Genomic DNA, 144,179 nt, shown 5'->3' with positions numbered 1-144,179 from the left:
TAAAAATGGACCAGGTCTGAATGTCAGGCAGAAAATATAATTCAAGGGAACTGCCTCCCCTGTAGTTCTAACTTTTCATTGGCTCATTTCCAGCACTGAGGAGTAAATCAAAGCAAAAAGCTGATATATTGGGATTTCCCTTTCCTGTCAAACAGAGGAGTCCCTTTGCTCCCCCTGTGATTTTTGGCTTGGGTATTTGTCATTTTGGTAAGATTCTCCTTTGTTCTGATGTTGCTGTACAGAAATTTGACATTTTGTTTTTATTCCCACGGATGAATTGTCACCCGAAATTCCTATACCTACCCAGGTTCCCAGAACATGGTCACAGTACCCAGACTCTGAGTTCAAACTGGTGTTCTCCATATAACGATCTTGGCTTTCTCTCCAGATAATAAAAGGTCTAGATGTCTGTAAAGAGAGGAGCAACAGCAGCTGTAGGACAGGATGGGATCATCTCAGGTTACCAAGTCCTCCTGTGATTCTCTTCACCACTAGTTCCAAAGTATAAATGTTTCCAGTTCCTATGCATTTTGAAAGTTTCTTTATTGAAATCCTGTTCTCATCTTTTTCCACTCATAGCTTGCGTGTTTGAATTTTTTTTTCATCCAAAGTGTTTGAACATTATTTATTTACTTTGCATATGAGAAAATTTGTGGCTCTTTCTTCCTTCCTTGCTTTTGCCATCTTTGAGGTTTTTTGGTCTTTTAAAAAAGCCTTTACTTTAGTTTTGTGGAGTTTTGAGAAGGAGCACATTGGTACATATTTTTAGTCTGCTTCCTTAACCCAGAAATCACCAAATCCTATTTCTCTTCCCTCTGGCTTATTTTTAAATTATACTTCCTACATAAATAACCCAGTAACTCATGATTTGCTTTACTTGATCATTATATTCTTTGTTCATCTGCAGATATTATGTCGTACCTGATTATATATTTATTTTTCTACATGTCTTCCTAGTTGTTGCTATTATCACCTCCACCAACTGGAAATTTCATGAATGCAGGGTATATGCAAACTTCTTTATTTTTTAAACTTAAAACACGTGTAGCAGTGTTTTCATAAATAAATGACACTCATGGATATTTATTATTATTTATATGAATATTAACAATAAAAGGAGCTAAGTTTTATACTGTCAGATTATAAATATTAAAAATCATGGGGCGCCTGGGTGGCTTGTTGGTTAAGCGTCCGACTTCAGCTCAGGTCATGATCTCACGGTCTGTGAGTTCGAGCCCCGCGTAGGGCTCTGGGCTGACAGCTCAGAGACTGGAGCCTGTTTCAGATTCTGTGTCTCCCTCTCTCTCTGCCCCTCCCCTGTTCATGCTCTGTCTCTCTCTGTCTCAAAAATAAATTAAAATGTTAAAAAAATAAAAAAAAATATTTAAAAAAAATCAATTAAGGAAATTTAGCAAGTAAGTATATTATAATGCTTAGATTATTCATTTTCATTAATGTAATTTAGAACACTATATTAAGGTTCTTGATATTTTACAAAGATAATCTTTTCCCATGATATTACAGAGCAAAATACTATTCCCAATTTCTTAAAGTGTCCTCTAATAAATTGGCTGATTTAGTTTTGCTATCTCATTGCAACCTTCAATAATATGTGACAAATTCAAAATAGAGAAAAATAATTATAGATCATTAACAAATTTGCTCAACAACAGTTAAATTTGCTTTGGTAGGGCCACCTGGATGGCTCAGTTGGTAAAGCTTTCAATTCTTGGTTTTGACTCAGATCATAATCCCAGGGTTTTAGGATCAAGCCCTGCATTGGGTTCCTTGTTGAGTATGAATCCTGCTTGGGATTCTCTCTCTCCCCTCTGTCTGTCCCTCCCCCACTCATGCTCTCTCTCCCAACAAAAAAAAAATTAAAAAAGGATTTTTCTAAGTATGATGTTATTTAAAAATTTTAAAAAGAAATTAAAATTAATGTGTTGAGATTTTAATATGTACAAAGCTCACACATATTATATTCAAGAATCTTTTAGAGGTAAAAGCACCTGTATATTAGGATATATGTCCAATCATATGCATATTCATTGCAAAATATTTTTAACTGAAAATTAAAAACACATAATATCTATCAACAATAGTGTCAATGTGGTGATGATTTAAAATGTATGGTACACTATTTAGCATCTCTAATAATATATAACTAATAGTTTTCAGAATTTATCTATTATCTATCTGCCTATGTAAAGTGATGATTTAGAGTTATGATTTTAAAAAGGAAGGTATATCATTAGTATTCATATTTGTATAGTCCAATTGTTTGTTGAGAAAAACTAATTTTACCATGGAAATTTGGAAAACAAAGTTAAAATATTTTATTTTCTCAAAAAAAACCAAAGATCTTTTTTTTTAATGTTTATTTATTTTTGAGAGACAGAGACAGAGACAGAGCGTGAGCAGGGGAGGGGAAGATAGAGAAGGAGAGACAGAATCCAAAGCAGACTCCAAGCTCTGAGCTGTCAGCACAGAGCCTGACCCTGGGGATGGGGGGAGGGAGGGAGGGCTCAGTGCAGGGCTAGAACTCACAAACCACAAGACTGACCTGAGCCAAAGTCGAATGCTCAACTGACTGAGCCACCCAGGCACCCAGAAAGATCTTAGAAGTAGCTTAATGATGGTTTTCAGTGGGAAACCATGTTACACAGATGGTGAAATTACACTTTTGAAAAGGATTAAATAAATTGGATCTCATTTCTCTAGAATACTTTTACTTTGTATTCATTAAAATATAAATCATTATTTACTCTCTTTCATATATAGAACTGAAACAAACATCTTTGGTCAGGAGAAAGATACTTCTGTGCTACCATTCTTCATGAAATCAGATCACATTTGATGAAGATCTGTGTTCCATAGGTATCACTAAACCATATTCTCATGTGAAGACACTGAACATTGGGTTTGCTAGGATACTTAATGTATCAAGAAAACCCTTTATCTACACTGTTTTATGAGACACAGACTCCATCACTCTCACATAATGACAGAAAATCACTGAAACAAAAATGCTTACTATCCTGCAATAGCAATAAAAAGCACATTTACCTTGAACCAATTCATCCTTTATCTTGTAACCTTAAGGATGTAAAGGGGAGATAAATTGAGACTACAAGACTTTTCAGCCTAAGTTATTGGTTCAGTATTATCCACTGGTATAATTTCAAATCAGCAAGAAGACAAAAAGGGGATTTTAACTCTATTATTCATCATTTCAGCATTGTTTTTTTAGAATTTCCATTGTAAGACCAAATAAAAAAAAAATATGTGGTATGCTATATGCCACATTCATTGGCATTTATTTTAATCTGAACACAAAGCATAAATTAATTATTTTCTTCAATCTAAAGAGGAAATGCAAGTGTTAATTCAAAACAAATCAAAACATGAAGATAATAGTTGCATAAGAATTAATGTAATTTTTATAGTAAGTTTACTGTTTTCTGACCACATTGTTAAATTTTAACTCAGAACATCATCACAGTATTTCCATAGGCTAATAATGGATTGAAATTGGCTTACATCACAGTGGCCAAATTCTTTTGACTCAGTTCTAGCTGTAATATGGAAACCAAAGCTCCTTTACATGTAATATTTTGAAGTGTTACCAGTCAGTTGACATATAAATGTATATCTTTTTACTCCAGGTAAAATTGTAAAAATTACTTACCGAGATAACTATTAACTGTATGATTAAAATGTTAAGAACTTTCAAATAGCTAAATAAATAAGAAAATGAATAGACAGTTACTATGAATAGTTAGTGTAGTTAGCTAAACACAACTAAGAAGAAAGTACCCTCTTATAATTTATGTTTCCCTGAAGGAAGAGAAAGATGCCAGGATTGGCTGCAGATACTTTGTATGGGTCATGACTGTACGAACCAGGACTGAGGATGAAGGGAGAAGGAAGTAGGTAAAGGAAAATGCAATTCAAAAGTTGTTACTGGAATTGCTGCTACATTAATGGCAGCTCACTAGTACCAGGTCTTTTACCACTCCAAATCATGCAATGAAAGGTGAACAGCTGAAGCATTAATCCATAACTCTGTTGGGTGTTTTCTCCCATTCATTAATGTTAAATACCTTTTAGTTCCGATAAGCATTTGTAGCTGGACATATTCCTGTGATTTCAATGAAGTCCCTGAGACAGAAATTAGAACTTCATTCCTTTAAGCTAAGAGATATGTATATCATTTACAGAATAGTGCTTTTTTTAAATTGTTTGCATGATGTATCTTTTACCATCCTTTTACTTTCAAACTATTACATTTAAAATGAATTTCTTAGAGCTTCTGGATGGCTCAGTCAGTTGAGTGTCCATCTCTTGGTTTTGACTCAGGTCATGGTCTCGTGGTTTCGTGGGTTCAAGCCCCACATCAGGCTCTGTGCTGACAGTTTGGAGCCTGCTTGGGACATTCTCTCTCTCTCTCTCTCTGCCCCACCCCACTCACACTGTCTCTGTCTTTGACTCTCTCATATAAAACTTTAATTTAAAAAAAATAAAATAAAATGAATTTCTTATAAGTTGTATATAGTTGGATCACGTTTTTCAATCTACCAATCTGTCTTTCAATAGTTGTTTAAAACCATATACATTTATTGATAGATACAATTATTGACAGGTTATATCTGAATCTGCCATTTTATTTTGTTTTATTTTGTATTCTCTTTGATTTTTTAGTTCTTTGCTTTCTTTATTCTAAATTAAAGAGGGTTGCTTGAACATTTTTTAAACTTTCATTTTAATATACCTATAGGGATTATGTATGTATTGTTTTATAACTTTCATTAGTTACTTCTATGTATTCTATTATACATACATAACTTATCACAGTCTACTGGTATTCACGTTTTATCAGTTTGAGAAAAGTATAGAAACCTTATCTCATTTATGTCCCTTTAATTTCCCACATTTATGGTATGATTGTCTTAAAAAATTTCCTCTCCATATATTTAAACCCATATCAGACAATGTTATAATTTTGCCTATCAAACATAATTGGGAAAACCCAATAGGAGAAAGAAAATGTGTTGCATTTAGTGACATTTTTACTTTTTATATTGTTCTTTCTTCTATCCTGATGCTCTAAGCTTCTTATTATTTCCTTTAGTTTCATAGAAATTTGGGGCCGTTATATTTCCAACTTTTTTTTTTTTTTTTTTTTTTTTTTTTTTTTTTATTTTTGGGACAGAGAGAGACAGAGCATGAACGGGGGAGGGGCAGAGAGAGAGGGAGACACAGAATCGGAAACAGGCTCCAGGCTCCGAGCCATCGGCCCAGAGCCTGATGCGGGGCTCGAACTCACGGACCGCGAGATCGTGACCTGGCTGAAGTCGGACGCTTAACCGACTGCGCCACCCAGGCGCCCCGGGGCCGTTATATTTGAATAGGTCTATTGTTGACTAATTCTCTTAGTTTTCCTCATCTAATAATGCATTGAGTTTCTTTTCATTCTGGAAGAATATTTTTATTCTTGAAAGGTATAAAGTGTATAAAGTTCTTGGTTAAGGGCCACCTTCTCCTCCCCCCCCCCCCCACCGGGTTTTGTTTGTCTGTTTGTTTTTATTTGTTTCGTTTTCCAACAGTGAAAATATTTTGTGGCATGTTTGGCCTCTTTTGTGTCTGATAAGAAATCCACTGTTATGTAAATTGTTTTCCCCACAGAGTTAAAATTTGATTTCTCTATGCTTTCAAGATGTTTTATCTTTAGTTTTCAGAAGCTTGATTATGATGTGTATGGGTGTCAATTTCTTTAGGTTTATCCTACATAGAGTTTCCTCAACTATTTATATCTGTAGATTTATAGCTTTTGTCAAAATTAGGTAGGTGATTCAGTCATTATTTTTTTCAATACTTTTTCAGCACCATCCTTTTCCCTCTCTCTTCAGAATTCCAATTAACACTGATACTAGATCTTTGCTTATAGTCCAATAGGTCCCAGGGCTCTGCTCATATTTCTTCAATATATTTTCTCTATGTTGTTCACATTTTATTATTTCTATTTTTCTACTTCAAATGCATGGATTCTTTCCTCTGCCCTCACTATCCTGTTGGTAAGTCTGCTTATTGAGATTTTAATTTTAGTTATTAAATTTTTAATTCTAAAATTCACATTTGTTTTTCAAAAGGGTATACTGAAAATATAACATTAGAAATCCATATGGTGTTTGAAATGTTCTTTCCCTTGATTGTATCAATGCCTCAATGCTATATTCTGGTTGTAAAATTGTAATATATAGTTTTAAGATGTAATTACTGAAAATATAACATTAGAAATCCTTATGGTGTTTGGAATGTTCTTTCCCTTGATTGTATCAATGCCTCAATGCCATATTCTGGTTGTAAAATTGTAATATATAGTTTTAAGATGTAATTACAGGGTGGAACTGAGTAAAGAGTTCGGGCCAAGCCACGTAATTCTTGTTTGTGGTCTAATGGATTTGCAGATAGATGCACAGTCATTTGAAGGCTTGAAGAAGGACTGGAAGATTCACTCACATAGCTGGCAAACTGGTATTGATTTTGTCTAGCGTCTAGTTTCTCTCTATTTGCACCTCTCAGGATATTTGTGTGTTTGTTTGTTTGTTTTAACTGAATGGTGGTTGACATTCTCCAGGACAAGTAATCCAAGAGACCAAGATGGAAATGATAATGTATTTTATGATGTAGTCTAAGAGGTCATTCTTCATTACTGCTTCATTAACTGATTCATTATACAGGGACAGCCCTGTATTTTGCAGAAGACTATGTAAGTGCATGAATATATCATTAGCCCAGGACCATTCAGGCCTGTGTAGAAATCAGCTAATGAAAATATGGTAATTTCACTAAAAATACCATATAATTTTATATCTATAATAAAATATGTTTTAAAGCTTAATTGCAATGAGTCTTTACCTTCAAAATTTAGATTTCAAAAAAACAAAAACTAGTATAAATCAGAGGATGCAGTTTGTGAAATCATATTTCTGGTAACAAAAATAATTAATACATATATAATAACATGTGACTGACACAAAAGAGTTGTGCAGGTTTCTTAATTTATACTAGGAAATTCACTAACAATAATGAATATGCATAAATTCCACATTCCAAAAACATATTATTGAATGTCTAATATGTTCTACACTCTGAATTACATCACTTTCAGGAAAAAAAAGGACAAAGTTTTATTTCTTTGTTAAAATGATTGGTTATGAACAAGCATACAAAATTATAACATGCAAAATAGAATCCCACCTCCATATCATTGTTGACCCCATCTAGATTTTATGTTGCTGATTACAGAATAGATATTATTTCCATGAAATTATCATATATCCATATACAAATAAAATAGAAAAATAACATATGCAATGCTAAATACCCAAGAAAATTTATTACATGAGGATTATTCTTTTAAAATGATGACTTTTAGACAGATATCATATAGTTTCACTCTTATGTGGATCCTGAGAAACTTAACAGAAACCCATGGGGGAGGGGAAGGAAAAAAAAAAAAAGAGGTTAGAGTGGAAGAGAGCCAAAAGCATAAGAGACTCTTAAAAACAGAACAAACTGAGGGTTGATGGGGGGTGGGAGGGAGGGGAGGGTGGGTGATGGGTATTGAGGAGGGCACCTTTTGGGATGAGCACTGGGTGTTGTATGGAAACCAATTTGACAATAAAAATACACTGGAAAAAAATAAAAATAAAAATTCATCCACACACACAAAAGAATGACTTTTATATCATGGCTTTAAACATAATAGAGATTATGTTTTCCATAACATCTGGTCCCAGATATCTCAAAAATCCACTAGGATATGGTTATGAAAATATCATTCAGATTTTTATTCTGTGTTCTCTTGTTTAGCAAAAATGTTTATTTAAAAATGTGTGTGGCCAAATATTATAAGAGTACCTAGTTTGGAAATTTAAAAAATAATCACAATATAATGTTGTTGATGAAATCCACATTATTATTCAGTACTGAATTACAGAGAAATTTATATTCAAAGTTTCAGGTGACAATAGCACACTTAAATAGTAATGGCTGTGGCAAAGACTCATAATTATGTAACTGGTGTATAAAGACTATTTTATTAAGTTCTTCCTTTAGCAATAATCTATGCAGAGCCTCCTCTAGGGAGGACCAGCTTCTATTCTGAAAGTTTAAGTTTAATTGTTAATTATCATATACAATCCTCTGTAATAATGCTAATTAGTTTCTCAGTGGCTGTACAACTATCCTCAGAATTGTCACCTTGCCAGTCGACAAGAAAGACTATGATATTTTTAATGTTCTATGAGTGCATTACTGCAGAAGACATAGTGAAGACAAAGACTGTTGAATGGCAATTGGTAATTTGGAACCAGACGATCTTTTCACTTCTGCTCCATTAAAATCCTCAATACTGTTTAATTAAAATTAAATTTAATAAAAATTTTGGAAATGCCTCTTTAAAAATCATTCAGTAGTCTATTATAATTTTGTATTATATTACACTTTATTATTTAACTGCTTACTTTTCACATTTGTTTTATTTTTGTAAATTTTTATTTTAATCACCCAGTGAGCATCACAAGTACACTTCTTAATCCCCATCACTTATCACCCATTCCCCTATTCACCTGGTAGCCATTATTTTTTTTCTCTATAGTTAAGAGTCTGTTTCTTGGTTCATCTCTCTATTTTTCTTTTGCTCATTTGTTTAGTTTCTTATATTTCACATTTGAGTGAAATCATATGATATTTGTCTCTGACTTATTTTGTTTCGCTTTATACTCTCCAGATCAATCCATGTCAATTGCAAATGGCAAGATATCATTCTTTTTTATGGTTGAATAATATTCATATATATGTATGTATACACACATTATATATATATATATATATATATATATATAATCTTCTTAATCCATTCATCTATTGATGGACACTTGGGTTGTTTCCATAATTTGGCTATTATAGATAATGCTGTAATAAACATGGGATGTATGGATCTCTTTGAATTAGTTATTTTGTATTTTGGGGGTAAATACTCAGTAGTGCAATTCCTGGATCGTAGGGTGATACTATTTTTAACTTGTTTTGATAAATCTTCATACTGTTTTCCACAGTGGCTAAGTCAGTTTGTATTGTGTGCAGGAGTGTTACTTTTTCTCCACATCCTCACCAACACTCTTTTCTTGTGTTTTTGTTTTTAGCCATTCTGACAGGGGTGAAATGATATCCCATTGGAATTTTGATTTGCATTTCCCTAATGATGAGTGATGCTGAGTATCTTTTCATGTGTCTGTTGGCCATCTGTATGTCTTCTTTAGAGAAATGTCTATTAATGTCTTCTGCTTATTTTTAATTGGATTATTTGTTTTTTGGATGTTGAGTTTTATAAGTTAGGTATTTTGGATACTAACTCTTTATCAAATATGCCATTTGCAAATATCTTCTCCCATTCTGTAGGTTGCTTTTTAGTTTTGTTGATTGTTTCTTTCACTGTGCAGAAGCTTTTATTTTGATAGTACAGACAGCTTATTTTTGCTTAGTTTCCCTTGTCTCAGGGGACTTATCTAGAAAAAAAAAATTGCTCTAGCTGATACCAGAGAAATTACTGCCTGTGCTCACTCTTAGGACTTTTATGGTTATAGGGCTCATATTTAGGTCTTTTATTCTTTGAGCTGTATGTGTATGGTTTAAGAAGGTGATCCAGTTTCATTCTTTTGTGTATTGCTCTCCAGTTTTCCTAACCATTTGTTGAAGAAACTGTCTTTTTCACATTGGATATTCTTTCTGCTTTGTCAAAGATTAATTGACCGTACAACTGTAGGCTTATTTCTGGATTTTCTATTATTTTCTATTGATCTATATTCCTATTTTTGTGCCAGTCATACTGTTTTGATCACTACAGCTTTGTGATATAAATTGAAATCCAGAATTGTGATGCCTCCAGTTTTGCCTTTTTCTTTTTCAAGATTGCTTTGGCTATTCAGAGTACTCTGTGGTTCTATACAATTTTAGGATTGTTTATTGTAGTTCTGGCATTCTGTGAAAAATGCCAGTGGCATTTTGATACGGATTCCATTAAATGTGTAGATTTCTTTGGGTAGTATAAACATTTTAACAGTATTTGTTCCTCCAATCTATGAGCATGGAATGTCTTTCCATTTCTTTTGTCACCTTCAAATTCTTTTATCAGTGTTTTATAGTTTTCAGAGTACAGGTCTTTCAGCTCTTGTTTAGGTTTATTCCAAGGTACCTTATTATTTTGAGTGCAGTTGTAAATGGGACTGTTTTCTTAATTTTTCTTTCTGCTGCTTCACTATTGGTATATAGAAATGCAACAGATTTCTTTACATTGATTTTGTATCCCTTAACTTTACTAAATTGTTCATAAGTTCTAGCAGCTTTTCTTCTCTTTTCTTTTTCTTTTTTTGGCAGTCTTTCAAGTTTTCTATATATATAGTATTATGTTATATATGAATAATGAAAATTTTACTTCTTTCTTACCAGTGTGGATGGCTTCTATTTCTTTTTCTTGTCTGATTTCTTAGGGTAGAACTTCCAGTACTATTTTTAATAAAAGTGGTGAAAGTGGACTTCCTTGTCTTATTCCTGACCTTAGGGAAAGGGCTCTCAGTTTTTCACCATTGAGGATGAAGTTAGCACTGGGTTTTTCACATATGGCCTTTATCATGTGGAAGTATGTTCCCTCTAAAATGACTTTGTTGTAGGTTTTGATTATGATAGATGTTACACTTTGTCAAATGTTTGTCCTGCATCTATCGAAATGGTCATATGGTTCTTATCTTTTCTCTTACTGATGTGATATATCACGCTGATTGATTTGAGAATACTGTACCACCCTAGCAACCCAGGAATAAATCACACTTGATCGTGGTGAATGATTTTTTAAATGTATTGTTGGATTTGTTTTTGTTTTTGTTTTTGGTATTTTGTTGATAGTTTTTGCATTTATGTTCATCAGAGATATTGGTGTGTAGCTCTCCCTGTCTTTATCTCGTTTTGGTCAGGGTAATGCTGGCTTCATAGAATGAATTTGGAAGTTTTTCTTCCTTTTCTATTATTTGGAATAGTTTGAAAATAATAGGTCTTCACTCTTTTTTTTTAATATTTGATAGAATTCACCTGTGAAACCATCTGATCCTGGATTTTTGTTGGTTGGGAGTTGTGTGATTACTGGTTAAATTTCCTTGCTGGTTATCAGTATGTTCAAATATTCTATTTCTTCCTGTTTAATTTTTGGTAGTTTTTATGTTTCTGGGAATTTATCCCTTTCTTCCAGGGATAGGGAATGTCCAGTGTGCTAGCATATGGTTTTTCATAATATTCTCTTATAATTTTTTATATTTCTGTAGTGTTGGTTATTTCTCCTCTCTCATTTGTGATTCTATTTCTTTGAGTCCTTTCTCTTCTTGATAAGACTGTCTAGATGTTTATCAGTTTTATTGATTTTTTTTATTTTTTTTTTTTATTTAAAAAAAATTTTTTTTTTAACGTTTATTTATTTTTGAGACAGAGAGAGACAGAGCATGAACAGGGGAGGGGCAGAGAGAGAGGGAGACACAGAATCTGAAACAGGCTCCAGGCTCTGAGCTGTCAGCACAGAGCCCGACGCGGGGCTCGAACTCACGGACCGTGAAATCGTGACCTGAGCCGAAGTCGGACGCTTAACCGACCGAGCCACCCAGGCGCCCCTTATTGATTTTTTTTAAACAAGCAATTCCTTGTGTGATTTATCTGTTCTTTTGTATATTAGTTTCTGTATCATTTACTTCTGCTCTAATTCTTATTATTTCTATCCTCCTGCTGGTTTTAGGGGTTTTGTTGTTGTTGTTGTTCTTTTTCTAGCTCCTTTAGGTACACTGTTAGATTTTTTACTTGAGAATTTTCTTGCTTCTTGCATTTGGCCTCTATTGTTATAAACTTCCACTTACAACTGTTTTTGCTGCATCCCCAAACCATTGTTTTCATTTTCACTTATTTCCAAGTACTTTTTTATTTCTTCTTTTATTTTGTACTTGACCTATCCATTGTTTAGTAGCATGCTATTTAACCTCCAAGCATTTGTGATCTTTCCAGAATTTTTCTTTTGGTTGACTTCTAGTTTCATAATGTGTTCAGAAAAGATGCATAGTAGGGGTGCCTGGGTGGCTCAGTCAGCTAAGCATCTGACTTCGGCTCAGGTCACGATCTCACCACTCATGAGTTGGAGCTCTGCATCAGGTTCTGTGCTGACAGCTTGGAGCCTGGAACCTGCTTCGGATTCTGTATCTCCCTCTCTCTCTGCCCTTCCCCTACTTGCATTCTCTCTCTCTCTCTCTCTCTCTCTCTCTCAAATAAACGTTAAAAAAATTAACGAAATAAAATAAAATAAAATAAAATAAAATAAAATATGCATAGTATGACTTCAATCTTTTTTAATTTGTTGAGGTTTGTTTTGTGGCCTAATATGTGATCTATTCTGAATAATGTTCCCTATGCACTTGAAAAGAACATGTATTCTGATACTTTAGGATGGAATTTTCTAAATATACATGTGAAATCCATTTGGTCAAGTGCATTATTCAAAGCCATTGTTTTTTTGTTGGTTTTCTGTTTATATGATCTGTCCATTGATGTAGTAGGGTGATATAATCCCCTACTATTATTTGTATTATTATCAATTAGTTCCTTAATGTTCCGTATTAATTGTTTTACGTGTTTTGGTATTCTCAGGTTGGGTGCATAAATATTTACAATTGTTGTATCTTATTTTTCGATTGCCCTTTTGTTATTGTTCACCACGTGAACAAAGGCCTTGCAAAACTCCTGGGCCAAGAGACACAGTGTCAGCAAGTGTCAGCAAGGGTTTGGGCAGGTCTTCTGGGAGATGGAGCCCACCAAGTTGGGACTGAGTCAAACATTACTGGGAAGGGCAAATCCACCAGAGCATAGGGGGTGAGGTGTGGTGGGACTTGATGTAAGCAATTTAGGTGGCAAGTGCCCATGCCATGCTGGCTTTAACAGGTGGTTCTGCATTTATACTGAAGTTAGACGGGGAAAATGGTGCCTACCAGTTCCTTTCTTCCTGGAGGGGTCTCTCTGTGATTGACACCTCTCTGGGACATGCTTTTAGATGAGCAGCTAACCTCCCCATCACCAGATTGCTGTTTCAATGCTATGTCTTCAGTATGTTTGCCCTGCCTTTTCTCCAAGAGCAGCCTCAATACCTTCTGAGCTTTTTCACAGCCAAGCACTCTGATCTTTAAGACTCCAGACTTGGGGCACCTGGGTGTCTCAGTTGGTTAAGCATCTCTTGATTTTGGCTCAGTTCATAATCTCTGGGTTTCTGAGACAAAGCCCTGCATCAGGCTCCATACTGACAGTTCAGAGCCTGCTGGGGATTCTATCTCCCTCTTTCTATGGCCCTACTCTGTTTGCACATGCACTCTCTCTCTCAAAATAAACAAATATACTTTAAAAAAAAAAAAAACTATAAAACTCCAGACCTTAAGCCCTGCTGGTTTCAAGAATTTGAAATCAGACTGCTCCCAAGCCAATTGCTATGGGGATTCCTCTTCACTGTGTGGGCACCTCTGTGTGTTAGTCTGTCTCTTGTCCTTCTCTGTGACTGTAGCTCCCTCCCCACAGCTGCCGTGATAGGTTCTATCCCAAACCATATCTCTGCATTTCTCACCTTCTTCAATCTGGTCTCTTCCCTACTTTTAGTTGTGGAGTTTGTTCTGCCAGTCTTCAGGTGAATTTCTGGGATATTTAGGATGATTTCAAAGCTATCTAGTTGTATTCATATGACAAGATGAGCCTATGGTCCTCCTACTCTGCTGCCACCTTCCCTCCAAACTCCTTACTTTTCACATTTTAAACATGGCTTGCATTTATTTTTCAAGAAATTTACCTTAGAAGAAAAAGTCTAAGCCTAATATTTTTATATACTTTTATATAATGTGAATATAAAAATGTTTATTGTTTATTAGAAATAATATATTTAAAATTATGATAAATTATTTTTTAATTATACATTAAGTCACAAGAAAGTTAAGGGCAAGTTACATAGACATCTAAACTGATGTAACTTTCAGAATTTATGTTTTTAATAATTTTATGCTTAGCCTAGAACTATAATTCAAACACAATATAATATTGATTAGGATGATAATGAATAATTGAATTAAATGATGATAAAGAACCAAATAAATGTCCAGGTGCTAGATACTGCACTATTAAACTGAAATCTAATTCGCTTGGACTTTGTTGGGACACAAATAATGGGCTAGATATGTAGTAATCCTGTACATTCTAGGCCAAAGAGGTGAGCCTGAAGTTAAATGACAATGTGGTTCAATTAAAAAATTTCCCCGCTTTCAATTCTACCATCCATATGTCCTGGAATCAATTAGGAATAGAGAGAGACACTCCAGCTATGATAATTTAATTTATAGTTCAGCTACCACTGGACACCTAATGTTTGCTAAGTATGGACACTATCTGTTTCTTTTCATATAAGCATACGAACATCTATTTAAGTGGTAAATTGAGGATAGTCCAAAAAATTTAGAAGTATTAAAGCTGGGATATAATATAGTCAGATTGTTTTAATTTACAATAGACAAAATTGGAAACTCCATTTGTGTCAAAATTTCATGAGATATGGCCCATTGTTGATAGATATACAGCTGGAAATCTCCTAAATTATGTTCTCCTATATTTCATAAATCCAAATCCTTTCCTAAAAATGATCTTCATTAGGGTACCATTTAAACTTACTAAAATTCACCAACTTCTTTAGGGTTGACAAATATATACTTCATACTATATGACAAATATAATACTTCTATAACCTTAGAACGTTCTCTCATGTACCCTGACAGTTAATTTGCCATCTACCAACCAGGGGCATCCATTGATCTGCTTATTGTAATAATATTTTTACATTATGTATATTCTACAGTATAAATTCTTTTTGTTTAACTTCTCTTGCTTGTCATAGAGATTTATCCACACTGATATTATTGTATGTACGGATTTATATTTTTGTTATTTTTGGAAAGCATTTAGCCATTATTTATTTTAATTTTTTGCCTCCTCAGTTTACAATACGAGAGCCTGTATGATATTGCCACATAAGTCACTGAAGCTCTTGTGTTTTCAAACTTACTTCTGTGCTCTCTTTTCAAGTTTACTCTTATTTTCATTTGGCGTGTTCTAATATGTTATTCATTTCAACTACTGTGTTTTTTGCAAATATTTTATTTTTCTTCTCCAGAATTTCAATTTGCTTAATTTTTTTTAAATTAAAAAACTTATTTAAAAAATAAGTTTTTTAATGCTTATTTATGAGAGAGAGAGACAGAGAGAGAGACAGAGCACGAGCAAGGAAGAGCCAGAGAGACAGGGAGACACAGAATCTGAAGCAGGCTCTAGGTTCTGAGCTGTCAGCACAGAGCCCGACGCAGGGCTCAAACCCATGAACGACGAGATCATGACCTGAGCGGGAAGTCGGACACTCAACTGACTGAGCCACCTAGGAGTCCCCCAATTTGATTTTTAATAAATTTTCTTTATCAAAGCCAGTTTTTCTAATTTATATTAAATATATAAAGAATATTTATAATATCTGCTTTAATATCCTTGTCTTTTATTTATATCATTGCTTCATTTTTAGGTTTCTAATGATTTTTCTTTTTTATTTTTTTCTTGATCATGGGTCATATCCTGTTGCTTTGTGTACCTGATAGTTCTGTATTGGATGCCAGGAATTGTCAATTTTATATTGTTCAGATGCTAAATTTTGTTTCATTCCTTCAAACAACATCAGACATACAATACAAAGTCATTTGAATGCTTTTTTGCATGCTTGGCTTTTAGGTTTTATTACAGTGAAGTCTTAGAATTCTTAGCTTAAAGTTTTAGCTTAAAGGTATTTTAGTCCCACTACTAAGCTTAGACACATTTGAGGGTATATACCTAACGCCCTTTGTATTACAAACTCTCTCTGTTTGAACTGTGAAAGCACAGCCTCTTAAAAGACCTGTGAAAATCTAGGAATTATTTGGCTTACTACTTTCCTTTGGTTTTATCCCTGGTCTCAGGTAGTTTCCCCTTACACGTGCCCAGATGCATGCATCCACCTTGGCATTTCTGATGCTAATCTTTTTCTTCTTTCATTTATTGTCACTGTCCCTGCGTGTTGCGTGGAATCTACAGCTAGATGCTAAGCTTGAGCAGAGAGATCACATTTGTTTTCTTTTTTTAATAGATTATTGCCATGTACTGTGTGTTGTCTAATATGTGACAACATTGATTCATATTTTTCCCTGCTTAAGAAAAAAAATTAAGGCAAGAGTTTAAATCTTATCTCATTTATTCCATTATGGCTGGAAGTAGAAATCAAGTTGATATTAGGAATCTATTTATTTTCTAATTGCATAGTTCAACAATTCAAAAACAATATGTATAATTGTTATGCATCTAGTATCTTATCAATTTATGAAATGTGATATTTTGGGTTACAGCATTCTTAGTGAACTTAATCTGATTTCTAAAAATCAGCATGTTCTTTAAAAAAGGATTTAAATGAGGCTGTTTTAAACTTTTCTCAGATCTTGCTGGATAGTAAACATTATCTTTACTAATTTTTAATTTGATAAATTCACATGATTTTGTCTTTTAAAAGATAGAATTGCAGTTGCTTACTATTGTTTGTATCACTATTATTTTCAGCAAATATCTAAAAATTAATTGGATAGTGTGCCAATTTTATTTATATTTCCATTCATTATCTAGTAGGAATATTTTCTGCAGGGAACTGTATTAAATTCATATTTAATATGAGTATTTAATTCATATGTATGAATATTCAATTCATATGCATTAGTCATATGTTCTATTTAATCTTGTTATCTGATTTGTACTTAATATATTTCATAGTATTACTTGTTTTACCATATATAGGTCAATAATTATTTTTCTAATGTTTATTTATGTTTGAGAGAGAGACACAGAGAAAGTATGAGCAAGGGAGGGGCAGAGACAAAGGGGAACAGAGGATTGGAAATGGGCTCTATGCTGACAGCAGCAGGTCAGATGCAGAGCTCGAACTCAAGAACCTGTGAGATCATGACCTGAGCCAATCTTTTACAAACTGAGCCACCCAGGTGCCCCATAGATGCTCTATGAGAGCAAACACAGAATCAACACAATCAAGAGCAAGGTGCTCTTGAGAGCAAACACAGAACCAACACAAACAATGCATAATTCCCTATTCTCAATGTTGTATGCTGCTATAATACCTTTTCCTAAAAGAGGTAATTTCTTTTTTAAAAAAATTATTTTTCTATGAACATATACTTTTTAAAATTTTAATTAAAAAGTTTTTTTAAATTTACATCTAAGTTAGTTAGCATATAGTGCAACAATGATTTCAGGGGTAGATTCCTTAATGCCCCTTACCCATTTAGCCCATCCCCCCTCCCACAACCCCTCCAGTAACCCTCTGTTTGTTCTCCATATTTAAAAGTCTCTTATGTTTTGTCCCCCTCACTGTTTTTATATTATTTTTGCTTCCCTTCCCTTGTTCATCTGTTCTGTGTCTTAAAGTCCTCATATGAGTGAAGTCATATGATATTTGTCTTTCTCTGACTGATTTCACTTAACATAATATCCTCTAGTTCCATCCACGTAGTTGCAAATGGCAAGATTCCATTCTGATTGTTGAGTAACACTCCACTATATATATATATCACATCTTCTTTATCATTCATCCAATTTTAGACTACAGATGCAGAGGCTTATTTATTTTACTATTAAGGTCACAATATATCACATTCACAGATTCAGGTAAAACCCTTTATGATTTTAATTTTTTTTTCCATTTCATTGTTTCCCTTTTTCTTTTAAATGTTTACTTTTTTATTTTTGAGAGAGGGACAGAGCACAAGCAGGGGAAGGGTGGAGAGAGAGACACAGACTCTGAAGCAAGTACCAGGTCCTGAGCTGTCAGAGCAGACCCCAATGCAGGGCTCAGACCCACGAACCATGAAATCATGACCTGGGCCAAAGTTGGACGTTCAACCAACTGAGCCACCCAGGCACTTCATTCTGATTTCCTTTTATTTTCACTCTACCCCTCCAGGGCTTCCATAGACACTTACTCTGACATCTCTGACAAAGTTCCTTAAGTATGCATTTGTCTATGCTAAATACATTAATGGTATTTTTGTTTCATAATTTTACTTTTGCATATTTGGTATTGTGTATTACATTTAAAGATATTTCTATGTTTCTCTATGGACATATATGATATTTTACTGGATGCTGACTATTCCTTAGTAATGGTCACTATGTTACCACTTTGCTAACATAAATAACATGGGACACTGCATATGTATACCTTTTTGGACCAGGATTGGCTCATCAGGTTAAAGGGCACATCATAATTAGCTTAATTAAATATTTCAAAATTGTTTTCCAGATTGACTGTTCCAATTTACTAACTTTCTAAGAGTTTGCTGTCTTCCTAAAAATTCTATATTTGTTAAGTGTTCATATCCAAAGCAACATTTTGATAATGTTTACAACTGTCTATATTTTGTTTGATGGAATTATATATACCGATTTAATTTGCCTTCTGTATTACAGTGATTTGGACCATCTCTAAGTTGCTGCAGTTATTTCAGAGTTCATCTTCTGTGGTGTGAATATACTATTGAATTTCCTGAACTATCCAATTAGAATTCTATTCAATTTATTCATTCAGTTTTCATTTCTACGGTCAATATTTTTATTTAGTAATTCTTCAATCCTATTGTTATTACTTCGTTTCCAATTTTATAGCATCATTCTGGGTTTAAAATATGATTATGCATTTCTGTTCAATTGGTTTCCTCCATTTTTGTTTCATTGGTATATGTTGTTTTATTTATTTTACCACTTTCATTTTATGTCCTCCCTAATTGTCTTCTAAGTTTTACCATGTGAACTCATCTTGATTTGCTTAATATCCTCCTTCCTGTAGCTATAGGTAGAGATAAAAATCTTAGTAAGACCCTAAAATGTGTTCTTCACATTAGTGGAGGAGGGGTGTAAATTTAAGATTTTAATATGAGTCCCACCATTCCAAGTGAACCCTTCCTTGGATTACTTCCAAATCACTGCATCAAAGACCTTGTTCTTAATTTTAAGTGCTGCTATCCTTTTAATAATTCCCCATATCCTGGGTAGGGTAACTGAATTTAGAGACCTACAGTATAGCCATCCTCAAACTCTTGTTTTTTCAGCCTAGTAATAGTCCAGCATCCCCTTAATATTACCTTACCTATTCACTTTATGGGGTTGCTGCCTTCTTGATATGAATGGATCTGGCAAGATTCTAGGATTATGAGATCTGGGCCAGTGGTGCATAATAATGAAATCATTTTTTATTTATATATTGTGCTATCTCTTAGAGGGTTTAGGGTAGCATGAACATCCCCAGTGACTTGAAAGTGTGAGTACAATCTGGGACAGATGTTCAGCTCTAACCTCATAATGACTCTGTCATACCTTTAGCTTTGGGCTATCAGAGTCACACATTAGACAGAAGGGAAACAATCCAGACTTTTCTTCCCCTGAATATTCCTAACAATCTGATCTCCTAGTCCTCTGCAGTTGTAAGGTTCCATTTCTTCCAACAACTGTTATTCTGTTTCCCATTATTTGGATCTGAATTTCATCAGAGTTCAAATAGTTGTTTTGTTTTGTTTTGTTTTTTCTCATTTCTAGGTTTTTAGTCAGCAATTGGAACGATTAGCTAGTTCCTATTTGCTATTTCTCTTATTGCACTAAACATTTCCATTCTAAATTAACCAATAAATAACTTAAAACTTTGGCCTTTACCAGCCAATGCTAAGAATTAAATAATAGTCTTAAAAATATAAATCAGGTATACCTGATGGGCCACTACATTGGTCATTAATTTTATTTTCTTCCACTCAAACTCAGGAACTGATGGGCCTTGGAGTTATTATATACTGTCAGGTCATGCTTAAATTTTCTCAGAGATAAATTTCTCACATAGTTCTTGTCTTTTGATTAAATGTGTAGGGCTAAACTTTTATACTTTTCCTTAAGTTCTCTTTTATTTCCCTTGAAAATTGTATTTTACTCAGCACAATATTTTTATTTCAAGTCAACTAGAATGATTTTTTATGGAATATGTTTACATTCTCTCTCTTTAAAAAAATGCCTCAGGGGCGCCTGGGTGGCTCAGCTGGTTAAGCGTCCAACTTCAGCTCAGGTCACTATCTCACGGTTCGTGAGTTTGAACCCCGCGTCGGGCTCTGGGCTGATGGCTCAGAGCCTGGAGCCTGCTTCCAATTCTGTGTCTCCCTCTCTCTCTGCCCCTCCCCTGTTCGTGCTCTGTCTCTCTCTGTCCCCAAAATAAATAAACGTTAAAAATTTTTTTTTAATAAAAAAAAATAAAATAAAATAAAAATTTAAAAACGCCTCATATCTGTTATACAATTTACATGGTTAAGAAATCATTTTTTTATTTTTTAAATTTCTTTCATTTTTACCTTTTTTATTTATTTTAGAGAGAGAGAGAGAGAGTAAGAGCATGTGTAGGAGGGGGTAGAGGGAGAGGGAGAGAATCTTATTTTTTTTTAAGTTTTATTTATTTTTGAGAGAGAGTGGGCACATGAGCAGGAGAGGAGCAGAGAGAGAGGGAGAGAGAGAATCCCAGGCTGGTTCCAATCTGTCAGAGCAGAGCCTGATGTAGGGCTCAAAGTCACAAACTGTGAGATCATGACCTGACTAAGATCAAGAGTTGGATGCCTAACTGACAGAGCCACCCAGGAACCCCAAGAGAGGGAATCTTAAGCAGGTTCCATGGCCAGAATGGAGCTTGTCATGGGGCTCAATCCCACAACCCTGGGGTCATGACCCGAGATGAAATCAAGAGTTTGACGCTCAACCCACTGAGCCACCCCGGCGCCCTGGTTAAAAAGTCTTTTTAATTTCCTTCAATATCTTTGTCTTATTTTTACTCTAAGTTTGCATTCCCTTCTGGCTTGAGAGAATTTTTTATTTAAAAAAAAATTATATTCCATTCAGTAGATTCCATTCAATTGATTCAGTAGGTTAAAGTTACACTTGAGCAACTGACCTATTTCATGGATTTCAAGGAGCAAGGACAATGGAGCATAAGTTATATGTTTGATTCATGGTCCTAAAGGAATATGAGCATCTAGAGTAATCAGTTGGATATAATTTGGCTGGAACAAGGAATAGTTATGATTATACTTCAGTCAGTAAAACAACTAAAATAATGTTACAATAAGTACCATGTGATTTAACATTAGCATGTAAAAAATAAACCTTCTGGCTGATAGAAGGTCAATCAGTGCATTGTAATTCCCAAAAATATATGCAATTTTTACTCTTCACTCAATGTGGAGAATAAGAAAGATTATGGTACAGCTTTAGTTTGTTTCTTTCTGTGAAGAGTTGTCTGCCAAGGATAATGTGTCAAAGGTAGTGAAGATCAAAATATATGTCTAAAAGCAGAAAATTCAAAGAAATGAGATTTAGCACAGGAAAGGAAAAAGTCATGTAAATATAATGCCTGTTTTCAAATATATGAAACATTATTTGGTAACAATAACCTGTATTTCCTCAGTAAAAACAGTCTAAATATATTAAAAAAATATAAGAAAATTAGACAGGATCCCAGAAAAGAGCAACCAAATCAGGAATTCAATCATATAAATGGGATAACAAGGGATGACATGTTTAGAAATCAGGCACAGAAACTTCAATATGGAATGGATAACGGGTCTGTTGCCCAAAAGCTACTTCTGACTAGGGAAAACAACAACAACAACAACAACAACAACAACAACAACACAGGTATAAATCTAGAGGTCAGTCATGTGGCATTGTTTTCAGCAAGTCAAAATTTGAAAGGTTTAGATCAATTTGGGTCATCACAAAGGAAAAAATAATCTATGACATGTTGGTCACGATTATATGAAAAGAGACATAAGATCAATGTAAAAGAATGCTTTTTTTTTCCTCTCCATTGGAACAGTCAGAAAATTACATGGATGTCTTTGGAGTCTGTGAATTCTTCCTGCCTAACTGAAGGAGGAGAAAAGGAGAACTAGAGTTTCAGTAATACTTTGCTTTGTATCTACACTGCCTTAAGAACTAGAGGGGAGAGAGCCTGCAGTAGGAACTTCCGTGAATCCACTTCTTTGAAAAAGAGGTAAGGAAAATGACAGGAATTTGAAAACGTGTTGATTTTAAGTAAAATTTAGTAAAAATACATTGTATTTGGTAAATGTATTAGTATTTAGTAAATGTATTTTTTTTTAAAGTTTTTAATGTTTATTTATTTTTGAGACAGAGAGAGACAGAGCATGAATGGGGGAGGGTCAGAGAGATAGGGAGACACAGAATCTGAAGCAGCTCCAGGCTCCGAGCTGTCAGCACAGAGTCCTACACGGGGCTCGAACTCACAGACCATGAGATCGTGACCTGAGCCCAAGTTGGAAGCTCAACCGACTGAGCCACCCAGGCGCCCTGGTGTTTAGTAAATTTATTAGTACATATACTAAACACAACGTATTTAGTAAAAAATACATTGATTTAGTAAAAATACATTGCAGAATTTCAGTATCTTTGTAGCTGTAGTAATCTGATGACTCTACCACACTCAAGGTTACTTTTCCAAATTAGTTTGGGCTCCTGTGTGACACTTTTATTCCAATTGACTAACCTGCAATCATCCTTCCTGATGTCAAGAGCTGTAGGCAGCCTATTAAACCTGGCCTCACAAATCCTTAAATTAATTCACTGAAGCAATTTTCATTGCAGTCCACTTTAACTTCATATCTCATTGCCATACCAATACATTATCATAATCAGAAATATACAATCTTTGAACACTTAAACTGCAATATGCTAAGTAGTTTAATATTAATCCATTCTCATCTAAGCCCCTTAACTTATTTCCCTTTCTATGCTTACTTCTTCAATGCTTTTAGTGGACTACACCATATATAAAAATATGTATAATGTAAATTAACAATTTAAAGAGTAATAATATGAAAACTCAAGCACACAAGAACAAGTGTGTATGTATGTGAGTAATCAGTATTTTATGCATACATGTATAGCATTTTGTATTTAAAAAGTGTATTTTGTACACTTAATATAGAGTAATATGTAAATAGAAATAAAATATATAATGTGTATATATATATGTATGTGTGTTTGTGTATGTATGTTTATATATATGTATATGTACATGTACATACACACATATGTGTATCTCCAACATTCTGGAAAAAACTTATACTTTACCTAATCACATAACTTTCTCCACTGATAATTGCTAATTTACACAGTACTTTCTATATTCCAAGCTCTATTCTAGACCTAAAAGGAAAGAAAAAATAATCAGTAGAAAAACTGAAGAAATACTTTGCCTTTGTTGATCTTACATTCAAATGTGTACCTTTCAGAGCATGGGAAGCATACAACAGTTACACAAGAACACTGTTTCCTAAATGTCAATAAATACTATGCAGAAAATAAAGCTAACAGTGCCATAAAGATGGCTGACTGGGAAGGACTTGTAATTTTAAATGTATTATTCAGAGACATTTCACTGAATGTGAAATGTACACTTCCACTTTTCATTCATTAGTCAGAGAGAAAAACTTGCCCACTCAGTTAACAAAAAGACTACGAAGAAAAGTATTTGTAATATAAAATGCTAAACACTAAATTAAATACAATAGAATAGATTATTTGCCTATAGGATATAAAAATTGAAATTGAAAGAGAGACAACACAAAATAATTTGCTGTAAATTGGTATTTGACCCAACCAAACATTCCCATGTGCTCTGTTTATACTTATCCTATTTAATTATCTGGTTTTTAGTTTCGCTTAATGGGATGTTACAAATGATTTTTAGGGACAGAACCTAGTATCATTTCTGAAATGTAGCAAAGAATAAAAAGAAGTTACTAAATCGATAGACAAACAGATGAACAAATTTATATTAGTGATATATGAAACTAGGGTTTTGAGGAATCTTCCTCACATTTCATTTTGAAATCGTGAAATAATGAAAAGTTGTTCCTTTTGAATTCTGTGTATATGTGAAAGAGAAAACATCAAAACTATTTTTTTTATTTTCTCTAGACTTCAATTCTGGAAAAAGAAAAAAAACAAGTCTACCCCTTACACATGTGTCATGTAAATTCTTAAGTGGATTATTAAAGTAGGTTAATAATTTCTATTTAGAACTCAAACTTTCTTTAGCTACAGTCAAACACCTTTGAGTCTTCAGGAGTTTTAGATGAAGATATCTGCCACAATTCACCACCAAAAAAAAAAAAAAAAAGGTAAAGAAAAAGAGGATAACTGACTGGCTTTGACTTGTGAGTGGAAATTGCTCTGACCACTCAGTGACACAGAATGCAATTGCTGAAATATTAACAATAAGAAAGGCAGCTGGGAAAATTACTAGAGTGGACAGTCACAAAATGCTTTTCCAGTCCATTAGACCACAGCATATTCAGCTAGATTTTAACAGATGTTCTGAGATTCCTGTAAAATATTAAAATGTTCTTTAATTCAATCATAGCATTCCAACTGAGGAAACAGCCGGATTTATTGCACCTTTTTAAGCTAATACCAAAGATCCATTGAAGAAGTAGTGAAAGCACAAGGAAGCTCAGGGCAGCTCAGCCCCTTTGGCTCCAGGCCAGAGCCTACTAGCTTGCCACTTGGAGTTATTGCGATGCAAATGCCTGGAAGCCAGGCACTCACTGAATCTGAATTAATACTGAAGGAGAGAGGGGAAGCAACAACAACAACAACAGCAAACAAAAACATAAGCAGAATCACTGTGTGGAAAAAAAAAAATCTTCACATGTGCAATGGCATTTTGAGCCTATAGTAAGAATCTAAATTGATTCATCCGGCAGAACTAAAGAAAAACAGGGCATATCAAATCTACCTGGAGGGATTCTTGAGGTGATGCTGACTTGAAAAATGTCTGAAAGAATAAAAGGAATATTTATTTCTCCTTTACTTCAAATAGCTCATATAACAGACTTTTTAAAACATTAAGAGTGCTAAAAAGTCTATTGGTGGGATATATCTCAAAATACAAGAACTATGCAAATGAAAATGGAAACATCAATGATTTCAAAGGAAACTTGATTACTGTATTCCAAGTAAATCAAAATATAATTTTTTATAAATTGTATTGACCTGGTTTAACTTTATATCCCAGGAGAAAATATTTAATTATTTGTGTTTTTAAAATTGTAAGAATATGTGTTCTAAACTTTATGGATGTGATAAAATGAAACTCCTGCAAATTTATAAATCTTATTCCTCACTTTTTGACTAAATACTCAAAATAATATCACAAAATTAAAATATTTGAAAAGCTTTATTAAAAACATTCTCAGTGAAAGAGAATATCTATTGTCAAAAAATGATGCTGAATAAATTCTAGACATTTTTTATGTATAGATCTTCATACTTTCCTTTGTGCCATTTGTATATAAACAATGTGTTAGACATTAGTGCCGTTCACCAAAATTTCTGGATCATCACTTCATCAAAACATATGATAGTGTTTCTCTGTCCTTTTAAAGTTAGGAATCGACCTGTGACTTGTTTTGGCCAATGGTATAGTAGTTTAGATGGGAGACAATTCTGGACAGAAGCATCAATAGCCTTAGCAAAGCACTATTTTTTTTTTTTTAACATTTATTTATTTTTGAGACAGAGAGAGACAGAGCATGAACGGGGGAGGGGCAGAGAGAGAGGGAGACACAGAATCGGAAACAGGCTCCAGGCTCTGAGCCATCAGTCCAGAGCCTGACGCGGGGCTCGAACTCACGGACCGCGAGATCATGACCTGAGCCGAAGTCGGATGCTTAACCAACTGAGGCCACCCAGGCGCCCCAGCAAAGAACTATTTATCTTGTCCCTTTCTCCTGCCTTGGTGATCTTTGAAGCATCGTCAAGATGAAAATGGGAATTGGTTTATGTCCCCTCATAAGGCTAATATTGAATAAAGCAACTCGTTTTGGAAAAATGGGTGTGAATATGTAATAACTTGTTTTACTAAGTCACTGAAATGTGGAAGCAGTTTGCTAACTCAGTGAAAGTAACCCCATCCTGATATGGAACAGAAATAGGTGGTAACAGAAGGAGATGCTGGTGTTATAGATAAGTACAATGTGGGACATATTCTAAAAGTCCTACAGTGAGCAAAATGGGAGAAATTGTTATTGCAGCATGAAAAAATAGTGATTCAAGCAATACAGTGACAAAGAAACATATAGCTATTATCTTGGGTGCTATCTATAATCAAAAAATAAACATAAATTCAAATAAGTTTTAAGGAAAGTTATACTGATCAGTCTGTATTAATGAAGAGGTTAAGAATTTTTGAGATTTGAAGCTGCCTAGGGCCCCCCATAATCTAGTGGCAGGAAACAGGATCAATATGGCTTTTTCCTTATCAAGATACTAAGGCCAAAACTATAAGTGAAGGATATCACAGTAAGTGGAAACAGTGATTCTGGAGAATAATAGACATGTGAGCTTCTTTCAGAAAGCAGAACTAAGTTTTTATCAAGCGTCCCTCTTCTCTCATGAAGACACAAAGCATCATTCAGAGATTCTGGACTCTGAGTTCAGTCTCAAAACTGAATAGAAAATTTGTCTTACTTGGGAAATTTGTGGGTAAATTGTTTACAGGGAAAGCAGATTAATGAGTGTTCACCAGCCTAGATCTTGGACTGACTACTATGAACAGAGGCTCTTGCTAATATATACACAGCAGTAGTGTGAATAATATGCCCTTAGTTATGTTACATTACTGTAATGTTGGAGTTTCTTTATTTAATCCTAGTAAATTTACAAATCTAGCCTTTAGTATGTGATATAGAACAAATATTTTTTTAGTTTTCTACTTAAGAAATAAAATAATAATAAAGAATTGTGCTCTATACAAATGGTTATTGTATAAATGGGCTAATGACCAAAGCTAAAGCATAAAATATAATATTGGGCACTTTAAATTGACCCTTTAGTTCTACTCATTAATTCTTGTAACAAATTGCATTATACAGTTTTCTCTCTTTCACTATAGATCGGGACAAAACGAGTGCACAATATAGTTAATAATAGAATACATCATAAAAAAATGCAAAGTGCTATTGAGAGTATGAGGGGCTCTGGTTCTAACACCATAACAAAGTAGCTAATCTGAAATTCCTCTTTCAAGAACCTAAAATCTGGGGGTTAAGTAACCAAGCAGTCTTTAAATATCCAGGTTAGTTTGCAAGAAAATAAGTACAAGCTTCAAATGCATAATTTTATGATGTGGCACTTAGGAGAGTTTGCCCATCTTATTAACAAAAAAAGCTTGTATTGAATACCTATGTGTGCCAGGGGTGGGGATGCAAGGCAAGACATAAAGCCTTGGGACAATCTATTATAGGGAATTGTGTAACAAGGGTGGGAATTATAAGAAATAATAACAAAATATGTATCCCTCAATTAAGAAGTCGTCTAGAGAAAGGAAACTTGCCTGTCTGCCTTGATTCCATGGGAGAAAACAAGAAATCATGACTAAGCAGGCATGTCTATTCAGAACCTTGTAATGAAGCAATTAACGTACAAAGTAGTTATATCCTAGTGATACACTAGATGTTGCAAGTGATGAATTTGACAGCAGAAGCTGTCACAAATGCACTTAAGTAAAATGTTAAGCATCTCATGATACAAGAATCCATCTGTCAGCCTGACAAATACATACATACATAGGTGTTGGGTATTAAGGAGGGCACTTGTGATGAGAACCAGATGTTATATGTTAGGGATGAATCATTAAATTCTATACTTAAAACTAATATCACACTGTATGTTAACTAACTTAAATTAAATAAAAACTTGGAAAAAAACTTTACATACATATGTAAAAATAAACAAAATAAAGGAAACAAAGTACACAGGTTTAGACATCCAAGAAATAAAGTATGTATTTCTAAAATATTTAAATTAATTTAAAAACTAGAATATAAACAAAAAAAAGTACCTCAGTAAATAAATAAGTAAATAAATAAATAAATAAAAATAAATAAATAATATGGATTTGAAAAAGACCAAATCAAAATTAAATGTGCAATAGTGCACTAAATAGCAAATCAGGTATAATTCAATAGAGAATTGGTCAAATGCAGAAACCTCACAGAAACATTATGAAATAGTATAAGAAAATATTATGAGAAATGTAGTATGTAATAGAAGTTCCATCAAAAGAATGAGTAAAACCATCTTTAAACTGAGCTAAGCATATTCTAGATATAATGAAAGCATGTATTTTCAGATTCAGGAAGCACAGTTAAGTATGAGCATCTTAAAAATAAACTAGCACCTAGACATCCTCATAATTAAATTACAGAAACACAAATGGAATAAAAGACCAAATGGTATGCAAGTAAAAAAATAATAATAATACATATTATCTCCAAAGAATGACAGCTTGGCTGACAACTTTCTTGAACAAGCAAAATAAGCAGCTAAAATACAATAAAAAAATCTCTTAAAATTCCTGGAAGATAATCAATGCTATCTCACATTTCTATATAAATATCAACTCTAATTAAGAGGAAATTAATACCAAAATAGAAGGTTTAGCACTGACAGAATCTTATTTTAAGAACTAGCAAGAAGTGTGGAGGCAGAGAAAGAAAAGACAGCATACAGAACTACTAAGTAATAAATGCTCCCTTTACAAGTAACAGTTGAGGGGTGTATGAATAAAAGATCAGATTAGTCAGGTGGAAAGACAATGAGGAATAGAGAAGGCATGAAAAAAATCATATTTCAGATATACGAAAGGTTTATCCTGAGGTTGAGAAATGGGATCATAGGGCAGACCTAGAGGATATATGTAGATTCAGGATCAAGAGCAACATAGCAGCCATATTACAATGTCTTACATGTTGTTCAGGAAGGTGTACTATTATTAACCAGGTGAAGGACAGGTAGGAAAAGCTCTTAAATAGAATTCTGACATCCAGGTTGTTAACAAAATATAATATTACAGCAGGTACTGTAGCAATTTTATGGATAGATTGTAAGGGGAAGCAAATACCCATGCAAAGGAAACTTTCAAAAAAAAAAAAAATCCTGATCAAGAATAATGGAAGTGGGCATGAAAACTTTATAAAGTTGAAAAAGTAAAGTTCTGTGAATCAATTTGTAAAGAAAAAAAAGGAGGAAAATATAATGTCATTCATTTGGCTTGAGTGTCTGAGAGGATATTAATCAAATTTATTGTGGTAGGAATTAACCAAAAGGAAAAACAATGTGGGATGGTTGAATAGGAATGGGGAAAATGCTTTACTGTTTTAAGGGGTGAGCATATAAAAAGAAATGATATGATCCCTGTGTTTTGCGGTAAAAATGACAAGCACCAAATGTATATATCATAGAGCATAAAAGGCTAATTGTTTTATGCAAAAAGCGCAATGACAGCAAGAGTCTGAATAACAGTAATTTGACAAAGTAAAGCCTCATTAGGTTTGTATTCTTATTAAAACCACTGAGAGGGGTGCCTGGGTGGCGCAGTCGGTTAAGCGTCCGACTTCAGCCAGGTCACGATCTCGCGGTCCGTGAGTTCGAGCCCCGCGTCAGGCTCTGGGCTGATGGCTCGGAGCCTGGAGCCTGTTTCCGATTCTGTGTCTCCCTCTCTCTCTGCCCCTCCCCCGTTCATGCTCTGTCTCTCTCTGTCCCAAAAATAAATAAAAAACGTTGGAAAAAAAAAATTTAAAAAAAAAAAAAAAAAAAACCACTGAGAGCTCAAAGTTTCCTTTTCTGCTATACATACATACAATCTTGGCAAAATCTAAACATAGTAATGATATTTTTTTATGTTTTTATTTTTAACATTTTAATGATGGCATGATATAAGATAGAATATTTCATATAAAGAAAACAATCAAATAATTAAAAATTATTTTCTTCTCTACAGATGTCCTGTGACAAATATAGCTTTAAATTTTTTTATTTAGCATCATTTCAAATAATTCACTCACACAGAAACCACCAAGGAAAATGATTTAGGGTTTTGGAGGCTGTGTATACACCTTGGTTACCACTTCTTTGCAAAGTTTAGCAGTACTAATTCCATGTTCTAGGCAGTGACAACAGAAATGAAACTCTTTGAGTCTCTTATCTTCCTAAAATGTAATCTCTATCTTACATGCACTGAGGGATGCTCAAGTGTAATGGAGGTCTCTCGGGACCTGTTGGGACTTAATTTGGCTGAGCTCACTTTTACTGAGGTATACTGACTGCTAAGCAACAAACAAACAAACAAAATGGTGGGCCATGTCCAAAATAAAAAAAAAAAAAAAAAACTGGGAGAAAAGCATCTCTTTGTAGGGAAATTGACACATATATAAGCTAGTAAGTATCAGCTCTAAAAGGAGATGCTAGTGTGATTTCCCTCCTCCCACTGTTAATGTTGCCTAATACATACTTAGGTTTCCTACTTAAGAATGGAGCATAGTCAAATGGGAGCTACCTAACCCAGACCTTCCCTAATGCCTGATTGACAGAGGGATCCCAAAGGGCAGTCCCTTGCCTCAAGGTGGGAAAAATGTTACAATTTGTGTTCCAGAATTTGTATGTTTCTATAGCTAAAAACACATTCTTGTTCAACTTTCTTCTTGTATCCTTTCTTGCTTTTTCAATTCCCCTTCTCCTGAAAGCATTCCGCAAATAATATTTGAACGAGAACCCCTGCCTCAGGATCTACTTCTAGAAAATAACTGACTTAACATAGTTTTTTCCCCCCTCTAAAGTGAGCAGTCTTATTTAACATTATCACATTTAAATAAAATCCTTCTAGTCAAATAGGACAGCTTCCTGGGTTAAAGCTCTTTGGGTTTTCTCATTCACTTCCTTACATAAGCAATTATATTTCTCCAGACTGCTGTCATTTCCTTTAGGACTGAATAGACATTGGTGCACATGCTTCAGAGCTATGGCAATGTCTGAATATCTCTGAGAGAGCAAATATTTCAGGGAAGTAACATCTATGCACCAACTCAAGTAACCCCAAATTTATATATACAATTATTCATCTGAAGCTAAGGAAGTCTTTCGGTATATCCCGTGCAGTGAAAGATTGAGTGTTAACTATCGCATTTTTTTGTGTGTTTAGAAGAAACATCTCTTGAGTTAATTTTATGACTGTAATAAAATCCATTATGTTTTAGAAACCTAAGTATTAGTCAATAATGTAAAAATAGCATTTGACAATATCCAACACCTATCCATAATAAAAAACTGTCAGTAAACTCTTTTCTCAACTTGATAAATAATATTTCTAAAAACCTTCAGCTAATACCAAATGTAATTGTGAAAACTTGAAGCTTTCCCACTAAAATCAGGAAGAAGGCAAAAATGTTCCCTCTTACCCCTGCTTTTCAACATCATATTAGAAGTCCTAGCTAATATAGTAAGAAAGATTTGGGAAGGAAGAAATACAACAGTATTTCTAGATAACATAATGCTCAGTGTGTAAAATCCAAAAGAATCTACAAAAAATCTCCTGGAACTAATTGATTATAACAAGGTTGCAGGATACAAGGCTAATCCAAAAAGTTAATTGCTTTCCTATATATCAGCAGTAAGCTGGTGGAATTTGAAATGAAAAACACAATACCATTTACATTAATAGCCTAAAAAACCAAAGCACTTAGGTATAAATCTAACAACATTTGGGCATAATTTATATGAGAAAAAAGATATAACTTTAATAAAAGAGATCAAAGAAGAACTATATAAATGAAGAGGTATTGCACATTCATGTATAGAAAGATTTAATGCTGTCAATATGTCAGTCCTTTCAGCTTGATGTATTAATTCAATGCAATTCCAATAAAAATCTCAGCAAGTTATTTTGAGGATATAAAAAAAAATGATTCTAAAGTTTACATGGAGAGGCAAAAAACCAGAGTATCCAAAACAATACTAAAGAACAAAGTTGGAGGGCTGACAATGCCCAACTTCAGGTTATACTATAAATACACAGTAATCAAGACCAAGTGGTACTGGCAAAAGAATAGACAAAAAGATCAATAGAACATAATAGAGAGCCCAGAAATAGGTCCACATCAATAGGGTCAACTGATCTTTGACAAAGCAACATACAGTGGATCAAAGATCATCTTTTCAACAAAAGTCACTGAAACAACTCGACATCTACATGCAAAGAAAAAAAAAAAGAAAGGAAAGGAAAGGAAGAAAGAAAGAAACAAACAAACTAGACACAGACTTAACATCCTTCATAAAATTAACTCCAAATCAATCAATAGACCTAAATGAAAAATATCAAACTATAAAAGTCCTAGAAGATAACAAAGGAGAAAACCTGGATGACATTGGGTATATAACATTAAAGACATAATCCATGAAAGAAACAATTGATAAGCTGGAATTTATTAAAATTAAAACCTCTAGTCTACAAAAGAAAATATCAAGAGATTTGGGAGACAAGCTAAAGACTAGAAGAAAATATTTGTAAGAGACAAATCTTATAAAGGACTGTTATTCAAAATATACAGTGAACACATAAAACACCACAAAAAGAAAACAACCTGATTAAAAGTGGACCAAAGACCTTAACAGACACTTACCAAAGAAGATATAGAGATGGTAAATAAGTATATGAAAAGATATTCCACATCATATACTACCAAGAAATATAAATTAAAATAACTATGAAATAACCTATTAGAATGGCCAAAATCCAAAATAATGACAATATCAAATGCTGGCAAGGATGTAGAACAACAGGAACTCTCATTCATTAGTAACAGGAAAACAAAATGGTATAGCCACTTTGGAAAACTGTTTGGAGGTTTCCTACCAAACTAAACATACTCTTACCATAAGATCCATCTATTGATCTCTTGATATTTACCCAAAGAATTAAAAACTTATGCTCACACAAGAACATCAAGATGTCCTTCAGTAGGTGAGTAGATAAGCTGTGGTATATCCAGACAATGGAATATTATCCAGAATTAAAAAGAAATGAGCTATCAAGCCTTGAAGTGATATGTAGAAAACTTAAATGCACATTAGTGATTGGGAGAAGCTTATGTAGAAAGGCTACATACTGTATGATTCCAACTATGTAACACATAGAGACAATAAAAAGATCAGTGATTGCTAGGGACTGGGTGGGGTTTAAGAGGTAAATAGCTGTGGTGCAGAAAAATTTTACAGCAATGAAATTACTCTGTATGATATTGTAATAAAAAATGTTGAAAAAAATATATAGCTCCATATCTATATCCATAGCCTGTACCAAACCCAGAGGTAGTCTGAAGTGATAACAATGTATCAATGTAGATTCGTTAATTGTAACAAATGTACTACACTGGTGGGGGGATGTTGATAATGGAGAAGACTATGCGTGTAAGGGCAGGGGATATGTGGGAAAACTCTATAACTTCCTTTTAATTTTATAATGAACCTAAAACTACTTTAAAAATAAAGTTTATTAAAATAAATAGGAAGAGAATATATATAAACAGGAGGCTAATCTTGGTTTATTATAAAATTTAGATTTGCGGAAGGCATAAAAAATATATTAAACTATTTAAAATGATCAGTGTAGTAATATGGCAGCAAAGAGAAAGTGGTTATCACAGAAAACCAATATGTGTTAAATGCAGATAATATATTGAATGAACTGTAGAGTGAAACTTGTTATTAAATTAGCATAGTGGAGATCACTGGGCTTCTTTCTACTGTATGATAAACTCAAGGATCTGGCCTGGATTCAATACATTTCAATAGAAGAAAAAGAAAGACTACATGAGTAGAGCATTCTTTTTGATGATGTACTACAACATAGAAGCACAGAAAAGGATACAGTGGTAACTGGAGAGAGATGTTGAGTTAAAAGTGACATTTGTTCATTTGTTTTGTGTGATATATAATACAGTGTTTCCTAATGTTGATATGAATTGCTGTTCAGGAAGAAAGGGAAACTTGAAAATGGGAATTTTTTGTATAGATGCACCAGTGGGATTCAATGCACATGTGGAGAGCCTAACCTTGGATGGAAACATTTATGATTCATCCACTGTAGTAGGGAAAAAGATAGAAAAAAGAAGTTTAATGAATTTGGCACTGGGTAGATGTGGGAAAGTTCTTGATTGCTTGAATTAGCTCACTGGTAAAAGAATCAAAATTGTCAACTGATTTATGACTGGGAAGTAGATTTGGAGAATTAGTTTCACAGAAAAGTAGAAAAATGAATTCATAGGACAAGTATAGGAGTGCCCATTTGAGAGTTACATCGGTTAAAAAAAGGTGTGTGTGTGTGTGTGTGTGTGTGTGTGCCCCCAGTTATATCTACATGCTGCTTTACAGAGGAGAATGTTTAATTCAAGTGTAGTTGTAGTCCACATACCCCAGTTTGAAGAGTTTAATCAAGAGAGAGAGAGCAAACTGGAGGATATATGCAAGGGTATAATTAAACACGTGGACAATTGGGTCTAGGACCTCTCTGCAGAGAAGTGAGGATGTGAGAGGTTGATGAAAAGTGAAAAAGTCAGTAGTTTGTAGGTCATGGAAAAGTCTATAAAGATTTTAGAGTCAAGGTATTTGAATGATTAAACTATAAAAAGAGAAGGTGACAGGGAGATAACTGAAATCGAGATTCAGCAGGTGGTTCTATTGTTGTTAATTAAAAATCTAGGTATGACAATTAGAATGTCTGAGGTAAGATAGAAGAAAAGTTCGTTAGAAGACAGAAAGTCAAGGGTTGCCTATGTGGCTCAGTCAGTTGAGCATCTGACTTTGGCTCAGGTCATGATCTCATAGCTTATGAGTTTGAGCCCTGCATCAGGCTCTGTGCTGACAGATCAGCCTGGAGTCTGCTTTGGATTTTGTGCCCCCCTATTATTTATCTATTAATATATTTACCTATTTAACATTGAATGATCATAAATGATAAAATATACAATTGGTGAAATACAATGAAATGCACTAAAATCCTCACTGAATGAAGAGAAATATGAAGGAAGTAGATGACTGCAATAGGGATAGATCACGTTATATTACGTGAAGGCATAGAGATCAACGTGTTGGGTCATTTTAAGTGCCCAGATATTAAGGAATTTGGGGACGTTGAGGTGTTTGTGGGAACTCAGATAACCTAGAATGTAGGGCATAATGAGTCTAACTCTCTTGCTAAATTAGAGACTTAGTCATGTTGATCATGTTCATATGGGTAACACTGCCCTTTATAGTTTCCTTTATGGCAGTGGCTCTTAGGCAGAACATTTAAGTGGAAGTAAAGGAAAGTGTAAGTCTCAGCAGGAACATAAGGAGTTCTCTGGGTCTTAGTTCAACCATGCTATCTTACTATATGAAGGAAGGCAAGAAATGAAGAGGCTTAGAGTAAATGCTAGAACTTGAATGAAAGCAATGACAACTCATGCCACCCCATCAATTATTTAACAGAACAAAGCGTAATGACAAGTCTTTCTTAAGCTAGTATTATATATGACATGGTGTTATGTCATGGCTGCGTGTTATTTTCATTAATATTTTTGAATGTAAAAATAACCTTGAATACTCACTGATCCATTATTTCAGAGATATCCCGATGGTATAGACATGTCGTCCTTTGGGGGAACCAAACAACTAAAAATGCAAAACAAAAATTTCAAAATTATTGAACATTCATAAATGAAGGATTGAACTTATCAAATATCTCTCATTGCCTAGGAAAGTATTTTTTTGCACTAACTTTTTACTCTTCTCAATCACCTGGGCAATTTTTAAAACAAGTATGTATTCCTTTTACTTCTTTTTTTTTCAGAAACTCAAAATTTTATGATTATTACTTTAGTATAAATAAATCAAAGAAGTTTGTATTTATCTAGTAAGAATTCAGATTTTTTTTTTAAAGTGGTTGAAAAGTTTCAATATTTAGGAAAAGAGAAATGTGTGGAAGGATATCAAATGGAAAAGCAATAGAAGTTGGACCAAATTTAAAATTTATCTGAAAGCCATTCAAATGAAATGTTTTACAAATAATTGATTTGGAAATACTACAGCAAACTGTTCTTGGTAGAATAAAAACAGTTACTAGCTCGGCCAAGCTAGGAATGTGACAGGTTAATTTATTTTCAAATAGTATAGCTTTTCTTTCCCAGTTCCTCTTGTAAACAAGAGTAGGGATGCGTGAAAATTTTATAGAGCATGAAATAGAAGATAAAGGATATTTTTGAGGATATGAGTCTAAATAAAATTTCAATTTAAGTGAAATAGTATTAAAATAATTATTTATTAAATTAGCATCATAGTTTTTGCTACATAAATAACTTATAAAAGAGAAGGATTTAATATGACTGGTGAAAGTGCAACAAGGGTCAAGTAAGTATGAAACAATATTATAAGAAAAATGAATAGAACCATGTGTTCCTGTTTAAAATATTTTTGATTCTATACCTTTTCATAAACATTGCAGTATTGGGGTATAGGAACCAAGCATACTCACTGTATCTTAATTCAATTTAGGGGGTTCACTTCAGTTATTTTTTTAAATGTTTATTTATTTATTTTGAGAGAGAGAGAGAGAGAGCGCGTAAGCCCTGGAGGAGCAGAGAGAGATGGTGAAAGAGAATCCAAGCAGGCTCCACACTGTCATCATAGAGCCTGACACAGGGCTTGAACACATGAACGATGCGATCAGGGCCTGAGCTGAAATCAAGAGTCGCACCCATAACTGACTGAGCCACCTAAGCACCCTATCAGCTATTCTGAATATAGGAAAGTTGATTGGCCAAGAAAATAAGTTTGTTACCAAACAGTTATTTTTACTCTTTTTTAAATATTACATCATAAAAAGTATGTAAAATACCTTATAGTACATACATAAAGTACATAAAAATACTTTACTGTTACTAGAATAAAAAAAAAAAAATCCAGAAACTGAAAAATAAAACCTTTGGTTACTGTGTAGATTAGTTTCATAAAATATAGGGGTAATTTAGTTTCAAAAAAACATTTGAGAGGCTGGCCTTATAGTTTTAAAACTCCATGTACTGGGGAGTTTAGGGGCTTTAGAAACAACACACACGTGCATACACGCACATACTTCTTGGGTAGAATTTTATACTATACAGCATGTATCACTAATGCATTTATTATTACATGGGCTTTATTAGTACAAACATACCAAATTATAACTTGGGAGACTTGGGTCCTATTTCCTACTCTTGCTAGTTCAGTTATAACCTTGAACTGACCATTACCCTTTGAATATTCTTTTCTATAGCAGAGATAATAACGATGCCCTCATCACATGCATATTGTGATAACTTGAGCTTGGGAATTGTCTACAGTATAAAAATACCACACAATATTTTAGTAATTATGAAAGGCAATAGAAGTTCCAAAAGAAGGCCTTTGCCTTCTCCTGAATCGCCAGCATTCCTCTGGAAGGCTTTATTAAATGCCAAGACTTTAGGCATTTAAGTTTTATGTAAGCTTTGTGGTAACCACAAAGCAATAACCTATCATCGATACGCACAAGGTCTGTATGGAGTTGTTTTGGGTTCCCGTCCTAACTTAAAGAGAAACATTTACAATATCTGGAGTCCTTAATATCCTGCAAATGGAGGAGGATGTCCTCAAATTCCTTGCAGCAGACATCCACTTACGTAGCACCAACCTTGACTCCGAAAGAGAACAATAATCTACAAAAGTAAATGTAAAGGCGTCTATATTTTAAGTCTGAAGAGAACCTGAGAGCAGCTCACGGTGGCAACTGGTGCCATCGCTGTCGCTGAAAACTGGGCTGATGTTAGTGTCACATTCTCAAGAAATACTTGCCAGCGAGGTGAGCTGGAGTTTGCTGCTCCCACTCGAGCCAGTCGTATCATTTGGCCGCTTCACTTCTGGAAACTTCAGTAACCAGTTCCAGGGAGCCTCCTGTGCTGCGACTTTTGATGGTTACATATCTAAGGGCTGACCGCTATCCTCTCAGAGAGGCTTCTTACGTTAATCTGCCTATCACTGTTCTGGGTAACAGGGACTCTCCTCTGCATTATTTGAACAGAGCTCTCCTGCGCAACAAGGGAGCTCCCCAGGCGGGTCTGTTGTGATGGATGCCACCTCGGAAGTTGTGCACATGCGCAACACCGTCTCCCGTGAGCACCCACGGGAGGTCACGCCTTCTCTTTCGTTCGCCAGAAATTCTGAGAAGATTGCAAAAGGAAAAGCAGGACCCAGGTGATGGGGCTGTGACAAAGGAGGAATTTCAGGGTAAGTGGACTGCTTCAGCTCCCGAGTTTACTGCAACTAAATCTGTTACACAGAGTTTTTAAAACAGATGTTTGTCTGTTTGTTTTTATTTTTATAATTTTTTTTAATGTTTATTTATTTTTGAGACAGAGAGAGACAGAGCATGAACGGGGGAGGGTCAGAGAGAGAGAGGGAGACACAGAATCCGAAACAGGCTCCAGGCTCTGAGCTGTCAGCACAGAGCCCGACGCGGGGCTCGAACTCACGAACCGCGAGATCATGACCTGAGCCGAAGTCGGATGCTTAACCGACTGAGCCACCCAGGCGCCCCATGTTTTTGTTTATTTTTAAAGTTGGCTTCACGCCTAGCTCCCGGCTTAAACTCACGACCCTGAGATCAAGACCTGAGCTGAGGTAAAGAGTCAGTTAGAGGCTTAAATGACTAAGCCTCCTTTCGCCCCCACAGACTTTAAAGACTTTTTTTCTGGGGGTTGGAGGGGGTAATTTTTTTATTTTGAGAGAGAGAGAGAGAGAGAGGTGGGGAGGGCCAGAGAGAGAGAGAGGGAGAGAAACCTAAGCAAACTCTGTACTGGTAGGTAGCACGGAGCTCAACATGGGGCTCCAGCTCCGGAACCGTGAGATCATGACCTGACCCAAGCCAAGAGTCAGACGCCTAAGGGACTGAGTCACCCAGGTGCCACCCCTCACCCGCAGCCAGACTTTTAAACAGAAAGGAGAAAAAAGGTTGCTAGAAAATACTTTCTAAAAAAAACCCACAAACAAAACCTGTTTCCTTGATAGGTATAGTGCTGTGCAACTCGTCAAATGCCAGCCATGTTGGCTTTCACAGCGTGGCATTTTGGGGTCTCATCCCTCAAATAAGTCTTACAAATTGGGTCACTAGATGTGTGGTTCAAACATTTTGCTTCCAGGAAGAAGCTGGGAGTTGGGACCTCCCTACCGGTTTTATGACACTGTGTCCAGGTGGAGTTTGTGGTAAACCTTTCCTACCTGTTGCCAAGTGGTATGTTCGCACTTGCCTGATGTGAAGGGCTCATTCATCTAGTTCCTGGATTTCAGATTGCTCCCTGTGTAGCTGTACATTCAGTTTATTCTTGGAGTAGAGGGGAAGTTCAAGAGTCTTTGATGTCACCCTCTTGGTCCCTCCCTCTTACTCTTTTTTTAAAAATAGATAATTCATCAATCCTGGATTTTATGTCCAAGATTTTATTTTATTCTTAAAAATATTTTTAAGTGATCTCTAAACCCAACATGGGGCTCAAATTTACAACCCCGAGATAAGAGTTGCATGCTGTATCAACTGAGCCAGCTAAGCGCCCCTCCAAGATTTGAGATGTTGGCTTATTTGTGAAAATATTTTGCTGGCCAAGGGCACCTGGGTGGCTCAGTCAATTGAGCTTCGTCTTTGGCTCAGCTCATGATCTCCCTGTTCATGAGTTAAAGCCCCTGACAGCTCAGAGCCTGGAGCCTGCTTTGCATTCTGTGTCTCCCTCTTTCTCTCTGCCCTTCCCCTGCTCGTGTTCTGTCTCTCTCAAAAATACGTAAAAACATTAAAAAAAATATGCTGGCCAATAAACAGACATCTGGCAAACCTGTCATTCTTGGATCCCCTTAGATCTCTTAGAATAAAATCTGCTTGGAAAAGTAATACTAAGTCTAAAGGTTGCAGGAATAATAAACATTTTGTTCAGGGTGTGATCTTCTGTCCTAGGACTACAGTTACTTTTTGGTGTTATATTTTGTCCTTGATAATTAAGATTCCTTAAAAGTTCATAACTTCCTTGCTTAGCAAGCTCTTATCTACAAATCATTTTAGACCATTCTCCTTTTTCATAATTTCCAAGGATAAAAGATCAAAGATGTGAGCTAAGTAAGCATTTGATGCATAAAAGTAGTTAACTTCTTAGATATAAAGTAGAAACATATTACTTATAATCAGTCAAGTAGCAAGTCACCTGAAAAGTGATGCTTGAACTCAAATACCTCACTGACCCCCAAGAAATTCAAGTTTTTCATACTTCTTACGGTTTTTAAAAATAATGTCAATCATACTTTATATTAGAAATTGCTGTTTTAAGCTTCCACATGGGTGCAAGGTGATGAAGAAATAAGGAAGACTGCTAATTTGAAATTTTCTCCAAAAAACCTTACATATACTTAAGTGCACTTAAGAGAAAATCCAAGCATCCATCAAATTCTTTATTATCCTGAAAAGGGAAATATAGAACTAGAACTCCTTGAGGAATTAAGTAACCTTCCAAGACTTGGCAAGAGTACCAAAATGTTAAAAAAAAAAAAAAAATAGAACTGGGATGGTCTACTGGAAATCAAAACAAAATATACACATACTGACTTTAAAGTTAAGAAAACCTGTGGTAAATATCTACTTTGAAATTAAATAGCTGTATACTTATCTTCATTTTTTTGAAACTTTATTTTTTATTAGTGAATTGAGTAAAATAGCAAACAAATCAAATAATTATTCTATTAATTTATATTACATTATTGAAACAATCATCATCCTTTAGGATAACTCATTTGTAAAACTTTATTGTTGAAGAAATCTTGACTGAGATAAATATGCTATTTCAGGTCATTCTATTGACTTTTAAAGCCTGAAGGAAAGCATATTGTAAGAATTTGTGTGTGTGTGTGTGTGTGCGCGCGTGCATGTATGAAGTTGCTTACTAATATTTCACTTAACTGCAAGTTTTGGAACTTAACATCATTCAGTTAGTATATAAATAGATCGGATTGTTTCATTACATGTATTATTCATGTTCAAAACAATTACATATGTATTGATACCAAGCTAAGTATCATCTTCATTTTACAGAGGAGAAAACAGTGGCTCAGAGATTCAAGCTTAATATCCTGCTTTTCATAAAGTCAAAATAGCACCAAAACAGAACTCAAAGAACACTGGACTGAACTCCAAAAAAAACCATACAACTCTTCCCAGACCATTACCTATTCACACAGCAGACTTGATAAGAAGAAAAAAATGACACACTATCAAATTTCCATTTATGTAAGTATGAGATTTAACTACTTCAGACGTAAAGAAATTTGAGTAAGAAAATATAGTTCTTTTTTCTTATAAAGCATTTAAAAAAAACTTCATTGTTCACAGTGCTTGAATTTAAATTTGATGTGGACTCTTGACTTTTGTTCACTGAAGCATTTCCTATTAGCATTCTAATTACATCAAACACACATACTGGAACTGTTATTCTGTGCTTATTATTTCTATATAGACTTCATTGAAAATTAAGCTCTAACTTACGTTATCTCAGTGGAGTTCCAGAACATGACATTTAGTACTTGAGAAATCAAAGTTGCATTATTTTTTTTATGTTGTAACCATAGCAGTTATATGTATGCTTCTTGTTTTTCAAGCCTGAAATTAACTACTTGAAATGTGCATTTTAACTATATGATAAGCATTGAGTTCCAAAAAAGAGTTTGCTTCAGTGAAGAATAACTAAGCTATGGGCATTGCTTTCAATCTTTAATAAAATGCAGATTACCCATTAAAAAGCAAAGCCTTCATTTCATAAATTGAATAGAAAGATGATTAACTGGTTAAAGTAGGTCACTTTGAAAAGTCAAATATAAGTATCTCTCTAGAGGGCTTGTAGTGTTTTTATTTAATTTTGAATAGAAAATATTTTCACTTATTTTAAACATTGAGTGTTTTGTTTTCTTCCCTTAAAACTAGAATTGACTGGTATGAATATTTCAACATAAAGTCTTTATTTAAAAATAAATTCTGAAATTTTTATTAATTTTAGATAAACACATCTTCAGTATCCATTGAGATTAAAATTCTTACAGAAGATATTTATTCTTCTACTTTGCTAGCAACTCAACCTTATGATAAATAGTATGGTCTAATAGTCACTCTTGAAATAAGATAAAAGTCTAGTGAAATATGTTAAATGTTAAAAGGAAAAGAAATAAAGGCCAACCTAAAAGTCTGTATCTAGTGAAATTATCATTTAAATAATGAGTAAATATTAAGACAAATAAAAATTGAGGACATTATTTCCCAGTAGACCTGTCTTAAAAGAAATTTTAAAAGAAGTTCTTTATAGAAAAGGAAAATGATATAGTTCAGAAATATGGGTCTATGTAAAGAAAACAGTAGTGTTATAAAGGGAATATTATAGGTAAAATAAAATATTTTATTTTCTTCTTTTTAATTTATCAGCTAAAATTTTATTTAAAATAATGTATTAGGTGGTTATAGTGTGTCGATAAAGTAAATGACAGATATGTTAGACAGGTGGGAAAATTTGGGAATATTCTGTTATAAGGTGTGTGCACTACACATCAAGTGGTACAGTGCAATATGAAGGAAGATTTACATTAATTGTAAATTATATTTCCAACTCTCAAGCAAACACTAACAACAAAAAAGGAAGTATAATTAACATGCTGAGAGAATAGAAAATGAAGTCATGAAAAACTATACTTCCAGCTGTTCAGAATTTGTTGTCTATTGTTTGTTTTGTTTTGTATTATTGCCAGCTCTTTTTTGCGGTGTTCAACAAATGAGGACAGTTTTATTCATTATTTTATATCTTTGTGCATTTTTAAAAAATTTTATTTGACTAGCTAGACCCTTCTAGTACTATGTTGAATAGAGGTTGTTAAGAAGAGGTATCATGGTCTTTTTCCCAATGTGGGGAGGAGAGATACTCACTTATTATTAACTATGACGTTAGCTGTAGGTGTTTTGTAACTGTCTATTACTAGTTTGAGAAAATTCAATTTTGTTGGTAGTTTCCTAAACGCTTATAACAGGAATGGATGTTGCATTTTGTCAAATGCTTTTCCTGCATTTATTGATATTATCATGTGTAAATTTTAGATTTGTTTGCTTGTTTTGTCTTTCCTATCCTAGTATATGTAGAAGTAGGTAATGTTATTTATGTTCATTGATTTATGGTTTTTAAAATACCAAATTTTCCTTAGATAAACCCCACTTGGTCATGGTGTATAAAGGTTTCTATGTTTACAGATTCAGTTTGTTAATATTAAAAAAAATTGTGTGTATATTCATGAAAGATATTTTTCTGTGGTTTTCTTTTTTTTTCTTCCTTCCTTCCTTCCTTCCTTCCTTCCTTCCTTCCTTCCTTCCTTCCTTCCTTCCTTCCTTCCTTCCTCTTTCTTTCTTTCTTTCTTTCTTTCTTTCTTTCTTTCTTTCTTTCTTTCTTTCTTTCTTTCTTTCTTTCTTTCTTCTTTCTTTCTTTCTTTCTATGTCTTCATCCTATATCCATGTTGGGGTAATATAAAGAGTTGGAAAGTTAGGGTAGGATTAGGATATCTTTACCTTAGGTGTTTGATAAAGTTAACTCAGTTTCATTTATGGGAAGATTTTTTAATTAGTTCACCTTTACTACATGATCTATTTACAAATTTGATTGATTCTTAATTCAATTTTGGTGATTTTTGTCTTTCTAGGAATTTGTTGATTTCATCTCATTTGTCTTATTCTGTAGCATACAGCTATTCGTAATATTTCTTTATAATTATTTTAACATCTTAGGATCTATAGAGGTGCTCTCTTTAATTTCTATAAATTGAATTGTAATGACCATCTACACTGAATATGTTTCCCTTACACTGCTATTAGAAAAATTCATAATGAGTGCATGATATGAAAAGGAGATGCTTTTAATACCATACAGAGAAGTTCTTTATCTTCATGTAATTCAAGGGAGATTTCTATTTTTAAAATTTTATCTCACTGTTTATATTTCTGAAGGTATACTAATAACCTATTTACTCATTCAGTTACACTTAACCTTTCATTCTGCTTTAAAATAAATTAGGTAAATGATACAGAAAAAATTAGAAAAAACAACTCTGATATTTAAGAGTATCTCACTACAGGGTACCTGGGGGGCTCAGTCATTAAGCATTTGACTTCAGCTCAGGTCATGATCTCACAGTTCTTGAGTTCAAGTCCCACATCAGGTGTGCTTGGGCCCTGCTTCAGGTGAACATGCTTATCACTTCAGATGAGCCCCAGTTCTCTCTTCCTTTCCCTCTCTTTCTCTCTCCCTCTGCCAATCCTGGGATTCTGTCTCTCTTTCTCTGCCCTCACTCAATTGCACACACTCTCTCTCAAAAAAAAAAATTTTTCTTACTACATAAAGGATTCTTAGAATTTTAGCAGCCATCTTAATTTTAATGGCAATTCACACTTCAACCCTAACATTGTCCTACTATCCCGTATGTTATATGTAATGTATAGCATATGACATATTCTCATATGTGGCATAAGATAATGTTTCTTGGGGTGCCTGGGTGGCTCAGTAGGTTAAGTGTCCAACTCTTGGTTTTGGCTCAGCGCATGTTATTACAGTTCTTGAGTTCAAGCCCCACATCGGGCTCTGTGCTGATAGGATGGAGCCTGCTTGGAATTCTCTCTCTCTGACCCTCCATGCCTTCTCTCTCATAAATAAAAATAAATAAATAAATAAATAAATAAATAAATAAATAAATAAATAAATAAAATAAATGATTAAAACTAAAAAAAAAAGATAATGTTTCTCAAACTGCAGATTTTTAAGAACCATGGGGTCTGCACAAATTCTGACTCAGCTCCTATCAGTAATTTCAGGTAATTCTGATGTAGTGGTCTTAAATACTCTTAGTGAACACTGTTCTAAGAGGACCGTATAACACTGATATCTGTGCAGATTAGTATAGTTTCTTTTTATTATTGTTCCAAGTAAAAACTATGTGTTAACCCATACTTTGTACAGTCAAGCAAATGTTTGATAAATACCACTTGGCATAACATCAAAATCTGGTTGAATTTAATTTTTATCTTCCTATTTGTTATGCAGTTTATTGTTTTATAATTCTTGAAAAAATACTGAATTTTATAGAAAAATAGAGAAGTTTCCAATGTAATCTGATCTTTAAAAGTCTGTAGTGGTATAGCACAGTTTTCAAGATAAAAAGGCATACCTGGCTTGTATGCATTTTTCTTCATGTGTAAACTTTATTGACTGACATACCCCCCCCACAGACCTCAAAGCAGACTTTGTTTCATTCCATCTTTGGACTGTGTTATTACACAAATACGTGTTTCAAACTTAAATTGTCATTTGTGTAAGTTAATATTCAAAATGCTGTTTTTGTTTGGTGTATTTGCAGCTTGATTGTTGATCAAGAAATAGAAAATAAATTTCTAATAACATTTTTCACTAAAAATTAATTTCAGAAGTAATGATTAAGACTGTAATGTGATTTCTATAAAAATGATGACTCAACATTTCAAAATTGTGAAATACATGTCAAAACAAAATATTGTTTTAAAAAACAAAACTGCCAAACCACTTGATACCACTGATAGATATGATAGAATCATGTCTCCAAATAAATGTATGTCCTAATTCCTAGGATTTATGAATGTTACTTTACATAGTAGAAGAGACTTTGCAGATTTGATTAATTTAATGGGATTATGTGGGTGTGTCCTGTGACATCATTAAGATTCATAGAAGTGGAAGAAGAGATAGGCAAGTGAGAGAGACAGGGAACTGTGACCACAAAAGAATGGTCAGAGAGATGCAATGGTGTTGATTTTGAAGATAGAGAGGCTGCAAGTGAGGGATCAAGCTGCCTATGGAAGCTGGCAAAAAAAAAAAAAAAAAAAAAAAAAAGAAAAGAAAAAAAGGATTTTATTTTAAAGCCTCCAGGGATAAAGGCAGTCCTGCAAACAGCCTGCTTTTACTGATTTTAAGCCAGAGAGACTTACATCAGATTTCTAGCCTATACAACTACAAGATAATTAATGTGTGTGTATTAAGCAACTACGTTTATGGTAATTTATTACACCAGCAGTGGAGGATTAAATAACATGAGGAAATATTGTAAACATGAACCACTAGTGAGTGACCTATAGACCAAACTTTGCAGAACACTGGAAAGGTCTTAAATTTTGACAGCAATCAGAACCATTAGAGACGGTCATTTTAGCAAGGTCTAATGAAATAGAAGTAGGACAATCATTAAAATTAAAAAATACTTGAGTTCATCCACTCAAGTCGACAAAAACATCATGCTTTTATTTACCGTCATCATTACTGCAGTGTAAGCAAAAGTAAGCCTTACTTACAAGCTGGGTTAATGTATCTATTAAACCTGATTTTAAGTGATTTTTATTAGTGATGCATTCTAATCAGAATATTAAAAGCTTATATGACTTCAGATATAAATATGTGTGAACCAAGAAGTCCACAGCTGATTGTGGGGTTATTATTTTTAAAGCATTATAAAACTTGTGAAATGTTTTTACTGTACAGAAAATCTTATTGCTAGATATTATTTTTTGATGACTAATGTATGCAAGTACTCTTCAGATATTACTTAATTTAATCATTGCAAAAGTCCTGTGATATAAATTATATTATTCCCATTTTAAATAGAATCTGAGATAAAATGCTTTACTTAAGTTTCAAAATTCACCTTTGCTAAGCTTCAGAGTTGTAATAAAATCTAGATGAAGCCTACACCTCTGTCCTAAATTAATATACTATATGCAAACCCCAACCCCATTTTCCATGTTGAATCACTTTATTATTTTCTTCCTCCTGCACACTCCTTTTTGACTGTACAGGTGTGGTTAAATATTGTCTTTTGTTTTAATGAATTTAAATATTTAATAACTTTATGTATTGATTTTTAACATCAAATTTTCATTTCCTGAATGGGTATGCTTCTACAAAATAAAACTAGAGTTGGGCCATAGTGAGGATAAGAAGACATAAAACAAGTTTAATTACAACTAAAGAAATTTTAACAGATATTGACGCACACCTTTGTACATCGTGGATATTCTTTTAATAGAAAAATACTCCAAATGTCATGGGAGTGTTCTTACTTAATGTGGTATAAACATCACTGAAGTACGTTTAAAACAGATAATTTCCCATATCTTCCATTGGGTGGCAGCATAGGGTCACTATTTGAATCTCCATTTGCACTTTTAAGTAGCCAACCTAAATGGTAAAAACACAAGAACATAGAATATTTTAGAAACATTTTCTGGGGGGTGTAAAATATCTTTCTTCATGAGGAGTATTATAACAAAAGCTCATTGTTATTTATGACTGTAAATTATATTTAAGTTTAGGGAAGATAAAATTCAAAATTTGTGGTTAGTTACCCTTCAAATTATAACTTTTCCCAGAATCATCTTCAGCATATAATAATTTTCTTTGAGAGAATATTATTACTGTTTAATAAATTATTACTATTTAATAAATTTTTTAATGTTTATTTATTTATTTTTGAGAGAGACTGAGTGCAAGCGGGGGAGGGGCAGAGAGAGGGAGACACAAATCCTGATATGGGGCTCAAACTCACGAACTGTGAGCTCAGAACCTTACAAGGGGCTCATGTTCGGTGAGGTCATGACCTGAGCTGAAGTCAGACGCTTAACCGACTGAGCCACCCAGATGTCCCTACTGTTTAATAAAAAATAAAATATGCTCTAGAAATCTGTCTTAATTAATTAGTGAGACATAGATTATTTATTGAATATAATTCTAAAAACTATATGAACATTTAAAGAATTTAAAGAATGAAACATGGCATTAGAACTCTCTCTAGAATGTCTATTTCTGTGCAGCATAAGGGCAAAGAAAATATTCCTATCATCCAAACTGGCTGTTCTCTGTTTTCTAACTTAATGTCATCACTGTCCAACTGAGTTTATCAATCCAGTAAAGTCAATTTTTTCAAGCTGGCCATCTCATTTTACCTTATTCCATGCATCAACTCTTATTCTGTCTTACCAATTTACCACTTAAATATTTATGGGATCTGTCCAATCCTCTCAATTCCCATCATTTCCCTGGTCTGAGCCACCATTCACAAGCCTTATAAAATACCTACCAGACTCAAGATCCACGGTTACTAGGTATCAGCGTGAGAAAAATCTCTTAGACACAAATTGCAATATACCATAACTTTTTAATATTCATTTTAAGGTTTCTCCTTCCTCCGATATGTATAATACAACAAATGAAGAGAAACCCATTAGGTGGTTGAGATTAAGTATTAAATAAAAGAGAAATTATCTTTCAAATATGGAGTTTGAATATTTCAGAGAAAATAAATAGAAAATAAATAACATTAAAATCATGACTTGAGGGGTGTCTGGGTGGCTCAGTCAGTTAAGCATCCTACTTCACTCAGGTCATGACATCACCACTCATGAGCCCCGTGTAAGGCTCTGTGCTGACAGCTCAGAGCCTGGAGCCTGCTTCCAATTCTGTGTCTCCTTCTCTCTCTGTTCCTCCCCTGTTTGTGCGCTCTCTCTCTCTCTCTCTCTCTCTGTCTCTCTCTCTGTTTCAAAAATAAACATTAAAAAAAATTAAAAAATAAAATCGTGATTTGAAAAAATTGTGTTTTGATAGTGTTAGAAAAATACAGGATATAATGGGAACATAAAATAAAAGGATATGACCACAGAAATTTTCCCTCAGAAATGACATTTGTTTTTAGGTAGATGATAAGATCAAGGTGGAAGAGAAGAAAGAATGAGAAAGTAGAGTGTTTGGAGAACATGGAACTGTCTGGGGGTTCTCTGTTCTCCCATACACACTGAGGAGATTCTAGACTGTATTTGAACAGAGATAGGAGCATAAAAGATAAACATGGAGGTAAGTGAATAGTGATTTTTAAGGCCTGATTCAATCTCCTTAATCATTACTGGTTGAACCAATTTTCTGTTTCTTCATGATTCAGTCTTAGTAGGTTGTATGTTTCCAGGAATTTGTCTATTTCATCAGGGTTACCAATTTGTTGGCATATAGTTGTTCATGATAGTCTCCTATGAGCCTTTGTATTTCTGTGACATCAGTTGTAATATCTCCTCTTGCATTTATGCTTTTTATTTGAGTTCTTTCTAGTGTCATATAAAAATATGAAAATTCCTGATATTTTCTATTTTAATCTCCTTTCCATATACAGCGAGGTCCATGATCTAGACTTCACTGGTCAAGCACACCTACCATAGACTTGAGTTAGTGTCTAATAATATGAGGAATCAAGGACTGCAATAGGACATCAATAGTTATATCTAGGTCCTGTAACTGCAGTTATTAGAGTTGTAGCTGTTTGTAGTGACAGCATCAGCACTCATTGTGGATTCAGTGATGCAATCTGTATTGTCTGTTTCAGTAGAAATGAGAAGGAAAATAATTTAAACACAAGAGAACACCAAAGTGTAGCATGCAGTGGCAATACCTAACCCGTACCTCTTGGACCTTTTATATGCTCCAGGTGATTTCCACCAGGTAGTATCTATATCCCTGACACTGAAGGTCCTTTTTTCTTGGGTTTTGGAAAGGCTAGCTTTCTACACAGTGCTGGCAGCAGGCTGGACATGCCAAGTGATTATAGCACCCTGGAGCAGCACTCAACCAATGATGCTTATCCCATGAGTAGAATAAATAAGATGGAAATGTGCATTTGCACTCTTTCCCAGAATTTTCCCAGAAGATTAAGCCTGAATAGCATTTTATGGTAGCTGGCTTAATACCACACTCGTTATTGATAATTATTCCTTGTCTTATCAATCTCCTACTTCTTGAATAATTTAATTTTACAACTAAAGGATTTCACTTGAAAGACTCTGAGTCTTGTTCTTAGTTAATGCAAATGGAGACACTTGTGATGTTATATCAAAGGGTATACCTTAAGGAAAAACATGGCCATTTTATACAGGTAGGACCAGCAAAGACTCAGATCCCCTAAAAATGAAGATATGGGTTACTTTACAGGGCAGGAACTCTTAACACTTAAGTTGCTTGCTGAAATTACCAGACACATGATATGATTAATGAAGTAGAGGATTTGTCAAAACCAACTGTGATTTGTTGACACGTTAAAAAATGGGTACTCTAGCATCTACCCATGTTCCCTTACTTGCTCTGGCATATGTATGTGTGTACAATGTAAATAATTTCCTTTCATTATATATTTCTTTTTTTCTGTTATTGATAAAGGGTGTGTGTAATTGGCAATATCAAAATGAGAATTTTGACAGAATAAAATTTTAATGCATATGATTGATTGTGGTCTTAAATTTGTATGCCATAGTTCATGATAATTTGGTTTAAGCTTTTTGATGGGAATGTTTAAATGTATTTGATTGTATAAAATATAGTTATATTATGTTGGGAAAATGGATAATTTGGGGGGGTTACTTTAGAAATGAAGATAAGGGAAGAGATAATTATACTGATATTGGACAACCAAAGGTGTTGTTGTTGAAGGTTTTTATAATTACTTTTTGTTCCTCAGTAAATTAATGCCATATATATGTTTGAAGAATCTTTTATGCTACAAAGAAGTCCCTGCTTTAAACAGCAGAATTTGATATTTTCAGATTCTTGCTTTCCAAATCTATCTTGTAGGTAGTATGTGCACTTACTTGGAAACCAGACCGATCAATCCCATGCACCTATTCCGGACACTGAGGCAAAACCAAATAAAATAAAGAGCAGTGTCACGTGGGATTTATGGTGAGGTTCATGGAATCAGTAGAATCCATATCCAGTTTATGGGATTAGCAGTGACAACAGGTTCATATGGGGGCATCTTGGGTCAAGAGAATGATGAGGTCAGCATAGTCTACAGTGTCTGTGCCTGGTAGCAGTGGCAGTGAGATTTTCACTAACCAGTCCTTTACTTGACTGAGATTACTCTTCTGGACTATCAGGTATTCAAGCCAACTTCTCTTGTCTTCCTGGAGGTCCTGTGAGCTGTCCAATAAACCCTTAGGTAACACCGTTACTCACTTATATTTAGCAGGCAGAATTCTGTTTCATTTAACAAGTAATTCTCAATTAGGACAATTTTTCATTATCATGAGCTTAATCTGCTACTTCACTCAAAGGATAGTTGTATTTTACAGGAAATCCATTGAAAAGGTGGTCAAATATAATAACATATCCTGATTTCTAATGAAACTCTAACATTTGCTTACGTGACAGAATTCAGAAATATTTTCGCCACAGTTCAATTCCCAGTTTCTTCAAACCACATTACGCAGACAGTAGTCTTCAATGGCTACATATAAATGTTTTTATAGGTACTGAAAAAATATATATATTATAACTGGTGTATATATATATATATATATATTATAACATAACAATAATATAGGTAATATATAGATATTAACAGATACAGATAACCAATTTTTTTCTAATGTTAAAGTTCTATCAAAAGTATTTGCATTTTGGGGCGCCTGGGTGGCGCAGTCGGTTAAGCGTCCGACTTCAGCCAGGTCACGATCTCACGGTCCGTGAGTTCGAGCCCCGCGTCGGGCTCTGGGCTGATGGCTCAGAGCCTGGAGCCTGTTTCCGATTCTGTGTCTCCCTCTCTCTCTGCCCCTCCCCCGTTCATGCTCTGTCTCTCTCTGTCCGCAAAATAAATAAAAAAAAAAAACGTTGAAAAAAAAATTTAAAAAAAAAAAAAAAAAAAAAAAAAAAAAGTATTTGCATTTATTAGTTTTTCAGACGAAAATACAAATTAACAATCCTCCATGTTTATATTCTATTATTTTATATATTACACAAGCCTAAAATAGCTGAAATATTAATAATAATCATCTAGATTTTCAAAAGTAATTCAACAACTGGAATTTTCAATTGCTACGCTATGTGAAAAACTACAGTTCTAGATGTTGCCTTTTTTTTTTTTTTAGAATGAGTTGACAAGGCCAACTTGTCATCTGTCAAATAGCAATAGAAATTTAGGAGGAAGTGAGTAAGGTTTTCATTTTAATATGAATTTATTGTTTTAGGACAACTCTGTTTTTGCCTGACTGTTCACCCCACCAGTACCCTGTCAGAATTATCTATCTGAAGCCAAAACAAGGGGGTTGGGGGGAGATGTGAAACTAACATATAATATACATAACATATAGTTTTTATTAGATAATTTTGAAACAGTTCAAATTATATCTCTCTTAGTAAGCGTGGTTTACCCATATTGAAAATTGATATTGTAGCCATCAGTTTTCCTTCTTCTATCTTTACCTCAAATATTGATATTGATGAAATTAGTCTCTACTGAATCTTAAAGAGAGCTTCCACAACTTTCTCTGATTTGAAAGTGTGTGAAAATGGTCTCAGGATAATCTAGGTGAGAACAGACATTTTTACACAATCCACATATCCTGGAGCACTTTAGATTCAGGCCGTTCTAGACAAAAATCTATTGGTATTTTTTATCTTTATCTATACCCTTCATAATGGGAAGAATAAAAATGTTTCTATTATAACTTTTTAAGTCAGTTCCCATAGATCTATCCCATTTACTGATACTTTACAAAAATTATTTTGGTTTTGACTGGAGTACTTACCTTTCCTCAGCAGAGAAGGATCTCTGTACTACTATTCATATTTATGTTTTGCTGTGTTTCATGAATATCTTTTTTCAAAAACCATAACTTAGAGAAACAGTTTGTTTATTAGAAATTCATCTTTAGGGGCGCCTGGGTGGCTCAGTCAGTTAAGCATCCAACTCTTGATTTTGGCTCAGGTCATTATCTCATGGTTCATGAGATCGAGCCCCGTGAAGGGCTCTTGGCTGACATTGTGGAGCCTGCTTGGGATTCTCTGTCTCCCTCTCTCCCTGCCCCTCCATCGCTCACATTCTCTCTCTCTTTCTCTCTAATAAATAAATAAATTTGAAAAAAAAATGCATCTTTAAAAATCATATCCACGTCTTAACAATGTATCACATGAAATTTTCAAGCTATTGAAAATTAAACATTTAAATATATAATCAAGTATACTAATTGATGACAGATCCATGGGGTTATGCTTTTAAAAATCATAAATATAAAATAATCAAATATAAACATGTTAAATAAGATGCTTATTTTCAAAGCGTATTACATTATGCTATTCTGTTCTTTCATCAAACCACCTAATGTTTATATGGTATGTTCCTCATTTCATGCCATGCATGGTAATTGAAAAGAGGTTAAGTAACTTGTCCTAAGTCACAGGAGTAATGAAAGGAGTGAGAGCCTAATTACTGAATTTTTTTATTCATATTTGCATTTCTTGGCCATTTTGTCAGTGAGTCCAACATAGTGCATTAAACCTGAGTTTAGATATCAAGCTTCATGTTATTAAAAGTTTAGTGAATCTATTAGAGCTCTAAATAATAAAAACTATTGGGGTTATGTACATGTATATACACATATTATTCATTTCTAAGTAAAATTCCAAACAAAATTAAAAATAATACAGTGGTAAATCTCAAAACCAGAGAAGAAAAAATAGAGAAAAGGTAAGAAAAAGGAAAGAAAAATTCTTACTCAGGGAAAAATTGACACAGATATACTTAATTAATCAACAAATAGCTAATCATTGGATTAAAAGTCAGTAGAAAACAGTTATTTGTATTTCACTCGTGGATATGTATTTTATAACCATTAGCTTCTGAAATCATTTATAGCATTCTGTGTTTTAAATCTGGTAGGCCAAAAGTGACACGAAACAAAGCATTCTTGCTGCCTCCTAACCAAAGGATTTGCCACCTTTTATGGATGCTGCTGTATAATTAAAGGCTCCTAATATTTTGGTTACTAATATGTACTCACACCAAATGCTGGTGAGGATGTGGAACTGCGGGAACTCTCGTTCATTGCTGGTGGAATGTAAAATGGCATAGACACTTTGCAAGACAATGGCAGTTTCTTACAAAGCTAAATATATTCTTCACGTTCAATCCAGCAGTTGTGCCCCATGGCAGTTACTAAAATGAGTTGAAAACATATGTATGCTAAAATATGCACACAAATATTTATGTCAATTTCATTCATAATTACCAAAATTTGTAACCATTGAAGATGTCCTTCAGGAAGTGAGTGGATAAACAAACTGCAGCACACCTATACAAAGGAATGTTCTTCAGTGATAAAAAGAAATGAGCTCCAAAAGCACAGAAACACCTGTAGGAACCTTAAATGCATATCTCTTAGTATAAAAAGCCAGTATGAAAATGCTCTATGTTGTATAATTCTATCTATATGGCATTCTGGAATAGGCAACACTTTAGAGACAGTAAAAACATCGGTGGTTGGGAGGTTCTGTGAGGAAGGTATGATGAATAGATGGGGCAAAGGGGAATTTTAGGACAATGAAACTTTTTCGTATAATACTGTAATGGTGAATATATGTCATTAGTCATTTGCCAAAACACATAGAATGTACAAAACAAAGAGTAAACCAAAGGTAACCTATGGATTTTATTTAATGATAATCAAGTCAGTCACACAAAAAAAATGAAATCTTCTTATTTGTGACAAGGATGGACTTTGAGGGCATAATGCTAAAGTGAAGTGAGTCAGGGAAAGGTAAATACTATATGATCTCACTTATACGTGGAATCTGTAAACAACACAAACAGCAAACAAAAATATAAGTTCATGGATGCAGAGAACAGAGTTGCTAGTTGCCAGCAGTAGGGACTGGATGGCAGGGTAGGAAAAATGGATGAAGGGGAGCAAAAGGTTCAAATTTCCAATTATAAAATAAATAATTCATGGGGATGGAACGTACAGCATGGTAACTATAGTTAATGATGCTAAGAGAGTTGATTTTAAAAGTTCTTAATCACAATAATTTGTTTTGTTACTATTTAAGGTGATGGATGTTAACCATACTTATTGTGGTGATTATTTTACAGTGTGTACAGATATCAAATCATTATGCTGTACACCTGAACCTAATATAATATTGTATGTCAATTATACTTCGATTTTTAAAAAATGCTAAAATTTTAAAAAATAATGTATCAAAATTGGTTTATTAATCAAAACAAATGTACTACATGAAGGAAAGTTATGATAACAGGGGAAATTCTGAATGGGGAGGAGCATGTATATGGGAACTCATGGTACTCCTCATTGATTTTTTTCTGTAAATTTGTAAGTGACCTAAAACATAACCTCTGTGAAGTAAAAAATAACATAATATAGTACTCTGTTGAATATAGTACCAAATACATATAATTGAAATTGTAGGCTGGATGCAGTGTCATTTTCTGGCTATCTCTAATCTCTGCATAAAGCTAAAAGGCAAGGTTTAATTAAATATTTAAGTTAGTGTGAAATCTTATCAAATTAGTACTTAAACATATTTTAAGACCTCAAAAGGCACTAACAGGTATTAGGAAGGGAAAAAAGCATTTGTCTGTCCCAAATCTAGTTGTTCCTGAGACTAATACACCAGAAACAGCAACTCTCCAGTCACTTAGTATTTAACTCTATAATTGTAAATACAATTTTATTTTGCTATTTAAAAAAAATAATGTTTATTTATTTTTGAGAGAGAGAGACAGAGTGTGATGTGGGGAGGGACAGAGAAAGAGAGAGAGAGACAGAGAGAGAGAGAGAGAGAGACAGAGAGAGAGAGAGAGCGAGAGAGAGAGAGAGAGAGTCAGTCTGAAGCAGGCTCCAGGCTCTGAGCTGTCAGCACAGAGCCCAACGCAGGGCTCAAACTCACTAACTGCGAGATCATGACCTCAACCAAAGTCAGATGCTTAACTGACTGAGCCACTCGGGCACCCGAATCTTGCTATTTTTTTTAATTTAAAAAGTAAGCACTACGTATTTTCATATCATAGAAAATAATGGTTTATCTTTTTAACACTTTTTAGCATTTCAAACAAATAGGCACATATGTGCGCCTGCACAGATATACACAATACTCTTTCCCAATCATTTCATGAAATTGTTATTTATTTTCACATTTACAAATACATAATAGTTGGCAGAATTAATTCTTTATAGTTACATCTCCTTTTTTTTCTTTTTTTTAAGTTAATTTTAATTTCCAAACTTACTTATGTATTTCTCCACTTGCTTAATTTATTAGGTAACAGATTGTTTTCTTCTAAAATTCTAAAATAATGTCAATACATATAAATATGTTTAAATATAAAATCATCTAGATGTTTTATTTCTTGGAGTTATCTTTCATAGATAAGGTAACTTAGATTTAGCAAATAAAAATAAAAGATACTCAGTTGAACTTGTATGTCAAATGAGTAGCGATTTTTCAGTATAAATATGTCCAATGAATTATTTGGGACATTTTATACTAAAAAAGTAGTTTATCTGAAATTGAAATCTCACTGGAATCCTCTGTTATTTATCAACTGTACCCCCTGGGTGTTTTTGTTTACCTGCTTTGATATGAACTTTTTGTTACTGGTACTGCTCACTTAAGTGGTATCTTTCAATTTTGTTTTACTGTCTTCTTGATGATTATTTATGTGTCTTTTGTCATGAACTCTCTAACTTCTGCATTCAATATTTTCATTTTTCATGATTTCATTGAAAACATCCTCTGGTAGTTCCATGGCATGGCAAATGGGAGTCATTTCTGACAGTGCATATTTAATCTGTATTTGATTAATAGTTTGGCCATATACAGAGTTCTAACTGTATATGTTCTCTCTCTCTCTCTCTTTCTCTCTCTCTCTCTCTCTCTCTCTCTCTCACACACACACACACACACACACACACACACACACACACACACACACATCCCCTATAGAATTTTAATGTTTTCAATATAGCTTCCAGTTCTTCTGTTGAAAATTTCTTTACCATTCTGATATTTGATCATTTATTGAACTTGGTTCCCGAGTTTTTTTTCTTTTAAATGTTTTAGAAATGTCTCTTAATACCTAATAAATTTTGTGTCAATGTTTCTTGATGAGAGTATGCTTTATTCATTGTGTCTGGCCCTCAGTCTGAAAACTAGAGGGAAATAAAATCCACGTTAGTGAATGACCACAATCAAGAGAGAAATTGTATAGTATAAAATCTGATTACATGAAATTAAAAATTGGGATAATTATGGAGAAATAATGGAATTTATTTTAAAATATAGAATAAGGGGCCAAAAAGTGTGTGCAGAATAATCCTGGGCCTATTTGTATAAGGGCTGGGAGAAAAAAAAAGAAAGAAACTCTGCCACATAATAAAAATTTAGAGGTATCATTCACTGTCTTTGGGGGAGACTTGGGAATGTTCAGAAATGAGGTTAATGATTTAGGAATGTTTTTGATAATGAATGTTGAATTCTAGATTGTATATTGGAAGAATTTTCAAAGTTAGGGAGCATAATATATGAGGAAATAAAATCTATGCAGAGAAGGAGACAATGATGAGGAATAATTGCAAATGGGAGATGTGTTGAGACCTGGAATTCTGGGACCTGTAGGGGTGATTTACATAAACAGGGATAATGAATATAATGATATTAGACATGATGTCCTTAAGAATTTTAATAGTGACAACACTATTATTTTCTGTATTTTCTTTTGTCTTATATTTTGTTTATGTCAATAAAAATGTACTATTATAATGGAGAAAAAAGCAACTTTTACTAAATTATTGTCTGTAATACATAAAAATATATACCTGTTTATTTTTATTTTTAAATTTTTTTTACATTTTTCTTACATATTTTCCCTCAAGATAAAAATTGTACCAGGCACGGTATCCCTGGGTGCCCTTTAGGGAGGCATTGGAATTTTAAAAAGTTAGTAAAATAATCTCAGCTTATTTTCAATGGTCTTAGAATTGTGTAAGTGAGAACTTTAAATAAAACGCAAAACTTGTCAGTAATGAATAATGTGTCTTATTTTATATCGCAGACTGCATGAATTTACTAGAGTCAAAAGTAAAAAAAATAAAGCTCAAGGGTATGTTAATATAGAAAGGCTATGTCTCCAAATACGTATTGAAGATATTTTTCTGCATGCCTTTCCTAGAAATAGACTCATAATTCAAAATACTAGTGGTATGGATATCCCAGGTTCCTTCTTTTGTGTTGCAATAAGAGATCACACAAATGAACTTTCTAGGAAAGTATATCTGGATCTACATTCCTAGGTGTGGTGATAGGCTAATGGAAAGGCTATTTTAATATGAGAAACACAACTTTCTCCTTCTTTAGGTCACCTATAAAAACAGAACAAAATATACATTCATAATCCCCAACTGTCTAAATTACCATACAGATAAAAGGATTTTAGTGGCTGGTTTTTGGCACCCTCTCTCATGATGAAAGTGGCAGACAATAGATACCAAAGTCATGATTTCTCTTGACTGTGACAAGACTTCTTTAGTGCCCAATTTTAAAGCTTATGTTTGTCTGCCAAAGGTTAGTAAAAAGTAGAATCAGATATGTAGTTATAAGCCAAATAAAAAGATTGAATATCTCAGCTTGTGAATGGAGACTGTCTAGATATATGGTTTTATTCACATCAATTTTTAGTACAAGGAGGTTGTTTGTTTCTACTTCATTATCCCCAAAATAAAATCCCTGACATCACCAGAGGGGACATATTCTGGCAGTACCAGTACATTTCTCTATATTGCTTAAATATCTCCTGAGATCTGTTTGTCATGTAAATCATTCCTTGTTCTGCATCATTGCTACCCTTCTTTATTACTTCCTGAGGTCTTGTACCTGACTTCATGTTTCTAACCATGACAAATAGAGGCACATGATCCTCTCTTAAGTTCCTGAAACATTAAAACTATCAGTGTTCCACAGACCAGCGCAAGGACACTCTTTCTGCTCTTTCCTCTCTTCGAGGGTCAATCACCATTGCAGAAAGCAACTAGCCTAACTTCTATTGTGCATGTACTTATAAACACATACCCCTTGTGCAGTCCAGCTTCCATCACACCTAAGGAGATCCTCCTATGCAGCACCTCTGTGCAGTATAAACTGAATGTATTTTAACTTACTGTTTTAGATTTTGCCAAGAACAATAATTAGAAACTTCCCCTATTTATCTATGTTTAAACTATGCACAAAAATGTACCATACCAAAGAGAATGCCCTAAGCAGAAATTGTGATTTCTACCTTAAAATAACAGTTTGATTGCTTCAAAATTTAGTATCCAGAGCTTTTATAGGAATACACTTATTCATAAATATTTTGCAAAGAAATGAGGACAGGCTGTGTTACAAAACTCTGTCCGGATGATATTTTAAATGGTGGCCAGTATATAATTTTCTCTTATTCACAAGGATTTAAACATAAATAATGCAATTTATTTATGTGGTCACTGGCCCTTTCTGAGCAGAATCTCCTAATATGAACTTCTTTTGAGCTTCTTTCCATGTTTCTTTGAGCTGTGATTTGGGAAACAGACTTTCTATTCTATTTTGCCTGTCCTATGTCCTATAACCAAATTGTTTGTTTTCTTTTTTCTTTTTACCTCATTTTTACCTTCTATTTTTATTTTAGCCTTTCTAAATGCAGGAAGAATTTTAATTCAAAGATGGGAAGAATTTTTTTTTTCCTACTAAGTTACTGGCTGTGGATCAGCAAAAGCGTCAATTTAGTATATTTAGTAATTCCTAACCTGGAGCATAACTTAGTGTTGAGCTGCTTGACTTTGCACTGTCAGAATTAAACATTCATGAATTTTATTAGAGAAAAATCCTGAAATGTCCTATGAGAGAAAATGGGCAGGAGGCTGGTATAGCTGGAAGATCCACTATGCTGCCATGCAAATTTGATTCCAGATGATGGAGGGAGACTAGGAATGTGTGTGAAAGACTCCTAGAATGTTTTTCAGCCTTAGAAATGTTGGGCACAGTGACTGGAGAGTTCTGGAGCCAAATTGGGCAATCCAATGAGTCCTATCTTCCAGGAATAGGCCAGCTTTAGGATCCTTGCCATTCTCAGTCATTAGCTGGGAGCAGATAGTGAAAACCTTGGCTTCGATGTAAACACAGTTGATGAATTTCAGTGCACAGAAGCTAGGGCTCTTGGTCAATTGTGCTCCCATTCTCATGCCCACCAGAGTATACCTCTTGTGCTAAACAGATCAGCTTCTCCACATAGGATCAGGGTAGCTCTTTGGTAGTTTTCTGTAGCCTGTTTTTTTTTAAAGGAAAAATTTAGAAAAGTGTTACTGCTATGAATTTTGGCACCCATTGATGCAATTGATCTTGAAATTACAACTGATATCCTCCCCAAACACCATCATCCATTCTAAACCCCTCCCACTCTCAGTTATCTCTTCAGAGTCATGCTGGCTTACTTAGTAGTATGACCCAAAACTTCATTCCAGATGGGCCTGATCCCTTGATAATCTTAACTTCCTTCTCAGCTCAAGGTTTCTGCATTTGTCTATTCACAGTTAAAATGGGGCATGGGAATACAGATGGAACAGAGGTTATCCAAGTAGATCATCGGGGTTCTATACATCTTCCTCCCTACTCTATTGTCTAAGAACAGAATTCTTTCTCCTACTCATCAAGGTCAATTACATCTGACATTATAGTTCTTTGTGCTTGACTTGCAATCCCCAAGTACATGGATTCTGAAGTGACCTGCTGGTGGGCATAACTGATAGTTAAATTTTACCCTTCTGTCCCCTACCCAGTGCTACTCTGTGTGGGATTCCAAGCCTCTGGATTAAGTATTGTTAGTTTCTGTGTTGTTGTCCTGGCCAAAGCTTTGTGTGTAACAAAAGCAAACCAGTATCTGGAGTAAATATCTATCACTCTGAGGAAAAAAAAAAATCTGGTCTTCCAGGATCCCACTTTGGAATTCTCCTAGAAGTAAAGGCAAATGAAATTAAATGTAATTAAGTGTGCAAGAATTTTATTAGGGGAAATACCCATGAGAAAAGTATGGGGTAAGATCTGGGAGCTGGAACAATCAAGGAGAACCATTGAATTGCAGTGCAGGTCTGATCCCAGTAAAAGAGAGGGGGAAAGAAGGTCGGTGGAAGCTTTACAGACAGTAACAATTTACAGGAAGCTCATCCAGGCTGTGGAGTTCCTAATTCAAAGATGACTGTCATTAGAGTCCCATGTCACCCAGAACAGGTCTGCCTTTTTATCTATATCTTACTTAGTCACTGGTTGGGAGGAGACTGTGGAAAAGCATAGCCTTTAAGCACACATGGAAACGCATTTCAGAGCATAGCACCTAGGGCTTCTGGTCAATTATCCTCTCATAGTTGGAAAATCAGACAGTATGTTCTCATCACTGATGTACTTCTTATTCATTAAGTTGATAGTTCATGATAGTTGGTCAATACTTAATAGCTAAATAATACAATTGATTTAGTTAAAATTGTTACAAAGGTCATTTGAATTTATCTCTTTAGAATTGCCTTTAAAGTCCAGTTATGAAATGCAAAAGAAATCTACACTTGATTGCATTATAACTTATCCTTTTTAGTTAAAAAGTATTATTAAGTCCTGATACAACTTTTTTGCCAGAGTGTTTTTAAAACATTGTTGTTATTTCAAAACAATGTATTCACCTGCAAAAAAGGTAAATTAGTCCTACTGTTTTCATAAAATTTCTCTGATTTTGAAAAATGTTTTTCATAACATAAGTAACATAAAAAATGTTACTTAACATGTAATGGGTTTGTTATTGTAATTTTTAAATGAATAATTAAACACTTAAAATTTTAAGAATAATTTATTCACAAAGGATGATACATTCTTATCATTGAAGATCAAATTTATGTGTAAACTATGTGTATAGAAATATAAATGCTACGCATAGATGAACTCTATGTTAAAATGGCAAGAAATCAACACAAGGAGTAAGATATGATGTTCATGTAATTCTATAAATATTATTTTAATAAACTGATATTTCAGTGTTTAATATGTAAAACAAGCCAGAGTATATTTTGTGAACAAACACGTTAAATTTGTTATGACAACTGGGGCACCTGGGTAGCTTAGTTGGTTAAGTGTCCGACTCTTTTTTTTTTTTTTTTTTTTATTTATTTATTTATTTATTTATTTTTTAATATATGAAATTTACTGTCAGATTGGTTTCCATACAACACCCAGTGCTCATCCCAAAAGGTGCCCTCCTCAATACCCATCACCCACCCTGCCCTCCCTCCCACCCCCCATCAACCCTCAGTTTGTTCTCAGTTTTTAACAGTCTCTTATGCTTTGGCTCTCTCCCACTCTAACCTCTTTTTTTTTTTTTTTTCCCTTCCCCTCCCCCATGGGTTTCTGTTACGTTTCTCAGGATCCACATAAGAGTGAAACCATATGGTATCTGTCTTTCTCTGTATGGCTTATTTCACTTAGCATCACACTCTCCAGTTCCATCCACGTTGCTACAAAAGGCCATATTTTATTTTTTCTCATTGCCACGTAGTATTCCATTGTGTATATAAACCACAATTTCTTTATCCATTCATCAGTTGATGGACATTTAGGCTCTTTCCATAATTTGGCTATTGTTGAGAGTGCTGCTATAAACATTGGGGTACAAGTGCCCCTATGCATCAGTACTCCTGTATCCCTTGGATAAATTCCTAGCAGTGCTATTGCTGGGTCATAGGGTAGGTCTATTTTTAATTTTCTGAGGAACCTCCACACTGCTTTCCAGAGCGGCTGCACCGATTTGCATTCCCACCAACAGTGCAAGAGGGTTCCCGTCTCTCCACATCCTCTCCAGCATCTATAGTCTCCTGATTTCTTCATTTTGGCCACTCTGACTGGCGTGAGGTGGTATCTGAGTGTGGTTTTGATTTGTATTTCCCTGATGAGGAGCGACGTTGAACATCTTTTCATGTGCCTGTTGGCCATCCGGATGTCTTCTTTAGAGAAGTGTCTATTCATGTTTTCTGCCCATTTCTTCACTGGGTTATTTGTTTTTCGGGTGTGGAGTTTGATGAGCTCTTTATAGATTTTGGATACTAGCCCTTTGTCCGATGTGTCATTTGCAAATATCTTTTCCCATTCCGTTGGTTGCCTTTTAGTTTTGTTGGTTGTTTCCTTTGCTGTGCAGAAGCTTTTTATCTTCATAAGGTCCCAGTAATTCACTTTTGCTTTTAATTCCCTTGCCTTTGGGGATGTGCCGAGTAAGAGATTGCTACGGCTGAGGTCAGAGAGGTCTTTTCCTGCTTTCTCCTCTAAGGTTTTGATGGTTTCCTGTCTCACATTCAGGTCCTTTATCCATTTTGAGTTTATTTTTGTGAATGGTGTGAGAAAGTGGTCTAGTTTCAACCTTCTGCATGTTGCTGTCCAGTTCTCCCAGCACCATTTGTTAAAGAGACTGTCTTTTTTCCATTGGATGTTCTTTCCTGCTTTGTCAAAAATGAGTTGGCCATACGTTTGTGGGTCTAGTTCTGGGGTTTCTATTCTATTCCATTGGTCTATGTGTCTGTTTTTATGCCAATACCATGCTGTCTTGATGATGACAGCTTTGTAGTAGAGGCTAAAGTCTGGGATTGTGATGCCTCCTGCTTTGGTCTTCTTCTTCAAAATTACTTTGGCTATTCGGGGCCTTTTGTGGTTCCATATGAATTTTAGGATTGCTTGTTCTAGTTTCAAGAAGAATGCTGGTGCAATTTTGATTGGGATTGCATTGAATGTGTAGATAGCTTTGGGTAGTATTGACATTTTGACAATATTTATTCTTCCAATCCATGAGCAGGGAATGTCTTTCCATTTCTTTATATCTTCTTCAATTACCTGCATAAGCTTTCTATAGTTTTCAGCATACAGATCTTTTACATCTTTGGTTAGATTTATTCCTAGGTATTTTATGCTTCTTGGTGCAATTGTGAATGGGATCAGTTTCTTTATTTGTCTTTCTGTTGCTTCATTGTTAGTGTATAAGAATGCAACTGATTTCTGTATATTGATTTTGTATCCGGCAACTTTGCTGAATTCATGTATCAGTTCTAGCAGACTTTTGGTGGAGTCTATCGGATTTTCCATGTATAATATCATGTCATCTGCAAAAAGCGAAAGCTTGACTTCATCTTTGCCAATTTGGATGCCTTTGATTTCCTTTTGTTGTCTGATTGCTGATGCTAGAACTTCCAGCACTATATTAAACAACAGCGGTGAGAGTGGGCATCCCTGTCGTGTTCCTGATCTCAGGGAAAAAGCTCTCAGTTTTTCCCCATTGAGGATGATGTTAGCTGTGGGCTTTTCATAAATGGCTTTTATGACCTTTAAGTATGTTCCTTCTATCCCGACTTTCTCAAGGGTTTTTATTAAGAAAGGGTGCTGGATTTTGTCAAAGGCCTTTTCTGCATCGATTGACAGGATCATATGGTTCTTCTCTTTTTTTTTGTTAATGTGATGTATCACGTTGATCGATTTGCGAATGTTGAACCAGCCCTGCATCCCAGGAATGAATCCCACTTGATCATGGTGAATAATTCTTTTTATATGCTGTTGAATTCGATTTGCTAGTATCTTATTGAGAATTTTTGCATCCATATTCATCAGGGATATTGGCCTGTAGTTCTCTTTTTTTACTGGGTCTCTGTCTGGTTTAGGAATCAAAGTAATACTGGCTTCATAGAATGAGTCTGGAAGTTTTCCTTCCCTTTCTATTTCTTGGAATAGCTTGAGAAGGATAGGTATTATCTCTGCTTTAAACGTCTGGTAGAACTCCCCTGGGAAGCCATCTGGTCCTGGACTCTTATTTGTTGGGAGATTTTTGATAACCGATTCAATTTCTTCACTGGTTATGGGTCTGTTCAAGCTTTCTATTTCCTCCTGATTGAGTTTTGGAAGAGTGTGGGTGTTTAGGAATTTGTCCATTTCTTCCAGGTTGTCCAATTTGTTGGCATATAATTTTTCATAGTATTCCCTGATAATTGTTTGTATCTCTGAGGGATTGGTTGTAATCATTCCATTTTCATTCATGATTTTATCTATTTGGGTCATCTCCCTTTTCTTTTTGAGAAGGCTGGCTAGAGGTTTGTCAATTTTGTTTATTTTTTCAAAAAACCAACTCTTGGTTTCGTTGATCTGCTCTACAGTTTTTTTAGATTCTATATTGTTTATTTCTGCTCTGATCTTTATGATTTCTCTTCTTCTGCTGGGTTTAGGCTGCCTTTGCTGTTCTGCTTCTATTTCCTTTAGGTGTTCTGTTAGATTTTGTATTTGGGATTTTTCTTGTTTCTTGAGATAGGCCTGGATTGCGATGTATTTTCCTCTCAGGACTGCCTTCGCTGCGTCCCAAAGAGTTTGGATTGTTGTATTTTCATTTTCGTTTGTTTCCATATATTTTTTAATTTCTTCTCTAATTGCCTGGTTGACCCACTCATTCGTTAGTAGGGTGTTCTTTAACCTCCATGCTTTTGGAGGTTTTCCAGACTTTTTCCTGTGGTTGATTTCAAGCTTCATAGCATTGTGGTCTGAAAGTATGCATGGTATAATTTCAATTCTTGTAAACTTATGAAGGGCTGTTTTGTGACCCAGTATATGATCTATCTTGGAGAATGTTCCATGTACACTCGAGAAGAAAGTATATTCTGTTGCTTTGGGATGCAGAGTTCTAAATATATCTGTCAAGTCCATCTGATCCAATGTATCATTCAGGGCCCTTGTTTCTTTATTGACTGTGTGTCTAGATGATCTATCCATTTCTGTAAGTGGGGTGTTAAAGTCCCCTGCAATGACCACATTCTTATCAATAAGGTAGCTTATGTTTATGAGTAACTGTTTTATATATCTGGGGGCTCCGGTATTTGGCGCATAGACATTTATAATTGTTAGCTCTTCCTGATGGATAGACCCTGTAATTATTATATAATGCCCTTCTTCATCTCTTGTTACAGCCTTTAATTTAAAGTCTAGTTTGTCTGATATAAGTATGGCTACTCCAGCTTTCTTTTGGCTTCCAGTAGCATGATAAATAGTTCTCCATCCCCTCACTCTCAATCTAAAGGTGTCCTCAGATCTCAAATGAGTCTCTTGTAGACAGCAAATAGATGGGTCTTGTTTTTTTATCCATTCTGATACCCTATGTCTTTTGGTTGGCGCATTTAATCCATTTACATTCAGTGTTATTATAGAAAGATACGGGTTTAGAGTCATTGTGATGTCTGTATGTTTTATGCTTGTAGTGATGTTTCTGGTACTTTGTTTCACAGGATCCCCCTTAGGATCTCTTGTAGGGCTGGTTTCGTGGTGACAAATTCCTTCAGTTTTTGTTTGTTTGGGAAGACCTTTATCTCTCCTTCTATTCTAAATGACAGACTTGCTGGATAAAGGATTCTCGGCTGCATATTTTTTCTGTTTAGCACACTGAAGATATCGTGCCAAGCCTTTCTGGCCTGCCAAGTTTCAAAGGAGAGATCAGTCACGAGTCTTATAGGTCTCCCTTTATATGTGAGGGCACGTTTATCCCTTGCTGCTTTCAGAATTTTCTCTTTATCCTTGTATTTTGCCAGTTTCACTATGATATGTCGTGCAGAAGATCGATTCAAGTTACGTCTGAAGGGAGTTCTCTGTGCCTCTTGGATTTCAATGCCTTTTTCCTTCCCCAGTTCAGGGAAGTTCTCAGCTATAATTTCTTCAAGTACCCCTTCAGCACCTTTCCCTCTCTCTTCCTCCTCTGGGATACCAATTATGCGTATACTATTTCTTTTTAGTGTATCACTTAGTTCTCTAATTTTCCCCTCATACTCCTGGATTTTTTTATCTCTCTTTCTTTCAACTTCCTCTTTCTCCATAACTTTATCTTCTAGTTCACCTATTCTCTCCTCTGCCTCTTCAATCCGAGCCGTGGTGGTTTCCATTTTGTTTTGCATTTCGTTTAAAGCATTTTTCAGCTCCTCGTGACTGTTCCTTAGTCCCTTGATCTCTGTAGCAAGAGATTCTCTGCTGTCCTGTATACTGTTTTCAAGCCCAGCGATTAATTTTATGACTATTATTCTAAATTCACTTTCTGTTATATTATTTAAATCCTTTTTGATCAGTTCATTAGCTGTTGTTATTTCCTGGAGATTCTTCTGAGGGGAATTCTTCCGTTTGGTCATTTTGGATAGTCCCTGGAGTGGTGAGGACCTGCAGGGCACTTCCCCCGTGCTGTGGTGTATAACTGGAGTTGGTGGGTGGGGCCGCAGTCAGACCTGATGTCTGCCCCCAGCCCACCGCTGGGGCCACAGTCAGACTGGTGAGTGCCTTCTCTTCCCCTCTCCTAGGGGCGGGATTCACTGTGGGGTGGCGTAGCCCGTCTGGGCTACTTGCACACTGCCAGGCTTGTGGTGCTGGGGATCTGGCCTATTAGCTGGGGTGGGTAGGCAAGGTGCACGGGGGCGGGAGGGGCAGGCTTAGCTCGCTTCTCCTTAGGTGATCCACTTCAGGAGGGGCCCTGTGGCAGCCGGAGGGAGTCAGATCCGCTGCCGGAGGTTTGGCTCCGCAGAAGCACAGAGTTGGGTGTTTGCGCGGAGCGAGCAAGTTCCCTGGCAGGAACTGGTTCTCTTTGGGATTTTGGCTGGGGGATGGGCGGGGGAGATGGCGCTGGCGAGCGCCTTTGTTCCCCGCCAAGCTGAGCTCTGCCGTCCGTCCGGGGGCTCAGCAGCTCTCCCTCTCTTTGTCCTCCAGCCTTCCCGCTTTCTGAGCAGAGCTGTTAACTTATGACCTCCCAGACGCTAAGTCGCACTTGCTGTCGGAACACAGTCCGTCCGGCCCCTCCGCTTTTGCCAGCCCGACTCGGGGGCTCTGCTTGGCCGGCGAGCCGCCCCTCCGCCCCGGCTCCCTCCCGCCAGTCCGTGGAGCGCGCACCGCCTCGCCGCCCTTCCTACCCTCTTCCGTGGGCCTCTCGTCTGCGCTTGGCTCCGGAGACTCCGTTCTGCTAATCCTCTGGCGGTTTTCTGGGTTCTTTAGGCAGGTGTAGGTGGAATCTAAGTGATTAGCAGGACGCGCGGTGAGCCCAGCGTCCTCCTATGCCGCCATCTTCCGGAACTCCCCCCAAGTGTCCGACTCTTGATCGCAGCTCAGTCTTATTAGGATCATGAGTTCAAGCCCCACATTTTTTTTTATTTAAAAAATAATAAAAAATGAATTACAATGTAAAAAAATGACAATTTAGTATCAAAAATAAATAAATTTATTACAACAACTTTCATAAACTTTCAGCCTGCATTTTATAAAAAAAAAATACCATCAAATAATATCATGAAAAGTTATTAGGGACATTCTTTGAAGAAAAGAAAATTGAAGTTGGGATGCCTGGGTGGCTCAGCTGGTTGACCAACTCTTTTGTTTTTAATGTTTGTTTATTTATTTTGAGAGAGAGAGACAGAAGGCAAGCAGAGGAGAGGCAGAGAGAGAGGGAGACAGAATATCAAGCAAGTTCTGCACTGCCGGCATGAACCCCCACACGGGGCACCAACTGTAAGATCATGACTAGAGTCAATATCAAGAGTCAGATGTTTATCTGACTGAGCTATACAGGTGCCCCCAGCATCCAACTCTTGATCTCAGCTCAGGTCATGATCTCAGGATTGTGGGGTCAAGCCTTGTGTCAGGCTCTGTGCTGACAGCCTGACAGCTAGACCTGCTTGAGGTTCTCTCTCTCCCTCTCTCTCTTTGCCCCTCTCCTATGTGGGAAGACTTTCTCTCTCCCTTTCTCTCAAAATAAATAAATTAAAAAATTGAAGTACATTTGTGGATACCCTGATTACTCTCCTCTTACAGAGAGGAGTTACAGACTTTTGAATAGTTTTGAGAGACAACACATACTACATGTATCATTTTACTTTCATATATTCTAGTTGACTTATTTTAGGTTGTATTTTCTTAATTTTGAAGGAATACCCACTTAAATAATAAATGCTTGCATAGGATTGCTTGTATGTTTGAGTAGAAGATCATTTTCCTGGTTGTATAAACATTAATATAAAAAAACATACATTTACAAATGTGATATATATAAATGTGTGTGATATAACATTTTATTTATTCTTTAGGAAATTTCTTGGAGAAAATTAAATGTATAACTAGTGCACAAGGACTAATCTCTAATATTTGCAAAGTTGTTTTGCATCATATTCAATATATTACACATTCCCCTCAAATTTCACTAGATGGTGCTATGTATTAAATATAATAAATTTTATGTTCAGTAAAGGATAGTTCATTTTAATGAACTATCTTTTATTATCATTTTATTATATTTATGACTATTAAACAGGAAACTGGCATTAGATGACTCTGTTTTTAATGGCATTTATGGACCTCATTTATGGAGAGACATAATTGGAACAGGTGATGAGAAGGCAAAATGAAAAAGTGCAGAAGTCTTCCCCCTAACATGACTATTGAGGCTGTTTAATGGTGTGTGAGAGCTTATCCAATTTGTCATGGTTCACACTCACCTTCTGTGTTTTCATATCTCTATTTTTGATGGATAATTGAGTTATAATTTATAAATTCCATATAAATCTTCTAGAATGTGCAGTAATTATTGATGTACACTAATTGACCATTCAGAGTGGATCTGATGAGCCATAAAAAAATGCAGGCAATTTCTTTTAAATTACATATCACAGGTGTTATCAGGCAAAACTTATTGAGATCTCTGTCAAAGAGGTCAAACGGAACTCTGAAAATGACAGAAACATAATAGTTACCTTGTAAAAATAAGTAAGTACATTTTAAGCCTGTGTCAGTAAACCATTCTTTTCTGATATATCCAAATTAGAAAACTTCTAGGATGCTGGCTAATATGACATTGCATAGCAAAAAATTTAATTACTGTACTCAGTATTTAAACACCATTATTAAATGAGATGCAATATCCCCTAAAAAGAAAAAAAGGCAAATGTTTATAATTGGTATGGAAGAAAATCAGGCCTTTTAGATCAAAGAGGATCTTGTTTTTGTTGTTGTTCTTGTTTTGTTTTGTTTTAATTTTCCTTAGGATTTAGCTGTAGAAGTTATTTTAAAAATAATGTATGAAGGAAAATGGCTTTGTCCTTTATTTTACACTTTTTATGATTCACTGACCATAAACTTTTCCCTCTTTCCTAAGATTGCTCTGTTCTTCCTGGACCTGCCAACCGCCCTGAACTAATGTGCTATCATCTTTCTGTGTTCACACTGAGTCCACTGCACACTGGCCCAATTTTGGAGAGTTCTAGAATCATACCAGTGTCATATGTACTTTTATTCATTTGTACCAGTTGTTCTTTCTGCCCAGGAAACTTTTACTTCAAATAACTCCATAACTTTGCTATTTATTATCTGTCATATCCTACTAGAATTTAAGCTTCAGAAGAGGAAGACCTTTTGTGTCTTGTCCAAATACATATTTCCTGAACCCAGGATATACAGAGAACTGAATAGTAATTTGTGTTTGAAAGAATCAATATATTAGCTGAAACCAAAGGATGTTGGTCCATATGTATTTTAATTATAGCAAGTGAGTTCAAATGAGGAAACACTGTTGAAAGTGCATTTGTGTCTGCATATAGAGTGTCGTTTTTGTTTTTGTTTTTCCAAGCAGGTTTTGAGAAGAATTTTTTTTTCTTTGGAACCAGGATATTGAACTACTCTTTCATACTCATCTGGGTGTCAATAGAAGCCTTACTTTAATAACCTTTTTTTAGAGATGTGTGTGTGTGTGTGTGTGTGTGTGTGCATGTGTGTATGTGCGTGAGAGACATTACAAGTTTTAATTTCATATTTTTAAAAAATTACATAACTTCACAATCTTCTGTGGGTTTTTTAGAGTATGTTTTATTTTTTTTTTTATTTTTTTTTTTTTTACATTTTTTATTTATTTTTGGGACAGAGAGAGACAGAGCATGAACGGGGGAGGGGCAGAGAGAGAGGGAGACACAGAATCGGAAACAGGCTCCAGGCTCCGAGCCATCAGCCCAGAGCCTGACGCGGGGCTCGAACTCACGGACCGCGAGATCGTGACCTGGCTGAAGTCGGACGCTTAACCGACTGCGCCACCCAGGCGCCCCTAGAGTATGTTTTATTCTTATTACGACTAACTTTTTTTAAGCACATCTAGTTTAAACTATGGTATCTACAGACAGAGATAATTTTTTTTAATTTAGATTAAGTTGTTTTCGTATGAGTACTGCTATTGATGATAGGGCATAAGATGTCTTTTTAAAAGTATAAATAGACAAAGGATTATGAGAATGCCAGTATCTGAATGGGAAATACCACATTTCTTGGGTCTACCGATTTAGGTGTGATTATAATCATGAATATAAATGCACTCTAATTCACATCTAACCTGATTAGAGCTGAATAAACTTTCAGAAGCTAATCAATCAAGTGAAGTGTAAAACAACTGTATGTGTAGGTCATTACCCTTAACAGGTTTTGGATATAATACGTGATTGCACTTCTTTTTTTTTTTTCCTAAAATGAAATTGTTAATGCATGAGCTGTTGTCAGTCCACTTATCAGTAGTTAGTTCTACTTGAAGTGTCTGCTACATGTCCTTTTGCAAATGACATTGATAAATTTGACCTCTGATTAGAGTAGTTATAATCCTGTTGTATATATACATAACTTACCAAATAACATCCTGACCTTGGGAAGGTTCTCATTCTTCTCAGTGTTCACCAGTGATAACATATTTTGAAATCACCCTTTGGAATTGTTAAGTAATTTCAATTTCTGCCTTGAGTCTTCACTGCTACAATTCATTCTGGCCCTATTGATAGTATGGAGAATGTTGCTGACATTACTGTTACTAACATAGAGAAAGTATTGACATTACAGTTGTTGTTTTTTTTATAGTCTATCTCTATATGAACAGCTATAACATCTCCACCTATGCATCTCCAGCTATAGCTATCTCTACATGAATATCTCCAGCTCTAGGTATCTCTACATGAACAGCTATAACATCTCCACCTACTATCATTGATATCAAAATAATCATTGAAACCTCCTTACTTATCAGAATCAGGTCCCCAGAGAAGGAAGGATATTCTTCCTTGTCACTAATATTTCCTTACCGGCCTTTTTTTTTGGATGTAGGAAAGTACATTTTTACCATGCGATAATCAGTAACAAAATGGTATACAGTGTATGTAGGTATACATATATACGTGTATATATGAGTATATTATATATATATATATATATATATATATATATATATATATATTTCTCAAATATTTAGAAATTAAACAAAATATTTCTAAATAACTCATAGGTCAAAGAGAAAGTCTCAAGAGAAATAGAAGATATTTTTAGATAAATGAAAATGCAATATATGAAAAATTTCTTCAATGCTTAAACAGAAACTTATAACATTAAATGTGTTTATTAGACTGTAAGGCAAATCTGAAATAGATCTAAGGTACATCTTAGGAAAATAGATAAAAAAGAATAAGTTGAGCTCATACCTCACAGAATAAAAGAAAGCAAGAGAAAAGTAGTGAAACAATATTTGGTTCTTTGAAAAAAGTATTAAACCTTTAGCAAAATTCACCACAGAATAACCCCCAAACACAAATTACTCATATCAGGAATGAAAGAGAGAATATCCCTGCATACTACATAGAAACTAGAGGATAATAAGTAAATGCTCTGAAAAACTCTATGATTGCAAAGTTGGTAATTTAAATGAAAAAGAGAAAGCCCTTGAAATTCTCATACTACCAAAATATACTCAGGAAGAAATATATAACATGATAATATAATATCAACTTGAATTCTCAGCCAAAATCTTCCAATAAAGAAAGATGCCCAGGGGCGCCTGGGTGGCTCAGTCGGTTAAGCGTCTGACTTCGGCTCAGGTCACGATCTCGCGGTATGTGAGTTCGAGCCCCGCGTCGGGCTCTATGCTGACTGCTCAGAGCCTGGAGCCTGTTTCAGATTCTGTGTCTCCCTCTCTCTCTGACCCTCCCTCACTCATGCTCTGTCTCTCTCTGTCTCAGAAATGAATAAATGTTAAAAAAAAAAAATTAAAAAAAAAAAAGATGCCCAGAAAGTTTCACTGTTAAATTTTATAAATATTTAAGGATTAAATAATATCATTTATTAATCTTTAAAAAACGAGGAGAGGAGGAAATATTTTCCAACTCATTTTATGCAATCAGCATTTCTTGATACCTAAACCCAACAAATTGTATGTAAACCACAAAACAATGTTCTTTATGAGTAGAGTTGCACAAGTTCTTTGTAACAATAAAATAACACACACACACACACACACACACACACACATACGCAAGGCATCTTAGATAGGTAGAGTATATGTAAGTTATGAAAGAGCAATTCAATATATAAAATTCATTGTAATTCACTGTATTTACAAAAGACAGAATAGTCATGTGATCACTTTAACAGATTTAGAAAAGCTTTTGCCCAACATCTGATCATAAGAAACTCTTAGCACATTAAGAATAGAGGGTAAATTCTTTAACCTGGTAATGCAAATTTGCAAAAACCCTACAGATAACATCATTATAAATAGTGAAAGGCTGAAACAGTTTCCCTGAGAAATCAGGAGCAAGGCAAACATGTCTAGTCTCACCCATCCATAGACCATTACACTGGAAGTCGCAGTCATTGTAGTAAGTAAAGAAAAAAAAAACACAGATTAGAAAGTGAAAATTTTTCTAATATTTGTTTATGTTAAAATTCCAATGAGAGCAACACAAAATATTCTAGACATAAAGTGATTTCAGCAAGATTTCTGGATACAAGGTCAATATATAGCTATCAATTGTATTTCTAATTACTGGCAATGAACAATTCTAAAATTTATATGAAAAGGCAAAAGAACTAGAATAGCGAAAGTAATTTTAAAAAGAATAAAACCCTCATGATTGATTTCTGTCTTATACACATTTTATCTCAAAAGTTAATAGAGGATACCAGTTAACTCATGCTTAATAAAAGCTTTTCCGGACCTTTGGTAAATAATTACAAAAATAGTTTAAAATGATTAAATAGTTTGCCTTCATATTTTGTTATTGTTATGATTTATTTTGAGAATCAGTCTGAACTTAAAACATAACAAATAACAGAGCACACATGGATATATTTATCTATCATGGGAAAATAATCATGAGAAGATTAAAAAATATATACTATTTTAAGATTCTGAAGTTCTCATTTCAGTAAAGATCAAGTAATCCAGGAATAGAAGAGATCTAGTTATCAATGTTGTCCAATAGATTTATTTACCTTAGCTAAGGATGATAATTATTGATTATATGATGCAAAATGGCAGGTTGTTATAAAAGATTTATAAATCATCCCTAGAAACAAAGAATTTGCAGGGATCTTAATAATTTCTTACAATTCCCTTGCATATTTATTCCAAAGATAAAGCAGTCAAGCCCGAACCATTCCGTCCTGAGCCCCACTTTTGCTCATCAACACATACCACAAAATTACATATCACGGAGCCCCAGTGGCTAATGCTATATCTTAGTCTCCAACCCAGAAGCCATAAATTAAATTGCAACTTTCAAAAGGGCAAGCAAATAGTCAATGTATATATTACAAATACCATGCATTTAGTACTTCCTGTTTGTTTTTTTTTAATACACTGCTGATCTAATACATTGTTATAAACATCTCTGAGGGGCGCCTGGGTGGCTCAGTTGGTTGAGAGACCGACTTCGGCTCAGGTCATGATCTCATGGTTTGTGAGTTCGAGCCCCGCGTTGGGCTCTGTGCTGACAGCTCAGAGCCTGGAGCCTGCCTCTGATTCTGTGTCTCGCTCTCTCTCTGCCCCTCCCTCACTCATGCTCTGTCTCTCCCTGTCTCAGAAATAAATAAACATTAAAAAATAAAAAAAATAAAAAAAAAATAAACATCTCTGAAAACATCTTGTTCTGTTTTGGAAAAACTGGACAAAACTGAAATTTTCCTAAAATGCTAGATATAAAATGAATAGATTTATAACAGAAGTGCTTTCAGAACTTTCATAAAAGTCCAGGGATATGGTGCAAAATAAAAATTTCTTCATTTAAATATGAATAATAATTGCCTGGGAAGAATATGTTAATGACATTATTTGTTAATATGGATGTTAATGCAAAATTCTCAATCTCAAATTCAAATGGCATTGTGGTATAATGATATGCCAGGTGGTGTTCCATAATAAATACCTAGATTTATCATCATTTTTTATCACAAAACAACAAATGTCAATTTACTTTTTTTGTTTCCCTTTTGGTTATCAGTTTCTTGAAATAGGGACTGTGTCTTTACATATTTGGTGCCTAGCTGTTATTATATATCTCGCATAAAATGGATAATAAATAATATGAGAAGAGCCATCATAGGTAGACATTCACAACTTCCGTTGGAAAGTGAATAATTTCAAGAAAATGTAACTGGCACAATGTGCGTAATTTAACTGAGTTTAGTAACTTAGACTTATTGGATTGAAGTTCTTCTAGTTGCTCTTATCTGAGTATCTGATATTTTTGATACTTATTTCCTCATTTGAATTCAAATATTCCTGAGCACCAATATGTTAACTATGTAATACTGGACTTACATTATCAGAGTAGAAATGACTGCTCTTAAAAAAGTAAAACTGAACTTGGTAATGCAAGAGGGTTAAGGAGAGTTGTCTATTACTCACAAAAATGTACTTGGCTCACTTTTTTTTTTCCTGAAGTGTTGATTAAATTATAAATTTATGAAGATTGGCATAAAGCCATTTCTGACTTTTTATAAATGGCTGAACTCATATTTTTCTTTCTAGTTCTGTCATTGGTATAAAGCAAGATAATTTCCATTACTTTTATTAACTCCTAGTGTCCTGACTCACAGTGACATCCATTCAGCATATATGATGAAGGTTTAAAAATAGTTTAAGGGGCCCCTGGGTGGCTTAGTGGTTGAGCTTCCGACTCTGGATTTCTGCTTAGGTCATGATCTCCATGATCATGAGATCAAACACTGTGGCCAGCTCCACATTTAAGATTCTATCCCTCTCTCCCTCTACTCCCTCTCCCCCACTTGCACTCTTTGTCTCTCTTTCAAAAAATAATATATATATTTATATTATATATTTTAAAGTAGTTTAATATTCTAGATTATAATCTTAAAATTATAGAAGGCAAGACCATCAAATTTAGTCAGTTGATACTTGCTGTGCCCTCTTGACATTAATTTGTCTTAATGGATAAAACAGTTCTATGTTTATGTTAACTTATAAAATCTACAATGAATGCGTTTGAAACAGTTTTAGTGATTTGTATGTTATTTTGCAGTCTTTTTCTCTATTTTAAAAGTCAGTCACTATTACCAGTTAGGAAGATCATTAAAAAAAGCCATTTGGCATTAGAGAAATTAACACACACACACACACACACACACACACACACACACACAGAGTTTTATTCTATGGTAGCCATCTTTATTAGGAAGTGACATTTCTAACAAAATTAAAACTTTGTACATATGTAAACAAAAATCATTGATGCTGCATCTGAGTTATTTAATGGATTTAATGGCATGTTGTTAAGGTACATCTACATGAAAGAATTGTTTCTAATTTCAAATGGATTGTAAAAACTAGAGTTTTCTGCATGAATTGCTTATTCCTCTTTAGATTTTGTTAATTGGGTCTGAGCAAGTGTTGAGAGACTTGACCCATAGGACTAAAATCTTATTCTTCAAATCTTCCCAACTTTAAAAATGGTTGAGATTCATCAGTTATTATTATTTTTCAATCAATGGAGTTACACTGAGGTTTATTGTTCATTACCACAGAAAATTGGAATTACAGTGGTCTCTGATAACCTTTATTGTGGTAACAAAAGTATAGAAATAAATTCTAAGAAGAACAAACTGAGAAGTTGAATAATAGTATTAATCAACTACTTGATCCCACCCATTTAGAAGTGAGGGCACACAAATGTCTGATAAACAGCTGAAGAGACACTCAGAAAAGTGCTTTCCCTTGTCAGTGTCGGTTACAAAGCAAACATAAGAACCACTTGTAATTGGTGAATTACAATTTTAAAAAGTTTGATTTTAAAAGCTTCTTGAATATATGGTATGTGAGTCACCACTTGCATGACTTTATGGTTGAAGGTTCTGTATACAGCAGCCTGAAAACATACTTACTCAATGAATCATCAGTGGATGGTAGGGATGGCTTATAAATCTATCCCATTCACATTACAGAAAGATAAATCACACTGAGGTTTATAGGCTTATAAACTATTGTATCACATACTTCTTATTCTAAAAGCTTTTTGTTGACATCACTCCTACAAAATATGCCATGCCAGCTATTCTCTTTTATCAGTTGGAGTGAGCACCATTGCTTTTCTGTGGAATTTACTTTTAATAGAATACCTTACCTCTGATTGCAATAACAGTTATTATTTTTTTGGTTAAAGAAACAATTGATTTGTTCTTAAAATCTTGACAAAATAATATACTGCTGCTGATGAGCTGGCAGGTTGCTTTTTAATTATTTACCATTTAAACTACAACTTTCACCTAAATTTGGGTTAGTTTTGTAATACAAGGTAAGTAAAAGAAAGACAAAAAGGTTAGTTGATGGGCAGTAATGCCAGGGTCTAAAATGAGTAACAAAGCTTTTTAGAGATCACCCTGACAGACTTCAAAGATATTGTATTCTTAAGTACTTATTATGTAGATGACTGTAATTTGTGTGGAATTAAGTTTAAAGAAATTGAAAGTTACTGACATTATGTTTATAGAATTTTCTAGGATTTTAGAAAATGTTAGGAAATTACAAATTTCTCTTCTTAATGCTTGCTTAGGTTTGTTTATCAGAAAAAAAAACAAAAAAAAAAACAGAAGCAAAGAAAGCCATGAGGTCCCTTTATCCGAATATATTCATGCCTTTATTTCATCTGTGTATATTGCATACTTGCCCAACTGAAATTCAAAATGTCACCAATGTATCCAGTAATTAAAGTAATCTAACCTGAAAGGAATAACAAGTTTATGTCTTTTTGATATAGATAGTAAAGGAAAAGGAGCAAAGTCCTTGCTCATCCTCCAAAAGTGATTCCAGTTTGTTAAGACACTATTTTAAGATCTCCACAGCCTGGAATGAAAGAGATCCCTGGGAAATTATATTGAAAATAAATAAGTAAATTGTGGTTGAAAGACTTAAGTCAAGATATTTTATAATTAATATTATTAAACTCATGTTTAACTGAGCAATGTAACTGAAAATATTTATTATCAATAAAATTTTTAAAAATTAAAAAAATAAGTTCTTGATGAAAATCTATATAATCGTTACCAATTTATTTTTTTTTTTAATTTTTTTTTCAACGTTTTTTATTTATTTTTGGGACAGAGAGAGACAGAGCATGAACGGGGGAGGGGCAGAGAGAGAGGGAGACACAGAATTGGAAACAGGCTCCAGGCTCCGAGCCATCGGCCCAGAGCCTGACGCGGGGCTCGAACTCACGGACCATGAGATCGTGACCTGGCTGAAGTCGGACGCTTAACCGACTGCGCCACCCAGGCGCCCCTAATCGTTACCAATTTAATGAAAAATAAAGACAGAATCTCTTAAGGTCTTTAGAATGATAGAAGTACTAAATATATGTATGTTTTTATTTGTTTTCTTGGTCTTTCTTAAAACCATCTCTTTAAAAAATAGCTTTATTAAGATTATTCACATATCATAAAATTCACCCTTTAAAAGTGAACAAGTACATGTTTCTTAGTATATTCGTAGAGTAGGTATCACCACTACTTAGTTGTAGAAAATTTCATCACACCTAAATGAAACTCTGTACACATTAGCAGTCACATCCCTTCCTTCCTTCCCAGCACTGGCAACCACCAATCTATTTTCTATCTTTATGAATTTGACAACCGGTGCATATCATATAAATGGGATCATAAAATATGTGGTCTTGTATCTGGCTTCTGCCACTGAGCATAAAGTTTTCAATTTTCATACATGTTGTGGTATGTATCAGTACTTTATTATTTTTATTACCAAACCATATCTCATTGTACGAATGAACAACATTTCATTTACCCATTCATTTAATGAAAGATATTTGAATTATTTCCACATTTTGGCTATTAGGAATAAAGCTGCCATGATCATTTATATACATTTTTCCTGGATATATATGTTCTTTTTTTAAACTTTAAAAAAGTTTATTTAGCTATTTAGAGAGAGAGAGACAGAACAAGAGCAACGGAGAGGCAAAGAGAGGGAGAGAGAGAATCCCAAGCAGGCTCCACACTGGCAGTGCAGAGCCCAATGTTTGAGAATATGACCTGAGCTGAAACCAAGAGTCAGACGCTCAATTGACTGAGCCACCAAGGCACCCCTGGAGATATATATTCTTATTACTCTTGGTTATGTAACAAGGAATAGGATTACTGGATCATATGATAATTCTGTTTAGCATTTTGAAGAACTGCCTAACACTATTCCAAAGTAGTTACAGCTATGTAGTAAGCTTTGAAATAGGGCAATGTGATTTTTTTTCAAGATTTTTTTGGGGGGTGGGCTAATCTGGATCCCTTGCATTTCCATTTAGTTTTAGGAATGTGATTTTCAACTTCTACAAAAGAAAATTGTATAGCTAAGTTTTTCATAAGGATCATATTGAATCTGTAGATCAATTTGTGGAACGTTGCCATCTTAACAATGTTAGTCTTCTGTTCCATGAATACAGGTAGTCTTTGCATTTATTTTTAAATTTTTTTCCAGCAGTGTTTTACAGCTTTCTGTGTAAAAGTCTTGCACTATTGTTAATTTTTGTAACAAGTTTATTATTTTTAGTTACTGTAAATTGAATTATTACTTGATTTCTTTGCTTAGTATATAGAAATAAAATTTATTTTTATGTTGATTTTTTCTCCTGTAACTTGCTGAACAAGTTTGTTAGTTCTTATAGTTTTAGTGGGTTCCTAAGATTTTCTGTATACAAGATTACATCATCTTTGAATACAGCTAGTTTTACTTTTACCTTTCCAGTCTGGGTGCTTTATGTTTATATATATTTATTCTCAAATTGACCCCAGGTACAACCTCTAGTGTAATGTTACATAAAAATGATGATAGGGGAATTCTTGTTTTCTTTCTAATTGCAGCGTATTTCCTTCATCTTAAGTGACCAATGACTAGCCAAAATAATATGCAGTTTCAGAATCAAGTGTTGTAACTATTTACCTTTATCAAAAAATAGATTGTTGGGCAAATGATTTGCACACATATACTTTATTAATTTTACTTGTCTACACATTACTTGAGGAAATTAGAAGTATATATTATGTTTAAATTAATTATTTCTGTGAACAGAACACTCAAAATGTAATAAAATTTGTATGCTATTATTAATAGTGAATGGCAATGTTTGCCACTAATCCCATTGATTGTTTTGTAAATCAATTTTAATTATCTAGAAAGATACTGGAAAGGTAGAGTACAGCTCTACATTTTCATAGCATTTATATTTTAAGAAAAAAACTGAAAGTATTAAAACTTATATGAGTACACAAAGTTATGACTTCACAAAATTTACGAAGGTAAAAAATTTGCATAAATAGATAACTCAACAAAGATCAACCAATATTTACTTCCAAACCTTTACACATATATTCTTTTATTTAGTAGCTGATATCCAATGAAAACAGAATCATTTATTACAGGAAAATTTTTATCATTAACATCTGTTGTTATTTATTTCATTTGGTGAAAATATATTTTATTTTACTTTTTAGATGTCTATTTATTATTGAGAGACAGAGGGAGACAGAGCATGAGCATGGGAGGGACACAGAGAGGGAAGACACAGAATCTGAAGCAGGCTCCAGGCTCTGAGCTGTCAGCACAGAGCCCGACGTGGGGCTCGAACTCAAAAACTGCGAGATCATGACCTGAGCCGAAGTCAGATGCTTAACTGACTGAGCTACCCAGGCGCCCCTGGTAAAAATATATTTTAGAATCCATTTACATTTACTACTTTTACAATCTGTCTTCGTACTACAGATTATACATTTTGTCCTTGGTTGAAATGAAGAGCAATTGATACAGTTCTGTAATGTATTTATTATAAGTGAGACATGTTCTCAATTCAGGATCTTTGGAAAAATACAAAGTATTCATTCTAACTCCACAGATACTTCATTAGAAGTTCAAGAATATGAGTGAGATCATAGGAGTATTACAATAAGTATCAAGTACACTGATTTAAACCTATATAGTCTCTGCCTCATGTTGAGGTTTCCTTGCTTTTTTAGTATCATTTAGAATCATCAGGGGCATACTTTGAATGTATTCAAAACTTCCTTAGGAATAATGTTGTTTGTTCAACCCAGACTGCTCACAGTTCCTTAAATTCTTGCTCTCACCATTGCTCTAAAATTATTTTGTTCATTTTAACTTGCTGACAAGATCTGGTCTTGTTTGTTTGTTTTCCCCATTTGTTTAAAAACCACTGTCTATGTGATCCCTTATGATATAGCTATTATAGGCATTCACAATTCTTTCCACATCAGGTGGTCTCCCAACTTTCTTGGTAGCTGTGTCTGGACTCATTCTAAGTACCATACTTTGCATTTGGAACCAGGGTTCCCTCCAAAGTTTAACTCTTTATAATTGTTGGCTCCTAACGAATTACGGATTTACTATCAGAGGCATATTTTTCATTCTACATATAAATTCTGGTCCATATGTTACCCAAAAGTGTACAAGGCATGTTAATACTTCAGAACAATTGTGATGTTATAATTCACATTCTTCTTAGGCCATAGTTGATACTATGGCTATCTGGATAAAGGAGAGATGGAAGTTGCTAATTCCATATAATAGGCGTATGTGCATGGTAGCTGTAGGTCTGGCTGGCATACAAATATCTCAGTTTGACTGTATTAAATTGTGTTTTTAATCATATTGTGACTAATCAGAAGAGGGCTCCTGGGTGGCTCAGTCACTTAAGCGTCTGACTTCGGCTCAGGTCATGATCTCATAGCTAGTGAGTTTGAGCCCCACCATGGGCTCTGTGCTGATAGCTCGGAGCCTGGAGCCTGCTTCCAATTCTTGCCTCCCTCTCTACCTCTCCCCCGTTCTCACTCTCTCTCTCTCAAAAATAAGTAAACATTAAATAATTTATTAAAAAAAACTAATCAGAAGATATTAAAAAGGAAAAAATCATTAACCTTAATGTTCACCTATATTTACTCTGAGAATATACCAGTATTTATTTAATAACTAACTTTTTGAAATTTTCATTGCTTTTAATATCGCTAAAGGAAATAATAAGTTATTCTTGTATAAAAAATTTAGAACATAAATGTACCTAGGATTGATTTCTATTAATGAAATTATTGGGTCCCAATGTATGAGGGACAAATAGATTGTCAGAAAGCTTTAAATACTGGTGTACTTCCAGAAATCCCTCATCACATTCTTGCTAACATTTGATGAGTGAAAATCATATGTTATATTATTATATCATTTTATGGTTACCGTTTGCATATGGATATTTTATTTTTTAATGTATTGACTATTAGTGTTTCTTCTATGATCCAGCTTTTCTTCTCATTGCATGTTGTACTAAATCTCTCTATTCTTTTCTACATTCTACTAGAGTTTCTCAAACCTACAATCACAGATTTTGTTTTCTATATTATAGGAATAAAATTATGTTCTGCTGCTCTTCCAGTATAAATTTTAATTTTGGCATTATGTCTAGGGCTTCACAGCAGTTCTTCAAAATTTCATCCCTCTGCTGCTTCTTGTCAGCCTCTTTCCTTAATGTTCTCTGTCCCAATTTCTCAGGAGGCACTGGCCTTTGTGTCCTGCTGAAGATGCCAAATCATTTCATGTCATTTATAAAATGAAATACTGAGAGTGAAGCTTTTGCTGTAATTATTCAATATATTTCTACATTCGCTTTTTTCTAAAGATTTTTTTTGTGATCAATTCAGTTTCTTCAGCTTATTGATTCTATAGCACTTTGGCATATTTGATCATATGAGCATCTTTGTGCATTATCATCACTTTATTATTCTTTTTTTTCTCACAAGATATTCTAAGTTACTTTTGTTGACTGTTCTTCCCATATGCACCTCTGAATACTGAGGCTTCCCAGGACCGAGGCTTTACACCCACTGTTTACCTATATCTACATTAATTAGCTTCATAATTATATGCAAGGCTTTGTGTTAAATGTCATTTATACTGATATTTTCTACATTTGTATTTCTAAACCAAATTTTTCTATTTTACTTGTATATTAGGTCTATTAGGATTCCCTAAAAAGAGTTTGAGAATAGAATTTACATGCAAGAAAGTAGGTAAAATGTTAGTTTGTGAACATAATTCATTCTGGAAACATGCCTGTAAACCAAAGCACTTGTATATCAAAGAGAATTTCCTCATGAGAAATAGTGCACTCAGAGGAGTCATTACACAAACCAAAATATTCAAGTAAAATGATTACAATGCTGTAATATAATACAAAATAATAAAGAAAATATAAAATATAAAGAAAAATAAATCAACCTGCACTTACCTTTCAAAACTTTCATGGCTAGTGTGAGGGAGACAAGAGAGAGGAGGATATAGGATGACTTTCACTATTACTAATGGAATGATTGCTATCTGTTGGCTCAATGGAATCTTTTTCTGCATGGGGGCCATTGTATACACTTGCACAGATATTGACTACAGTACAGTGTTGATAAACTCTTGTCATATACTGTATTGAATGTAACTGGAAATAAGGAGCAGAGGAAAGGGTCTATATCTGCAGGCAGCCTGACCTAGAATGAAGCAAAGCATTCCTAAGCTTACTCTTGTATGGAAAAGCAAAGGACTGTCCATAGGTGCTTTGAAGTGACAAAAATACACTAATGGCTATTGTGGGCACCTTCCAGCCTTCTGAAAAATCACTGATTTCTGCCAAACACTGTGGTCTGAGACTGAGCATCCAAGCATGGGAGACAATCACTTATAATCCTGTAAAGAGACAGACGGGAGGGGGGGGGGCGGGGGGGAGGGGGGGGAGAAGAATCATTGGCTCATTTGTGATCATGTGACATTCGGCATTACATACTACTTGTATTGCAAGACATTACTCATTAATCAAGTGAAAATTTATTAAAAATGTTTTCTCGTCTTGCAGAACAATTGCAGAACAAGTTACTCACAATCCAAGATTTTACTGTATTGTCATGGGTAATGTAAAAGAGCCTAAGGAAACAGAATAGGAAACAGAAGAAGCCCAATGAAGACTTGCTTTCAGATATAAGTCTAGCCCCATGGTGATGATGTACATTGAACCATGAGGACAAGAATATTGCCTTTTGTTCTTCACTTGCTATTGCCCTGGAAGAAGCTGTTTAATGTGAGGTGTTGACAATGGCCCAAATGCAATGTATGCGCAGGTATAGGCAGCAGCACAGGCAGTGTATGTGGCAGTTGGGTGAGTGATAGCACTAAAGCAGTCAATGGGAACCTAAGACAGTTGGGAGGTGCATCAACAGTGTTTGCCCCAATGTCAAACTGCCTACTTTGTATCTTTGCTTTAGTATCCAGGAGCCATCTAACTAAACCAATTTTAAAATAAAGGTTTGTTTCTCCTCATACACACTTCTAGACTCATGATTGACCACTTCTCTAACTATTAAGCGACACAGTCTTTTATTTGGTTACCTAAACCAAAAACCTAGGAGACTTCTTTTATTAGTTCGTTTTGCTCATATCCTGTATTCAGGCTTATTGTAAGACCTGTCAGTGCATATTCAAAAATTTTCCTGGGGCGCCTGGGTGGCGCAGTCGGTTAAGCGTCCGACTTCAGCCAGGTCACGATCTCGCCGGTCCGTGAGTTCGAGCCCCGCGTCAGGCTCTGGGCTGATGGCTCGGAGCCTGGAGCCTGTTTCCGATTCTGTGTCTCCCTCTCTCTCTGCCCCTCCCCCGTTCATGCTCTGTCTCTCTCTGTCCCAAAAATAAATAAACAAAAAACGTTGAAAAAAAAATTCCTAATTGTCATAATATTTTATGACCTGATGGAGGTGAGGCGAGGCATTCTAAAAATACGTAATTTTTCTGTCATTCATGCAACTATATTGTCATCTGCCTGTTATATATTACAGAGCAATTAGACAAGGAGCAAAAAAGTGGAAAAAATTCAAAGCAGACTACTAAAATGAGAATAAATGTTTGTTAGGTGGGCTAACTTGATGACTATATCTAAGTATTTTCATGTTCTTGCTTAGAGACACGAAATCTCTTTTGTATATCAAAGAAAATACTAACTTAGTTACTTAAGGGAATGTATTTCTTACCAATTGTGATAAATAAGCTCTGTCCAAATTTAAGGTCTCTGTTGCATCTTTCTCCTAGTTGAGTCATCTTAGTGATCTGACAAAGAGTTCTGAGGGGAAAGGTTTCCAATCCAAGTCTGTAGTTTTTGTTGATTTAGTCCTATGTCTGCATCATATTTAATGTTTTCAGTTGCTACAAGTCAAAGGTTACTTGTCAGACTTTAAAATACTTGAATGTATTTTCACAGTTCTGTCTGTATTTAAGTGAAATTGTGCAGGTCCTCCTGACTTGTTTTAATTCTTTATGTGAATCTCATTGCTGGAACACCAAAGGAAGCTGAGACTTATTATGCAGTGAACCAAAATACTACACAATAAAATAAAGGGGTGTGTGCTTACACATGTGTATAGATATTTGAAAGAATCATAATCACAGCACAAATTAAAGCAATCATAAATTCAGATATATCATTCATAAACTTATTTAATATGGTAATATAATATATTAGCTCTTAAACACATATATTCATTTAGGTCACAAACAGACATTCAGCTGATCTTATCCTTGGCTGTAAGTCTTACTTTCTTTGGAAGTAGGACATCATAACAATTTTTACTTCCCTAGGACTTTTTCTCAGTTGGATGTTTCAAAGTAGCCTATTTATTTTTAATGATTTGATACTCTGTCTTCAATGCCTTTTACAAGGTTAAGTTACTTTTACTTTTATATTACTAAAAATACTGTTCAACCTAAAGTACTAAAGTCTCAAAAGCTACACATATAAGCAGAATTAATGACTGGAAGACTGTGTTCTTCATTTAGTCTATCCAAAATGCAGAGTGCTGCTTAGCTTTTAAACGTTGTAACTACTGTGGCTATCATGGGGTCTCTGCACATATTTGCTGCTTGGTAGATCTCAGCAGGATAATAAAATGTATGCTCTTTGTTAGAAACTAAGATTTTTAAAGCCTTTAACACAAAGACCTAATGATGAATACTTTTTCCAGTCTCTGCGGTTGGTGAAATTCTGTTTTAAAGGGAAAATATTAAAAAAAAGGCCAATATTGCACAAGTAAAAAATCTACTTCCAAGCCACATTTTGTCAAATAAACATACTGAACAATTAGTTATATAAGTTATTATTTCTACTTGAGATACCAAAAATAGCGTGAAAGGAATATCTTGGCTTGCCTCATTTTACACAGAGACCCAGTATGGAAATTTAACTAAAAAAATAAACTGTCATTACAATCTACTTTTCTTTATTTTCAGAAATGTAAATGTTAAGGTGTCATAAATTATTAAAAGAAACAAATTTCTAAAAAAAATATGACAATATATTTTATTTTTGTTACTTTTAGAAACAAAATATTGTAAGTATGACTAAACTTTATTCAAGTTCAAAAGGCATTCAGTGTCTTGTGCCTGACCTTATTCCTTTAATCTAATTTCTTATATTTTTACTTACATACAGGACAAACATCTACCTACCATATAGAACATTGCATATATGTCATTTTATGTGAATTATGAAAAATATATACATTATCTGCTTATTCCTTTTATTTTTCGCTTATAAATACATTTTATGGTCTAATTTAACTTTAATATAAGTTTTAACTGTAAAGTACTCAAATTTGTGATTAGATACCTATTAGCTAGTGACAAATTGCTCTGAAGATCATAATATCAATTTACCCTCTCAGAATCAGTTAAAGGAAATAAATTTATCCTTATTCTTGCCAACATTTGAATCTATCATTCTACTTTATTTTTCCCAACATTGTGGTTTGAAATAATGGCTTTAATTGCTTTACTTTATAGTTATCTGGTAGCTTGTAAGATTGAGCTCCTTTTCAGTATCTTTAATTGCTATAAATATTTTGGGTTCTGTGACTGCCTAATTTCTGTTCGTGGACTTTGTTCTAAAACTTACAGGTTGTCTTTTCTTTATATATGTTGGATACTACATGTTTTCTATTATGTTGAGTTGTTCTCTCCATCTATTGTTTGAATCTGTTGCTTGGGTAAGTACATTGTCAGAACCCTGTGTTCTGGGGCACGAGGGTGGCTCAGGTGGTTAAGCATCTGACTCTTGGTATCAGCTTTGGTCATGATCTCGTGGATCGTGAGTTTGAGCTCCATGTTGGGCTCTCTTGTGACAGTGCAGAGCCTGCTTGAGATTCTCTCTTTCTCCTTTTCTCTGCCCCTCCTCTGCTCTTGTTCTCTCTCTCTCTCTCTCTCTCTCTCTCTCTCCTTCAAATTAAATAAATAAACCTTAAAAAAAAAAGAATCCAGTGTTCTAAAATCAATCATGAGAAATGCTTTAATTTTAAATAAATTAATTATAAACACAAAGGGGATGGTAGATTGCACCAGTATAGAGAAAGTATGTGACTTCAGTAGATTACTTCTGTATCTATTACTTCTTAAGGGTCAAATACCTTCTTGGAAGGATAATGATTTGCATTGATCAGTTTTACACATACCAGGCAAGAATATGTATTGTTTTGGTAAAACAAATAGTAGCAAACTTCCTATAAGATTTTAGATTTTACTTTCACTATTTATTAAAATCCTGTTTTCATGTAAGGTAGAAATGAAAAGAAAGAAAACATTGTTAGAAAACAATTATAGGAAAAAGTCTTCTTATTCTGAGATAGAATTTTCCAGGTTATAATTTTCAAGCAAGGTTAACTTTATTCTGCTACCATCCTGTTTTATTTTCAAAGAGATACATAACCTCTCTCATCAAACAGTAACATTTCCTCCTGTATTTTTGTTATAATTTGATTAGGTAAAATTGCCTACAGTAAAAGTCACCCTTTTTAATGTGCAGTTATGTGAGATTCGAACAACACAGAGTTGTGTAACTGCAACCACAGTCAAGATATAGCATACTATCCCAAATTCCCTCATACCCACTTGTAAACAAGCATTGTCCTCACTTGATCTCCTGGAAACACATGGTCTGACCTGTCAGTACAACTTTCACCTAATCCACGATGGTCATTAAAATAGGTTCAGACAGTATGTAGACTTTTGGGTCTGTCTTCATTCCCTTAGTATTATGAATGTGAAATTAATCTATGCTGATGCCTGTGTAGGTAGTTTTCTGACTTTTAAATGTGGAGTAGTATTTCATTGTATGGATCTGCCCTTCATTGTTTACCAGTTCAACGAAGGAAAGTTTGGGTGGGTTTCAGTTTCTGGCAGGTCTGAATAAAGTTGTTATAAATATTCACACGGGATATTTGATTGAATACAATATTCACATCTTTGGGTAAATACCAAAAGTGTTTGCTGGCAATTGCTCTGTCTTATGGTAAGTGCACATTAGCTTTATTAGAAACAGTGGAATTGTCTTCCATACTAGCTGTTGCCTCTGCAACAGAAATTTATGAGAAATATATGAGAGTTTTGCTTTCTGTACTCCCTGATCAACACCTAATAATGGCAAGAGTGGGATCTTAGCCATTCTAGGAAGTGTTTAGAGGTACATCACTGTGGTTTTAAATTGGTTTCACTAGGGACTAATGATATTAAGCATCTTTCCATGGTCTAATTTGCCTTTGTTTTCATAATGAAGTTTAAAATCTTTTTAAAATCTTCTGCTGATTTTTTGAGTTGCTTGTATATTTAGTGAGTTTTGAGAGTTCTTTATACATTCTGGATGCAAGTCTTTTATTAGTTATCTATTTTGAAAATATCTTATAATTGCCTTTTGTTTACTGTTTTATTCTTCTTACAGTGTCATTTGGCAAGCAGAAGTTTTCAATTTGATAAGGCCCAATTTATCATATTTATCTTTTGTAAATTGTGTTTTTGGAAAATTTTGCATATCCTAAAGAATAATTTTCCTATTTAAAAAAATATTTTTGTAAAAATTATAGGTAAATAGTCACATATACTTGTTTGTTTTTATGGTAGAACAATTATATTGAGCTCTAGCTTTTTTTCACCACATGAATGTTCAGTTGTTCCAGCCCACGCTATCTCAGAAGGGATAAAAGTCTCAAATCAGAGATCTGAACACCAGATTTTTACACAACTAATAAATTAATACCAGAGAGATACTTTATATGTGTGTGTGTGTGTGTGTGTGTGTGTATAAAATTGGCAGAGTTTGTGCTCATGAGCATATAGGATGTGTCTTTGTGTCCGTGTGTTGTGTGTGTGTGTGTGTGTGTGTGTGTGTGTTTTGAAGGTGATGTCAATGATTAATAAACACATATTGAGCTCACTCTAATTAAGCTTTCTTGAAAATATTTGAATTTTGGTGAATTTTTCTTTTAGATGAAACATTTACTTACAACTGTATTTTTAAATGTTTTTAGATTTGCTCTTTCCAATGAGAAAAGAATGGAAAGTATAACATGTACACTATAGAAATTATGTAATCACGTTTAATATGTTGACTAAACATATTTCCGAATCCTTAAGTATGACTTCATACTCTTTATGTATGCTCTCATCTATACTGTTTTCTAATGTCATTATTTTTGACAAATATATCTATATATTACAGTTTATATATTTTGAGAGAAGAAAAGAGCATGTGAATGGGGAGGTGCAGAGAAAGAAGGAGAGAGAAAAAATTCCAAACAGGCTCTGCCCCATCAGCGCAGAACCTGATGTGGAGCTTGAACCCTCTAACTGTGAGATCACAACCGAGCAGAAATCAAGAGTTAGAGGCTGAATTAACTAAGCCACGCAGGCGCCCCTTGACAAGTATTATTTGTCATTCTTTAGAAGTAATAAGAATTATGGATATAGTACATTATTGATACAGTTCACCTTAATTTTGTTGAAAAACAGTCATAGTAGGAATCCATTTATAAAGCAGGTGTAGAGTGAATCCAAAGTAGAATTCTAGTGATCGTCTATTTATTTACTGCCTACATTTTCTTCATAGGCTCATTAAAAATGAGAATTGTAAGTAATATAAAACTATGAGAAGTTGTGGATACATGCTCTTAGATGTAAGAGAAAAGTTGGCAAGCTTGAATACATAGTTTTTTTTAAAGTAGGTTCATTACTCAATAGAATGTGAGATAAAAGGAAAAACAAATATTCTTGTGGTAGTATGTTCCAATGTGCCTTCCTAAATACCTATGCTGTTAAAAAGTTAAAAGTGTTCTATTTTCTGTTAAATTGAAAGGAAAGTCTCAGTGCTTTTGTCTGTAAGGGCGATAATATTTGGATGTTAAACATTTTACTTCTGTTTCTAACATAACAACAAATATAAAATATTAAGAAATAAAAATGTCCCAATGTTCCATAGCATGATAAAAATAGATTCTGCCTTAGAATATGCCCATAGTGCTGCCCATGTGAATAGCCTAGGTCTCATTTATGTGACATATGGTGACCTAACTCTCTCTTTAATTTTTTTTTCTAATTTACTGCTAATGAAGAATATTATAGTAAATAGTCATTTTATTAGTTATCTTATATTCAGCAATCTACACCTGTGCCAGTCATTTTAAACATGATCGATGTGATAGAAGTAGCTCATTTCATCACAGAATGGCATTTTCACTTGCTTTGACACTTCATTGTGGCAGTCATCTCCAAACATAAGGTCACAGCTGTTCTGTGACATTTTTACACAATGGAAAATCAGCCTGTTCCATAGAGAAATAAAAAAGAAATTTAATAACCTGACATTTGAAAGTAGAAAAAAAAGCATTTCAAATACAGGTAATTTTACATGGATCTTATGTGAAAACAACATCAGCGTTAAAGAAATAAAGAATATTTTCTTAGGCCAATTATAATACACAGACCTAACAAGGGCATCATTGTGAGTCATTTTTCCAGTGAGCAAGACTGACAAGCTTATGAAACCTTTTCAGCAACTTGTATCCATGCAAACCTCTTCAGTTTTTATTGCATATGGAAAATTTCTGTTTATTTATAGTTTAATATAACTTTTTATAACTTTTTGTGTATATATTTATTTTGATGTAGAACTGCCATACATAAGTACATCTCTATCTTAAAATTACACAGTTTAATTGCAATACAATGTAATGAATATTATTACATTATTGGAAGTGCTTCTGTCCTCTCTTTTCAGCCCATGAATTTATCTATTCTAACACCACTGTCAGAGTGTTTTAATAATTTGAACTATTAATCTCAATTTCTATCTTACCTATGGTATACTTGCTAAATTTATTTTTATTATTATTGAGATTTTGAGAATTGGCTTAATAAAGACTAAGCTGTAAGTCTGTATAATTGGACTTCTCATATTGAATATTGATATTATTTCATCCTTTGTGAAAATATCTCTACCTTAGAAACTGTAGTTCTAAGGCTATTACTTTTGATCTAACTTGAACATCCATTCAACTGTCAAGTATGGCTTACAATAAAGGAATATTAATGACCATAATTAATCAATATTTTGAGCTTTGGTTTTTAAAACTTTAAGTTTTATGCATATTTGACTCCTGGTTCTATAAAACAGTTGAAAGCAGTGAGTCTTCTTTGTCTCATTATTTGAACATGCCCCAAATTCTATAAATACAATTCTTGCATTATTTCATCTGTCTCAATGTCTTTAAAAGCCTTATCTATGCTGCTGACTTGAATTTGTAGCTCTTCTTCCCATCACAATAACCTGAGATATCTATATCTATATCTGTATCTGTATCTGTATCTATATCTATCTATATAGATATCTATCTATATCTGTGTATCTATCTATATATATAATGTGGATCTCACGTTTAAAAATAAACTATCAAAATTGAAGCACATGTGTGTGTGTGTGTGTGTGTGTGTGTGTGTGTATATATATATATATCAGGTTATTATATATATAATGGGGTGGGATATATATATATATATATATATATATATATATATCCCACTAAACCCATGCCCTACCATCAAGTTACTTCCCTCTGTGCATCACATCAGCAGTTCTCACACAGAGATAGAGGAGTTTTCTTGATTCCTCTCATTACCTTCCATGTTCCCACAACCAATCAGCAGCAAATTGTTTACTTACAACTATAATATTTTGTCTAAGTCCATATTTCTTACTACCTTAGTCTTAACTATTTGCTCAGACTACTATAAGAGTGTCTAAACTAGTTGGGCTGTCTTCATTTTGGTCTGTATTATAGCTCTACTTTTTTTTTTTTTTTAATTTTTTTTTCAACTTTTTTTTTTTTTATTTATTTATTTTTGGGACAGAGAGACAGAGCATGAACGGGGGAGGGGCAGAGAGAGAGAGAGACACAGAATCGGAAACAGGCTCCAGGCTCCGAGCCATCAGCCCAGAGCCTGACGCGGGGCTCGAACTCACGGACCGCGAGATCGTGACCTGGCTGAAGTCGGACGCTTAACCGACTGCGCCACCCAGGCGCCCCTATAGCTCTACTTTTAGACAGCAGTGTGGGAGCAGGGGGTGGGGAAGCCATCCAGACAAGAAAAAAGAAAAATGCCTGTACATTTGGATGATGTGATTATTGGCAGGAAATCCCTAAGGGATTTAATAACAACAACAAACAACAAAAATTATTTAAACTTATAAGCAGGTTTAACATGGATCAAGGTAAAAAAATTAATATAATCTATTCTACTTTTACATACTGATGATGAACATTTGGATATTGAAAGACATGAAATAATTAGGATAAATGTGACCAAAGATATTCAAGGTCTACAGATATGTGCTATGGAGGGTTAATTCAGCAAGCATGGAATTGGTCTGGAATATTTTGCTAAATAACCTGCAACACATTGAACTACATTGAGTCATGAAATAATATGAAAAATAATGTTGCTCTGTAACCATGGGTTTGGGTTATATGGAGCGGTTTACATAAAGTTGTCACATTACTTATTGATAACAGGGAAATTTAAAATCTGTATTCTGTCCTGGTGACACTTCCAGGTGGCCTGCTTATGTAGGAAAAATATCTGTATATGTGCAACAGGGTATGAGAATCCTGAACTGAAATTGCACTTTGGGTTCTCTGATTCTCATGTATTCTGTACATGTATCAGTAGTTTTCTGACCCAAGAGATAAGTATATCTTGATATAGCATTTGTAAAAGGAAGATAATGGGAGCTTAAGATTCACCTTACTGGGTCTTATGCTCTGAGGGAGTCTTTGCCCTTAATGCTTATGTTTATTTCAGTCTTTTACTAGCATATTATTCTTTTTCTTAAAAAACAACAACAACAACAAAAAAAACTGTAGGGGCACCTGCGTAGTTAAGTGTCCAACTTCGGCTCAGGTTATGATCTCACGGTTCGTGAGTTTGAGCCCAGCATTGAGCTCTGCTCTGACAACGTGGAGCTTGCTTTCAGATCCTCTGTCTCCCTCTCCCCTGCTCACACACTCTCTTTCTAAAAAATAAAGAAATATTTAAAAGAAAAAAAGCTATAGATTTGTAAACATCATTATGGCTGTCGTGTTTCTCTTTTGGCAATCAAACCCTGAATTCATGTTTAGTGCAAGACCATAAACTACTAAACATTGCTGAAGGAATTTAAATAAGACGTGTATAAGAGATACACTGTGTATATGGGTTTGAAGATTCAGTACATTAAGATGTATATGTTTCCCAAATTGATCTATAGGCTTAATGAAATCATGTTAAAATCTTATCAGGCTCTTTTATAGAAGCAGAAAACATATTTGAAATGTAATATTGAAATGCAAAAGACAGTATGGCTAAAACACACTAAAACAAAAAAAGATTTAAAAGACTTATACTGTCTGTTGTCAATCTTATTATAAAGCTGCAATATTCAAGGGAGTAATATAGTATGTTGAGGTAGACAAATAGATCAATGCAAAATAATAAATTTGAGAAATAGACCCATGTATTCGTGGTCAAGTGATATTTTTACAAAGGTGCTAAGGTAATTAAATAAAGGATAATCTTTACAAAAAGTGATCTTGATAAATTGGATACATAAAAAATGAACTTCAACAGATATTCTGTACCACATACAAAAATTAACTCAAAATGGTCACTGATTTAAATGTATAGTTATTTTAAATTATAAAATATCTCTAAGTGAACATAATAAAGATCTTTGTGACCTTGTTCCCTCTCAGTGAATGTCCTCTCTTGCTACTGATTTATGTAGTATTATTCTTTCCTTCCAGGTCAGACTTAATATATACTTTATGAGGGAAAGGCATAAAAGGGACCACTCTTCCCCTTTTCCACCCTCCATACTACTGGTGTGATGTAGAAAGAATGGGTATGATTAATATTGGAAGAAATCATAAGCCAGAAGTGTACTGATTATAGTCTAAAGAATTCAAGAGAATCCATGGCTGAAAACATGTTCTATGTTTACACAATAAAATTCTGAACGCAAATTTACTACAACCATGAAATTAAAGGTTGTAGCCACTTGCCTACATATTCTGGGTGAGACTTGCCTTTGTGGCCATCATCTATGGAACATGATAACAACAGTTGGCATGTCACTGAGAACAAGTATGTATGAGGGTGTGTTGTATGATGCAGCATCATGAGCAACGATGTCGCTGGGAATGAATAAGTGGTGTTATGAAGCAGCAAAGGAACATGATCTCTATTGGTTCATGTATATTGATCCTCAAGGGTCATGCATGTGAGTAATAACAGTGTTACTATTGTGTTTTTCATGTTGGGAGATATTAAATCAGCCAGCAATGCAACTTTTGACAAATTAAAAGTTTAAGAGATAGTTCTTAGACCTGACCAAGCGGAGATGATGCTCATATACTATGAAGAATTTTCATATGCAGTTTGAGCAAAAAAACCCAAATACTCTTTTTCCATTATTCTAAATCATCATAAAATTACTATATGCACCCATAAATTTTCTAATACATTTTAAAGTAAATTATGTATATAGGAAAGGGAAAAATAAAACTATTTTCCTTGAGTCCTACACAACTTAAGAACAGCTCTGATATCAGTATTGAGTTTACTGATTTCAAAATTGTACTGTTGTTATATAAGAAAATTTCTGGTGTGGGGAAAAATATACATAGAAATATTTAGGGAAAAGGACTCAGTGCACGAAATTTACTCCCAAGTTATTCAGAAAACTATTACACACAGATAAACAGACACACACACACACTCACGCGGAAATGTTTTATATTCTTAATATTTCACCTTTTTATTTATTTGAATTTTTCAGAAACATAACATAAACTAACTGCTTTTTGACAATGTTAAAGTAGTTTTGAATATCAGATATGTGCAGTGTCCTACCTCATGTTTTTCCATTTTATTTTAATATACCTGATTGTAAATTAGTTTTCTTTTCCAAAATATGGTGCTAATTAGTAGGATGTAGCAAACCCTGGCAGTGTGAAACCATAAATATGTCTTACATTAATCAGGAGTATAACGTATCATGTAAATGCTCAGGGGTCAAAAGATTCAAAAGATGGGGTGCTTGGGTGGCTCAGTCGGTTAAGCATCTGACTTCAGCTCAGGTCATGATCTCGCAGTTTGTGAGTTCAAGCCCCGCATTAGGCTCTGTGCTGACAGCTCGCAGCCTGAGGCTGCTTCGGATTCTGTGTCTCTCTATCTCTCAGCCCCTCGCCTTCTCATGCTCTGTGTCTCTCTGTCTCTCAATAAAAAGTAAACGTTAAAAAAAAATTTAAAAAAGATTCAAAAGATAATTTACAATTTAAAAAATATATTTTGTCATTTTATGTTCTATTTTTTCCATTTCATCTTTAAAGAAATTTAGTTACCTCAGATAGAAATTGATTTCCAAGTATACTGCTAAAAATTGTATATTGGTGTAAAAGGCCAGACAGAACAAACGTATATACATTAAATGGAGGTGTATACATAAGTTATTCTAACACTAATTTGATTTGCAAAAAGCATTAATACAGTGTACATGTGTTAATTTCATTTATAGCTGCAGATTGATGATTATTCATTCACTTAGAGGCAATTTGGTACCTGGAATGAGATGACACTGGAAATTACTTGTGAGACAGAGATATTCGAATGAGGTGAATCTGAGACATGCACAGGCTAAGAGACTGAGAAGTAACCTCACTTCTAACCTCACTTCTGTGTTAATGTCATATTGTTATGGACATGAACAAGATAAGTATTGGAATGCTCAGAACTAAATAATTCAAATCCAAAAGGATTTCCACCTCTAAGTCAATAAAATATCATGTTTCTAATGATCTCAGTAAATGCCAGTTAATCATACTGGCAACCAGTGATAGCCACAGTGGATATTATTCTTCAGAATGTCAAGACTTAATAGACCTAACAATAATGAAAGTGATCAATTTGGCTTTCTCATGTATCTCTTTAATTTTATGTCAGTAACTGTAATAGTAAAAAATTGGCAAATTAAAATGAACACGCGATTTGCATTTGGATTTCCTCCTTTTACTTTTTTTCTCTTTTTAGACCTAAGAAAATATTCTTTCAGGTGAAAAGGGACAGGTAGTCACAGTGATGCTTTTTCCTTTTAGATAAGAAAAAAGTCAGAATTTTGACTGAGCCTAGTATTTTAGATTCTCTTTGGTCTTTGACGCTTTTCTGCAATCGTCAGTTTTGGGGCAAAAAGTACTATGTATTTGCCAATTCTTCAATTTGTAAATATAGAGAAGAGGTGAATTTCATTTATCTGTGACTCTATTATATTGTTCTTAAATATTTGAAGATTTGTATTTGAATTTATTATCCATTTGCCATTTAAAAGCCATGAAGACTTCAGGAGTCCGTATCATTACCTGCGTTTCAGTTCCTCAGTCATTCTGATGTAATCAGGGATTTTGAGAGGATTTCAGATCATGATCTTCTAATTCTAGAGCTCTTACCCACTCTTCTCTAATGGCCCTGCTGCCCAGGTTTAGGGTTCAATTCCTACTGATTAGATGAAAACTCAATAGATGCATTATATTTCTTCAGTTTTAATGATGAAACACATATTATGTCTGTCAAATGACAAAATAGACAAGGTAGAAACAATTATAATGTGTTTCATTCACGAGGAAACAACGCATGGAACTACAGTGCCTCGTGAGCAGTGGAGCACTCTTCATGAGGGATGTGGGGATTATAGAGTGTTACAAGAGTGAATGCAGAAACAGGGCGTGAATGGCTAGGAGGGCAGGGATTTCCTTAAAAGGTTAGCAGGTCTTATTTTCTAGGGAAGGATAAGCTAGCTAACACTGGTGTTTGTTAGGTTTCCCATAAGTACAGGCTGACTTAGGTTTAGATTTGGGATAGCCTCCCTTTTTGAGTCTCGATATATGAATTTTGTCATATCTTAGAAATGATAACTCTCGAAAAGTCTTTTTTTCAAGTATAGTTAGCATACAGTGTGATATTAGTGTCAGGTGTGATATATAATGATCCTACAATTCTGTACGTTATTCAGTGCTCATCACAGTAAGTGCACTTTTATGCCCTTTTCATATTTCACCCACTCCCCACCGCTCTCTGGCAATCAGCGGTTTGTTCTCTGATTCAAGGGTCTGGTTTTTGTTTGTCTCTTTTTTCAAGAGTGTTCTTTTTTGCGGATGTTCTATACTCCTAAAATTAATATAGCTTTTGTAATCCTTATTTTACTCTTTTTCTATTGATTTAATAGATCCAAACTATATAAAAATGGTGCCAGAACAACACTATTTCATATTCATAAAACACCATATTTTTCCTGTTGACCTTCTTCCTACCATGCCCTTCTCTTAGGGTTTTGTCCTGTTTCTGGTCTTTTCAGAATCTGCAACTTCTATAAAACTGTTATTGTTTAGTTATAAGTTCCAATTATTTTGCTCTGGCTTAAGTGCCCAATTTACACAGGTAGAATTTTTCTGAAAGTAAAAATGTATTCTTTGGGCGCCTGGGTGGCGCAGTCGGTTAAGCGTCTGACTTCAGCCAGGTCACGATCTCGCGGTCCGTGAATTCGAGCCCTGCGTCAGGCTCTGGGCTGATGGCTCAGAGCCTGGAGCCTGTTTCCGATTCTGTGTCTCCCTCTCTCTCTGCCCCTCCCCCATTCATGCTCTGTCTCTCTCTGTCCCAAAAATAAATAAAAAACGTTGAAAAAAAATTTTTTTTAAAAATAATAAAAAAATTAAAAAAATGTATTCTTTATTTAATATCTTTACCTGTGTACTCTCTTTAATTTTGAATAATTCATTTAAAATAAAACTATCAGTTATAAAAAGTGACTAATCTTTACTTTTTTATTTTTTAAAAAATTTTTTTAACGTTTATTTATTTTTGAGACGGAGAGAGAGAGAGCATGAAGGGGGGAGGGTCAGAGAGAGAGGGAGACACAGAATCTGAGACAGGCTCCAGGCTCCGAGCGGTCAGCACAGAGCCCGACGCGGGGCTCGAACCCACGGACCGTGAGATCGTGACCTGAGCCGAAGTCGGCCACTCAACCTGCTGAGCCAACCAGGCGCCCCAAAAGTGACTAATCTTTAAATGAGCATTCATGTTCAAAAAGCCCTCACAGAGGGCTTACAGTATCTCCCCAGGGAAACCTGCTGATCATATAACTGAGTGATACACTTATTCCTTGCCAGGCAAGCAATGATGATATTTTTTTCCCTGAAACCTGTTTACTGGTTTTATTTTCAATCATCTCTATTAGTTTTATACATTGCATAACACATTATGAAAATCTTAATAGCTTAAAATAAATCATAATTGTTATCTCACAGTTATTATAAGTCAGAAATCCAAGCCTGAATTAGATGGATCATTTCTAAAAGTCTCACAAGGCTGAAATCAAAGGTCTTCGAGGCTGGTTTACAACCCAGAGGCTCAAACTGGGAAAGATCTACTTCCCAGAGATGTTAGGTCGTTGGTAGAATTCATTTCCTTACAGTAGTAAGAATCCTGGCAATTTGCTTCTTGAGCCAAACACACACAGATAAAAAAACTAGGGTGATTCTGCTAGCAAAATTGAATCTTATTTAATGTAGTCACAGGAGTGGCATACCTTTGCCATAGTGTATCATTTAGAAGCAAGTCTTGAATCTTTCTCATTGGAAAGGAAAAGAATTATACAAAAAAGCCCAAAGCATGAACAACAAAATGCTGGTATCACAAGGGCCCACCTTCTATTTCATTTACTGTAGTAGAGCATCTATTTGTTGATTCCCAGAATCTTGTTAATTTTCCCCTCTGAATATTAAATGTTAAAGTTTAAGGTAGGATGATGAATTTACACTTCACAGAATAGTTGCAGCTGAGATATATTACTACTACTACTACTGCTGCTACCTATTATTATCATAATAAATATTTTCTCTTTTTTATTGTGTTTATTGTATGTTAATTACTATTATAATGATCTATCTACTCTTGGAAAGGAATATACCTAATAACTGGTTTTACTCTATGCCACAATTTCTTGAAATTCTTAACATGGCCACATTTGATTATATCATAAACATAACAAAATTAAATAGTTCATGGTGGCAACTTCAGAACAGGTATCGTGTCATTTATTATTCTAAAATAGGAATATAGAATTCTTTTTGTGTAGTTAGTTCCATTATTGACATTGTTCCAAACAAAATTTTTCATTAATATTCTAAAACATACATTCATTTTGGAATACTAGACCACACATTCTATTAAATATGAGATGTTTCTCATGTTCTGATTTTTTTAAGCTCTAAGATTCCACATTATGTGCTAATTTCAGTATTTAGAGTAGGCTTTGAAAAAAAGGACTACGTAAATTTGAAAGGGTTGTCAAAAGATCTGCACAGCCATTTTGTTTATAAAATGTAACCATTCGTTGATCTTCCATATATCTGTTAAATTTTTCTGTAAACTTATTTCCTATATACTCAAATGTCATTAAACATATAATAGCAGAGAATTTAAATTTCTCATTCTGATCATAATTCTGGGAAGGGATTTAAATAGTTTTACCCTCTGCAAAGCTCATAAATGCTAATGCACTCATTGGAACTCTTTTATGTATTTAATTTTAGCAAATATTTGAAAGTCAAAAAGCTTCCAGTATTTTAACTATCAAATAGGTTAAGACATACACATGTCTATGCATATTAGGAGATAGGGAATCAATCAGTCATTATCATGCAATAATAACTTTTCCCATGTTTATCTAACACAGTACTCCCATTTATTTGGTTAAGTTGGGTTTTGTGAATTTTATGTTTTTATTGCTCTTGAATACTGTTTCACAGAGAAACTTCCATTTTGTTTGTTTGACAGGGTCAAAATTTAGACTTCCAATGTACACCTAATTGCATGTGGATCTTGCTTTAATATTGTCTTGCAAATAAATTAAAGTGACTTTTATTTCATTATAAGAAGTTCATTAAGGTGACCAAATAATATATCATATATATTACTTCAGTAGTCTCAACGACAGTTAAATTTAATATTCTTAACTAGATTGTAGTCATTGCTCACTAGAATTATGAGGCAGAATATTTAATACTTGGCTTCTCTTTTTCCATGAAGATCTGGAAATGGGTTTTAACTATAAAAGAAAAAATGATACAATTCTAATGGTCTAAAAGGTACAAATGAGCCCCAGCACTCCATCACCTATATTTTAGATTATGTATGTAAATTATGATAATTTTCTTAGCTTAACATTTACTCTATATATTTCCAGATAAATTGAAGAAAATAATGTTCAGTAATAAGCAAAGCAATGGAACATTTTAAAAAATGATTACAGTGTGATTTTTCTATTTATGAATTAGAATAAGTCAAAGCAATTGCTATTTGAGTGAAACAAAATAAAGAGAGAAGTATCTTAATAAACAAAAATGTTGGACTTACAATGGATTAAAATGAAAACAGACACAAAAATAGAAATTAAAAAGAGAGATCTGAATGATGATTGTCCTAAGCCAAAGAGTTATATCTGACTGAGCATCCTGAAATTTGATACAATTACCCTTCCAAACAGCTACCTTCTTCTCTTCCCCAAAGACAGTGCAGCTGGTAGTGGAACCAAGTTCAGTTGACACTTTCGATTGCTTTTATGTCAGCTAAATCCACAACTTAATAGATTCTCTAAATTGTGAACTTTTACTTTTGATTTAATTAACATATTCTTTAACTTTAAAATACAAATAAATGCATTTATAACTGCTGGGAAAAGAGAGGCAATGCAAAATGCATTTATCATTGAATGGGTTCTTATTAGTGGTATAGAAATATTTATGTTTCTAGATTTTTTAGATATATTATGGTATATCTCAAATATATATGAAATAGAATGGCATGATGAATCTTCATATGTCAATCTTTCAGCCTCAGTAATCATCAAGATACAATTTTGTTTCATCTATGTCTCTGCTTATTCACTCCCCATCCCAGATAGTTTTCAAACAAATTTTAACACTATGTAATTGTACTTCAGAAGGCATTTTTTAAAAAAATATTTAACATTTATTTATTACTGAGAGACAGAGAGACACAGAACATCAGAGCATGAGCATGGGAGGGGCAGAGAGATGGGGAGACACAGAATCCTCAGCAGGCTCCAGGCTCTGAGCTGTCAGCACAGAGCCCAGTGTGGGGCTCAAACTCACGAACCGCGAGATCATGACCTGAGTCCAAGTCGGACGCTTAACCAACTGAGCCACCCAGGCGCCCCCAGAAGGCATTTTTAATGAAGGTTTTTTTCAGCTATTGCCACAATAACATTAACAAACCTAAAAATTTTAACATAGAGACTTTCTTATCACTCCATATATAGTCATTGGCAAACAGACAAAGGTTATAAATTTTAATTGGTTATTATGGCTTCTCACGTATTCTTTATTTTGTGTAATTTTCCTCACCCACATATTTTTCTAAATGTATGTTTATGGAAGAAATAATTTTCTTTTAATAACATAAGCAGTCTGGCTTTTGATATTTACATACCAGTGGTCATTTTGCATATTCTTTTCCTGAATTGCATGTAAATTAATAGTTTAATCTAGTGTCTTGATAAATTCAGGCTTAATATTTTGGCAATAATTTTGTTCAAAAATTATTTTGACCATTAAAGTGATCATAATGTCTGGTTGTCTCTCTTTTAGTGATATTCAAAACCACTGACAATTATTTCTTTATTCCATTAATTCATGAGGGTTTGCAAAATGTTAGCATTCTTATTTTCTGTAATACTTTAATACTTTTATAAAGAGATTGTGTCCTAATCACATGGGTTTACACTGAGGTACAATCTATAAAGCAGGGACAGGATAATCACTTGAATTTTTTCTAATTACCTCTTTTTATAATAATGAATTGTTTCCATATATTTCTTACAGTAACTAACAGTTTTATTTCCACAAATATTCCTGTGAACTTATGAATTGAAATTTTAACATATTAAAAACCTTAATCGTATTAATTAAAATATATTAAGTTCGTTAAGTGCACATAGTCTACATAATACACTAAAAATTCAATATATGCTCATTGGTGACAATAAATATAAACACTCAAAATGTATTCTTTTTCCTCTGATATGATGATCTGAGAGTTTTGCTTTACTCCAGTTTTCAAGAGAGTGCCAAATTATTTAGGAAACTTGGACTATTGTACATTGTAGATCTTTCAGATCTAGAGTGATCTGAAAGAGTGATGCACACTATGATATCATCATGAAGAGTTTTTTTATTTCTACTACATAACCTAATACTCTTGACTTCTAACTATTGCTACAATAAAGCATACTATACTATTGTGCAGGTTGCAGGATAAAGCAAATAAGTAATTTTGTTGGTGGTTTTTGAGAACTCGATTTTTGACTTGGTTTAAAGATGTGCAGTTAAAAGGTCAATACAAATAAAAATTATGTATTTTAAAAATAATATGTATTATTGAATGTGGTTGATAAATATAAAGTCATAATATATTTTATCTTTAAAAAAATAGCCATGTTAACTAAAAAGCCCAGAATACAATAACAAGCCAGCTTGGGGACAAGATTGTAGACTTTATATGTGATTTTTTACTAAAAGAAATCTTGAGCAAATGTACATTTCCAGACATGGAGGAGGAAATATAAACGATTATTATTCTGTAGTATCTTAATAGCAGAAAGCAAGAATGAGATCAATGATTTTTTGAATCTTGTTAGAAGAATAGGAGTCAACTTGAGGATTCCTCCAAAGTTCCAAAAACAAAACAAAAATCTAGTCTCCAAATTGATATACATAAAATATTTTTCAATTCATTTTCTTTATTTTATATTTAACCAATTTTTAGCAATAAAATAAAATAAATGCCACATGAATACAGAAATTATGTTTGTTATACAGAAATGGAAGTAAAAAATAAGTGCTGGAAAACAGTAATTTAATTAAGCAGACACTTAAGCAGAAAAATAATTTTCCATGACCCATGCCATTTACATGAATAAATCATAATAGTTCCAATAAATGTTTTGGCCACATAATAGCAAATAAGCGCAAAACCTTTAGTGAATGATATTCTAATACACATAAACATACAGGTGGATCAAAATGTAATGTTTAAGGATAAATCTATCTATCTTTAATAAATCTTCAATCCAATATCCAAAATAAGCTTCAAGCTCTAGTTAGAACATAGTACATTGTTAAGGCACACCCATGAAATTAAGGATTTCCATGAAAGTAAATGCATAGGAGCTATTTCTGTCCATTTAAAATTATACCTTAAATTCAAAATATACCAGGCCATAAGGCTAACTATATAACTGGCTTCATATTCAAACCACCATCCTGTTTGTATTGTTCCTTGGCTCTCTTCAAACCAGTCCAGTTCATATTGCCTCAGAATACAAAACAAATCAATCTAACAGGATTGGATGTCAGCATTTTACCAAAATTTATTTTTAAACAAATGACTTTTAGGTATATTGTACCATGATCTAGATGTCACAGTAGTAACCAATAAAGCAAATATTTTTTTTCTTTTTTAATTTTATCAAATCATTTAAACATTGATACTATTACCAGCAACATGATCACTGTACTTATTTTAAGTTTTTTGTTTTGTTTTCTACACTTTTACCACAAAATATAGTATCTTTAAACATGCATAGTTAATTTTTTATCTTTTAAAATGACTGAAATAACTCTTTCCAGTTACATGTGTATACCCACACATGTACACACATACACACAGATAAGAGAAAGCCTACACAATTAATTTTATTTCATAAACTGAATGGGGAGAAGTTTGTCCTTATATTTTTAGGAAAACAATAAGTACAGTCTACTTTGCAAGAACATTGTTTCAATAAGTGAAGATATCTTTATTATTTTTTTTAATTTTTTTAACGTTTATTTTTGAGACAGAGAGAGACAGAGCATGAACGGGGGAGGGTCACAGAGAGAAGGAGACACAGAATCTGAAACAGGCTCCAGGCTCTGAGCTGTCAGCACAGAGTCCGACGCGGGGCTCAAACCCACGGACCGTGAGATCATGACCTGAGCCGAAGTCGGACGCTTAACCAACTGAGCCACCCAGGCGCCCCAGAAGATATCTTTAAATAGATTTGAGTTTCTGGTGTTAAATTTATATACTAGAAAAAAGCCAATAAATACTACTTTTATAATAATATGTTTTGATAAAATTTTCTTATAAAAAAAACACCAAATCAGTTTGTATGTCTTGCCATTGATTGAGATATTCTTTGATATTTTTCAACATTTTAAATACATTCCATGAAAACCAACAAATATAATACTCTGATATCCCTTCTTTGTTTCTTTAATGGGCTGAGAAGTTCATTTATCAACTTCAGTAATAGATACATTTATGATGACTTCTATAAACATTCTAAATTTGTTATCCTTGGCTAGTTTGATACATGCAGTAGAAAACTAAAAAAAAAAAAAAAATCCAACCCTGATTTTGTTTTTGAATTCCACTATGGATGAATGTCAATGTGATCAAATACATAAATAAATTGTTTCATTTAATGCAGATTATGAAATGTAAAAAGCTAAACACAGTAAGCTGTTTTTATCAAGTTCCTCTGAGTTTTTGAAGCCATGCTTTTCTATTTCTGTATTCCTAGTATAAAGAATACAGAAGAAAATCTTTATTATGCCCCCTCTCTGTTTTGCCTTATGAGTATATTTCAGTATTCATATGTTAATTGTTTAAAAATTAAAATTGAATAAAATGACATCGCTATATAAAATAGATTTGCCTATTGGAAAAATATGTAAAGAAAAAAAAGTATATCCATGCAGAAACTTCTTCCTATATTTCATTATTCTAAGAAGTTAGATAAGCTACTCAGGACTTATTTTTACATAAGAATTATTCAAACTTCCTTTTGCTGGAATAAAAATGGATAGCATCTGGGGAACATTTATGTAGTCAGAAAGGAGGTGAAATATCTTTAACATGGATAATTGAAACTCTGAAAAGAATAATATAGTTCATATTTCTCTAGAGTAAGTGATAAAGGAAAGGACATATTAGCATTCTTTGTAGAAAAGATATTTAAAGAAATAGTCCATTTATTACATTGTAATTATTTCCCCCTTGAAACAAAATTACATCTCTTTTGACATTTTATCATCATATTTTCATTATTGTGTTATTTCTTACTTATCACTTATTATGTTGCCAGTGACTTTCCATGACTGTTCTGAACTCCTTAAACTTTAAACTTTCATACTCTCTGGCTATAGGATCTTGAAACATTTTGCCCACTTCAGCTGAGAAATCTTAACTTCAGGAAAATTTTTTCTAGACTCCAACCACTCCCTATCCTTTTAGAGGTTGAACATCTTTAGTTCCTTCTATTGATTTCAGCTTAGAACTACTCACAGTGCATTATAGTCTTCTGCTTACTTTGCAGGCCTCCAGAAGTGGACCGTGAGCATGGTCTTACTCATCTCTAGATCCTTAGGATTTACATCCTTAGCTTTCATTAAATTATTGCACATGTAGCTTCTATATGTAAAATTATTTTTACAAAGATTCATAGATAATACACTACAGAATCCAAATGAGAAGCTTACTCCAATATAAAATATTAGTAAAAATACTGCAAACATAAGTTGTTAAACTTACAGGGCTACTAGCAATGTGGAAAGAAAAGTAACAATTTTGATCTTCAGTTTCCTTCTGTCTGTAACAGTTGGCAGCACGGCAATAATAACACTCCTAAAATAAAGTAAATAAACTTCTACTTATTTAGTAATTTCAAGTTATTAAGACTGAGTGTGACTACTTTAGATTCCTCATATAAGTGAGATTGTGCAGTATTTGTCTTTATGTATCTGGCCTAATTTATTCAGTATAAGATCCTTCAGGTTTATTCATGTGGTCACAAATGCAGAATTTCTTCTCTTTAAAGGTTGAGTAATATTCCTTTGTGTGTGAGTGTGTGTGTGTGTGTGTGTGTGTGTGTGTTGCCTTTAAACAAAAAAAAAGCATGTATCAGTTGACAGACACTTAGATTGCTTCCATATCTTGGCTACTGTGAATATTGCTGTAATAGACGTGAGAGTGCAGATATCTTTTGATATACTGATATCAAGTCCTTTGGATATACCCAGAAGTGCGATTGCTAGATCATCGACTAATTTATCTTGTTTTCTAGAGGTAAGCAGGGTAGAGAAATACAAGTGTTTAAGTGAGCTACAGTGAATATTTATTTCTCTATGTTTTATGTATATATATGTGCATTTCGGGACATTTATTCATTTTCTAGCTATTGAATAACCACATGTAAAAAATATTAAAATATTTTGAGAAGTACAAAACATGGAGGTATGTGAAGTATACGAATTTAGAAGTGCATCATTTTTATATTTTCATTACCTTGTCTGAAGATGGATGTTGGTTCATTGTGATTTGAATGGATCTGAATAACTGGATCACCCAATTAACTTTTGAACAGATTTGAATAATTGGATCACCCAATTTAATCATCTAAGATAAAAAGAAATGCTATTTTATGGAGAATACTGATTCCAATTCTATTTAGTATTATTTTTTTTAGTCAGAATTCCTAATTTTTCAGATTAAGGGTAAAAAAAAAACTTATTTGATATTACCCTTAAATTGAAAGTAAGATTTAGCTTATCAAGCAAAACTTACAATATGGAAAAAATTTCACTTTTTGGAGTAAGAAGTTAACAGATGCCTGTGGCTATGCCAGTTAGGTATTGTAAAGATCTGGTTACAGAGCATCACGGAATATTATTCTATTTTTATTTAATTTGGAAAGGAATTCTGTACTACAATTAAAATGTCAATTTGCATGTAAAAATCTTTTTTATACTTTAAAGTTTGTAGCAATTCAGGCTACAATTTTAATTCACTGTGAAGCATATCTGGACCTGAGTGTACTTTTTAAAATTAATATCCTTCACACACACACACACACACACACACACACACACGGGATAGATTATTTGTTAATAAAATTATGTTGTTTGAAATGGTTAATGTTATTATATTTTCTTAAATTTGTCTGGGAAATATATACTCATAAAAATAAACAATTAGTTATTTGACTGAATTTTTTTTAAAAACCATATTAACAGAGGTTTTTATTTATCAGAAATCTATAGGACAAAAGTAGAAAAAGAAATGAATTAATTCCCATGGGAATGTTCGTGGAAAACAGCAGAACATTGAAAGTATGGATTCTCTGAGAAGGCAGCTTGTAACCAGAACAGGAGAAAGAAAATAAGAGAAGAGTGATGTATAAAGTACTCTGTGGAATGAAAGAGGGAAACATGTTTGTATCAATTCTCATTGACAATTCTCATTGCATCAGTTCTCAGTGGCTATAACACTCTAAGAAGAGGAGGCTAGAGAGATACTTTATGTAAGGGAACTAGATGATGACCTATTTTCACTGTCCTTTCAACCATACTAATGAGCTCCAATAGCTGTCTAGGTTGAAGAAAGTCCACCTCAAAGGTATGACATTTAGGGTCACATTATCTTGAACATTAGGATTAACACGTTGCAATTAAATAGAATTTTATCATTAATCAGGACCGGTAGTGTCCAATATGTCAAGCACTAGTTATTTAGTTATCAGACATTTGAAATGTAACTAGTCTGAATTGAAATGTATTCAACTGTCCAGTACATAAACGATTTTAAAGACAGTACAAAAACAAAAAAAGAATAAAAACTCTCAATAATGTTATAAACTTACATGATAAATTATAACATTTTGAGTAATAAGGTTAAAATATATTTCTAAAATCAATTTCACATTTCTTTCTAGCTTTTTAATATTTTTAATATTGTTACAAATTTGATTGTATTTTTGGTTTATTTATAATTCTGATGGATTATACTGATCAAGATTTTAGCCAGAAATAACTTCTCCAATGTGCTGTATATACAAATGAAAGTTTATGGATGACACAAGATATTACTATTAATTCAATAACTTGTCAAACCAAAGAGATGATGAGTAGAAAAGCAATATAATTTTAAAAATTATGTTATTAAACAAATTTTTTGCATGCTTTCTCTGGATAAAACATTTTAAGTGAATGTGCAAATATATAAAATATTTTAAAATTGCAATGAAAAATTCTGAATTTTTAATTAGGCATATTTATACATTTTTGAAAAATCTTACAGTAATTCATGATACATGATACAAAAAATGTATATATGTTCATTTATTTCTCCATTAACTTATATACTTGTAATTATAACAACATAATTGGCATTAAACATTCAGACTTATGTATAAAAGAGTGATGGTAAGCGCACCTGGGTGGCTCAGTCAGTTAAGCATCAAACTCTTGCTTTCACTGCGCTGACGGTGCAAAGCCTGCTTAGGATTCTCTCTCTTCCTCTCTCTGCTCCTTCCCCACTGTCTCTCTCTCTCTCTCTCAACAAACAAACAAACAAACACACATTAAAAAATATTAAAATACTTATGGTAATGTCTGAAAGAGTTGTTAGAAAGATTTAAAAAATATAATGTCTAGTAAATAGTATGCATTCAATTATAATAACAATAACAAAAATAAGATATATTAAACATTAAAGAAAATAATTAAAATAATGATGCAGAAAAAGTCAACAGTCTTAAGCTATTAATAAAACATTTTTTAAGTTTATTTATTTATTTTGAGAAAGACAGAGACCGCACAGGTGGGGAGGGGAAGAGAGAGAGGGAGAGAGAGAATTCCAAGCAGGCTCCGTGCTGCCAGTATAAAGCCCAACTATGGGGCTTGAACTCACGAAATCAAGATTCGGATGCTTAATTGAGTCACCCAGGTTCCCCTTGATAAAATACTTTTAAACACAGTTCCCATAATGAAAGATGTGATATATCTGTCTTACTTCAGGGAAATTTCCATGTAGATTTTATTCAGGTGGGCAAATTAATTAATTCTATGTTAATCTATTAAACAAAAATATTTTAGTGCTTTTCTCCTGCTTTATGTGTGTCTCCATACATCTTCAAAGTTCTTTGTGTCTCCACACATCTTCAAAGTGTTTTGTGTCTCCACGCATCTTCAAAGTTTGTTTAATATTAAAATGTCAATTGAATAATTTAAAATTTACCAGTAGATTTTCTGATATTTTTAATAAAATTCTGGTTAGACTGTGTGCATACATACTAGCATTTTTAATTTCAAATCGTGATTTTCAAGAAGAGAAAGAAGGAGACATCAATTGTGACAGTCCCCAAAAACCTTTCTTTTTATAATGCTGTGCTTCATCAGAAAGACAAAATCTTCCCAATAACTTTTCCTAACATTCAGAGAGAAGAAAAAAATTCTTATCTATTTTTAGATATACTGGTATACCTAAAGTATCAAGGTTATAAAGTCAAATTCGAAAAAATAGTGGTAATGGAGATAACAACTCTTCACCTTTTAGCTAAAGATAGAAGGTGATATAAAAAGAATGAACCTATACACTACACATTAACAAATATACTTGTATGTATTGCTGCGGATTTTCAAAGGGCTATTTTAGACTTTTTTCATTTATGTTTTTAAACAGGAGAATTAGAGATTATGCAATAAGCATGTGTTCACATATAATGAAGTGAGTTCATCACATCAGGATTTTCAGGGCTAAATCCCATGCTTAAGGAAGACTGTTCCACTTTAATCCATTTGAAATGTTGAATCAAAATATATAAATTTGCTCATTGTGAGGGATGAATAGTATATATTTTGAATGTGACTTCATAGCAGCATGAGAACAATATTTCACTTTCTGCAGTCATAACGTACCTTTATGATATCAATGCCCTGTTCCCTGACATCGTGGGAATGCTCATTTGGAGGCATGTTGACTAAAAAGCTAGCATGAATAAACACAGCCAAGCTAGACTTCAGAAAATATGTCAAAACATCTACCTGAAATTTTGGCATACAGTTATTTAGTTGACATATCTAAAGGCCAAGTAAAATTTGATTAATGCATTAAAAAATAAATACAGCAAGAAAAAAACACCTAGAATTTTTTTAAAATTTAAATTATGAGAAGCAGATAATGTACCAAGCATTTTATTGGATAAGATGTAAATTATAAAAGCTATTTAATTAACATTTTCTGTAATTAACACTTTCTAAGATTAGAAATAGAAATAGAAAAAGTTTACTTGTATGTTTAGGAGACAAATGGCCTGAATTTCAGGAAAATGCTCATACCAATCAATAATGTGAATATAATGGGAATAAAGTAATTGTTAACAGTGCTCATTTTTTAGTTATTTGTACATCCTGCAATGTTCATTTTTATAGCCTTAATCATATTGGGGACACACATGTAGCAGATCATATCAGGTAGGCCTTTCTGAATGCAGTAAAGATATATTAAATAGAGCAAACAATGTTGTAACTTTAAAGGTCAAAATCTAAAAACATCGTATTTATATATATATGATAATTATTTTTTTTTAATGTTTTTTATTTACTTTTGGGACAGAGAGAGACAGAGCACGAACGGGGGAGGGGCAGAGAGAGAGGGAGACACAGAATCGGAAACAGGCTCCAGGCTCCGAGCCATCAGCCCAGAGCCTGACGCGGGGCTCGAACTCACAGACCGCGAGATCGTGACCTGGCTGAAGTCGGACGCTTAACCGACTGCGCCACCCAGGCGCCCCTATGATAATTTTTTTGTTATCAAATCCCTACTTCCTCTCTAGCTCATTTATATATTAAAGTAGAGTCATGCTTACATGCTAATAATTACATAACTGAATCTGAGTTGTAGGCCAAATTTGCTGATATAATTTACAATTTCATTATATATTCAGACTATTTTAATCAGCTCAAAATAGCATATCTGTCATACAGTTTAGCTAAATTATGTTTTAGCAAAATAATAAAGATAATCAGTGGATCTACCTTGTCTCATTTTAGACTATGATACATATCTTTCAATCATGTTTGACCATAAGGAATATAATATAATTAATACATATACATGTATATCTGAATAAAATATACATTGATCTATAATAGAAAATATTTTCTTATATGTTATGTATTGCATTACCATCACTACTTGTTCATTAAGCTCCCCTTACTTTATGCATGATGATACTAAAGTACACTGATATCAGAAGGTAGTAAATGAGTAGCATTAATCTATAACTAATTGTATTTAGCACCTATTATGACTTAACCAGTAGTAGGCTAAATAATGGGGATAGGAGAGGCAGACATGCTCCCAAATTATTAACTATCTAAAAAATACTCAATTCCCATTCAATGTAACAAAATGATTTGATATAGATGGTTGTAAGGTTTATAATCTAAGAAAGAAAGAAAGTTAAATGATAATATTTTAGATTTAATCAGTGATTTTCAATAAAATAATGAAGTGAAAATATTCTGTTATATAATAATAACCTTTCTCTGTTCTACCTTTAAATATCTCTTCTAATTTTTAACCTAGTTTGGACATATGGGCATTCCTTTCAGTTACACACATATAAATTCCATTCTATATATGTCTATATGACTATTACTGTTCTCTATAAAAATTTTATTTCTTACTTCAAGAAGCTGTCTCTTGTTGGCTGATGACATAGATTTTGTATATTATCATCATAATATTTTTTGCTTAATCATCCAGCATATTTAGATGATACCATTCTATTTAAAATTTTACAATACTGTTACTTTGCCACACTTCATTTAAAAACTTGATTAAATCTGAACATTTAAGTTTCAAAAATAATTATTTTCACTTTTATGGGAAAACAGATAGCCAAACCTCCTCATCTAAAACAGATTTCTAAGCCATTAGGTTGCATAAATAACTATTCAGATCCCTTGTGATTAAAGAGAGCCATTAAACTGTAACTCAAAGTGAACTAGCATTTTGATATATTCTTAGTGTTGTTTTGAAGATTTAATTAATGATATAAAATGCTATGTGAATGAAAAACAAAAGCAAACATATCCTGCTCATATATTTTAGCCTTTATGTTTTTTTTTACTTTAAGAATATTGTCTTATTTAAAATATTTCTGAGAAGTGAAACATTATTATAGATTCAATAGCTCATGTAAACTTATAATGAATAATCTTCATATTCCAAAAAATATCTTTGTTACTACATTCTTTAAAAAAAAAGCAAACACTTTAGTTTGCCATAGTTTCATTGTTCATATAATTCCTTCTCATGGGCTTAAAGTCAAACTGAATTGAAAGAACCATTTTGTTGAAAATTCATCCTGTAATGTAGCAACTGGAGTTACAAAAGCAAGCAATTAAGACATAGAATAATGTTTTTTTTTTTTTTTTGTTTTTTAAGATGAAGAAACTTCATGGTTATTTAGTCATTTTCTCTTTTTCTATTTCTGTAAGTGGGAAATGAATGACTCTGTTACTCACTTCCTATCTCACAGGCAGTTTGTGTCACAACTATGGTTAGGATCCAGGTCTTCTGGTCTTATTCAATGCTTTGTTTCATTATAGTTTTTGAGAAAAATTGTTTCTTCATTGTTTACCAGGAAGACCACATTCTTCCATGTTTGTCAGTATCGAACTGCTGCTATGTGGCTGAACTAAGACTAAGTTTTAAAAAAGAAATAAAATAAAATAAAGCTCTGACAGTTTTCTAGAGTTTGTTTCTATTTGATTAGAGGAACAACACTGAACATTGACCCATTTCTATCAAGCCAAAATTCCCCTTACAGCTCATTGCCAATCATCAGTCACTTTGTCAGAAATGTGCCAAAGATTCCAGTCATTCATATAGCACTGAACCATAATACATACTGTTTAAGTCATGCATTAAATCTATCTCAGAGCTCTAACCTTAAATCCATTTTGTACTTAGCTGTCTGTGAGTGACAGGACTAATTGGTCCACTTTCTTGTATAAGGTTACTTTGCAGTAGTCAGATGATGGATTTCTGAAATTGTTAAGCTGGGAAAGTTAGTTCTTTACTTTTGACCTTCCTTCAGGTCTTCAATGTATTCTTAAACATTCATATAAAGGGGCACAGCCTCTTTGTATGAACATCAGTATTGTAGGTGCCTCTAAAAATCTGTTATATCCTACTTGAGAAATCCTGGATTAGAATACATCAGAATGACATAAAACTTTTGATTGTATATTGGGTGTCACCATAATCAGAGGGACACTGAAAATAACAGTAAAACTTATTTGACAATCTTCACAAGTGTACAAACCAGAATCTATTCTATTATGCACCTCATGCTTACTGAATTCATTCTATGTGAAGAGACGTATTATTAAAATCTGTTCCTTCCCTAGTTTTCAAATTTGTGTAGCCATTCCACTGAAAATTTAAAGACATATAAACATCTTCAGCCAACAATAATAAGAATGTAAGATTTAAAAAAAAAAACTACCTTCGTTCATTCCGCTGCTATAACAACACTGCAGAAAACAGCATAGCGGTTCCTCAAAACATTAAAGACAAATACCATATGATCCAATAATTTCACAACTGAGTATTTACACAAATAAAATGAAAACACTAACTTGAAAAATATATGTATCCCTATGTTTGTTTATTGCAGCATTATTTACAATAGCCAAGATATGAAAGCAACCTAAGAGTCCATCAAGAGATGAATGGATAAGGAAAGTGTATACACACACACACACACACACACACACGCCTGTGTGCACAGACACACACACACACACACACACACACACACACACAGGAATATTATACAGCCATACAAAGGATGAGATCTTGCCATTTGCAACAACATGGATGGTCCTAGAAGGTATTATTTATGTGGGGAGAGGCACAAAATAGGTGGAGGGGAGTGGGAGATGTAGGCTTACAGTTATGGTATGAATAAATCATGGGAATAAAAGGCACAGCATAGGAAATATAGTCAATGATTTTGTAATTATGTTGTATGGTGATTGATTATATCTATACTTGTGGTGAGAATAGCATAATATATAGAGACATTGGATCACTATATCATATACCTGATACTAATGTAAAATTATGTGTCACCTATACTCAAATTTCCCAATCTACCAAACCTAATTGAATGGGGCAAAATCTTTATTTAACCATTTATGCATGCTACTGAAGATGCCTGTCCATCAATAAATAACTTCTTTTTTTTAAGAATATGGTTATCTATGAAGGATTAGTTATTAATTACTTTTCCATTAGTAACTTCATTTAGCCATTTCTTGGGCTTCCCCTTTTTAGTGAATGTTCACAAAATACATTGATAGGTTTCCCAGTTGGCCATATTTAGTATCTAAATGTTTATCCTTCTTAAATTATACTCTTAACCCCAGAGTAAACCAACTAATATTCTTATTATTGTGATTCTAAATTCTGGTTCAGACATCTTGCTTATATCTGTGTTGGTTAAGTCCCTGGCTGTCATTTCTTCCTGTTCTTTCTTTTGGGGTGAATTCCTTCATTTTTTTCATTTTGAAGAAAGAAAAGGAATTAATAAGGTAAAAAATTTAAAATTAAAAAATTAAAAACAACACAAAAAATCAAATAAAGGATGCTAGATCCTAGGGGTTTTCTGGTCTGGTTGTTGAAAGGAGATTGATAGAGTAGAGAAAAAAAGGAAAAATAAGGAAAGAAAAAAAGAAAGAAAATGTTTGAAAATTTGAAAAAATGAATATAATGAAATAGAATATAATGAAATTATGGGAGTAAAAAATAGAATTTGAAAAATTTACAAAAAAGTAAAAAATATAGAATCTCCATCCAATCTCTGTCCTCTCTCTGCAAGCAAAAACGGCTCCCTGCCCTCCGTGGCTTTCTCCCCCATCCCACATAACTGCTGAGTTCTCTGGTTCAGGTTATACAGATTGTTGTGTTAATCCTCAAATCAGTTTTCTAGGTGTGCAGGATGATTTAGCGTTGATCTAGCTGTATTTCAGGGACTAGAGATGCAAAAAAAAACCAACCAAACAAAAAAACTTCCATGCTCCTTGCCATCTTGGCCTCTAAATTCTAAATTGTTATAATTCTAATGTAAATTTCATTTTGTGTGTGTATGCGTGTGTGTTCTGTGTTCTGGAGGACTCAATAAAATTACAGTATAGCAAAAAAACAAAACAAGGGGAAATATTTTTAAATAAAAGTAAGAAAGAATTAACATTACTAAAGGTTATTTCAGGTTACAAAACTATAGTAGTTATAACACTTTGTACTTATACTTGACGTGGTCTTCTGTTTAAATGCTATTGTATCTAGGAGTATTACATTGGTGATCTTGTATAAAAGGGAAATCCCTCCTACTCTCTACCTTACTTTGTTTTATTTTACCTCATGATTTTAATTACTGATTGTTGTTACATATCTTGTGTAGGTGTTTTATTCTCAGTATCTTTTGAAGAGAATATACACTTTATGATAACAGAATTTTTTTTCACTCTTCCATCATGTGGGTCTGCAAGAACACCTGGCCTGATAAATATGTGATGGTGGAATGTCTTATACATATGGGAAAGAAAGAAAGAAAGAAGAAAGAAAGAAAGAAAGAAAGAAGAAAGAAAGAAAGAAAGAAAGAAAGAAAGAAAGAAAGAAAGAAAGAAAGAAAAAGAAAGAAAGGAATCCTGGAATAATAGGGAAGCAGAGATTATTTACACAGTAGTAATGATATGCTTTTTCAAAGGTATGAATAAATTCTTGCAAAACAGTTTTGCAAAATAAAGTCCAATTTAAGTATGTGATACAATGAAAATGACAACAAAGCAATCAAATTGTTTCATAGTTTACCTATGCAAATTGGAGAAATTTCAAAACCTAAAATAAATAAAATGAAATAAATTATTAAGGAAAAGCCCATAAAATACAATTCATTGTCATTTATAATTCTTTAATCTAAAAGGTAAATTTATTTAGATTACGTTTCCATCCTAATAGATGCTGAATATTGGCTATCTGAATAATATGTGTTTATCTATCTAGAATTATACCTGCCAAATATAGTCTTCTTTTAGTAATAATCAAATGATAATAATAACACCAGTAGTAATGATAATAGTTTTCTTTTAAATAGGGTTATTTATAAAGTATTTAACAACACTGGGATTTTCATTTTGCTGTCAAGAAACTGATAATCAAAAAAGTTACTTGGTAACTTAGGACTCCATGGTTACTTGGAAGCAAATACGGACTGGTAATCCACTGGTCACAATGAAGAAGTAATCTTTTGAAGAACTAGAACATTTATCATATGTACTATTAACGGATATTACATCATCCCACACAGTCATCACCACATTTGGAAACATGCTCTTTTATTACTTATGTCCAATTAAGTGAATACAAATTAAGCACAGCCTATGAGTAATTGAAAAGATTCGAGTCCGTGAGAGAGTAAACACACACATGCGGCACATACATTGTTAGTTTCTCTTATTCTTTTTAGTCATGTTCTGTCCAGATCTTTGCCTGGATCTTCAGCCTGGTAGTTTTTTCCTAGAGTCAGGTAATCCCTTGAGGAAAAAAGCCACTGCAGAATGTCAACTCGTCCTCTGTAGTGCTACTTTCTCCAGAATTTTGTCCCATTAAATTCAGGTTGCTTCAGTGGTTCTCTGATGACATATAACAGTATATATATATATGTATATATAACTATATATATATATATATATACATATATATATGTATATATATATATATAGTTATATATATATATATATGTATATATATATACACACACACACACAAATTTAACAATATTTAATAAAGGGGGTAAACTTGAAATTCCAATGTGAAAGTCTCATTGATTGCAGGGGAATTACAGTGATGGACTTTGCCTTCATAAGGCAATGTAGTGAGGAGTTTAAGTTTTAAATATATTGAGGTTGGTGAAGTTTAAGGCAAATATAAACATTACCAATCAGTTTGGTACATTGAAACTTAAAGTTTTCTAAGCTCTTCAAGCATTTTCTTTTAAAAGGCACATTTATAAAACTGAGAGCATCCTATCTTTGTATGCTCCTGAATATGTGTTTCAACTTATTTTTAGCAAAGACAACATGGCCATACAGTTTCTATAAATGAACAATTTAATATCAATTATACAAAATGTTGTGAAATAAATACTTTTCAAAAATTATTTATGGCATCTCTATCTAAATTTAAAGGCACTTCACATATCTTTTGCATGACCATACTAATACATCAACAGTATTAGAAACTAAATTACTTAATGGAAATCATACTAAAGTTCCTATTTAATACCAACAATAAGAATTATGGGTTGCTTTGCTATGCATTTGAAAGTAAACTAAAGTTAAAAAATAGTATTTTCAGAAAAAAATGTCCTATTCTTTTGAAAGCCCAAGACATCTTCTGGTTGTCTATTTATGTCTTGTTGAAATGATTTTTATGTTATGAAGAAAATACATTTGTGTTACCAAATATATTAATTAAAATTAAGAAACTATTGAAACATTATTCTTCATCCTTCCTTCTCTTTAATGACAAAAGGGGACTAGAACATTAAACAAACATCTGACTCAAAATGTTTAGTGATATTCCTCATCTCTTTCTCTTTCTCTCTGCCACTCGACAATGAAACAAAATTTTATAAGAAAGATACTTAACGGTTGCTTTTACTAATGATATTCTATGAAAAATTCCCCTAAGAGTACTTTTAAAAACTTAATATAGATGATTTCTGAATATCACAATGCATTTTTATAAATAGCATTTAGAAGACAATGTTTTTGTTTAGTGTAAATTGAGTTACATCCTGATGTATAACTTTAAATGTGTGTATTGTAATTGAGAACAGTAGGACCAATACACTGTTCAATAGTATAGAACTTATTTTGTATTGAGAAACACATTTTTGGCTGACATAGTCTGTGAAATGGATACATGCATACTTATCTTAATCCCACTGGAGGTAAAAGAGTGCTACTTTTTTGGATAGAACTTTTAAAATATACACATTAACTAGTAGGTACGAGACCCTAAAAGGTACACATGGGAGAAGATGTAGCAAAAACAAAACAAACAACCCAGACATCACCTTGATGTGCTCAACCTCAAATTTCTGGGTTGTTTTAAATACTTGAACAATCCTAAAATGTATAGAGAACACTGAGGTCCTCATTTTCCAGATCTGTGACATCAACAGTATTAGAAACTAAATTACTTAATGGAAACCATGGTAAAGTTCCTATTTAAAGCAACAATAAGAATTTATGGGTTGCTTCGCTATGCATTTGAAAGTAAACTAAAATTAAAAAATAACATCTTCAGAAAAAAATGTCCTATTGTTTTGAAAGTCCAAGACATTTTCTGGTTGTCTAAATATGTCTTGTTGAAATGATTTTATGTTATGAAGAAAATATATATAAAGGGCATAAAGTTGTTGTTCATTATTACCTGGGGTAATTAGGTATTCATATATATTTCCGGGAAAGCTGTATGTTAAATATCAATTCTTACTAGAAAAAAAGCAAAGATTCATAATGGTGTGAAAATTAGGGAAGTTAATTTAAGAATAAATTTCATAAAGATAAGACTACATTCAATTATTATAAGTTAGATCTGTTCAAAATATTTTCTTAAATGTAGATAAATACTATATACACAACTTTAGAAAAAAACTATATATATATATATATATATATATATATATATATATATATATGTTGTGCTTTAGTGTGTATTTCACTAGTCTAGACATTAAAATGTAGCAGAGAAAGTTGCAGAGAAAGAACAGACATCTTTGAGGAACTATAGTAAATAGCAAATAATCCATTTACTTCTGATTTCACTTTTGCATATATTGTATAGTAATCTTAATAAATGTTCATAAAAATGTAATGGGATAGCTGATTTTTGTACCCATGAAACTATATAACACTTATATATATAGTGATGTATCTTCATGGTAAATTATGTTTTTCATATCTGTAAATTGTTATGTATCATAAGTCAAGATAGGTCACTCATTAAGATACGCTGTGAATCAATTTGTTTTTTGTTTTTTGTTTGGTATTTAGGGTCAATGGGCTCATTTTAAGTTTAGGAAGGTTACATGACAGTGTCTTCTAGGATGAACAATAGTAGTCAATCCAAAATTTAAAAAGTGGATATACAAATTCTGTATCAATAATGTTTAGGGATTAAAGATTAAGAAAATGAAATAAATTCACACACACACACACACACACACACACACACACACACACACACTAAATTACCTGAGACCAAAACAACCCTCAGACCGTTTCATGGATATAAGAAATCACTGAGAAGCGAAATTTTAAAAGAACTATTTTTTCTGATGTCTTCAGTACTAAATAGTTGTACGCAATGATAAAATATGTTAAACATTATATTTGGAATGCTAACTTCTAATTGAATTAAGAAATAGAGATATTTCAAAGATTAAGGAGGTATAGTATATTATGGTATAAAATGAGAACACATTTTCATATAGACATCCATTAAGTGGTTACCACTGGTATCATTTTCTGAGTTGATTAAGTTTTTATAAGTGAGTTTTTTAAAATTATGAATCATGAAGTAAATATTTGCTATGTGTAGACACTACAGAAAATGATGTTTAATTTTTAAAACTAAATTTCAAAGAAAATTATTTTCCATGCAATAATTTTTTGCCATGTAATACTTTTACCCATAGCTCTATAATCTGGCACTCTTCATAATTGACAGGAAATGATGAGGGATGCTTTAAAAATTATGAAAGTATTAGTGATTTTTAAAGTCCTCTATTGAATCTGATGTGCAATCAAAATTGCAAAATCCCCAACGCTGTGAAACATTGGGAACATTCAGGTATTCATAATGCTATTATTCTGAGCAAAATACCCTTATAGAAAAAAAACCTAGCATACTTTTTCTCTATTCAAGAGGCATTCTCCCTCTACCTTAGAAAAAGGCATAAGCCTTCATCACCCTGATGAAACTCGTTTTATATTTCATATCTTCTACCTTTGATATAATCATAACAGAGAAATAGTTTAGCAATTCTTCTAAAATTATATATTATCTATGCCAGTGTCCACTAGTATAAACAAATGAGGGGCGCCTGGGTGGCGCAGTCGGTTAAGCGTCCGACTTCAGCCAGGTCACGATCTCGCGGTCCGTGAGTTCGAGCCCCGCGTCAGGCTCTGGGCTGATGGCTCGGAGCCTGGAGCCTGTTTCCGATTCTGTGTCTCCCTCTCTCTCTGCCCCTCCCCCGTTCATGCTCTGTCTCTCTCTGTCCCAAAAATAAATAAAAAAATGTTGAAAAAAAAAATTAAAAAAAAAAACAAATGATGTTAGTATGTAGCCTCAGATTAACCTTACTGTATTCTTCTTATGTATTATTAAAATCAATATATATTATTATTCAATGGGAAAAAATGGAGATATTTCCTTTGAAAATTATTAAAATAAGGACAGCAGACAGCTCTTTGTCTGTGTATTTGTTTTAAATTAAAGTCTTCATGTAGACTCAAATAACTCTAGATAATTTGAATAACTTTAATAAAGTTTTTTTCACTTGCAGAGTACTCTTAAAATTTCTATTAGATTTATTTAACATATATTTATTCAGGGATTTAAATGGTTTTTCTGTCCAAATATTTTCTCTCCAGCTATATGTATGTTATTTTTTTTCCTTGAGGATAGGAGGTTTCGTTAAAAATTGAGAAAAAAAAACCTTTTTACCCCCCACGAGCAAATTTTACTAACCTGTTAATAGCTTGTATTCATTGTATAGGGTGTGTGTGTGTGTGTGTGTGTGTGTGTGTGTGTGTTAGGACATTCTAAAGATTTGTTTTTTGGAGCATAAATATAACCATTTAGAGAAGAAACTCATGGACTATGATAGATAGTAGAGATCGATAGAGCTGTACATGTAGATGTAGATGTAGCCATAGATGTCTGCATAGGTATTTAAAATGGGAGGCACCAAAAAAGAGGAAAAGCCTCTAGGTGATTTTATTCTAGAAATATTTTTGTTGCTTAATTTCTTCATTCTTTAAAACCTAGCTATTTTGCATGCGTAAGGGAAATATTCCACTGTTACAACTACGGGGTAAGAAATAATTTCCCTTAACAATCTTTGGCATTAAAAATGTATATGTAGAATATTATATAGAAAAAATGTTCTCAAAACATTCAACTCAAAAAAATAACCATTAAGCCTAACATAAGACTTACAGTCTAAGCTACAAAATGCTGCCAAATATAAGGATTTCATAGTAGCACACTTTTATTTATTTATTTATTTATTTTTTGCCATTGGGCATGACTTTAAATGGAATTAACATGCACCACCCCATATATTTAGTAACAGTTGGTTTAAACATATACAAAATACTTTTAAATTAATTTGAAATATATCAAAGGAGGATAATTATCTCTACCACCCCAAAACATAATAAGAAAATACTAATTTTTTTCCTACATCTTCCAACTTCATATAAAATATGCTTCTCTGGAATGCGGGCAGTGATTGGTGAGCTGTTCTCACTCGATAGAAGATTCAAATACCTTCTTTTACTTCAAGGAGGAAAAAATAAAGTTAATAGAATAGGAAGCTTGACACTGAAACTGAGAGACAGGGATCTCTAAAGTTGAGAAATTTGGGTGACATAATGTCTCTATGCATTAACTTCATAATAATCCAGCCAACATAATGGTAGTTATAGCAGAATGTATGTTTCCACAAAGGAAAAAGGTATGCTAGAAAATGAAACTTCTAAGAGGAATAATTTTATTTTCTATTTTAAATTATGAAGATAGATCATCAAACTAGTTCTAGGTATACGTTCAAGCTACTATGTACTGCATTAATTAAAAATGATATTCTCATATAACCCATAATCTCAAGTGAATTTAATCCATCACAAATCTCTTTTCATATCCACACACAAACACATAAAGGTACATATACACAAACACACATCTCTGCTAAAATCCAATCCATCAGGTGACTATTCATATCTACATAGGAACATACACATAAGCACAAATAGAAACAAAATTCTAAGGAATATGGAATATTATTGGGAGATGGAAAAATCTCATATTTGGGAGTACAAACAATAATTTATTTATTAGCAAATAATGTGTCAATACTAGTTTCTAAAGTGTTTAAAAATATTATTTGAGCCCGCCTTGGCAGCACATATACTAAAAATATTATTTGGAAGTATGCCATCATATTCTAGGTTTAAGGTCCTAAAAATTAATATAAGGTTAAATAAAGATCTAATTTAGTAAAATATACCTTATGATCATTGACTTAAAAAAAAGTATAAAGTTAATTCTTTTTTCAAAAAACGTACTTATGCATGTAAAACACAACTTTAAAAAGTAATAAATTAATATTACATCTATCTGGATAAATTTGGTGACTTTAATCTTAAGTTTGCTCATCAGAAGTTTGTTATTACATAGAAAATACTATGTTACATTTTTTTGAGGGAAAATCATGCAGGCTTTTAATTATAATTAATCAAATATGACTCAAATTATGAAAAATCTAAATATTGCTATAATTATTATTTAGGTGCAGTATTTGACAAACCTTTTCTTTTCCTTACAGCCTAAAGCACTGTTCGGATGACATCATAACTGTGTCTAACAAAGGGTAAGTTTATTATTATGAACATATTTATGTCAATACCTATGCATGTTTGTTAGTATGGTATTTTTTCCTTTGTCAGCTATTACAGGAATGTTAATAGAATATGTGTGTGCACCACTAATAAGTATACAGATTTGTATACAAAATGCTAGCTTCAAGCACTTTTAGTTTTCTGTTAATTTTAGAATTGTCTGCAATATTAAGTTGAAATACATTTAGTAAATCAGTTATCACTATATTGTCAATTTCATATCCTTTCAATTTCATCATTTGCTTAGAATAAATGACTCTTTATCTAAGAACCATAAGAAACATATTTCTCTCTTAAATAGTATGACAGTACTAATTTTTATATTATTTTATTTATCTAAATTTAGTTATTAATATTATAAAATATCAGTATATGTTATAAATACCATCTACCTACACTTTTTAGGTTAACTCAATTTTATCTATAAATGGGATGGGGAAATGTATTGTTGCAATCACTCTTCTTGTAACCACCATATTTGATTCAAGGAAAAAAACGTAACCCTCTTTCAGGAAAAAAAAAAGACCTATGAAGTAGTGCTTTTCTGCTTAACTATTGTCTTTACCATGGTTTATCAACTTCAGCATTATTGACATTTGTTGTGAGGGTTGTTCTGTTCATTGATGGACTGGCAGTATCCCTGGCCTCTATCCACTAGATAAAGTCAAACCCCCAGTCATGATAATCAGAAATGTCTTCAGACATTTTGTCTACTCCCTGGGGGGCACATTCACCCCTTTTAGCTTGGTAACCTCCTTAATGTTTTAAAGTGAAGATAAGAATCAGACAACTGTTCCCAGGCTATACTCCACCTTTAGTTATTTGTTAAAATGACACTATTTTATTTTACATTTGTGCAGAATCTGGAAATATATGGCAGCTGGGTAATTGCATTACAGTATGCAATTATGCATACTAAAGTCTGTTGTTTTGAGTCTTCTACACTTTCATGTTATATCAGTTACACACAGATTTTTTTTTTCTCCTGAATTGTGACTAAGTTTTGGTTAATTTTGCTTGGTAACTCACAGTAGTTGATGCTCCCAAATGCATGAGGCATTTTCTTGGTTAAAGTGTCAAATCCCTTTGGAGTTTTTAAGTCTATTTTGAGAGAGAGTGAGCATGTGCAAGTGGTGGAGAGGGGCAGAAGGAGGGAGAGAAAGAATCCTAGGCAGACTTAATGCTCAGAGGGGAGCCCAAAGCGGGGTTGAACTGGAATCATGACCTGAGTGGAAATTAGGAGTCAGATGCTCAACCAACTTAGCCACCCTGGAGTCCCAAGATGTTATTAAGCATTATCATAATGCATTATTCTCAAATTCTTTTTAAAAGTTATTAAGCAGATTTAAATGGTGACCATGATTATTATAATTTGATTGAGAGTAAGGATGCATGGTAAACATATCACCTATACTTTTAAGAATCCTGTTCATCCGGGAGCGTCTGGGTGGCTCAGTCAGTTGAGCGTCCGACTTTGGCTCAGGTCATGATCCCGCAGTCTGTGAGTTCGAGCCCCGCGTCAGGCTCTGTGCTGACAGCTCAGAGCCTGGAGCTTGCTTCAGATTCTGTGTTTCCCTCTCTCTCTGCCCCTCCCCTGCTCATGCTCTGTCTCTCTGTCAAAAATAAAATTAACATTAAAAAATTAAAAAAAAAAGAATCCTGTTATTCCAGATAATGGAATATCGAGGTAGTTGATAAATAGCACACAGGTTAGCCATTCCTGATGAAAGCCTTTGATTACTTCCAGATTCAGACTTCTAATTCTGAGGAACTGATACATTTTATCCACTATCGCTGACTCTTCTAGTCCAAGAAGTTTACATTTATAATAGTTTCTTGAACGAGTCAGTATAAAAATTCTCTCTCTCATATGTATATATGTACACACATATATATATGCATACACATATATATACGTTTACACACATACATTATATATACAAATATCAGTATGTGAATATAAGTATATATTTATATACATATATATGAACATATATAGGAAAATAGTAAATTGATAATTAGTGATACAGTAATTATAAAGTGTCCACTAGAAATGATCCAAGTGCCTAAACACAAACAACTTTGAGGTCCTAGATCTCAATACTGTAGAACTTCCTTTTGCATCTTAACTTAATGCCTAGAATTCTACCAAGAGATTTTAACCTGAGAAGAGGAATCTTATGAGAATTTTAGCATTGGAATATAACATGTAAATATAATACTTAAATTTAATATTTATGAAGCATAGTCATGTTATCCCCATTTGTTAAATTTCTCAGAGAATATTGTATTTGCATGGGAGAATCAGATCATAAATCTTATCTATTTTATGTAATGAATATTCCTCAGACTACCTCACCAACGAAGGTGAAATATTACATTGAAAGTAATATCCCTAAATTAATAACTCTGATCAGTTCAGTGAAAGATTATGATTCATGCTGTTTAAAGTCATATACAGAACATATGTTTTAACATAGAAAATATATGCATGTATACATCCCTAAAGTTAAATCATATTACAGATATAGAGCATTACAAGTTTTACCAAAATATCTTTATATGGTACTTGTGTGTATATATAAAGAAAGATTTCATGTGTTTTAGATTAAATTATATGATTTGAATAGTGAATTACCTCCTCACTGAAGTTACTTTTTTTCTTTCTTCTTAGCCTCTAGAAGCTATTTATCAAACTTTAGGATTTTGAATCAAAGAAATTCTTAAATATTGACATGGAGAGGCATAATTAAACTCTTAAACCTTATCGTACATTAGATTTTGTGTAATGAACTAGAACTAGAATATCAACCTAGGAATACCCGATAGCACAAGAATATAGAAGATTCCAATGTGGACAAAAGGGAGTGGTTATGAGGGCAGGAAGATCAAGACCACAGCCTGGGAGGGCACCACTGGCCACGATACAAGTGGGAGACTGGTGACTATATGTAGCATGAAAGTACCACATACCTTTGATTCTGGTAATTCAGCAGACATTCATGAATAGAATCTTAGAGGTTAGAAAATTTAATTCTTATTCAAGAATGTCATTCCAATTACCTCTGCCACAGAAGCAAATACCAAATGTAAAAACAGTACTAGCTAACTCATCAAAACTCATTCCTTCAATTGAAATTGGGGCACATTTTTTTAATTATAAAAAACACATTCTGTGGTTCTGTGGTTCACATTCTACTCAGCAAATATTTGAAACTTAGTTGGAATATATTTTTCATGTAGCAAGAAACCAAACCAATGATAAACAACCAAAATTCAGTGCAGAAAATTTTTGTTTATGCAACATCAATAACATTGGCTTTATAGTTAGTGCTTTACAGAAACATTGCTGCTGACACAATACAACAATTAAATTTAGTGGTAAAACCTTTAGTTTCTAATTAAATTCTCATCAAGATGTATATTTCTGAAATACCCATTCCTTTTTATAGAAATAAAAATATTTGCAAACAGTGATCATGCTGTTAAAGAAATAGTGTCAGGAAGATTGCACATTTCTGTCAAGTGGGAAGAAGATAATATATATTGGAAAGCATTTAAGAAGTAGATTATTCTCAGGGTGCCTAGGTGGCTCAGTCAGTTGAATATCCAACTCTTGATTTTGGCTCAGGTCATGATCTCATGGTTGTGAGATCTAGCCTCTTCCCTCCCCCCCACCACCCAGCGGGCTGCTTAGGATTCTCTCTCCCTTCCCTTCTGCTCTCAAGCATGCACTCTCTTTCTGTCTCTCTAAATAAATAAATAAACAAATAATAAAAAATATATTTTTCAGACCTTAAATGTATTGTGTGCTCCAAGTACTGTACCTATTGGGCTAGTGGATGCATTGATCTTACCTCATTAAAAAGACATTTATGGAGGGAGGGGGAAGGTAAATGAACTAAATGATTATGGAGGTGTCAAGGGGAAAGCATTCAGTAGAAACACCTGTTCAGATGTCTGCATATGGGACTTTGTTTGGCATATGTAAGGGACAGCACTGAGTTCAATATGACTGGAGTGGAGTGTGGAAAAGAAAATGTGAGGCCAAGTAGGAAATGTCATGAAACGATTGATGGAGAATCTGTTTTCGCAGGGCCATGTAACTCATTCACTATAGGCTTTGAGATTCATTCTGAGCAAGAAGTGAAACTATTGCAAGCAGGTGTTCAACAGAGACATGATGTGACTAAAATCTTTTACCAGAATCACTTGGTCAGAAGGACACAAGGACATTTGTTTAGTCTCTTAAGACAGTACCCATAGAGAGGCTATTAAAATGTAAAGGAGGATGTGATCATATTCTACGGGGAGAGATGGTTGGGTCTGAGACAAGGGTGGTGACTGGGAGTGGTGATATGTGCTATCATGGCAAAGCTAATATCATTTGCTGAAAGACCATACATGGAGTTGAGAAAGGAGGGGAAAAAAAGAAAGAAAAAGGAGCACTGGAATCTATAAGGATTTATTGCTGAGTAAATGAAAAAATAAAATTGGCGTTTACTGAAATGAGAGAGACTTCAGGACAAATAGATATGGAGTTAAGAACTTCATTTTTCATGTGCAAATTTGCAATTACTATCAGATACACAAGTAGAAAAGTCAAATTTGTATAAGATATTTGGAACTCAAGGTCAGGAGAGAACTACATAAAATATAAACCCAGGAATTAGCATTTAGAAGGTGAGTAAATTGTCAGACTATGTGAGATGCCTGAGAGAGTGACAATAGATAATACAAAATAATCATGTGAAAGGATTGACATTCCCAGGTTTAGTGATGAGAGTTGTGTTCAACAGTATAGGTGAAGAAAGGATCTCAAGAAAAAAAAATAGAGTAATATGCTCTATGAAATGCTCCAAAATAGCCAAAGTGAGATTACTGCAATTTGATTGTTGGAATTGACAACATGAAGGGCATTGGTGACTTTGAAAAGAGGAGTTTTAGTGGAGTTTGTGGACTAAAACTAGTGCAAGGGGTCATGATGAAGCTAGCAATTATCTACACTTTCAAGAACCTTTCCTGTAAAGAGTAAATAAATGGAGCAGAAGTTAGAGGGGAAATGGGATCAAAGGGGAATTTTTAATATAAAAGAAAGAATTTATTTATACACTGATTTGAATAACACAAAAGAGAGAATTGGTAGTGGTGGAAAGAGAGAATCAGTGCAACAATTTCCTTAGGTAGATGTGAGGGAATGAGATGTTTATAAAAGCAAGGAGAGGGGGGATATTTAGCGAGTAGCATGACATTTATTATTATTGTGTATGCACAAAGAGTAAATTAGTAAGTAATAAATTATTTATTTGCTTTGCCCATAGGAATTAAATGTGTACAAAATAAAGGATTTGATTTTATATGCCTCATCCCACTGGTCTATAAATATGTCTGAGCACTGATATCATTATGGATAGACTTGTCCTAGTCTGCATCCCACTGGTTCTTTATGGAAATTCGGAGGAGAATAAACCAAATAATTTGAGATTCAGCTGCTGTTCTTCATTGTTTATGTTTCATGGTCCTTTTTAGATTCAAAAATTAGAACATAATATTTATATATAGTTTCCTTACTCTCACTAATGTCACATTTCTCTTTTATAACAAGGATACAAATTTTCTTCCTTCTATTTTAAATTCAAAACTGTCTACTTGAAAAGTTTTTTATAAATTGCAGTTTCAACATTTTCCTATCCTCCCCATATTGTATTATTTTCACAGTATCCAGAAGTTAATGCAGGAACTACTCATCCTTATCACATGCTGTTTAGTCTAAAGTAGAGAAAAGTTGAATTGTATCAAAGTTCTCCATGGCTTCTAAGCATATATTCATTATGACACGTAGTATTACTATGACCTGCTAAATGCTAGCACCAGCGAAAACCATGAAAGTTCAAGTAAAAACATGTATCATCTTACAAAATATTTCCCTTGTAATCTCTACCACCCACCTGGTATTCTCTAGATAAACTATTTATTATTTGTGTATTTTTATTGAGCCTTACCTTAGATCATTTTCTAAGAATGTTCTACAAAACTATTCAAATCCTGATAAACACTCATAAATTAAGAGGTGGATACCAGTATTAACCTTTTTTAAAAAGTGTTTCAAGTTGTTTTTTGTTTGTTTGTTTGTTTGTTTGTTTGTTTTTTTTAATGAGAGAGAGAGAGAGAGAGAGAGAGAGAGAGATCAGGGGAGGTGCAGAGAGAGAGGGAGACACAGAATCCAAAGCAGGCTCCAGGGTCTGAGGGGTCAGCACAGAGCCCGACGTGGGGCTCAAACCCACAAAATGTGAGATCATGATCTGAGCCAAAGCCAGACACCTAACTGACTGAGCCACCCAGGTGCCCCTAAATGTTTCAAGTTTTATTTATTTGCTTTGAGAGAGAGAGAGGGAGAGAGAGAGAGAGAGACAGAGAGAGAGAGAGAGAGAGAGAGAATGGGAGAGAGAGAGAGAGAGAGAGAGAGAGAGAGAGAGAGAGAGAGAGAATCCCAAGCAAGCTCCACACTGCCAACATGGAGCCTGATGCAGGGCTTGAACCCATGAACAAAGAAATCATCACCTGAGCTGAAATCTAGAGTCAGATGCTTAACTAGCTGAGCCACCCATGTGCCCTTAACCCTTTTAACAGATATAGAAACTGGGGAGTAGAGAGTATTAGAAAATTACTCAAGTTCACATGCATAATTAGATGATTGGTGGATGATTGGTAGATGAAGTTCTGGAATCTCCTCCATAGAACTTAACATCCAGAACACACCCACTACTATATTCTTCCCTGTGAGATCTTGAAATATATGGATTCTATTAGGAAAGCTTTATGGATAGGAATGTCTTCCTGTATATTTGATTTATATAGTTTGTTGGTTTTGTTATATAGTTTGATTTATAAGTTTGCTGGCTAGTTCTGAAATATTGTATGTGTACTGTGGACTTGATCATTTTAAGAATTATATATTGTTCATTTTCCCTTTAATGTTGTCCCTATTATGGTTTATACTATACCTTATTACCATGCATTCTAACATTAATATAGCACCAGAAAGCATAACCTTAAAAAAGAATACAAGTTGGTACATTTTTCTGGGTTTTTAACCATTAAAATAATCTCTTTTTAAAAATAAAAATGAATGAATTCATGTACCCAAAAAACCCAATAAACACAAGTAAGAATAAGTCAATAATACTGATTTTAATTTTGTTGAAACACCTATTTTATGTTAGTGATAGGAACCCCTTATTTGAAGGCTATTCCTTTTATCCTTAAATCTATTTACAGTATCTGATAGTTGCTTCTAATTATGTCAAATTCAGATAGGTGTATAGGTAGGTAGGTAGGTAGGTACACAGATAGATATATAGATGATAGATTTATACATACATATGTAATGATCATTACATTAAATGTGTTGTATTAATTATGATTGAAACAGAATAAAGTTTGAATGATTTGAAAATATTTTTTTTCTTCTTTGAAATGCTATAAAAGTAAAAAAAAATGGATTAACAGACAGTCTTTGATGCTGAAAGCTTACACTGGGAGCTTCAAACACTGTCTTATTTCTTTTAGGCTATAGGTAAGAATATTTGTTGTATGGCAGATTTTCCCATGTCTACCCACAAGATAATCCCAGTCTCTTTATTTTCTGACCCAATTGTTTAGGATGTTAGACATGATCATAAATTTTAGGATTTTTCAATGACAGCATGATTTTAAGTAAATGAATAAAATATTAATACATAATTTAGAAAGAATAAAATTATTCTAATACTTGTCTGATTCAGTAATTGAATATGACATTGATATTAAGTTCTATTCAAATTAGACACAAACTGTTGGAAAGCTTAAAGAAATCTATAATAATGCAAGAATGATCACTTGCTAAGATGAGCACTAGGTATTATGTGTAAGTGATGAATCACTAAATTCTACTCCTGAAACCATTATTATACTACATGTTAACTAAATTGAATTAAAAAAAAAGTAGATGCACAAAAATGATAATAATACTTAGCTGCAAAATAATAAAATAAGTAAATGGAAAATAAATGTAAATTAGGCTTAGGCTACTGCTGATTTCTGTTAAGGGTTTAGGAACTTTATGGCATTGCTGTTATAAACCAGAAAATTATTATCAAATATATTACTTATGCCTGAGACACACACACACATAGAAATACACAATACACGCACACATATAAAAAGATATCTTCTATATATAATTCATAAGATTCTAGTCAATATCATTTTTCTAGTGTGTAAATAAAGATTTAAATGCATGGAAAATAGGAAAGACTACTTTGAGTTTTAATTATACATCATAAAAGTACTGCTATTCTTGGGAAAATCTATGAATATTTTGTGTGTACTTCTATGAATACACACCTATTTCATGTTGTAAGTTGAGTGTGTGGTTAAAAGGCTGAGAGACTGACATACAGACTCTAGGAAGGCAGAGGGAATACTGGTAGAGATCATTTAAGACAAATATGGACACTACTAGACATTATCGTCTTACACAAAGCATTAGATGAAGCCTCTTTCCACCTATCCCACACCCAGCAAAATTAAAGTAATAGGAGGAAACTATCCACATGACTTTCAAGATGGAAAACAATTTAAGGACATGGATTTATCAATATAAGAATTCAGAAAAGATGAAAATAAAATTAAATGAAAAGACCCAAAGCAGAGGAAATTAATATTACTAAGGATGAATCAATTAGTAGAAATCAGAAAGGAATAGAAGTGGGATTACTAACAGAAAAAGAATATAAGGAAATCACAGGAAATATAGGTGAAAATATTCCATGACAGATTGCAACATTGGTCAGATTTCTTTGTCCTGCATTTACTCTTTAACTTGCAATTTCTCCCACTAAAGATGCCAAGATTGTTTTCCTACTCCTTGACTCCTAGGCAGATTTAAACCTAGATTTTAAGGTGTCTTCCATGTTTCCACTTACCTCCTTGGGCTTCTTCTCTCACCATGAGAAGAACATGTCTCATGCTCAAGTAATCTCAGGAGGAAGATAAGATCACTCAACTCAGATCACCAATCACTAGCCAACTCACAGAAGTATGAGCTAAAATAAACATGTACTATTGTATTCAGTTGAGTTTTTATGGACCCTTTTAATGAAAGCGTGATAATAAATAGACATAAAATGCTAAATAATATCAGGAAGAAGATAATACATGTGAATGGAAAATATAATCAATGGTAAGAATAATTGGTATAACCAAATTAGACAACTTGATAAATAGAACAGAAATCATTTCCAAAGTTACGATGTAGGAACACGATCCAGAAATAAAGTTTGTAATAAATCTATAAATTGTGTGCATGAATATATATAAGATAATAATAATAAATAAAGTAGTGAGATTAAGGTATTCAGGAAGAAGTATGAATGTCCTATTGATCATAAGTATCATAAAAATACATATTAGACATAGAATGTTCTACCACATTGACATGCCTACATAAATTATTAGAACTGAAGAATGAAGAAAATATTATTTAGTCATCCAGGAAAAATTTTACATGTAGTATAAGAAGGAAAGTCATTATATTTCATTGCATTCTTGAAAAGTTTCATTTTCAGGAAAATGTCTTGAAATTTCTTGAAAGTCACTTCAGTGCTAAAAAGCATTGGACAATGCTTACAAAATCCTAAGGTAAAGAATGTGTGATATGAAAGTATAATATAAACCCTCCAGAATATCAAGCAATGTAAAGAGACAAACATAATAGAACTTTGATTAAATTTAGGAGAACATCGCTCATAGCACCTCTTAGAAAAAATTATATGTTATAAAACAATGTCATTAATGTAGAGAAGTATTTTTGAACAATTCTGGGTTTATGATGATAATACAAGATGTAAATGTTATAAATTTTATGGTATAATATTTACTATATAACTAACAACATTGAAGAGGATAATCAGGAGAATTAGGGAGACAGGTGAAAGTTTTAATGTCCTCATCTTTTATATAATATTTGTATTTGAATTCATCTAATACTGGAACATAATTTATGAAATATAATTACTCTAATCCTGATTGTTTTGTTATCTCTATTCTTAATACTAGAATGGATTTTTAAAGATTTTTTAGTGTTTAAAATAGATTTTTAAAAAATTTACTATATTTTTCAATGTTATTCCATCAATTTCTTTTCACTGGAATTTAAGTAATATTTGTCCTAAATCACATTATACAAAGTATTTCTTGCTTTATCTCTTGATCTAGGGCATGGTTACATGGGAGTATACTGACAAAGAAGTTCACTTTTCTGTATGCTTAAGATTTTGTACTTCATTTTATATATTTTTTCCTTAATGTAAAAGTTTTAAAAATGTATTCTTTTTTAAAAAAATGTTTTTAACTTTTTTTTTTTTTTTTTTTTTTTTTTTTTTTTTTTTTTTTTTGGTTTGAGAGAGAGAGACAGAGCGCCAGCAGGGGAGGGCCAGAGAAAGAGGGAGGCACAGAATCCAAAGCAGGTTTCAGGCTCTGAGCTATCAGCACAGAGCCCTATGCGGGGCTTGAACTCATGAACTGTGAGATTATGACCTGAGGTGAAGTTGGACACTTAACCTACTGAGTCACCCAGGTGCCCCAATGCATTCAATATTTTAAACATACATATTCTAATTGTATGTTCATTTAATGTTTAAGATTGTTAATTCTGAGTAGTAAGATTTATTTTTTCTTTCATTCTTTGTGGTTTTATGCATTGCTTAAATTACAGTAAACACGTGTTTTTTACACAAAGTATACAGTATTTTATATCTCAAGTATATGTACAAATAATGACAACTTTAACTGATAATAAGACAGTACATTAACAGTCACACAAGAAGCATGTTATGCTGTATCAAACAAAAAATAGATGTCAATTAGGAAAGAATGACCAGTGAGTGTTATTTATAAGAATGTGAAAGATGGTCAAGAATTTTACACATAGGAGTGTCAGAGAGAACGCTTGAGTGAAAAGAGTCACAATATTTGTGAATTCTTTAACAAAATAAAAATAGGTTTTGGACACATACCATGTTCAAAACTGTGATGAGCAAACAAATATAAATGCTTTCTGTCCTGAAACAACTTATAATATAGTTTAAAAGACTTCGGTATTTGGCCCTGAGATAAGAAGAATAAGAGAACTTACTGATTTTCTTTTTTTTTTCAAAAAAAGTACCTTTATATGTAAAAGGAAGCATAGTGGTGGGCTGCCCAGATGCCTTCTTATTTTCCCAGCTGTTTGGAGTGTTAACTACTGACAACTTGCAAGTGAATTGCTCTTACAGGCAGCCTATATCCAGTGATAAAACTGAGCCCTCTTGCTTCAATCACAATAACCTTCACACATGTAGTTTCTTGGAATATTCCCCTAATAACCCCATGCCTGCAAATATCTTCCTTATAGTGTGTTTTCTGAGACCCTAACTTATGACAGTAGATACCATGAGTCATCCTAGATGTCACCTCTAAAATGTAATCTTACAGGGGCACCTGGGTGGCTCAGTAGGTTGAGTGTCTGACTTCAGCTCAGGTCATGATTTCGCGGCCAGTGAGTTCAAACCCCATGTCAAGCTCTGTTCTGACAGCTCAGAGCCCTGAGCCTGCTTTGGATTCTGTCTCCCTCTCTCTCTGCCCCTCCCCTGCTCATGCTGTGTTCTGTCTCTTAAAAATGAATAAACGTTAAAAAAAAATTTAAACATAATCTTACAGCTGCATAATTGGTTGCATGGCACTGTGGGTCCTATAATGGCCATTGGTGTACTTACTGCATCTGGAATGCTGTCCTGGTTCAATTGTTAAAACTTTTACAAGAAAAATAAAGTCTAAGGATGACTACTCACAAACTGGTCACAAACTGAAAGTGATAGGGAAAGCCATTGAGCCTCCATGACAATATAGCAATTTTCTGAAGGGCAAAAGAATTGAGAATCACTCCCATGATTTAATTATAAGGTTGGCCAAACTTTAAAAAAGTTGCTTTTTAAATTTTTTTAATCTGTTTTTGAGAGAGAGACAGAGAGGGACAGAAACAGAACACAAGCAAGGGAGGGGCAGAGAGAGAGAGGGAGACACAGAATCTGAAGCAGGCTCTAGGCTCTGAGCTGTCAGCACACAGCCAGAGGCGGAGCTTGAACCCACAAACCATAAAATCATGACCTGAGCCGAAGTCAGATGCTTAACCAATTGAGCCACCCAGGAGCCCCCAAAGATTGCTTTTTTAACTCCAGCAAGTCTGAAACACAAACATCAGTGACATGATTGAGAAAGAGTGGAACCCTGAGATTTGGGATGGGGGATTTGGTAACTCCTGGTGCCCTCTCTGGATTTGCACCAGTGTCTATTCCTTCCTATCAGAATTTAGAAACATCCTGTCCCTCAATGTTTAAAAGTAATGTAGAGGTCTTTACGTTCAAGGCAGCACTCAACCTCCTTCAGAACTCCTTTATCGTTTCTGCTGGACAATAAATTATATCACAACATAATACTATTTGGGAAGTATTTGGCCTACTAAAAGAGGAAGTAAGTATATTCCAAAGGTCCTGTCCTGCATGACTGAGGAAACATATGAACTTGCAAAGAGCCAAGAGGATATATGATGGGGCTGGATATTAAGGACTCACACTCAAGGAGAACAGATGATAAATTTGACCAAGAGAGTCTATCTATATGGGAGCATTCTCCTTTGAATCATTATAAAAGCTGGGAAGATCCTGAGAGATAGTGCTAAACTACCAAGTGGCTTTTGGAAGATTGGAAAAGCCCACAAACTGAGGTATACACAAACTGAAGTATAAATATAACAATTTCCTTGGAAAAGATTGAAGGAAATGATCATAAGTCTTGGAGAAATGGACATACTAGAGTGATATACTATATTCAGAAAACCCATATGCTGACTGTATTCTGTGGAAAGATACATTTACCAAAACATCATGGGATGCACCAGTAGGAGGGTCACCATCATCTCTGAGAAGTTAAGTAATAGCTGTCTTTTATAGGTAAGGACTGATGGCAACAGGTGCTGTGGTACCGAGTGCCCTTTTAGTATTAGAATTATATAACACAGTAATAGAATTATAAAACACAGAAGACAGGTAGTATTTAAAAATCAGAATTAAGATGTCTGCAGTTATTGTAATGAGCAGCAAGTTTACCCTAGCATCTAAGAGTAGTCTGAACTACCAAAACATGAAAATTACTTAATTTACACAATCAAAACAAAATCAACACTAGATGAGGAGGAGGCTGAAAGAAGCTACTCCAAGAAAAAGTGGCTTTATTGTCCAATTTCTAGATGAGGCCCAGTTCTCAGACCTGGATTCCATATACTGAGGGAGATCCTGGTTTTTCAAGAATGTATTAATAATAAAAATAGTTAATATCAAAAGGTATTAAAAAGACTGAATAGATACATAAAATGAATTGTCCTCCAGACCTATTACTCTGTGCTTAGGGGAGAAACAGGGGTCATTTGAGAAGCAATAGAATCACTCATGAGATCTCTGACTGTATTACCAACTGTATCTTAGTTCATTTAGGTGGCTATAAAAAAAAATTCCATGGACTGAATAGCTTATTCACAACAGAAATTTATTTCTCACAGTTCTAGAGGCTGAAGTTGTTGCCACATGCTTAGATGAGGACCATCTGCAGGGTGTCATCCTTCCTATAGTTTAGCAGAAGGGGCAAGGGAGCTCTCTTGAAGGGCATTGATCCATTCTTGAAGGTTCCTCCCTGTGACTAAATCACTCCCACAAAGCCCCACTTCCTAATACCATCACATTGGACATTAGGATTTCAAAATAATTTTGGAGGGACAAAAACATTCAGTCAATAGCAATATGACTGTAGGTCAGTTGTATATGAGCAAGAAAGCCATGTTGCTTTACTGATGAAAGTAATAAAATATCACAGAGAAAATTGTTAGAAGTTGCCAAAGAGATGGTAAAAAAGAAATCCCAAGGGAAACTGAACATGGCATATTATTATGCAAACAAGCAAACTAAGCAAAAAGCTGAAGCTCTGTCATGGTCTCAGAAGAGCAGCTGTGGCACAAACCTTTTCGTAGTAAAAATTCTAAGTTTCTGTTTGAGATACAGTGTTTTCTGATAACTATGGATATTCAGAGACAGTCTGAATCCTAGGGATAAACCAGAGACAAAAGAAATTATGAAGAATAAAACATCAACATTAGCCTTTACTTATCTATGAGAATTCATCAATCCTCCTATAAGGAAAGACTGGTAATTAGAAAGTATTACGCATTTATATGGTGAAGAAAAAGTTTTAGTGTGAACAGTCTGGGTTTGAAAACTGAGTCTCAGCAATAAAGGAAAATGAGATAGTAAGACTAATAATATAATATCATAATATAAATATAATAACAAAAAATCCCCGTAGAGGGTAGTTTTAAATGATTATACAGCATCCAGTCATTCTTACCACTTTTCTAACCAAATTTTAGTTTGGGTCCTTGGTACCGTGGCCAATCAGGGGAATTTGGTCATTCCCACCTGGAGGGGATAGATAATTGATTTGGTTTTAGGAGATACTCTCATTTCCCTTGCTGAAAGTTTGGACCAAGTTGTCCTGATGAGACTGCTGGATGTTCCAGAGTAAGAAAGTGCCTCCTAGGGGTGCCTGGGTGGCTCAACTAGTTAAGAGTCTGACTTGAGCTCAGGCCATGATCTCATGGTTGATGAGTTTGAGCCCCACATTGGGCTCCCTGCAGTCAGGGCAGAGTCCACTTCAGATCCTGTCTCCCTCTCTCTCTGCCCCTCCCTTGCTTTCTCTCTTTCTCTAGAAAGGAAGGAAGGAAGGAAGGAAGGAAGGAAGGAAGGAAGGAAGGAAGGAAGGAAGGAAGGAAGGAAGGGAGGGAGGGAGGAGGGAGGCAGGGAGGAAGGAAGGAAGGGAGGAAGGGAGGGAGGGAGAGAGGGAGGGAGGAGGGAGGCAGGGAGGAAGGAAGGAAGGAAGGAAGGAAGGAAGGAAGGAAGGAAGGAAGGAAGGAAGGAAGGAAGGAAGGAAGGAAGGAAGGAAGGGGAGAAGGAAAAGAAAAAAAGATAGAAACTCCCTTCTACCACTTGTAGAGGTCTACAAGGAAATTTCTCTTTCCTCCTTTTCATTTTGTCAGGAGATTGATGCTGGGGTCAAGCTGCACATAATTTCATCTCAAGCTAACATATATATAAACGTGTATGTGTATATATATATATATATATATATCACATATATGATATATATAACATATATAACATATAAATCTTATATATATAACATATATAACATATAACACACACACATATATATATAATATATAACATATATATTTAAAAAAAAGGACAAAATACATTTATCTGTAAACAGCTGAGAGACTGGATTAAGCCAATTCTGCAATCTCAGGGTTTTCATGCTTGTGAGGAAATCATTTTTCTTGTTTAAGCCAATGTGAGGTTTGTTTTGTTTTGTTTTTCATTTTTGCTATTGCCAACAGCCAAAAATATCATGATGTAGCTTATGAATACCAAATGTGATAATGAAGGTAAAACAGTTATAATAGTGCCAGACACACAATTAGCACTCAGGAATGGAGAAAATGTTTCTGTGTGTCCATCTCTGTCCAGTCACTAAACATAGTACTTGCTTTTTCCTCAACTCTAATTAAATATTTTTATTAAACATTCAGGATTATTTAAATTCATGTTGTCTACACGTTTTTAAATTTTTCTTGTTACTTTGTATTGTGTGTAGATCAATGTAATTCTAATGTAGTTCACAAGGTTATGAAGATCAAATGGAGATCAAGTATGGTAGTGAATTTGAAAGACTTTAACAGTAATTCGTACTTTTAATAATAAGCCCACACGAGGCGCCTGGGTGGCTCAGTCGGTTGAGCCTCCAACTTTGGCTCAGCTCATGATCTCACAGTTCGTGAGTTTGGGCCCCACATTGGGCTCTGTGCTGACAGCTCAGAGCCTGGAGCCTGCTTAGGATTCAGTATCTCCCTCTCCCTCTGCCCCTCCCCCACACACACTCTGTCTTTCTCTGCCTCTCAAAAATAAAGAAAACTAATAAAAAAAAGTTAAAAACAAAATAAGCCCACAAGATTTTGAACATTATATAAATTAATGGATTTCCTCTTTTTACAAAACTTATTTATAACTTTATTTTTTATTTTAAAGCTACTATTTTGATGGGCATTTTCATGGTTTTGATTTTTAATTTATTTATTTATAATTAGGAAAACCATCTTTAGTAATGCAATTATTTTGCTGTTGGAAATTTGAGAATTGCTCTGTGGCTGGGTAAAAGGTATCTTTCCTAACTGTTACATTGGTTTTTGAAAATAATGTTTGCTAACTTTGACCAAAATGTATTCCACATATTCATTAAATAAATATAGGACAATATATTAATTAATTTTTGATAATGTATTCATTACTGAGAATGGTATAGTTCTAATATGAATTTGTCAACATCTATCTTTAGTTATATTTTTTCCTTTAATTTCTGGGACTATGTAGTTATGTGATACAAGTTTGTAATAGTTCTAGCCTACTAATGAGTAACTCATTTTGTCTTTGTGTGGTAACTAACATTTCCCCTAGTACTCCTTTTTAAAAGGATCTATTGGTTTAATATTAATTTAACTACATCTATTTTTTAATAAAATTCTACTTAATACCAGTTTTTCCATCTTTTAAACTTTTATCATTTCTATTCTTTATTTTTCGGTATGCCACTGGGAATAGTTTACAGATAGTTTTGTTGTTGTTTGGTCTATTTTGCAGTCTTTATAATATAACTGGCAATTTTAATGTATTTATACATACTGAGACCACTAATGTAGTTGCATTTATTTCTGCAGTAATATTTTATACTTTTAAAAAATATTTATTTATTTTAAGAGAGAGAGAAGGAGAGTATGAGCAGGGAGCGGGAGAGGGAGAGAAGCAGGCTCCACACTGTCAGCACAGATTCTGACATGGGGTTCAATCCCATGAACCTTGATCATGACCTGAGCTGAAATCAACAGTTGGACACTTAACCAACTGAGTCACCCAAGTGCCCCTATACTTTTAATCTTCCTCCATCTGACTTCTGAGTTGTATATACTTTTTATTTTTTTGGTGTTTAATACTTAATTTTTAATATAGATAACTGAAAAACTAAAAAATGAATCACTATCTGGCACTAAAAGTACAAAGTTGCTAAAATTTTACAGTTGGGTAATATTTACCTGTCTGAAATGTTACTTATTTGTATTTACTTGAACCTTGATTTATATCTACAAAATTAGATGGTGTATAGTTCAGTGGTTTCTATTATATTAGTATAGTTGGATATCCATCACCAATATTGAATTTTAGAACACTTTCATCATTACAAAAAGAAGCCTGTACCCATTAGTAGCAACTCTCAATTCCTCTGTATATGAAAACCTTGGCAATCATTAGTGTACTCTCTATCTTTATGGATTTGCTTAATCTGGAAATTTAATATAAATAGGATCATATGATATGAATTTTGATGACTGGATTCTTTCATTTACCATAACATTTTCAAGAATCCTACGAATTCTTGAAGTTCATTAGCACCTCATATCTCTTTTAATTGATGAATAATATCCCATTTGTATGGACATACCACATTTTATTTATCCATTTACCAGTTGATGGACATTTGGTTTTTGCCACTTTGGGAATATTATAAATAATGCCACTGTAAATATTTATGTACAAGCTTTTGTGTATAATATATATTTTCAGGTATCTCAGGTATATCCTTTATAGTAGAATTGTTGGGTCATATGGTAGCATATTTAACCTTTTAGTGAATCACTGAACTGTTTTCTAAAGGACTGCATTATTTTACATTTCCACCAGTAGCATACAAGTATTCAAATCCCTTGAGCATTTAATTTTTTTCTTTTTATTGTTGAGATGTAGGAGTTCTTTATATATTCTGAATATAAGTACCTTATCAGAGATAGGTCTTAAAATATTTTCTCCCATTCTATAGTTTGTCCTTTCATTTTTTCTTGATGTGACCTTTAAAACACAAAATATTTTAAGTTTGAGGACTTTAATTGACCTATTTTATATACATTCTCACTTGTGCTTTTGGTGTTATATTTTTAAAAAATCATATAGCATAAGATCACAAAGATTCATTTCCATATTTTCTTCTAGGAGTTTTAAAGTTTAGCTCTTACATTAAGGCCTATGTTCCATTTTACAATAATTTTAGTATATGTCATAAGGCAAGAACTAAATTTCATTCTCTTGCATGTAGATATCAGATTGTTCAAAGATATTTGTTAAAAGGACTATACAGTGACCCTTGAACAATGCAGGAGTTAGGGACATTGATCCCTACCCCCTGTGCAAAAACCTGCCTATAACTTTTAACTTTCCCAAAATTTAGTTATTGAGCTATTTTTGCATGTGAGTGGACCCACACAGTTCAAACTGGGTTTTTCACATGTCAACTGCACTTTCCCCAACGAGTTATGGTGCCATCCTTGATGAAATCAATTTACTATAAATGTGATGGTTTTTGGATTATCCATTCTATTCCATTGATTTATATGTCAATTTGTATGCCAGTACTACACACTTCCTAATTTCTGTAGCTTTGTAAAATATTTTAAAGTCACAAAGTACAGGACCTCCATCTTTGTTTTTTTTTTCATTAAGATTCTTTTTATTAAGATTATCTATTTTAGGTCCCCTATATTTACATACAGATTTTAGAGTCAGCTTGACAATTTCTGCAAAATACGCTGCTGAGTTTTTGATAGTTATATTGGTTCTATAAATTCATTTAAGACATTACAGTCTTAGCAATATTAAGTCTTTAAATCTGTGAACATGGCTCTTTCTTCATTTATTTAGGTCTGTAATTTCTTACAGCAATGATTTGGAGTTTTCAGTGCAGAAATCAAATACACCTTTTGTCAAATTTATTCTTTTGTTAAATTTATTCTTAGTATTTTAATATGTTTACTGCTATTACAAATGGAAATGTTTTATTAATTTTATTTTCAAAATGTTCACTGCCAATATATAGAAAAAGAATTGATATTTATATTTTGATATTGTGACTAACCTTGGCAAACTTGTTTCCTAATTATAAAAGTTTTCCTGTGGATTCCTTAGAATTTTCTATATACATGATTATATCACCTGAAAATAGAGATAGATGGGGTGCCTGGATGGTTCAGTCAGTTAAGTGTCCAACATCAGCTTAGGTCATGGTCTCGTGGTTTGTGGGTTCAAGCCCCCCATCGGGCTCTGTGCTGACAACTCAAAGCCTGGAGCCTGCTTCAGAATCTGTCTGCCTCTTTCTTTTCCCCTCCCCCACTTGTGCACGTGCGCGCTCTCTCTCTTTCTCTCTCTCTCAAAAGTAAATAAACAAAAAAAAAAAGAAAAAGAAAGAAAGCGAATAGAGACAGATGTACTTCTTCCTTTCTGTTTTAGATGGAAATAAATTTTCCTTTCCTTTATTTTGCCTAATTGCTCTGACTAGTACATTCAGTACAATGTTGAAAGGAAAGAGTAGACATCTTTGGCTTATTCCTGGTATTAGTGGGAGAGCCTTTAGTATGTCACCATTAATTATGACATGAACTGTTAATTTTGAGTAGATATCCATTATCAGGTTGATGGAAGCCCCTTACATTTCAAGTTTCTTGAATTCATTTTTCATTAGATTTTTTTTGATATTGTCAAACGTTTTTTTCCTGTATGCATTGAGATGATCTTATAGTTACCTTTAATATATTTATAAGGCATATTACATTGATTTTCATGTGTTAAATTAATCTTGCAATCTTGATATAGATAAAATTTGGTCATGGTATATAAACAATCTACTTTTAAGTGGTATTTTTTTCAGCTTTCTTGTAATGTCTTTGGCTTTGTTATTGGGGTAATGTTGGCCTCATAGGCTGCATAAGGAAATATTCTCTTTTGTTACATTTTTTTTGGAAAATTTTGTGAAGGACTGACTGTATTTTATTTTAAAACATCCTGTAGAATTTACCAAAGAATCAATATAACCCTGGGATTGTCTTTTGAGAAGTTTAAAAATTATGAATTTAATCTCTACTAGTTATAAGTTTATCCAATTTTTTTTTTCTTTTTGAGACCAATTCAGAAGTGTTCGTCTTTCTCAGAATGTGTTTATTAAATCTAAATTATCTCATTTCGTGTCATAAAATTATTCTTTTCCATTTTAAAATTGAATTAAACCACTCTGGAAATCAGATTTCCTTCAAGTCTTGTGGTTTGTTATTGTTTCTGTTGTTATGGTTGTTACTGCTGCTACTGCTCTTTGCTTGTTTACTGACTTTGCAAGATTAATTCAGTAAGGTTCATATTCTTTTTTATGTGTAGTTAGTACAGTCTCTCTGAAGTTGGTTAGTCTGAGATTCCCTTGAATGCTTTCAATTAATAAGTCTCCCACCTTTGCCAAGAGGCTCTGGGTATCAAGGCACACTTTAGTGCTCTGGAATTTTCCATGTCTGCCTTACCCCTTTTCCTTCTGCTTGTACAACACCTCCAAGTCTGTCAGAAATGAGAGAGTAGTGCCTTCTCAGGT

At 33.6% G+C, this 144,179-nt stretch overlaps 1 long non-coding RNA gene across 2 annotated transcripts; it reads left to right on the top strand.

The window, feature by feature from the left end:
* The first annotated feature begins 38,337 nt into the window (after nt 1–38,337).
* LOC131483757 (uncharacterized) lies at nt 38,338–123,521 on the top strand. Of its 2 annotated transcripts, none has more exons than XR_009247892.1 (4): nt 38,338–38,412; nt 41,249–41,443; nt 48,946–49,103; nt 123,476–123,521. It is a non-coding gene; the product is annotated as an uncharacterized LOC131483757 (long non-coding RNA). The 2 variants fall into 2 exon arrangements; XR_009247891.1 differs by lacking the exon at nt 123,476–123,521 and adding an exon at nt 96,401–96,873.
* Nucleotides 123,522–144,179: the final 20,658 nt, after the last annotated feature.

Source organism: Neofelis nebulosa, chromosome 1, assembly GCF_028018385.1.
Source record: "Neofelis nebulosa isolate mNeoNeb1 chromosome 1, mNeoNeb1.pri, whole genome shotgun sequence".
In the NCBI taxonomy this organism is placed as follows: Eukaryota; Metazoa; Chordata; class Mammalia; order Carnivora; family Felidae; genus Neofelis; species Neofelis nebulosa.
The sequence above is the reverse complement of the archived record's forward strand: the minus strand, read 5'-3'. Positions and strand labels throughout refer to the sequence as shown.